This window comes from Gopherus evgoodei, chromosome 4 (genome assembly GCF_007399415.2).
Source record: "Gopherus evgoodei ecotype Sinaloan lineage chromosome 4, rGopEvg1_v1.p, whole genome shotgun sequence".
NCBI classification, from domain to species: Eukaryota; Metazoa; Chordata; order Testudines; family Testudinidae; genus Gopherus; species Gopherus evgoodei.
In genome coordinates, this window is record NC_044325.1 from 76,672,504 (window position 1) to 76,793,609 (window position 121,106).

The 121,106-nt window shown below is 46.1% G+C and overlaps 1 protein-coding gene across 1 annotated transcript; it reads right to left on the bottom strand.

Annotated features, from left to right (window-relative positions):
* Nucleotides 1-4,667: 4,667 nt before the first annotated feature.
* CREB3L1 (cAMP responsive element binding protein 3 like 1) lies at nt 4,668-69,338 on the bottom strand. The gene is made up of 12 exons (XM_030559942.1): nt 68,778-69,338; nt 30,940-31,168; nt 26,284-26,444; nt 24,339-24,417; nt 21,114-21,271; nt 20,243-20,392; nt 18,396-18,454; nt 15,410-15,478; nt 12,478-12,577; nt 8,726-8,846; nt 7,574-7,838; nt 4,668-6,740 (listed from the first exon to the last, which is right to left on the bottom strand). The coding sequence occupies exons 1-12, from the start codon at nt 68,883-68,885 to the stop codon at nt 6,704-6,706; spliced, it is 1,536 nt and encodes a 511-aa protein (XP_030415802.1). The 5' UTR covers nt 68,886-69,338; the 3' UTR covers nt 4,668-6,703.
* Between the last annotated feature and the right edge of the window lie 51,768 nt (nt 69,339-121,106).

The following is a 121,106-nucleotide window of genomic DNA, read 5'->3' on the forward strand; positions in this document are numbered from 1 at the left end:
CAGGCTGGCATCTCTGCTTCCCCCTCCCAAATGGTCCTTGCACCTCACCCCGCTTTTTTGACAAAGGTGGACATTTGTCCCATTTGCTCATGCGAACTTGATCAGTTTGACAAGAGCAGACGGGACAAATCCCACTCCTGCCAAAAAAAGGCAGGACAGCTGGGACAGGGCTTATAAAAGGGACTGTCCTGGCCAAAACATATTGGCGCCCTAATCAGAGAGAGTGTGAGAGTGAATCTGCAGTGCAGTGTTAGGGCACCGATCTGGGAGGCAGGAGATACGGGGACCAGGCCCCCTGCTATGATAACGCTTTAATTAGTTATTTCCAGTGGAACAGGTTCAACAGGAGTGACTGAGGAAGCCGCACATCAGACTGTCCCATAGCTCAGCACCACCGTCTTCAAATCCTTTCTCCCTCCCTCACCCCTGGCAGAGCAGGGGGAATTGAACAGGGGTCTCCCTTAGCCCAGTGTGCACACCAACCACTGGGCTAAAAGGTACAAGGTGGACAGCAGTGGCCAGGACCGGCGCTAGGGGTTTTAGCGCCCTAGGCAGACGGCAATTTTGCCGCCCCGTGCGCTGGTCCCGCGGCTCCGCTGGAGCTGCCGCAGTGGTGCCTGCAGAGGGTCCGGTGCTCTGTGGCTCCGGTGGAGCTGCTGCAGTGGTGCCTGCGGGAGGTCCACCGGAGCCATGCGAGCAGCCGACTGTCCGCAGGCACGACTGCGGCAGCTCCACCGGAGCCGCCTGCCGCCCCCTATGGCAAAACGGCGCCCACCATTTATTCTGGCGCCCTAGGCGATTGCTGAGGCAGCCTAAATGGTAGTGCTGGCCCTGGCAGTGGCTCCACCTCCACTCAGATTTTGAATTGGGCCTGCTCTGGTAGGCAGCCTCTGAGCACACCTATCAGATTGGGCCCCACACAGATGTAGCTGGCCGAACATCTGTCTGTTGCTGGTTCGTGGCTCACGCTTGGGCTTAGACAGGAGCCAAGGATCTGATTGCCTAGAGGGAGGCAGGCATACATACACATGTCTTGAAACATAAGTACTGAGGGAACTTTGATTCTGAAAACTTACACACTGAGTTTAGGTGCCCAGGTACTGGCTTTGTGGACCTAGGACCTTCTCCCTATACTAATCCTCTTGCTAGTTAATTTTCTTCCACATTTTAGCCTGTGGACTGTGATAGCAAGAGGATGTTTCAAGAAGACAAAGGGAAATTGGCTGCTGTCAATGAGGAGGGCTCAGCGTCCATCAGAAGTTCAGAACGCTTCCTTTTAAGAGCACCATTCTTGAGTTACTTGCCCTGAATGTGTGGGAATAGCAAAGGAAGATGTGATGAGTCCTTATTTGTGTGATGAGCTCAGGGAGGCTCCACAGAGAAAACAAAAAGGTGGTCCCTCTCCTGCTGGTGCTTCCATTGTTGTCAGGGGCAGCTCTAGGCATTTTGCTGCCCCAAGCACAGCAGGCAGGCTGCCTTTGGCGGCTTGCCTGCGGAGGGTCCGCTGGTCCCGTGTGCCTGAGGGAGGTCCGCCAAAGCCACGGGACCAGCGGACCCTCTGCAGGCATGCCACCGAAGGCAGCCTGCCTGCCACCCTCGCGGCGACCGGCAGAGCGCCCCCAGTGGCTTGCTGCCCCAAGCACGTGCTTGGTGTGCTGGTGCCTGGAGCCGCCCCTGATTGTTGGAGAGCTAAGAGATCACGAGATACAGGGAGAGACATACTTACCTCTGGAAGGGGCACAGTGGGGAGAGATGGAATGTAACACGCTATCACAGGGTTAGCTGGTTGCTTGTTTAGGAAAGGTACCAGAGAGAAAACTCCTCCAATCTCTACTTAAACTCATCTAATGGCTGCAAACGATGAGCAGCCCCCACACCAGAAATGCATAGAGGGAAAAGCCAGAATAGCAAACCTGAGTACATTCCCTCCCTCTACATCTGCATTCCCGCCATCTACGCTCTTCCTCTGGTGACAGACCATGCCAGACCTCACCTAAAGAGTGTGCATTATTTTAAATGCATGTCACTGACTGGTCGAGTGGCAAGTGCAGCCCAGCCCAGGATACAAACTGCAGCCACATGGATCATAGGGCAAAAAGGAAAGTCAGACTGCCTTTTCTCTCCTGTACGTTGTGGACTGAAATAGAGGGGGGCAGCCACCGCTCCCTGCAAAGGGACTCTAGAGAGACCCCACGACAGAGAGTAACCAGCCACAGGCACTACATCAGATCCTGGGGTGCAAACTCATCCAAAGACAGTGCATCTCACACCCCAGTCAGGTAGTGGGTCCATTCAGCTCCCCACAAAGAAAATGGTCAGAAATGACAAGCCCCGTTCTTTTAATGAGTGACATCAATTCAGATTTGCACCCTTTCCATCTCCGTAAAATTCCAGGTGTGAAAGCAGCCAGTCAGAGGGGTCTGAACAAAAGGTAGACCCCAAGCATGGAAACGTTAAGAAGGGGCGACTTCAATCCCTCCAAGGGATGTAACCATTTGGAACCTTCTAGAAAGCTAAGGGCCTGATTCTCCATTGCCCTACACCTTGTGCAAAATAGGTGTCATATGCTACCAGTTTTGCTGGTGTAAATGATACAACAGGTGCAGGATAACAGAGAAACAGGCCCCAAGTCTTTACCCTAAAAGTAGGTGCAGGCATTTTGTTGTGATGCCAACAAAGAGATTTAAGTGCTGCTTTAATTGAAACCTTACCTATGGAGCTACTAATGATGCCCCCATCCATAGACACAACAGCCTTAGGCCCATTGGTAGCACTTTACAGATTTTTATTCATAAACCTCACCAGCCCATGGGAGGAAGGCAGTAGCCCTGTGTTACAGATGTGGAAGTTGAGGCACAGTGTACTCCTGGGGGAATTCTGCGCCACTGCGCATGCACAGAATTCATGTCGCCTGCAGATTTATTTGCTTCTCCACAGAAAAATGACAGGGAAGCTGCAGGAGCAGTCACACACCACTCCTTAGCTGTGCAGGTACATCATTTCAGGCACCTGGAGCAGCCAGCGGAGAGGTAAATCCCTGCAGGGCTGGGGACACCCAGCCAGTGCCTCCGACCCTGAGCTGGGATCAGATGCTAGTCCTGGCTGGACTGGAGGCAGGAAAGATTCATAGATTCATAGATTCTAGGACTCGAAGGGACCTCGAGAGGTCATCGAATCCAGTTCCCTGCCCTCATGGCAGGACCAAATACCATCTAAACCATCCCTGATAGACATTTATCTAACCTACTCTTAAATATCTCCAGAGATGGAGATTCCACAGCCTCCCTAGGCAGTTTATGCCAGTGTTTAACTACTCCGACAGTTAGGAAGTTTTTCTTAATGTCCCAACCTAAACTTCCCTTGCTGCAGTTTAAGCCCATTGCTTCTTGTTCTATCATTAGAGGCTAAGGTGAACAAGTTTTCTCCCTCCTCCTGATGTCTCCCTTTTAGAGGATGGGATTTCCCCTTCCCCTGCAAGGAGTGGCTGGTGCTGTGTCAGACCCATTCCCAGAAACCTCCCACAGCTGCAGGAAGCTCAGCATCCTCCCCTGCTTTCTGCCCCATCGCTCCTTAGCTGCAGGGGGAGGGGTCACTGTATGGGGAGCTGCTCCCACATCCGCCCAGCCCCAGCGCATCCAGACCTTCCATATCCAGACATTCCTGCAAAGCCTCACCCTGTACACCCAGAACCTCTCAAGCCCTCTCTACCCAAACCCCACCCCATTGAACCTCAACCTCTGCATCTGAAGCCCCTGCACCTAGACCACCCCTTCACTGAGCTCCCTGCACTCAACCCCCCCACCCTGAGAACTTACAAGCCCCACCCCCTGCACCCCTCTGAGCCCCCACATCCGGACCCGTATGCCACTGACTCCCAACTAGCTGCACCCAGACCCCCATCCCAGCAAACCTTACTCTCCAGCACTCAGACCCCCCAGCTGAGACCCCCACACCTAGATCACTCCACTGAGTCCCAACTACTTTCACCTGGAAGTGCCTGCAGAGTCCCATTGTCCTTGCACCTGGACCCCCCCCCCAACAACCCTCTGTGCATCCAGATCCCCCCACACCTAGACCCCTCACTGAGCTGCCTGCACTCAGATTGTCCCATACAGCATCTTCTCACCCCACACCTGGATACCCCCACACTGAGCCCCTCCACACTTGGATTCTGCCTGGTTGAGCCTGCCTGCGCTTGGTACGCCTGGTGCAGAGGGCTGGGCTGTGTCAGGATTGGGTTCAGCCTCACCACTGAGTCCGTGTCCTGGGGGTGGGGGGGCTGTAGGGTGATTCCCCACCTTTGTACAGCCAGTGACCTGTGCTCACCACTGCCATGCTGGAGCCTCTGCATTTATTTACTGACAAATAAGACTTGCAGATTTTTTCAGAATTTTAAAATTTTATGTGCAGAATTTTTCATTTCTTGGCACAGAATGTCCTTAGGAGTAACAGTAGTTGTGACTTGCCCATAGCTATAAAATAAGTCGCTGGCTCAGGTGAAAACAGAACTCCCAAGTTCATGCCCAGATGCCAGCTCTGACCACCAGGTCCCACTGCTTAGGGACTTCTGTGCATGTAGGGAGAGCTGGGAGCACTAGACGTTAGGGGCAATGCTGCATATGCAAGTTAGCAAGATAACGCCTGAAAGAAAGGCCCAAACAAAGTGCTGATGCTGCATCTTTTTTTTAATTTTGCTTCTCTAAAGCAAAAGCAGAGCAAGTGACAGGAGGAAAAAAGTGATTAAAAAAAAAAAAGGAAAAGGCAGCTGCTGGGCTATATGGGGAAAAAAGAGTCCCCAAAAGGGAGGAAATTCATAAAGGCCAAGCCCGCACTAACTCTTAATAAAATACAATACTGAAAATAAGATCAGAGAGTCTCCAAAATACAATATCTTAAGGGGTAGCCAATAATACAAAATAAGGTTCATTATGTACAAACAATTTCTGCTCTTGGTCTCTGTACAACGGTGTGAATGGGAGGCCCATGTGGGCGATGCATAGTGGAATTATTGGGTAAGGAGATGTGGGGGAAGAGTGTATACTCAGACCTGACAGTGGTTCTGTACTGTGGAGTGGGGCACAAGGAAGGGAGGTGCAGTGGTGTCTGGTGAGTGGGTCCTAGGTGGACCTTGACTGGAGCAGAGTTGTTCTGAAGGATCTTCCTCTTCCAATGCCCATGGCAGAGTGCATGTGGAATCATGGCTGGGGTTTGCTGTGTCCAGGTCTGTCCCAAGTGGCTCCAAGAGACAAACAAAACAAAAAGGAGAAGAGAGGGAAGTGAGGGCAGCCCTCCTGCCCCATCCTGTTCCTTGACTTGAAGTCCACAAGTCAGCGAGAGCCTTCCCATCCCTCTTCCTCTGGGAGTCACCTCCTATTTGCAGTCTCAGGGTGGAGGAGGAGGTGGACAGAGGAGAAGAGAAGGGCAGCAGCAAGGTGTTGAGAGGGGACTTCTTTTTATTATTATTTTGGGGGAGGTTGTGAAAAATGAGCCAAAGAAGTGTCTGGAGGAGAGTGAGACTGGGCAAGGACATGGTAACTCCTCTTTACAAAAGTAGGGCAACCCAGACCAGGTGTGGTCTAAGGGATGGCTCCAGGCACTGGGCCTGGAACAGTTCCTTTAACAAGGGGCAGCTGAAGGAAGAGGAGCAAGGAAACATGCAACTCTTCCAGCAGGGCCTTTCCAGGTAGGGCAAAGGGACCAAAACTAGCAACTGGGAGCTACAGGGAGATTTTGTGGGGAGGGGGGAACCTCCCTGGGTTGGAGTGAGGCCTCTGACCCAGAGCTAGAGATGAGACAATTTCAACACCAGATTCAGCAAGTCTGGAGTTAAAGGGGTGAAGAGCTTGGTAATTTTGGTGCCAGCATCTAGAGAGTGGAGACCCACAGCTCTCTTTGGTGACCCTCATTTATTCCATTTTTTGTGGGTACTGGGGCATCACCAACACACGACGGAGAACTTTGTTCCATAAGGAAGGGTCTGTGGGGAGTGGGGAGGGAGGATCATGCTCTGTCTTAGGGAGCTCTGATTTCCCAGGAGCTGTGGACTGAATTTTAAGTCCATTTATCAGAGTCTGGGGTCTTCCCCACAAAATCTGTGCGCTGATCTCTGCAGATGATCAGAATGGAAGTTACATGGGCAATCCATCAAGAGACAACTAAATCAAGGAAGGTCTTCTCTCAGCTGAGGCAGAAGCATATTAACCATGGAGTGAGAGGAGGAAATTATCTCACTCCCAAATTCTCTAGGAGACTAACCCCAAAGTTACCATGCCAATAGCTTCTCAGCTAGGCAATAAACGTAGCTCTCTTTTCTTCAGGTGCATCTGACATGAGCAAGGGGTATAGAATTGGGCACTGTCCCCTGAATCTGGAGGCTTTTGGGAATGAGTTGGATACCTCTGGGGTCACGTACAGATCTCCTCCTCCTCCAGCCCAGCAACAGGGTGAACACACACTGGTGAGGCAATGCTCACAAGGGGAGGAGAGAAGGGCTTGGGCAGACACAATCTGTGGTTCTGGCAGTCACTGTGAATCCCATCCGAGAGATCAGCACTAACATGGGCTGTGCGGAAGTGACAGGCTGAACTCAAGACCAGCATGGGAGTGTCTGAATGCAGTGTCCTCTCCCACCAAGTCCCCTCAATCACTCAGCGAGGAGGGGAGTCTGCATCCAGAGGGATGAGGCCTTGAGGTTCAGCAACTGCTACAAAGATTCAGCTGCATCCCTGGAGCGTTCCTCCCTGCAGGAAAGAAAAGACAGCAATCAGATTTGCTGCGTTTACCATCTATTCCCAGCCATGGGCACTACTCCAACCCTAACCAAGGGAGGGCAGCATTTTCTTTCCCACCCACTGGGTCCATTTCTTTCCACAATCCCAGGAGAGTTAATTTCATACCTCCCCTTATTTCAGTTTTGGGAGCAGAGAACTCCTCTGGGATCTCTTTTTCCTCTCCCTTTATTCCCCACCCACTCAATCTGCACCTAGCTGATCTGCCCTTCTGCCCAGCAGAGTGAGGAGTGAGAGAAAACTTCAGTCCCATCTCTGTGTCCCCTTTGGTGATGGCCTCACTGCTCAGACTGTCTACAATTGGAACAAAGAGGACCAAATAAGAGGAGGTGTATTTTGCTGTGGGTACTGGTTTGTATTGATCAGGATGGAGTCTCCCAGTCCCAGCCCATTGCACCTGGGCACTGACCAGCCTGAAAATGTTGGAACCCTTTAGCCATCCAGCCCCCTCGTATCTACTGGTCACTATGCCAGGGCAACTCCACTTTCTAGACCCACTTGTGATCCCACTCTTCTGATCCATGGAGCTTCACATGGTCCTCTGTTCCCTGCAGGGAGCAACCCCTTACAGCCACAGTGCCTGGATTAGTGCACTCCCAGGAGACAGAAACAGGAAGGGAGCTTGTCTATCCTGCTAGCTCCCAGCCTTGTGTCAAAGAGCTCCCCTTGCTGGAAGCATAGGGTTACTTTGATGCTCTCCCCGCCTCAGATTCCGCCATTTTGTGGTTTGGAGACAAAGGCCCTGGAGTAGGTGAGGCAGGGAGAGGAGTTTCCAGCCTGCTTACCTCTCCTGGATCTGCTCTTTGAGGTGAGTCAGAGTTGGGTCAGTTTGGTTCTGGTCCGGGCCCCTCAGCTGGGATTTGCTCAGGTACTTGGCTGTCTCATGGGCCCTGGCCAGGTGGTCCAGTATGCGCTCCTGAGGCCTCCTCTCCTCAGATTGCCCTTCATCAGTGTCCCTGCCCACAGGATGCTCCACAGGGAGGAAGGAGCTGTAGCCCTCCTCTAAGGAGCCAGCACCCTCGTCATAGAACAGGAGGCTCCGGGACTGAACTGTAAATGGAGAGAGCACCATTAAAATGCTGAGAACAGGAACAGAACCCAGGGGCATAAGCCGTCCAGCACAGAGTCACCCCAGCACATTGTAAGCCACACACGCCAACACAGCCTGTCCCACTTAATCTGCCTGAGCCTAACACCTACGTACATACAGTGTCCCTGGAGTACACTCAGCCTCTCTGTGGGGAATGGAGATGAGTTTGTGATTTTCTTCTCCCATCCTGTCTTTTAGCAATGGCAAATGGAGAAGGGCACAGCTGTAAGATAGCTCTCCCTGGCAGGGCCCAGGCAGACACAGACAGGGCCATAGGCACAGACTTCCCCTCTGCCCAGTGGGTGCTCGCCTGCCCCCCCACTCTCAGCCCTGGCCCCCCACCCCGCCCCTGCACTGCCCTCAACCCACCCCCATTCTACCCCCTTCCCCCAAGTCCCACCCCTGCCTTGCCTCTTCTCTGCCTCCTCCCCTGAGTGCGCTGCGTCCCCGCTCCTCCCCCCTCCCTCCCAGAAAGTCCTAAGCGCTGCCAAACAACTGTTAGGTGGTGGGAGGGAAGTGCTGGGAGGGAGGGGGAGGAGCAGGGAGATGGCAGGCTCGGGAGAGGAGGAGGAGGAGGCAAGGAGGGGGTGGGGGCGCAGGGAACTTGGCTGCCAGTGGGGGCGGAGAACCCTCTAATTATTTCCCGTGGGTGCTCCAGCCCCCCAGCACCCACAGAGTCTGTGCCTGTGGACAGAACACTGCTGTGAGACAGCTCTCCCTGGCAGGGCCCAGGCAGGCATAGATAGGGCACTGTTGTGAGACAGCTCTCTCTGCTGTATACCTATCAAGAGGAGAGGGATTGGGAGCACTTCCAGGGGATTAGAGGAATGTGTCATGTCGGACTCACTTTTACTGGTTGTATAAATGTCTGGTGCTGGAGCTGCTTTCACTGTCTGTGATGTGGAGGAGAATTCTGGGAGACATGGCATCATGGATCCCAGGACCAGAACAAAGCACAGCACCAGTACCTGGGGGTAAGACATTAAAAAAACATCAGCGCTGCCAGCCACAAGACAATGCTGTGATCCCAGCACACAACCCCTCAGCAGTGGCAGACTATGTGCTCAGACTGACAGATGGGTCACTCACTCTGCTCATTGGAGATTATCAAGAGAAAGGATTAAGTCTGCTGTCCTCTACTTTTGCTTTCTCTGAAATACTGCCAGCTCCTTGTGCAGGGCCAGCTACACAGGCAACTTCAGAGTCTCATTGCATGGGTGGGTGATGGTATAAAGAGAAGGGGGTTAGATTCACTAGACAACAGTTTGGGAACGAGGAGCTTACACCTAAGAGGTGGAGCCAGACTGCTGGTACAGACAATGAATACAGTTTGGGGGCATTGTTTAAAGCAGGAACTAGGGGAAAGCCAACGGGTGCTGAGGAGCACTCAGGTCAAATACATTTGCTAAGGATGTCAGCTAAATAAAGATATCTCTGTATCCAGTAAAGGACAGGACCAAAATGACTGATGAACTGGACCAGTGACAGCCTGAGATCAGACATCCTGTTGATTGATCAGAATTCAGATTAAGGAGTTACATAAAACAGGCAAATGATCAAAAATAAAAACTATCAGTGTCTATACGAATGTGAAAATCAATAGGCTATTGTAATACTGATCTATCACTCTACAGGGAGGACAGGTTACCTCACAAAGGGTGGGTGGGGGAACAGTGTACTTGAAGTTCTATAGTATCTAAGCCGATAACAATTCAGAGAGAGAATCTGTGTGGATACAAATCCCATGTCACGAGAATACAAATGAACTAGTAATGTTATACTACCAAGCTCCAGCTCAGGCCAAAGATATTGATGGCACAGTGTTGGAAAGATCAAGGAGGCAACATAGCTTAGTAAAAAACAATAATGAGTGATTTCTACTACCCACATATAAATCGGTCAAGTGTCACATAAGGACAGAGTCTAGAGAAGCAATTTCTTGACACCCTAAGTGAGTGCTTTTTGGCACAGCTAGCTCTAGAGCACAAAAGAGGAGAGATTTTTAATTCAGTTCTAAGTAACACACAGAAGTGGGTTCATCAAGAAACAATAGCTGAGTGACCAAGTAACCACAGCATAATGAAGGGTACCAAATTCTAGAATGGTGACACTATACTTTAGAAAGGGGGATTTCAAAAAAGGAGCAGCTGGTCCAACAAAAGCTCCTATAGTCAAAAGTGAGGAAATGAAATTAGTTAAACTCAACATGAAGGCTACTCTCTCTGCATGGAGGCTACTTATGCACACAAAGGCACTCAGGCCCCTCACCAACTCAGGATTCAGGAAAGTGATGCGGGGGGGACGACAAACCAGAATGGTTAAATCCAAAGGTTTAAGAGATTATTTGAGCCAAAAAAGATATCCTTCAGAAAATGGAAATTCAACCCTAACAAAGCCAGCAGAGAGGAGCATAAATGAGGGGAGGCGAAATGGAAGATGGAAACTGGGAGGGCTAAGAGGGACTACAAAGAGCAAATATCCAAAGGCAGAAAAAAAAATAACAGATTCTTGAAATCTATCAGAAGCAAGAAGTCTGTGAGAGAACTGGTACATCTGCTGGACTGCTATTGAGTGAAGGCAGCAACTAAAGAAAATAAGACATTGCTGAGAGACCTGTCCCAGACCTACCATTTCTAGGCAATAAAGATGAAGAGTTGTCAGAGATTGAGGAGGTCTAGGAAGAAACAGATACATGAAGGAGCAATGAGGTAGTAGGCCCAGATACACAGTTTACATCCAATGGTTCTGAAAGAATTTAAAAATGAAGTGGCTGAGGTGCTAACAAAAGTATGCAATCTCTCATTAAAATCCTCTCCTACATGGGAGCCCTGGAGACTAGCAAATGTTTTATCTAACTGTAAAAAGGGAAGATGCTAGGAATTACAGGCTCACTTCAGTACCAAGTGTCCTGAAGCAGGATTAAAAATAAATTCGGAAACACCTGATGTACTAGGAAGAAATCAGCACAACTTCTGTAAGACAAGTATAGCCTCCCAATCTACTAGAATTTGATGGCTCTGTCAACAAAGGGGTGGATAAGGGAGAACTGATTTAATTTATTTGGATTTTCAAAAGAACTTTTGACAAAAGTCCCGCACAAGAAGCTATTAAGAAAATGACTCTAGATGTCACAAGATGAGAGGTCAAGATCTATCATGGACCAGGAACTATCCAAGAGGCAAAAAAACAGAAAGTACGAATAAATAAGTCAAATTTCCCCATAGCCGAAGGTTAATAGTGGCGTGGCCTGTGTGTCCATTCTAGGACTTGTGGTGTTGAATGAATCTACCAAGGATCTGTGACAAGAGCAAACAGGGAGGTAGCAAAAAATGATGTGGTTAGTGCAGGCTAGAGCAAACTTTGAGGTATTTCAGAGGAATTTAACAAAGTTAGATGAACAGGCAGCACAATACTGGATAAAATTCACTGTTGAGAAATACAAGATAATGCATGTGGGAAGGAATAATTTGAACTATTAATACATCTTGCTGCATTAAGCATTAACTAGAACCATACAGGAGAAAAGATCTAGGCACCATTGTTAGTGCTCAATTACAGCTTTTGCTTGATGTGCAGTGGTTGACAAAAAGCAAAGAAAAGGCTGTTTGCATGACGAATGAGATAGAAAATATTATAATGCCATTATAATGGCATACGCTCACCAGGGATACTATGCTCAGTTCTACTCACCCACTCTCAAAAAATGAAATAGCAGCTGTAGGGGGGTTCAAAGCTGGGCAATGAGAATGAGTGAAGGCATGGAGAGACTCTGTATGATAAGAGAGTGAAAAGAATGGGATTGCTTAGTTTAGAGAGGATACAAAGAAGGAGCAAGAGAGAGTTAAATAATGAATGATGCAGAGAAGGTAGATCAGACACTCCAGTTTATCCTTTCTCATAATAAAAGAACTAGGGGGAATTCAATGAAACTGAAAGGCAACAGAGTTAGAACAGGTAAAAGGGAATGATTTTTAAATAATGCAGAATTAATTTGTGGGACTCCTGCCACAAGCTATCTGAGGCTAAGAGCTTAGTAGGATTTAAAAAAAGGATCAGGCATTTATGGTTAATGAGAACATCCACACGGACATTAGAGGAGATAAAAAATACAGTATAGGTATAAACCCTCCTGCTTCAGTGCATAAACTTCCCCTGTGGAGAGGTTATTTCATCAGAACTGCCTACAGCAAGGTTTCTTACACCTTCTTCTGAAACATCTAGCACTGGCCACTGTTGGAGGTGGGATAGTGGACTAGAGGGTCCCCTGGTCCCATCTTGTCTGGCAATTCCTATATTTGGCCTCAAAGGTGGGGAATATAAAGCAGTGAAACAGGGAAAAGGCTCTTCTGGGGTCCGAGAAGGATACTGAGGATCCTTGGAGAGAGGGCTGTGTGCTTGATTTCCCCCCTTTATTCTAAGGAAATGATTAGCCTAAATAAAGCCCCTCTTTTTGTTGGACACTGGCATAATATCCACTAGTGATTCAAGGCTGGAAGCATGCTATAAGGAGCAATCCCTGGCTTGTCTGGGAATGGGGTGATGGATAAAGGTGTAAAAGGAATCATGGCCAATAAAGAATGGAGGGCCTGAGGCACATACCATTAGGCAGGTTCCGGTCTGTGTGGAAGCCATTTTATATGGTCTGGAGACCTTCCCAGCCACTAGGGCCTGGAGCTTCTGTAACTGCTGGAGCAGAGTTCTAGGAGAGAACACAACCACAAGACAGTGCAATGAAGAGGGAACGATCACAGAGGGATATGAGACTGAAGGTGAACTCTCCAATGTCCACTCCAGCTTTTCTCTGAATGAGAAGAGCTCCTTCACTTCTCCAAGTCCTCCCACCAGATAGGCCTGGGAAGCAGAGAAATGAAGGTGACAGTGATGGAGGCAATGGAGCTGAAAGGAATTGGGCAAAGGACACCTCTTCTCCTGCCACATAAACCCCCTCTGCACTGATCTCCCACAATCAGATTTAGCCAGAACTGGACTCCAGTCCAGACTGTCCAGGCACATCCAATACCCAGGGTGGGGTGCATAGTATGGCCACTGCCACAACCCCACAATACAAGAGATTCCAGTACTTCTGGGAAAGACATGACCCCGCCCTCGGTGGTGTGACCTCACAGACACGGGGTGGGTGAGCTCACACTGGCAGGGGGAGGGCAGCAAGCTGTTCAAAATGGCATCCCTCATCTGTGAAGCCAGACAAGCCCACATCTGGTTTGTTTCAATACTGGACAGGGGACAAACCCTAGAAAATTAGGGCTGTCTGGCCCAAACCGGATTAACGGCCTGCCTAGGGGGGCACATCCCATAGCACTACGCACACCCCCTGGAGCATAAGGCTGAGAGGGAAGCAAAAATAAAATGTGATCCATTTCAACTTCATCTCTCTTGGCAGGCGCTGCAGGGGGCTGTGGGCAACGACAAATGTAGAGCTGAGTGAATAATTCCTCCTCTGGTTGCCCTGGCTGACACATAGCAGGCTCACTGTCTTGTTTAAATTACCTCACATGTACCCGCCCCCTAGTTCTGAACATATTACTAAAGAGCAGAACTGTTTAGCTGGCATGGCAAAGGAATTTTCCGGGAGGGCTGCAAGGAGCATTAGTGAGCCTTGGGCTCTGTAGCCAAGGGGCCCAGATTTTCTCGTTACAAATTGCCTAGTAATTTCCCCTCTGCAGCATTGCCAACTCTTGCAATTTTATTGCAAGTCTTGTCGTAGTTGGTGTTTTTCTTAAAGCCCCAGATCCTGGAGTCAGGTGATTCCAGGAGAATCTTAGATTTCATGTTTTAAAAGTCAGTTTTCAGCCCACGTGGCATAGAGGAAAGTGGAAAACATGACCTCTACGGGCTTACAAGGCCAATAAAATGAACTCAGTGTTTCTTATTTTGTAACAACTCATGATTTTTAGGCCAATCACATGAACATGGGATCCTGACTCATGACTTTTGAATGCTTGAGATTGATAATGCTGCTTCTGCTCCTTCCTGGCTGCTTCTCAAAAGCACAGATGGAGGAAATTCAGGGGTTGTGCTGGGAAGGGAGAGATGGGCTGCCCTTCACAATCTTTCCAGCAGGTGGCAGGCCCCAACCATCTATGAGGTTGCAAAAGTTAAATACCGATTGAAAGCTGGGAAGGCATTTGCCTGACATCTCCAGGGTCTGTAAAGAGCAGCATCTGACCTGGAAGCTGGGGTCAGAGCCTCACCGTCAGGGGATCAGAGAAAAAAAATCTGACAAAGAGCCTCAGAGCGAGGTCAGGGAGGACAATAGCCCCTGGTGAGCTCCAATCATGGTGGTGGGGTCAAGTGGGAAGATGGGTTTGCTTAATAGGGTCACCACTCAGTTCCTGTCCCATTGACCACACGCTCATGGATGAAAGGAATTCCCATGTGCAGCTGCCAGAGCCTGTGCGGCAGTGAGGAGTGTATCTAAGTGCATGTGCAGGAGGTTGTGAATTCAGAACAAAGGGAACATTTGCGTAGGAATATGTTAAGGAGAGCCCTCTCTACTCACCCCAAACTTCTGGCAGTCCCTAGCTGCTGACTCTGCTCTTGCTCTGCCACACAAGCACCGGGAACGGAGGCCGAGCTAACTCCAATTCCAAGCGCTGCTTCCTATTTCTATGACATGCGTATGTGCCTTCCATGTTATAGATTCAAAGGAAACAAATTCCTGGGGTGGAGAGGCTGCCAGCTCCAAGCACTGAGACCCCACGCGCTCTCCAGATTTTCAGCCCAGGAAGCCAGGGGCCTGCTTTAGGACTGAGAGGAGAGATTTACTCCCTTGGGCAAGCAGCTGTGCCAGTGTCAGACAAGGAGGAAGCTCCCACAGGTTTAGTGGAGCGGGGGGGATATAATGGGATCTGTGTGGGTGCCAGACACTGAGAAGACCCCCTCAGTCTGCAGGGGATAACGGGGTCTGCACTGGTGTCAGGTTTGGAGAGAGCTGCTTTGGGTTAGACGGGACCTATGCCCATGTCAGATGAGGAGAAAGTTCCTACAGTCTGTCCAGTCACCTTGTAAACCTAGCTCTTTCTTCTAGGGAAATCCCAAACTGGTATCTTATGCCCTTGTCTTCTCCCAGGCCTTCTCCAAAGCTCTCTGTGCTTCGGAGAGCAGAGCAAAGGGGTTGAGAGATGGGTGTCATGCCTTCTGGGGCCTCCTGCATGGGAGCTGCCATGGAGACAAAGAGAAGAGTGGAGGGGTTTGAGTGACAGTCAGAATCCGGAGAAGGATTCTGGGCTGTGGGGAGAGGAGAGGAAGGAAGGGAGGCAGAAAGCTCCCTTGCTCCTTCCCTTTCTCTGCTGACAGCCCCTGCCTGGCTGACCCAACACAAACATTCCACATTCTCTAACCAAACCCAGCTGAATTGCTGCTGCCATTGGAGGGGAACCAGGCTCTGCTGAGCAGCCCAGATTCTGCCAGGAACTGGGGGGAGGGTTGCCTTTCCTTTCCTTCCAAGCACTCCCCTGGCCTCCCTTCTTGGCAGCCCACCCCAGAAGAGATCAAGGTTGGCTTCTCTCACCTGTTTGCATTTTCTAAGGTCTCCACTTTTTTCCACAGTTCATTGTTTTCAGATGTGAAAGTCTCAACTCTGCAGGAATAAAACCCAGATCTTGTTAGTCACAAATGCTGCATAAAAGAGACAAACATTGGACCCCGTCCTCCATCAGAGTCCAGCCCCTGAACAGCCCTGTGCCCTCAGCCTCCGGCAGATGTGCTCCCACCTTTAGGAGTCAAATGATCATGTGCTGTCCAGCTACACGTTCTCAGCTGATGCTAACAATCAAGGGATCAGAGCAAAGACTGAATCCCTTCAATGCACATTAATTCCTTTGCAGTGTTTCACTCACATGGTGCCAAGTGGCTACAAGACTCAGACCTGGGAAGAGACTCTCACTGGGTCTGGGAAAGTCACTACAGCCATGTTATATGTAGGACAATTTGTAACATATGCAAGGCCACATAGATGTCTCCATCATCAGCAAATTACATCCGTGGGCCATGGAAAACATTAACAGAGGACCTTCCACTAGAACAATTCTGGCCTCTCTACCCCCTGAGCTAAAGGAGAATTTGCATTAGCTGCACCCTGTTAGGAAAAGAGAATCCCTAGCTCAAACATGTGACCAGCTCTAGCCATTGGAGGGCAGTGGAGAACCTACACACATTCTTTTCTCCAAGTTCTTCTCTGTAACTACTATGGTGAAAGCATCCAGCAAAGTACGGGGAACAGCTGAAGGGAAATTTCTGCTAGGCTGGGGGAAGAATAGTGGCCATGAAAGTGACAGTAATAAAACAGAAGACTTTCCAATACATACAACCACGTGAAATGACCTTGTCCAGTTTCTGAATTACCCATTCAATATAAAAATTGTGCTTAAAGGGACACTGCCAGGTTGAACCTTTTAACCCCCAACTATAGGTTTTGTACTAACTAAGGTCAATACAAGTGTTTTGGTTACACTTGAAATTCCAATGAACATTTTTTGGTTAAAAATTTAAATCTACACTGTAGCCCAAATATTGCAGCACAGTGCTAGAGTAATAAACAGCCATGTACATACAGACACTATGGTCAGGAGTGGGGATGAACCTAGAACCTTCAGGACTGAAAGTACATGACCCTGCCATTCAAACTAGAGGAGCAATCTCATCAGCTGTAAGAAGTAGACTTTTATCCTTAATATGGGCTAACCACCAAAGGGAGACATGCTCACACACACAGCTATTGTATTCCATAAGGGCATAAGAGCCAGAAGGTGAAACTGACTCATCTGTTTTCATGGTGCATTCCTCTCCACTTAGAGAAGAAAGTGAAAAGTTAATTAGGCCTTTTAAAGACTCTGACCACTGTAATGATCTCAGGTGTTATTAATGACATAGGAAAGGGCGCTATTTTAAAATACTGGTCATGAAATTTGATCCTTGCGGACTGGCTTCTGTGTCTGAGAGGTCCATATGGGGCTCCACACAAATGCGGGGAGGGGAGTCTCTTGCATGGATCCGATTCCAGGGCCATGGCATAGATTATTTCTAACCCAATAGAGTCCCATTACTTTAAACTTGCAACCGCAGCACAGCCAGCCAGCCAAACCGGGAACTATGAAGAGAAGTAGACCCTGTTGCCCTAGCTCACATTATAAGGAAAACACCAGAGCTCAACCAGGGGACTCTGGGGAACAAACTTGGCCTTAGCTTCTTCCTGGCTATCAGCCACTTGCATCATCATCTTTACGTACAGGGATGAGGGGATTGTATTTAATGCCCCAAAATGTCCATGCTCCCATGGCATCCACCATATGCAAAGTAGATAACAGCCAATGCAGAAAGCAGTGAGATGTACAATTACTCCATATGTTCATGCAAACGTGAGATTTCTGATTTGAGCAGATGCACATGTAATGTAGTGGGAGTCACACTACCACGACCAAAATTTGAATATAGGATGTCAGAAGAATCTGTATTTGGGGATGTACTTGACAAGTCATTTACTTGGTTTGATCCACATTGTAGTTAGCATAGGCTGCAAAGCCAGAGGGGGGCCTGGGCCATGGCCTGACCACTTTATGGCTGGGCCAAACCTCAGTGGCACTGTGACCCAGCGTGCTCACTCAGATTTCGAGGTGGTGGGCACAGGAGCTCACAGACTAGGAGTGTCAGGTGCTAGTGGGGGATGCACCTCAGAGGGAAAGAAGAGGGCCATTAGATGGTGGGGAAAGTCTGTGCCTCCCCCCACCATTTTAAACGGCATCCCAAAGCCCCTGATTAGTGATCAGACAGACCATAGCAGCTTCTACTATGGAATCATTCATCTTGCCAAACACGCTACCCGAACAACGGGTCATGAGGCCTGGAATATTGGGGGCAAACAGAATAAGACAAGCAGAAGTGAGTTGGCTTTTTAAGGAATAATCTATTGCTGCAAGAGTCTGATAGGCTGTCTGGGGGTAGGGGGAGGAGCGGTGGAAGGGTCTGTGCACAAACCAAATCTGTGTATCAAGAAACCCATACAGTGCTTATGAAATAACCTGCACAGAGAATCACATTTAGAACTAAAACCCCAAACACCCCAAAGTAGGGTGCATGCTGAGGACTCTCCACTGTCAAACAGGTTGTCACCACTACTAGACTGTCTTCTGAGCCACAGAAATTAATTAAAGGAGCCAGCTGAAATCTCAGATACTTTAAGAATATTTTAAACTTAACAGCCCTCGAAACAGGGTACTATCAAGGGCAGCCAGCCCAAGCATTGCAGTGCCATTGCTTTTGCTAGCAGTAGTGTTTTGGACCATCCCTCTACAGTACTGTGATTGGGAGAGAGAGCTTTGGGGCTGATGCAGCCACTGCTGGGGGGAAATGCTTAGAGCTGAATTCCAGCTCCCAGAAGTGGCATGTGGATTGGACAGCACGGCACAAACAGGATGAGTAGTGACAGTAGGCAGGCCAGTGGCCCTCATCTCCAGTAATACCTTTGTTAGGATGCTTAGAAGGGAGGAGAAGACACTTACTTTTTCTCTAGACACTCTACATATTCCTTCTTCTTCCTGCGACTCTCCTGAGCAGAGATCTGGGAGGTGAGGAAGCACCAAACATGGGTCAGCACTATAAGCCTCAAGCCACTTCTCTGCCCTCCCCCCTAGTTTTGTTACATGCCTGCTTCCTTTGCGCACGCTTTCATCTGTCCAAAGGCAGAACAGGCTATCACACTTGCTATTCACATTTGGCCACAAAACTCTTAGGAAGCGAAGAATGGGACATTTAGCATTGCCCAATGTGAAGGTTACAAAGCTCTTTTGCAATGTGCCTGAACCTCATCCCCCCCTACAGGCATCTCTGGGGTCACTTGGAAACCTACTGACTCATGTGGCTATGTGATGGGGTTGGCTGGAAAGAATCTTGCCCTAACCCATCTTTGAATCACCCATGGTGACTAATACATGCTGCAGGATCTCATCAGCTCCCTCATGGGGCTCCTGCTAATCTGAGTGGCGCAGGGAATCTCACAGCTGGTACCCAATTATGTGACTGAATATGTATGTTATGGAAGTGCCCAGCAGTTCCATTCAGGATTTGGATTCCTTTGTGCTGGGTGCTGAACAAACAATAGAGGAGAACATGGTCCCTGCTCCAAAGAGCTTACAATATACATTGGAACAAGCTGCAAGAGGTGATTGTAGGAAGGAGAGGGAGAGGCGAGGGTAACAATAGCAATAGGATGGTATGGTTACACTGGCTGGCTATGACATCTGTGCAACTTGATGTTTCTGAATCACTTAAACCAGAGGTGGGCAAACTATGGCCCATGGGCTACATCCGGTCCGTGGAACCATCCTGCCCGGCCCCTGAGCTCCCAGCCAGAGAGGCTATCCCCTGGCCCCTCTCCCGCTGTCCCCCCCTTCCCCGCAGAGCCACGCCAGGCAGCAGAGCTGCGCGCTCCTGCCAAGCAGAGTGGCAGCGTGTCTGGCTCTGGCAAGTGCAGCAGCCAGACATGCTGCTCGGCATGCTCTGCTTGGCATGGTAAGTGGTAAGTGGGCCAGGGCTGGAGGGTTGTATAAGGGGTGGGAGGCCCCAGGGGGCAGTCAGGGAACAGGGAGCAGGGGCGGTTGAATGGGGCAGAGATTCTATGGGGGGGGGAGACAGCCAGGGGATGGGAAACAGGGAGAGTTGGATAAGCAGGGGTGGCTCCAGGCACCAGTGCAGCAAGCGCATGCCTGGGGCAGCAAGCCACAGGGGGTGGCCTGCTGGTTGCTGTGAGGACGGCAGGCAGGCAGCTTTCAGGGCGCCTGTGGGAGGTCTGCTGGTCCCGCAGCTTTGGCAGCGGGATGCTGATGGTGCTGCATTGGCGGACCTCCCGCAGGCATGCTGCCGAATCCGCAGGACCAGAAGACCTCCTGCAGAAACGCCACCGAATCCGCGTGACCAGAGGACTGCCCGCAGGTGCGCCACCGAAAGCCGCCTGCCTGCCATGCTTGGGGCAGTAAAAAACATAGAGCCGCCCCTGTGGATGGGCATGGGTTTCCAGGGGGCCTGTCAGGGGGTGAGGGTATGGATGGGGTTGGGGCAGTCAGGGGACTGGGAGCAGGGAGGTTGGATACAGGGTGGGGTCTCGGGAGGGGGCAGTTAGGGGACAAGGAGCAGGGGGGATTGGATGGATTGGGAGTTCTGAGGGAGGGCAGTCAGGGGGCGGGAAGTGGAAGGGGGCGGATAGGGGGCAGAGGCCAGGCTGTTTGGGAAGGCATAGCCTTTCCGACCCAGCCCTCCATCCAGTTTTGGAACCCCAGTGTGGCCCTCGGGCCAAAAAGGTTGCCCACCCCTGATTTAAACTATTTGCTTAAGATGTAATGAAATGAGAGACCTTATTCTTGATTTTCCTCCTGACCCTCTTCAGTGCTTTCTCCTCTGCTTTGGTGAGGGGCAGCTTGGTAGGTATGGGGTAGCCCTCGGCAATCAGGGTGCGTTTCTCCTCCTCGGTCAAGAGCAGGGGGCCTGATGTCCCTTGTAACTTCTGAAAAACACAGACAAAAGCTATCAGTGGCAGACAGAGCATCAGCAACAAATCCCACCTCACAGGTCCTCACCACAGCCACCACAACAGGGGACCTTACTGTAAGTATACCCATGGCAATGGTCTTCACTGCAGCCACGGGAACCTGTCCCCAGTGACACAGCCAGCCAGCTGCTTCTCACTCTGCTCTCTAATACATCTGCTCCCCAAGCTGTTGTTGGCTATGGGCATTTGTTGTAGAGCTCATGAATAGCAGTTACCACATGTCCCTTCTACGTGACTTCTCAGTTATTCCTGTGCCAGGAACTCCCTTAAGTGTTCTTTAGTGGATTTGGTGGTTCTGAAAGTGAAAGACAAACCTAATACTGGCTGAAGCACGGCAGTCACAGGCAGGTGCTATGCAAGTCTCTTATCATGACTCTTGATTTGGCATATATCTCATCCTTGACCTACAACATTCCCCCTGGCTCACCACTTCAGGCCTGGGGTCCCATCCAGCTCTGCCAATTAACCTCACTCCTGATCTGCAGCGCCCCTCTGGTTATCCAGTCCTGGGTCTGAGCAGAGATTATCAACAGTGAGACTAACAACTAATGTCACCCTTTGACCTTCAGCCAGGTAAATTCTCCCAGCTCCTGTGAGCACAAAGAACCCTGCACTGTAGGCTGTGGTGGAGCTCATATCCTGCTGGAATTCTGATGTCTCCTTTCTAGTTCCTTACATGTGGCGCTGTGAGGAGAGGCGAGGTGGAGATTGCACTGGAAGAGCGAGCAGCTGGCCGGGCTGGGCTGGAGGGAGGCAGGGACCGTGGACTCTGGGATCCATCACTATCACTGCCATGGCTGCTGGGAGGCGTTGGAGGCATCTGCACCAGGTCATCTAATGAGAAGTAAGGAGAGAACATTTATCACTACAACATCAACCTACTGGGATAGGTGTGGGGCCATGGACAGCACCAGGGCAAAGTGCTTCCATGAGAGAGGGATGGAAAGAAAAAGCACTGCCCCTAGCACACTGGGGGCTGGAGGAGGGCAAGTTAGTTGAGGCTCAACCCAGGAAAGACACAGACAATGTTGGTAACTTGGAGGAAACAAATGGAAGAACCATCCAAGGTTGTGCCATGACCCCCACACAGAGAGCATATTCTCCATATTTGCCCTTAAGGCATTTATTGGAGTCTGGGCTGTTTTGGGCCACAGGCACTACCTGGGCACCAAGTTGCTTTCTTTGAACGATGCTCAAGAAGAAGGATGCAAGCTAGCCATCCTCATCCTTTGTCGCCTTTGTCGCCTTGAGATTCCATTGCTGTGATGTGCTCTGTATGGGGCCTGAAAGCACGCAGGAGCTCTGATTTTGGGTGCTTCAATTTTTGAGTGTCCAGTTTGAGACATTCAGAATCATGGACACTTGAAAATTCAGCCCCAGAAAGCTTGGCAGTTGGACACTTCAGCAGTGCCTCTCACCCCATGTGATACAGCAGCAGCTACAGTCAGTGCTGCCAATTAGGAAGGGTTGAGGGTGAACGCTTCCTCCTCTTCCACTTGCTCAGAGTTCCATAGGCTGCAAAACTGAGGGGATGGGGGAGGTGTGGTCTGACTGCTTTTAAGCGGTGGTCCCATACTAAATCAGTACTATTGCAGTGCCACTGAAATTTGCCCCTGTTTCCCCTCTTGTATAGATGAAGGGACAGCCAAGACAAATGGTGTTGCAACCTGGGGCACAGGGAGTCTGTTCCTATACAACAGATTGCAAGGGAGTCCCCTGAGAACTTGACTCCCAGTAGCACTGGCTCACACACTGTGTGGGTAAGAGAGAATGGAAATCCCTGGGCTGAGGGAGACCTGGGTCCTGTGTGGAGGAGGTATGCGTGGGGACTGGAATGAGGTCCCTGCCTGGGAGGATGGGACCAGAACTTGCTTCCCAAAGAAATACTTGAATTGGAACCACCTATTATAGTCAGCAGAGGTGCTTATGCTGCCATGTACTTGGCTTAAAGGAGAGGGAATTGTTGGCTGTGGTCCTCTGCACAGGGTTCTAGTCCTTGGATATAGTTCCCTGTTCCGTCTGCCTCGGCCTATATTTGCTAACCTGGCCATGCTGCAAGGCCCACCATTCTTCATAGAGGTTTGGGGAAGAGGCAGGCTGAAGAGATGGGATATGGTGAATTTGACGAAGGTCATAGTTAGCAAGGAGGCCAGTTTTATTGATATTCATAAAAGCAGCTGTGCTATAGGGTGTACTATAGGGGTGTGAGATGTGTAAGCAGTATTGTTAGTTTTAATTAGTGTGAAGCAGATGGCCCAATGGGCCTGGATTTCACATGGCTGTCCAATTTGATCCTCAAAACCCCTCTCTTGGTTCAGGCCCTGCTCCAGGTTTTCTGCCGCCCCAAGTGGGAAAAAAAAAAGCTGCAGCAGCGCGACCAAGCAGCTCCACTCTTTGGTGGCAGGTCCTTTGCTCCAAGAGGGACTGAGGGACATGCCGCCGAATTGCCGCTGAAGACCCAGACAGGCCACCCCAACAGCGGCCAGAGGGCCGCCCCTTGGTATTGGCTTCCCCAAGCACCTGCTTCTTTAGCTGGTCCCTGGAGCCTGCCTTGCTTGGTTGACAGAACATTTCCCACATTTGGTGGCGCCTGCCCACTCGCAGCTGTACGAGTGTTACACACAGTGCATACCATTGGCAGGGGGTTGGGCAGAAGGCAGAAAGGCAGCAGCTTCACTGATGCCACTGCTCTTCTACAGCCAAGGGACAATACTTTTACTAGATCTGAATCAGGTATTTCAGACAGATGTAGGACATAAGTAGGTGACATCATAATTTAAGATTCTTCTAATGTATCCCTACAATCTTGGTTACAAAATGAGTTCTCTAATGGATCCTGGTGAGGTCTAGTGCTCAGGACAAAATCAGAGATGTTAGAAAGCATGTTTCCAAAGGCATGCAGTGCCAAATCAGCAATGCCTGAATCGAGCCAGCTTCCAAAGAACTGGCTCTGCCATCTTTAGGGAGTTTGCCAAAATGCTGAGGATCTTTACAAGGTATCCAGATACCACAATGATGGGCTGGTATAAGAACCAAAACAGCATGCAAAGTCTGTTGTGCCCTGGCTCAGCTATACTGCTCCAAAACGCCTCCCAGCCCACACTCTCAAACCCAGGAATGTCTCCAGGGGACAAGCACCACTCTGTGCCTCAGTTTCCTCATCTGTAAAATGGGAATAAAGCTATTGACCTCCTTTGTAGTGCACTTTGATGAAAAGTGCTATATAGGAGTTAGGCATTATTATTATTAAAGCATTTCAGGGGCTCATACACTTGCCACGGTACTTAATGCAACCAAGTGGCTCTGGTTGCTCAGCATCACAACAAGTCACCAGGTGCTTGAGAAGTGACTCAGCTCTGGCTTAGAGGGCTGACCCCACTCCTGTGGGCCATATTGTATGTGGGAGCATGATTAGGCTGGGTCTCTCTGGGGCAGTCAGAGTTCTTAATGGCGCCTTAATCGCGCATTTTTGGACTTCAAATATTTGGGTTCCTTTCAAATTAAACTGAATTTTGAATTTTCTGGCTTTTGAATGGTTGTTTTTGGATAGCTCCAAGGTCCCTGTGAGGTTTTCAATGCTCAGATCTCTCATATATATTTTCAGCTGTAAGGTAATTTCTTGTGCATAGGAGTTGCAAACAATTCTGTATGTGACAATTTGTACATGCTATAATTCCATTTCTATCCGAACACGGGTAATTCTGCATGAAAATAGGGGTTCCATGGTAACCCACCTCAGCCTGCCCTGTTGTTATTCTATGTGTAAGGCTCGGTGTATGAGAGTTGTTTCATGTGTCTGTATGCATGGCTTGGAGTAACAAGGCTTTGCAGCCAGATCTGTGTAATATTGAGTGGATGCATGATGGGGCTAAGTACCAGCTGGCTGATTCTATTTTCTTACCTGCTGGTACATTTAGAAACTGGTTCACTTCTTTAGGCTCAGCTTTGATCACAGGTGCTGGAGTCATTTCTACTGGAGCCTGTGAAAGAGCAAGAGCACACAGCTGTCTCTGAGTGTCTTTTTCACTTCCCTTCCCCACCTTTCACAAACAGCCCTCGCAGAGTGTATTGATTGCAGCTACTGCTTCACCAACTCTCTTCTCTGCCACATTCCACCCCGTGCCCTGCAGTCCGCCCCACCAGCCTGCTCGCTGCACTAACAGCAGGTACACTGACAACCAACAGCACACAATCACGTCAAAAATCTCTATCTTTGCCTGAAACATCGAATACAAACAAGTGTATTTGCTGAGGGAGGGGAAGCCACACACAGCCGTGCTGCCATTGCAGATGATCAGGCAACATCTCTGAATGAAGACATTTACCTCCTTGGCCATTAGCCCAGCTCAAGACCCAGAAAGCACTACTTAAACTGCCCTCCCAATTCAAGAGGGATGCCTCTGTTAGATCTGCCTTAATCAGAGCTGGGAGAATGTATACAGGCTTTGAGAAATGGAGTAAAACCCCTCCAGTGCTCTTAGGACTTTCGCCAGGGCCACTGAACAGCTGTTTCTGATCAAACGGATTAAGAGTTAACATGAACAGCACGTTGTTCCCAGCTGGACTGAACTGCCTCTCTGCTCCCAACCTCCCTTCCCCCATTCCATTACAGGCAAGAGAGATTTTTACACTAAACAGATACATTACAAACTCCCCCAGACAGTAAACACAGCTGAGGGGGGGCCCTTGCTACAATTGTCAGGCACACAAAACCGATCTGCATTTGAGGGCACGGCAAGTTCAAGCTGTGTAAATAATGGAGGAAGTTTATGTGCATTTTTGGCGTAAATAGTTGATTTGTTTAATAGAATTGTCTGAAAGGGAAGATGCCCAACATGAGTGAAAAAAGGAAGAGAACCCAGGAAAGAATCTACTGTTCCTGATGGGCCACAAGCTAGAAGACAGTTCAGCACCATGCAGGATTGGAGAAACTTCCCTTCTCACAAGATCCCGCACCGGAACCAGGGCCAAACAGAGCCTTCAGTCACCCCCATGTCACCAAAGGTGTTCTTCAGAGAAACAGACATCTTGAGAACTTGGGTGTGGGCGAGAGCTTTGGTTCCTCAGTTCTTGGAAATATTCATAACAATCATTAACACTTACTGCGTGGCATCCACTTGCCCTCACAAACAGGAACAACTGGAACCTCAGAGAAGGGTTGTTATCCTCATTGTTCAGCTTGGGAAAGTGAGAGGTTTGATGATGTGCCCAAGGCCACATGACACATGTCAGTGGCAGGGCTGGGAGAGGGACTCAGGAGTATGAGGCTCATATTTGGCCCATTAGTTAATTCTGTCTTCCCTAAAATTATCTCATTGGGGAACCACCTTTGAACACTCACCAGCAGAATGGGCTCCCCGCTTGATAAAAACAACCCAAGGGCTAAAGAAATATCAGCAGATTGGAAAGAAAGAGCCTTCCATCAAGCAGAAATGCTAGTAAACAACTAGATGGCTCTGGAGCTGGTAAATTGCACACCAAGTGCCTCAAGGACATTGGTTTGAATCTAACCCACACCGTTAATAATTTCAAGTCTTCTATGTTGTAGAGGGGTAAATCTTTCAGTGTCTACACAGGAGGAGTAAGTGCCCCTTGGTCCTTTTGCTCTTTTAATTAAAACTGGGGGGTGAGTTTAACACTGAGCCTGAGTCTGTTCTAATTGTCATTTCAAGTGAGAAATTACTAGCAATACGGGAATAGTTGGGCATCAGCTTTGTTTCACCTTCAGCCTCCTGTCCAGGAGGAGCCTATAACTCCAGTCAAGGGGCCACAGAGCCAAGCCAGTGTCAGAGTTTGTTGTTGGAAGTCCAGTTACCAGACACACATTCTGAGTAAAATGGGCTCACCTCCTCAGGTGCCGGCAGTCTCTGCAGTGGGTTCAGGTTCAGGGCTGGCACTAAGCTGGCTGCAAGCTGGGATTCAGGAAGTTCTGGAGCCAGGTTCTGTTCCTGCTTCACCATAATGGAGCATAGCTTGTGCCCAAGGGACCACACTCCGCTCTCCAGATCTGAAACAAGCACAGCATGAGAATCAAACTCCCCCAAGCTTCTTGGGACACCAGCAATAACAGGACAAGGCAAGAGACATCAGAAGCCTTTACTCTATCGTCAAAGGGTCCCATTCCAAGGTGAGTAGGGGATATAGGTGTCTCTCTTCTGCATTAAGATCTCTGATAGGCACTGGTGCTGCACAAGTGTGTGTACACCATCAATATTTAAGGGGTTAGTTAATCCCTCTGTTCATGGACACTACTGGTGCTGACATTCATTCTCCAGGTGTGGAGGAATGCATGGATGCTGCTCCACGGTCCCAGGCAGAAGCAGGCTGCAGTCTCCACCATGAGGAGTATTAGTGTGGAAGAGAGGGAAAGCCCTCTGAGGAACACTTAATGGGCCTGAGTGCCTCTCTCTGTGTGTGTGCTAGGGGTGTGAATATTTAGGGGGACAAGAGATCACAGGAGTTGGAGCTCAGACAAAAAGAGATAATGGTTAAGTCAGAGAAGGTGAAGTCACTTGGCCTCTTTTCTGGAGTTTTGGTCCCATCCTTCCTGCTCCTTAGACACCTCAGCTTGCCAAGAAGCTAATCTGCACCTGGTTCAGGTCATACATCTTCCTCCCTAATGCACTTCCCTTCTTCATTTATCTCAGCACCAGAAACTCTTTGGCCCTGCCACACCATGGCTGTTAACACAGCATATCGCCAGTTGGTGTGCTGGTTAGTTCTAACCATGTCCTGCTTAGCTCTAACCAGGAGGACAGATTCTCTGCCACTACCCTGGTCCCTAGACATTGCTCTGGCAGCAGCTAGGGACTGTAAAGGGGTCACAAAAGCCCAGAAGAGAGTTCCTCTGGTGTAGGAACTGCACAGGGCCCGTGTATGCAGCCATAAACTGCTTGTCTGTGCAGCTCCCAGTGTAGGGGACATGCCAGGGGTAGGGAATGAGTGGCCGTCCTGCGCTGCAGAGTAGCCTATAGGCAGCCATAAGAAGGGTACCATAAGTCAGAACAGCCACTTATGTTGGGGCCCCATCAGCCCTGAATGCACTCAGAATCCAGATTCTTAAAGCCACCTTTGCCCAAACTGCTTCAGGGCTATGCTTCTGGGAGGCACAGCACAGAATTTAGCCCCTGGTTTGTGCCCACACAGAATGTAGTTAAAATTCTGGCTGTATAAATCATGTGCCACCCTTGGCAGTGGCCTATGCTGGCTGTCTTCCTGTAACTAATCTGGCACACTTATTTTGCTGTGTGGACAGGACTCCCCTAACTGCGCCTGTGTAACTGGTTGGGCTTGTCCTCCTTCCTTCTCTGTGCAGTAGTATGTCCCCAAGTATATTTCCCCATCCATGCCCTGAGGGTGCTGCTCTGTAGGTATATCCCCCATGCCTATTCCCTGCTGAGGCACTATGGGATAGCTACCTAGATTTTCCCAGAACACACCAATGCAAACATGATTAGGCACCCTAGTAGGTGTGAATGCATAACACAATAGTGATGGCAGCAAAGCTGCTGTGTGGACACAAGCTGAACTGTTACATGTTAAGGAAGCCAAGCCATAACCAGTTACAGAACTCACAGTTGTAGCTCTAATGTGGATATGCCCTGTATTCTGGACAGAGGGGGCGAGAATGGGTTACAAGGCCACAGGTAACTGCACCCAGCAAACTTGGATGAACTTTCCCCTCCATCCAGCTGTTCTGCTACAATGGAAAGCTTTATATGTCCCTTTCTGTAAGAGGAATGATGCTCCCTCTGCCTGTGAGTGCTGTGGCTGCTGGATTTGTTACTAATCAGAGAAGAGGGCAAGTAAGGGGCTCTTCCTGTCTAGAATAAACTAGGTGAGAGGGCAGCCCCCCGCTATGTCACTCCAAATAGGCCAACCAGTGAACACCCAAACAAGCACATGCTGTCCCTCCTTCTCCTGTCCCCACGCCAAAACCCTCTGTCTGCCCCACTCTGAAGAATTACAAGAGCTATTGGGTTACAAAGATGAACCAGCCAACAGGGTGTCATTCAGGACTAGATGAGTAGGCATTTTCCATGGCTGCATCTGCATTCCACAGCCTCGGTGGTCCCAAAGTTACAGATGATCTAGAAACACTGAAGATGCGTCCGGATCCTGCTGTGTGAGTGGTGCCAGGAGATTATGCCTCAGTACACTTCTCTAGATACATTGTTTATGGTCAGATATTTGGAATGTGTGTGCAGTAAAAAATACAGACCCATCACACACAGATATGAGAAATTTATTGCTCCTCTGAAACGAGGAAGGGAGTGAAGAGGAATGAGGGGAGAAGGGGAATATATTTAAATGTAGTGTCTTCATTTCTCTTTCCTCTCTGTGCTATAGAACCACAGCCTGATTGTTGGCATGGAATTGGACTTCACAGATCAACAGCTCATCCACTTGCATGTAATCAGACCTACACCTTCTACTCTAGAGAACTGTAGCCTGCTCTTGGGCCTGAAATCATGACTGCACTCCCTGGTCTGCAGAACTGTAATCTGGTACCTGGAACCAGATATTCCATATTTGTACCCATAACCCATTAGGCAAGTGGATTCCATTGAAAAGCAAACTCATGATACTGATGAGCAACCTGAACCTCGCAACCTAACTGAATTAGTGGGTGTCTAGCCTGGGATGGGCAGGATTCTGAAGTTTTTGAGGACAGCAGGGAAGTATGGAGAAGCCAATGTGTAAAAAGCCAGAGCCGGCTCCAAAACTAGAGACAGCCTAGGTTCCCTTGAGAATGCTGCAGGCTGAAAGGACATACTTAAGCCTCACAGATGTTAAAGGAAAACCATTAGTGGCATTGCTTTTTAAGGGCAGCACTAATAGGTACAATGCAGAGATAGATCTGGATTTGGGTCCAAATATAAATACACATTAAAATGAAGGTTTAACCCACACAATTTCAGCAAAGGGCTATTGCTCCCAATTCACAGATGGACTAAAATATGTATCATTCAAATACGAGCCAGATATAACCCTGGACATGTGACTGTGTGTGTGCACATGTATGCCTGCCACAATGATATTTTGTACTCATTCACTGCACAGATGTGAACTGCACCTTCTGACTAGTAATGTAAGGCTGGCAGAGCACTTCAGTCCTATTGGTTTAAGTGGGGTTTAACTGATGCATAGCCTGCACAAGAGCAATTGTCACCCTCAGCGTCCCAAATATGGCTAGGGTTTCTATAGACATAAGAAAGCCCCAAAGAGCTTGCAGTCTAAGCAGAGACATGACAATATATGGAAAGAGGATACAGGGGAAGAGGTGACGAGTATAACAGATACAAGCTCCTGAGTTAGCTTACTATAACTGCACGTCTTTGTTTTGTGTTTCACTGCTCCATTCTGTTTGCTTCTCACCCTATCATTATAATCTTTATTCTCATTTATTTATTTTCAATGTGTGCGATTGGCAAGACCACGTGTGTTAAGGTGTGTGTCCTCGCCTGCGTGGTTTTTGCTAATTGCCCAAGAATACTTGCTTCTGTTGAGCCCCCTGCAGGGATGTGTTAGTGTTAAAGTCAGGGAGAGGAAACCCTTCTGAATGTTTGAAGGTTAAGGAGAAGCTGTCGGGCCTGATGTTAGGCCTCTTGCTTGGTGACCCTCTGATGCACTGTCTGAGTTATGGGTACTGACCCTAAAGATGTTGACGGTGTAATTTGCAAAGAAGAGGCAGCAGATGGCAGTTTCTCTCCTTTCTTGGTGTTTGTTATCACAGAGCAGGGATAGTTCCTGGCTATGATGGGGAAACCTCTATCCCAGACCTTGCTCTTGCTAAAAGGAAGGGCTTTCTTCTCATGTATATACTGAATCAGTGACACAGTTTTTTCAGGCAGCCTGGTGTCCATCAGCTGCCAGGACACCCACACAGTCCCGCAAATTATAGGACTCTCTGTTGGGATTGCTCTAAAAATATCCAGCCATCATGAATTATCCTGAAATGAATTGTTTTAAAAATAGGGTTTGAAATAACTGTTCCTCTCTCTCTTCCTCTAAGTGAGATCCACTCACAAGGAAGCCACTTAGTTTTCCACATGAGCCAACTGGCTGCAGGCAGAGACTTGTGCTCCCTATATCAAGGCCAAACCTCACTGGTAAGCTCCAGGAAGGGACTTGAGTCCAGTGCATCCACTCTCAACTTACCAAGGTCCTATGGAACTGCTGCCTGTAGTTTGCCAGGAGCACAGAGCACGCAGAGACACAAACCATAATCATCAGCACGAATAACGCACAGCAATAAAAATGAATAACTATACTGTGAGCATAGCAAATTTAAGAAAAAACGTGGACCACATTCATAAAACAGACAAATTTATCCATTGACTAACTGTACTAAGTCAAAGCAGTTAGGCAGTGCCCCAGTGCTGAGGAGCCTGAATTGTGTCAAGCAGGCCCCACCTCTGCTCAAAGACATCAGCTCTTCTAGGACATGCAGTACATCTTTTGGAGAGACGGCAATCTGCATATGGGTTTCTTGTGCTCACCATTGGCATTATCTTCAGTCTTGATAGGCATGAGGGGGCTCTGGGGAGCAGAATCTCCACTGAGCGAGTAGCTGTGCTCTGCCTGGATGCCAGGAGTAGGAGGGTCCAAGTCCATGTCCAGTAAAGGGTTCTTTTCAGCCAACATTGGATCATCAAAGAAACTGCTGAAGAGTTCATTGGAGAAATCCTCCATGTTCTCAGAGAAATGATCCAGATTCTCGGAGAAATGCTGAGAAGGAACCAAGTGAAAGAGAATATTATTGTTAACTCCAGTAGGAGCTAGGGAGCCTTCCACTGAACTGTGATCAAAACTTCAGCAACCACACCATTTGGATGAAAAATAACAATCTCCATCCTTTATTCTGATCCGTGATGATAGCTAGATAAAATCAGCTTTCTATTTATAAGGTAGGGTTCAAATGCTCAATGATATATCTGCCTTTTTATCTATCTATCCTGTACATACCCAACTAGCTATCTCTCTGTCTCCCTTATATACCCACCTACCTGTCTATGTAGGGTTTATACCATATACTATTTAGTAGAAGAAAGAGCGCCAGGAAAACTTGCGTGGTAAAAAAATTGAAGTATACCAAAATGTGTTCTTCTGAGGCTGTGCTTAGTGACATAAATGTTCCCATGTGTTCTCCAAGCAGCAGTGGGCACCCTGGTACCAAAGATAACAAAACCCCACCATTAATTTCTATCAGTGAGAAAACACTAGTGTAATCAAAATAACAGGAAGGCCCCATGTTGTATTTAATTTCCCTTAGGATTTCACAGCCCCTCTGTGGACCCCATGAGAATGTCCTAAGGCCAGTTAATGCCTGTGAAATTCTGCTTCCTGATGAAATTTAAACACCACAGATGGCTGCTTGTTAACAGCAAACAATCATTCCACTGACAGCCAATAAATCTGATCCCATGCAGAACCTGTTTCCCCTGAGAAATGCGCTCCTATTGAGAAATCAGATCACTAAGTTTTCTATTTGATACAACAAAACATTGGTGAGGCAATGAGAAAAATGATGGCTACCCATAGCCAACTGAAAATGGATCCCATTTATCAGCAGAGTGATGCTTTGGGGTCAGAGAGAAGAAAGAGAAACATAGATTACATAGGTGGTCTTACAAGATCTGGATAGAGCTGACCCAAAGTCAAAGAAGAGTAGGCAGGCCAGGAGTGGCTAAAGAGGGGAGATTAAGGGGTGGGGTGGGGGGGCACTACAAGCAAAATACTGAAATATTGAGAGCAATGTCGTGTGTGTGTGTGTGTATGTGTGTGAGAGAGAGCGAGACAGAGGCATATATTACAGCCCTCGGAGTACCAGTGGAAGGAGACCATGTGCCAGGAGGAGCTTGAGAGGGTACAGATGTGTGTATTCCCTTCATTCTCTAAAAGCAGAGCTGAGGGAGGAGTTGGCCAGAGGACCCCGGATACCACACTCCACTAGTTCCTGTTCCAACAGGAAGGTGTGTTTGATTTACTTTAGCACAATATCTTTCTGCAAACAGAGCTCTGGCACTGAGAGGGTTGGAGAGAGGAGATGGCTGCAACTGGGCAGCCCCCCTGCCTTGCCAGGGGGAAGATGGAGAGAGCAAAGAGGATGGGGGGGGGGGAGTTTGCAGTTGGTCGCACCCTCCCACGCCCCTGCCTTCGATTTGAAAATCAGACAACAAAGGAGCACTAAGAAAGCATTTCTTCCTTCCAGCTCTGGAGTCTGCAACTCCTGCTTTCCTCCTGGCACTAGCTTTTCTGTGCCTTTCTTTCCCTCACCCTCACTCCTGTCCTCCCAGTCACCCCAGGGGCAGGCTGACATGGAGCCATCCAAACCTCCCTTGGGATTACAGACAGTATGTCGAGGACTGAGAAGGAGGTACTTTCATTCTAAGCCCTGGTTTTCAGCCACTCACAGGACATTTGGGCACAGTAAATCTTCCAAGCTTGTTCTCTGGTAGAGGCAAATTTGGTTCAGTAGCTTAGTAAAACCCACTTGGTCATTTTCAAGTATGCATTTTTGTGCTTGGATGAGTAACAGAAAACAACTCAAAGCTGCCCTGGGCATAACCCTTTGTGAGGAGAAGGCCACTGAGTCAGAGGAAGACACCTGGTTTACCCAAGTTATCTAATTAGCATTGGGAAAGTAGCATCTCTGCCTCTTCCTGTGTGTTTGGAGGCCGCACTGCTCAGAACATTGGCTCTAAAGAGCACACATTCATACAGATGCTGCTGCACCTCCCCTGTGTCTTTTCTTTTTTAAACGAAACAAGCAAACTCGGTGTAAGAAAGGATGATAGTGTAACTATAAGGGTGGGAATGTAAGTAGAAAAGTGAAAGAATCCAGAGTTCCAACATACCAGGCTCCCTCCAAGGTGAGCAAATATACGAAAGAAAAAATACACAGTCAAACCTATGTATGTGCTGAGGGCTGGAGGAAAAGCTGCTGTGGGAATCATCAATGACTTTTCTGTGAGTTTCAAATCTCCTCCATAACTTTGTATTAACAAAAGAGATGAGGGTGGGGAGAGAATTAGGGAGAAGTTACACTGAATCATGCAGTAATTTCACATAAAATCCTCATATCTGCATCCCAACTCCAGTTAGAACAAGGATCCCAGATCACACTGTGATCTCCCAAGTAGAGGATAAATAGAGGAAGTGTGATGGCATGACATTGATTTAAAACAAAAGGGTCATCTCACCACTGGAGGAGTGTTATTTACAGGTTATAAATGAGGGAAGGGGAGATTTTTTTCTTAATTTCATAGCTGTTTGGCTCAAACACCAACATTTTTCAAAACAGCCATTGATTTAGGGCACTTTTTCTTTTGGGCACCCAAAAATTAAAGGGACTCAAAATGAGTGGCCACTTTTGAAAATGTGGCTACAGATGTTAAAGCTGTCATTACAGAGATGAAAGATGGCTGCTTCAAGGTACCACTTTTCCTCCAGGGATGTTAGCTAATTTGTACAGTGAGGAGAGAACTGGAGGTGGGAGAGATAAAGGGGTCCATATCCACTCTGCAGATCCAAAAGGCAATTACATCAGGGGGTGCAAACCTGGCATTGGCCACTGTCGGAAGATAGGCTACTGGGCTAGATGGAGCTTTGGTCTGACCCACTATGGCCATTCTTATGATTCTGATCCTTCAGCAGGTGTAAATAATATTCTAACTGCCTGTTCACTAGTGCTGCTCCCTTTCATCTCTCACCAGACACTCATTTACCAGCTCAGGACTAATCTAGAGTGTCTCTGTGTGAGGGTAGCAGATCAGGGCTTTGGAGCAGAGCTGGAGTGTGGAGCAGTTCCAGAGGAGTGGAGCTGCAGGTTTTTGCCTGGAGCTGGAGCAGAGCCGGAGCACAGCTCCAAAGCCCTGGTAGCAGAAATAAGAGAATGCTGTGTTCAAGGTAGGCCAGTCTCTGAGATTGGGGATAATTATTATTATCAAAGATGGCACCAGGGATCAGACTCCTGTAAATGGAAAGTGCATACAGAACAATCAGATTTGTAGACTGTTATTTTTACCCAGAAAAGCTGGCAGGGGCTCAGAGGCAAGAAATGGGTGGGATGGGGGCAGGGAGGGAAAGGAAGGAGAGATAAAGGGGAGGCAGAGCCAATGCGAGAGAATGACTGTGAATGGCTTGCCAACTACAAAAGCAGTTTCTCCTCCCTTGGTGTTCACACCTCAACTGCTAGAAAAGGGCCTCATCCTCCCTGATTGAACTAACCTCGTTATCTCTAGCCTGATTCTTGCTTGCATATATATACCTGCCCCTGGAAATTTCCACTACATGCATCCAACGAAGTGGGTATTCACCCACGAAAGCTCATGCTCCAATACGTCTGTTAGTCTATAAGATGCCACAGGACTCTTTGCTGCTTTTAGCAAAGTGGGTGATAACACCACTTTATAATTGGACATATCTATGTTGGAGATGACTGGGCAGTGAGCTGCCCAATCACAGAAGTGTTGTTATGTCCCTCATGATGGGCTTTGGTCTCCCATGCTGCCAACACATAAAATTAACTTGGAGATAAATTTCTGAGCAGTAAATTTATCCATGGTTATCTGGCAAAATAATAAAATAGAGTCTGTGTGTCCAGATCCTTTGGTGATGAGCATCCTGAACCCTGTGGTACTGGGTAGTCTAGAGCCTTTGGTGATGGACGCCTCTGAAACACATCTAATAAATATATATACAACTAACACAAGATGCTTAAACTCTATCCCCCTGAGGCGTCCATTGGCATCTGGCCAAGAGCCAGAGAGCTGCATCTAATTTGCGTAGAAGGCTTCAGATTTACAACTACCCTCATCTTTAATTTGGAGAAGCCCTAGGGAAACTACAGAAGCCGATATACAATGGGATCACTTGGGTCAGAAAGGAGCATTGCATATTGGGGTCTGTAGTCTCTGCAGACCACACCTCCATATTAAAGAGGAGGACCTCTGTGGACCACATTGTAGAAGTCCCTGGACTAGACTTTGTATAGATTTTACTTAATGCTCTGGCAGTAAGGAGATCAACAGAGCAAAGGCCAGAAACCCACAATTAAGAGTGAGGCCTAAGGAAGGAATTCACAAAGGCTTGAATATGAATGAAGATGGGGATAATAAGGAGATGCACAGAACAGGCTCAGAGTCCCACAGCATCTTCCTAGTCTACAATCTCCTTCTGGAAGCATCTTCTTCCTGCTAGGTGAGACCTGCCAAGTCTCCCATGGGATTCAGCTGTGATATGATGAAGGATTCTGCAGTGAGCTTCACATAGCTAGAATCTCCCTCATGATTTTTTGAAATCAAGTTCTTATAAATGGTCTCAGTTTAAGCCAGCTAGGAAACGTGATCTTCATCATCCTAGTCCAAAAGGAGGGACATGAAATTGACTTGGAGAAAACTTCTTCCAGATAGGATCCAAAGCTAACAGCTCACTCTCCGTTCATATCATTCTCTCCTGCTATCTCCCCCTCTCTTTCATGCTCTCCTTCTTTCTCATTCCCTTTAACCATGCTCTGCAGCCAAGAAATATCACGAGATATATTTCCAAAGCAGTACTGCCAATGAGCGGTCAGGAAGGGGGCAGCCAAGGGACAGCAGCCCCATGGTGATGATGTGCAGGATTTCCTGATCCAAACCATGGTCTCTGGCGCCCCTCCCCCTCAACACTGTTCCACGGAGATGGGATATGCATGTATGCATGTGTGTGCTGGAGCCATGGAGCAGCCTATCTCCAAACACAGTTATCCCAAAAGCATCTCTGAGATCACAGGAAAATCTGCTCAAGTTAAGACAACTCATCAGCAAAGAGAGAGTGTGAGTCTTTGAGACACTGGTTCCAGCACCCTCCCAAGCCTGGTGACTGACACATGCATTGAATAGTCCAAACATGTTTCCACCATATGTTTTCACCCAGACCTCACACTCAGAGTTGCTTGAATGGCAAGCTCAATGTGTTTATGCCTCTCATTTAAAGAGCCCCTTTCTGGTATACAAGAGTTACCTCGGGACCTAGCATAAGACATCCAAATGTGAGCTCTCCATTTTCCCCACCTCAACAGTCATCCGAGCTTGGACTCTCATCTCTCTCCTCCACTAGCCCCACTATTGTGGGCTCTCCCCTTCCCATCTTTTATTGAGCTGCTTTGGGACAATTTCCCTTCAGATTCAGTTCAGTTCTCACAGCTTTGTCACTGCTGCTATGAAACTCAGTGGTTTCACTCCAAAGAGGAACCAGCAAAGAGCCAGTCCAGTTGAGCTGTAGCCCATCCAGAAGTTTAAGACCTTTGCAGGTTGGAGGTACTGCACATGTTGGCAGACTAGCAAATATGGAGGGGAGTCTTCTAAGTTTTCTCTTTTATTTTTTAAATATTTTTCCTCTCTGCTTGCCAAGATAAATCTCCCATTCCAGCTGTGACATCTGCATTTCCTTTTTCTGCTTTCACTGAGGAGTGAAGCCTCTGCACTCCAGCTTCACAGCAGAGATTTCCTATTCATTCCAAGAAAGAAGAGCCCACATGCTCCTGCCAGTCCTTTCACTCTCTTAAAAATGTGGTGAATTTTAGTGCTCATGAAAGTGAAGGCCTGACAGTGCTAACAAGACCCAGGCAGAGTGTGGGCTGATGCTATGCAAGCTTTCCTCTCAGAATGCAGTCAATGCACCTCCATCCTGACCTTCAATCCCTCCTGCTATCATAGTCTGGACCTCTAAAGAGTTATTCCAATGCACTTCAGTCCTTATCTGCAGACCAGCTATCCCAATCTAGCCCCTCCCCAACATGCACCTCCATCCTAACCTGCAGCTCCCTGCTGTTCCAGTCCTTTCCCACAGCTCTGCGAATACACCTCAGTGCTAACCCACAATTCTCCATGCTATTCCAGTCTTGGATATCTATGCATCCCAGCTGAAACACTTCAATCCAATTGATTGGGATTTGCTGACCCCACTGCTATCCCAGGCCCTCAATTCTGACATGCAGCACCACTTGCTATTCCAGTCTTCAATCTTTCCCAGAGATTGCCAAACATGATGAGTTTTTCTGTAATCGTTTTTAGTGGCAAGACTTCAGAAAACATCCAAATCCCTGACATGCTGCACTTTCAGAAGGCTCACAGGCTGACTGTACAGCTCTAGAGCCTGTACCAAAGTTTGTCATTAAAATTAACAGATAGGCGTGGGAGGAGGGGAGTTTCACACCGTCACAAACAATGCATGAGGTCCAATCCCGCACAGGAGAGGTATGATATTTACTTATTTTCAACCTGTAATGTATTTTGAAACTTAGATGGAAGGTGCTTGTGTTATTATTCCTTGGCTGTGGCCCCTGTCCCTGACATTTCATGGAATTACAATGAATATCATGCACATTTAATTGCAAAAGCTCCTTCCACAAAATATCTGTGTCAAGGGCCTGGATTTACAATTTCTAGAGATAGGTGCCACTTGTCATGCTAGGGATGACACAGACTCCAAATAGTCAGAGGAAAGTGTTCAATAAACTGGGACAGGATAACCCACTACCCCAGATATCATAGAGAGGAAGTGGCAGTTGTTAGAAACGTCATACTACTCATACCCAGGATCTCTTCTGGATATTAATGCACTTTGGCCACATAAAACTAGAAGAGATCAGCTTCCAGCTAATAACTAACTCATTTATTTATTTTACAAATGTTTTCAATTGTAATTTTTTCCTTAAACGTATGCCCATCTTAGATATGTATGTGCTTCCAATAATGTAATATACCTCACACCCCTCAGAGAGGTAAGGTAGTGCTATATTCTGCATTTTATAGATGGGGTACTGAGGCACAGGGAGGCTACAGCCTTCTCCGTACTGGCAGCAGCCTGTAGGATACGTATATCTTGACACTACAGCGAAAAGCAGGCTGCATCCATTTTCGTGTGTAGCCATGAAAGGTTTTGGTAGGGGGCAGGTAATGGGGAAAGGCTCCGGCAGCAGGGAGCAGCTAACACAGCCTTTCCTCATTGCTTTCCCTCTGCCAGAGCCTTACTGGATGCTTTCCCTGGGGTGGGGAAAGGCTCCGGCAGCTCCCTGCAGTGAGGAAAGGCTTCAGCAGCATGGAGGCACTGGGATGCTAACCTGCTAAAAACAGCAGTGTAGATGGGGGAGACACTAGTTGGGCATGTAGAGAGCAGTACATATCCTAAGGTCTGGTAGGTCTTTAGTCACTTAAGCAGTGCCTCATTGCAGGGGCACTGGAACCGTGAGAGGGCATGGCCCTCCCACTTTCAAACATGAGCATAGTTTGGGGGACATAGGGCTGCATTGCCCACCCAAACTTCAAGCCTCAGACAAGCACATTGATCAGCTCTCCCACCGCAAAGTGCAGCGGCTGCCAGCATCACCAGCCTCTTCCCTTAGCCCCCACCCACCAGGAGGCTCTCCATTTACCCTGGGCAGCATGCCCTGAGGGTAGGGACCCAGGCTGGGGACGGCTCTCAGGCATTCCGCCCTCCCACTCAGGGCTGGTGGAGGATCTAGGGTTCCCCACATATGCCTGTGCTCCCTGGGCAGCTCTTACCACTGTCCACCTCCAGCTTTCTACCTGACCAGGGAGTGGGTCCTCTGGGGGAAAGAGGAGGAGCACAGGGGTGGGAGTCTCATTCCTCCCCCCGAACTGCTGCCAAGGCTCTGGGTAGACATAGCCTAAGTGACTTGCCCGAGATCACACAGGAAAACTGTGGTGGCCCAGGGAATCAAAGTCAAATTCTAGACTAATGCCCTAACCATCCTGGCCTGCTTGGGACTCCCTTGGAACATGAGCAGACTGGGGCTTTTGGGCCAATTCAGCCTCCTGCTCAGACTGAGAGGGAGGGCTGGAGACCCCTCACCTGGACCAAACCCAAAAGGAGAGACCGTGGCGACCAATCGTGCGCTGTGGCTACTGCACCAGGTCATTTCCACCTGGCAGCTCCGCGCCTACAAGAGCGGGGCCGGGAGGCTGCTGCCAGGGGGAAGGAAAGCTGAGGAGAGGAGGGAAGAAAGGAGGGCAAGAACAGGACGCGAGGAGAAAGGGGAACCGGGCGGTAGGGAGGGCTAGCGAGCTGCAGGAGCAAGGAGCTCTGTTGGAACCCCCACTCCAGCCCCGGGGCCTGCAAAGGGTTAACTACCTCCCGAAGAGGCCTTCTAAAGAACACAGTGAGGAAGCTGACAGCCCATTGGACAGCTCCGAGGGACCCAGGGCCAATGGGGAAGCGCCTGCCAGCCAAGCAGCTGTTGGGCGATGCTGAGCTGTGCCGATCAGGAGGAGTGCAGGGTTAGAACGGAGCTGCTCGCCGCGCGCTCGCAGGGAGAGCGGGGCCCAGGCCGGCCCGCACGTGCAGCTCGCACAGGGGCAGCCGGCCCGGCCCGAGGGGACGCGCTCCTGCCGGGAAGCGACCGGCGCTCCGCGTTCCCTTTGGTCCTAGGGCCGCTGTCACCGCAGCTAGCCGGCCCCGCAGCGCGCTGCCTTTGTCACGCCTGCTCCTGGAGTCAGAGGGTGCGAGGCACCCCCGGCAGACAGCCCGCCCGCTCAAGGCTTGTGCCCCCGCCCTCGGATCTCACTCGGGACTCGTACGGGTGCTCTGCCCGGGGTGAGCGTGACATGGGGAAAGCAGGATGCGGCACAAGCACCTCTCTGGGTTTCTGTATCACGTTCACCACTGTAGTAGCTGAGCACCTCACTGAGTCATCACTACCTCTTATGAATAGGGTTCCACTTCCCCCAGGCCACCTAGGACCACGAATGGGGCACAGCCCTTCACAGGGTGGGATTAAGGGGGAAGAAATCCAGCCTTCAGCGGGCAAGTGTCCAAGCGGAGAAAATTCTCCTCCCTTTTGCTTCAGATTTCCATGTTCCAGCTGTCTGTGCTGTGAATCATAGTGTGATAAAACAGGCAAGCCCAGCAGGTCCCCACGCACAGGATGGGGGTATTCCTACAGAGAATGCTGCTGCCTGCAGCCTGAATTCAGAGCCTGTTGGGGAGATGTAGTTGGTGCATGGTATTTTCATGGTCAGACAATCTATTGCCTCATTTTTATACAAAGAGACCTTGGCCTCCCCAAGGCCCACGAGTCTGTGCCTTTGAGTCATTGTGTTTGTGTAGGGATGGAGTGGGAATGGAGCCACACAGATTCATTCAAAAGATCCACTAACCAGCTGCAAACTGCTAAAACTAACTCAGCCACCCAACTCTTCAAACTGGCATGGCTAGCTCTGAGTTTCCTGGCAGATACTGGGATCTAGACATGGTTGGGTCTAAACAGAACCATCCCTGGTATCCATCTGCTTCCCTAAAACCAGTTACAAATCAATCTAGATCGTGTGTGGCAGTTTGAAGCCCAGGGCATCTGGGAGCATGTGTTGCTATCATGAAGGAAATACAGAAGGCTGGAGGGTGGCTGCCCCACTCCATAGAGAACACTCCCAGGGTTACTCAATTCCTAACTCCCACTGACTAACAATCTGACCCAATGCAAGAGAATGTTAGAAATGTCACTTCACACAAACCCACATCAGAGCCGCCTTCTTCCAAAGCTACACTCAGATCGTCACTCACAGAACCCAATTCTAGTTCTCTCTTTCCCTGGGGCTGCGTTCAGAGGACATTCACACAAATAATAATCCTACAGTACAAGTCTTCCCCCATTTGTGCTATACAAACATGAAACAGTTAATCCAGGCATGAGATCAGAGGGGGGCATAGAAATCCAGTTCAGATTCTTTCACTGCTGGACCTGTACCAGACTTCAGTGCTGCCAGGCTCTTGCTTTGTTTGTTTGTTTTTAAAGGATTCAAGTCCAGAGCACACCTTGGAGTGTTTTGAACTTGTCACACACATACAATCTGCACAAGGTCCCAGAGCTTGCCTGTCTGCAGCTCCTGCTCTGAGCCCCAGGCCACCCATGCAATACCAGTTTGTTATCTGGGTTCCAGTACCACCTTTTAGTTCTGGTGTCAAAGCATTCTATGTTCTGACACAGCTTGCTGATCACACACTGGAGCTCAGAGACCCAGTAGCAGAATTCCCAAACCATCTCAAATTATGCTTCACATGAGATTCTTCCAGGTTACTGATGCACCCAGTCTCCATGTATCAGACCTAACTAGGAATCAGACTCTGGTCCTCTGATTCCCAGTGTGATTTGGTCTCAGTACCTCATCCCTTCATGTTTCTGACTTTTTGCCCAGTTCTCTCTAGCTGTTTTTAATGAGTGTCTATGAAGAGACAATTCCAGTCTGGGAGCTCTGTCGACTTAGCACTTTGGTACTCACTCATTCCACAGTTTGCATCTCCATCTGTGGCAGACACAGAGGTTTACTATTCACCCACTCCTCCCTCACAACCCCCAATGGAAAAATCAGCTGATGGAATGCACAATATTGTTAAAAACACACACACACTGCAGACCACATCAAAATCATGTGGCTGGAATCAGTCATGCAATGCTAACCTTAAATTTTTCACATCCTTCATTGGGGAGGAATTTTGAGAGACAACCAGGCACTTGGGGGTGGTTGGGTTTGTTTTTTAACTTTATGATTTTGTCCCAAAAGCAAAAGGAATAAGGAAAATGTATAAATCACACTCTGATTGGATCTCCCAACAGACGCACTAAAAGTGCCTTCTATTACGGTCCCAGAGAAATCTAGGTCCACCAACATCTCCCTCACATCTGGGCTCAGCGTGTTTGGTGTAAATGTGCCTGACAATTGGCCATGTTGGTTTTGCTGCAAGGAGCAGAGCCCCAGAAATTGCGAGTATCCAAGAGGCTAAAAGCATCTTGGTAGGTGTGTGATGCTGTGGGTGTGGGGCAGAGCCCCCCAAACTGAAGGTACCAGTAGTATGATCACCTGTGCACCATGGGGAACATTTGCATCAAATCTATGCCAAATTTCTCAAATGCAGACAAGGCCCATATATTCTTTGTACAGTGAATATAGATGGAAAGTCTAGTTTGCCAGCTGCAAGGAACTAGCTGAGTCTGCAGAGTCCTGAACGGAGACGGGCAACTCTCCATTCCAGTCATCAGCATCCTGAAGGACAGAAGAAGGAATTCCTGCTCTTTCCTGCTACTATCACTCCATATATAGTACATACACAACAAAAGCCAAAATTCTGCCCTGGATTACAACTCATCGTAGCCTAATGGGGTATAAAGTCAGAGCAGAACTTGACCCACACACACTTGAGGGAGCACAACCCTGTTATTCCAAAGTGAAGCATTTAGACAAATGGGAGTGATCTCTCCCCTAAGGTTAGGAGTGTAACCCCACTTTGGTTATTCAGGAATCTTGCCTTCATAGGGTTTAGCTGTGAAGTCTTCAGCTTTGAGAACTCATAACATCTGCCAATTAAAAATTCTAGCATTCTTTATTTATGGCTATTAATGCCAATAGTATATTCCTATCTCAATCAGCTCTTGTAGGCAGAGCTTCTGCAGAATGACTTGTGTTTCTCTGTGCAGCACTCCATAATGAGACTACAGAAACTCCCACAGATATTTCATTATTCTCTGTCCCCTTACTAGTCCAGGCCCCGGCAGAGACTTAATGCCAGCAACAGCTTTGAGAGGAAGCAGATTTGTAATACTCATCACTACTCATCAGTAATGGACATCCTAAGCCCCCTCACTAGGGTTAATGCAGATGCCCTACTTCTTAGGAGTAGCTTAACAGTCTCAACAAAAGGTTTTTAACAGACTCACTAGAATCCCAAGTGTAAATGCTGAAGGGGTCAACTGAGCCATCAGTTTTCAGAGGCATTTAATGTAAATTCTATGCCATTGTGTGTGTGATGAGATATTAAAAAGCATGGTTCTGTTTGTGGCCACGGGAGAGTCCAGAACTCTTTTGGTAAGATATGGGGTTGATGTCTTTTGCCAAAATTTCTCCTCCCCTCTCTGTTGTACAAAGTGTGTTTGTTGGTTGATGCATCCCACCCTGAGGTGGCTCTATGATGGTGGGGCTGTGCAGTGAGCTGAGTGCTTTGGGACAGGTTGCATTGAAAAGCTAGAGGAATGTAAGGAACGGGATTATCCTTATTAACAATTCATCATCTTACAGGAAGTGCCTGTCTTTCAAATCCAACTCTGCTACATCTTCATCTCCTCCCAGACACTTTCCCTTAAAAAAATATCCCAAACAGCTCTCTCCCCAGGGTTCTCAAAGATGCTGCAGCCAAAAAGCAATCAGAGTTCTGTTGTGATGCACATCTGCACAAAATGTCACTATGCAGCCTGCAAAAGAAGCCAGCCCCCAAACCCTGCAGGTCTGCCCAGAGAGCTTAAGGAAAACTCCTGCCTGATGAATAGCAGCAATCAAAATGTTAGGATACATGAGATAAAGGATGGGCAATAATACTGAGAATAATAATATGCCAGGTTCTGAATCAATTGCAGGGGGTCATCTGAAATATTGTGTTTGCCGGTCACCAAAAGGCTAGGGCAGAATAAAAAGAGTCCAGAGACAGTGTAGACATATAAGTGATTAGAGGCCTGGAGAGAGCTTCATATGAGGAGAGATTGAAAAGATTGGGACTGCTTAGAGAAGACACAAGAGATGATATGTTACAAAATAATGGATGTTCTAATAAAGGTAAATCGGGAGCTCTTATTCACTTTTTATTATAATTCATGTAGGTGGAGACATTGAAGGAAACTGAAAGACAACAAATTTTAAACAAATAAAAGGAATTACTTTTTACTCAATGAAAAATAGCATGTGGAACTAACTGCCACAATATATCAATGGAGCCAAGATCTTAATAGGGTTCAGAGGATTAGACATTTATATGGATAATGAGAACATCCACTGTTACATTAGGTAATATTAAAAATAAGATAAAAAGATATACAGCTTTCTGCTTCTGCACATTAACCAACCACTAGCTGATGGGGTTAGGAAGAAACTTCCCTTATGAACAGCTTATTCCATAATTGTCATTTTTTGCATCTTCCTCTGAAGCATTTGGTACTGGCAGCTGATACTGGGCTTCTGGAGTAGGTGGGCCATTGATCTTATCTGGTACAGCAACTCCCATGTTCCTATGAGCCTGCTGTTCCACAGAGTGTGGGGAAGGAGGGACACAATGTAGTAAGAACACAGGCCTGGGAGATAGAGGGAGATTGTTTTGGGGGGGGAAATTTGTTTTTCCTTTATGATTAGATTCAATTATCTCATTCAACCCATTTCTCTCAATACCCAAGGGGTGAATCAGAAACAACCCCTATCCTGCCTCAGGGTAGGTCCCAGAAGAGCAGTGGAGGAAGCAGGCTTCTGAGGTGGAAGACAGCACTACGCTATTCAGTTCAGAAGGCTCAGGCATTAACACCACACACTGCTGGTGGCTTTGAACCCTGATCCTTCATGAAGGGTAACCCCAGAACAAGAAGGTGTGGACCAGAAAGGAGAGAACTTGTGATTCGCAGCTGAGAGGCTTTCACCCAAAATCGCAAGAGAAGTCAAGCCATGCTGCTGGAAAACTCTTCAATGGGCAGACTGAGAGTGAGCTGCCCCCAGCACGTTTATGTAACTAACAGATTGAATAGGGTCTCACCAGCTGCTAAATTGTTTATGGCTTTAAGGCTGTGATATGCACAGGCGTCACGGCAAGGGGGGAGCTCTCTGTGAGGCTGGAGTGGGAGATCAGTGCGTCTCTAGCTCTGCAATGTTCATGCTTCTGGGCATGGGCTGTTTTCAAAGTGACTCGGCTTAGAATGCAGATTTCTGACCTGCTGCCAGTAACCCAATGGAAAGTCTGTGCCCTGAAAAATAGATAGGAAATTTAACTTTAACTCGTACTTTGAGGGTATCATTTTCACCTCAGCATCAGGGCTGGAGAAGTGAGAGTCTGGAGAAAGCAGGACAAAGTTAATTTCTTTCTTAGCCCCAGCAAGGTGATGGGCCCTCTAGGTCAGGCTGCTGTTCACTGTTGGGGCATGCGGGGGGATAACCCCAAGGCTAATTCCATTCTCCCCCACAAGCAAGGCTGTGGTACTAACTGGTGGTAGCAGGAAGATAGGAGAAATCCATAGTTCTGTGAAAAAGCATTGTTCCCCTCAAATCAGGGGCGCTAGTCCCTCTGCTCACCTGGAGAGAGTCCTGTTGCATTGGCTGCGTAATAAAATTTCAAGGTTGAGGTGTCAAGGCAGCATGGGTCAATGCCATCCCACCACTTTCTTCCCTCACCCCAGGCATTATATTTCTTGGTGATTATCATCCCCAAGAAGGTAGACTTCTCCCTGACAGGGCACAGCAGTTGTGTCTTAAGTTCCTTCCCAGCAAGGTTTCCTTAGATCCCTAACTAGCAAAAAGAAACAAAAGGAGTTAATTCACCTGAAAGCAGAGATCCATGCACTTTCCCGGGAATAAATATCACATTTTCCTTTGACAATGGCAAATCCCCAAAGACCCACCCCTGAACATCCCAAGTCAGGCATATGTATTCCAACTGCAAAGAGTCTGCAGAAACGTGCAGATTCAGGGTGTTATCTCAGGCACGTTTGCAAATTACAACAGGATACAACTGATAGTTTCGTAGATTTTAATGACAGAAAAGACAATTATGATAATTTAGTCCAGTGGTCCCCAAACCTAGGGTAGGGAGACTGCTTTAGCCCTGCCCACTGGACTTTTAGCGGCCTATTAAAATCTCCCAGATTGCTCTTAACAGTCACTGGGAGATTGATGCCAATTCCGGTAGACTTCCAGCCAATCTAGGAGGGTTGGCAACCCTAGTGGCCCTGACAGCTGGCCTGGCCATGGCTTGACTCCCAGCCCTGGACCCAGCTTCAGGCCCCAACCCCAACTTGGCCGCAGCCCCAGTCCATCCCCCATCCTCAGCCCCTGGCCCCGGTTCCCACCCTACTCCCAGCCCCCAACCCACCCCCCGCTGTGGCCCCAGCCCTTGGCTCTGGCCCTGAACATGGCCTCGCTCCCAGCCCCGGCTCCCAACTGTGGCTCAGGGGCGGGGCATGGACAGAGGTAAGGTGGGGCATGAGGTAAAAAGTTTGGGGCCACTGATCTAGTCTGACCTCCTGCATAACATAGACCATAGAATTGCATTCAGTCCATTACTTGTAACTGAGCTACTGCATATATTTTGGAAAAACATCTAATCTTTATTTTAAAAGACTTCCAGTTATGGAAAAATCATCAAGTCTCTGGCTAAATGGTTCCAATGGTGAATCACCCTCACTTAAAAACTGTGCATTATTTCTAGTCTGAAGTTGCCTAGCCTTAGCTTCTACCCATTTAATCTCATTATGCCTTTGTCTGTGGTATTAAAGAGACTTCTATCAGAGATCTTCTCCTCAGGTAGGTACCTATAGATCAAGGTTGGCAACCTTTCAGAAGTGGTGTGCCGAGTCTTCATTTATTCACTCTAATTTAAGGTTTTGCATGCCAGTAATACATTTTAACATTTTTAGAAGGCCTCTTTCTATAAGTCTATAATATATAACTAAACTATTGTTGTATGTAAGGTAAATAAGGTTTTTTAAATGTTTAAGAAGCAATGCAGAGCCCCCCAGACCAGTGGCCAGAACCCGGGCAGTGTGAGTGCCACTGAAAATCAGCTTGCGTGCCACCTTCGGCACCCTTGCCATAGGTTGCCTACCCCTGCTATAGATCATAATCAAGTTCCATCTTAACCAATGCAACAGCTTGGTGGATACCTATTCTAGCTGATTATTTTGCTAACTATAGATACAATCTTCCTCCCATTAAAGTCAATGGGAGTTTTGACATTTAATTCAGTGAAAGTAGGATCTAGCCATTTAGGTACATTTTACCATTGAGTTTAAAGATTAATTATTATATTACTTGTATTCAGAATTTAAGATAAATAGATCACAGATGGAAGCAAGCAACTCCTCTGGGAAAACAAGAAAGTTTGGTGTGAAATGGTCAACAGTGATGTGGAAAATGCAGAGGTAACAAGATTATTTGACCCCTGGAAAATTAAGGCGAAGTCCCCAGTGGTTTGGCTTTCCAACATTCTTTCAGATAGTACACAGTTAAATAGTTATACAGCAATGAAGAACTGAAAGCAGTGACAGGCCCCGTGTGTCTGGGATGATTTTGTGCCAAAGGAGACAGACAAATCCACAATTAATCTGCAGGAAAAAGGCACGACCAACAAAATATTCCCCTTCTGGCCCCCAAAGAGCAAATGGCTTTTCCTAAGTATGAAACTCTTTTCATTTATTAAATTCCACAACTTGTCAAGTTTGTGCTCCAGTATATGAGTTTGTGACTCCAGGATCTCATCTGGAGGTTCATGGCACCCATTCACTATTCTGTAAGAATTCTTCTGATGTGATCACTCTTAATTTAAATCTCTGGGGCCTGATTCTCCCCTGCTTTGTTCCTTATTCTTCCTTCTCAGCCTCTCAAACAAGGTACACACGTCCTTCCCTCCCTCCACGCTTCTCTCCTCTCTCTGTCTAATTCTGGTGTCCTACCCTCATTAATTGGGTGATAAATCTCACCCTGCATCTTGGGTTAATTTTCTGTAGGGTTTGAATGGAGTTTTGGAAATGCTCTTGGACAATAAAAACTGTTCCTTTGAACTGGGGCCAGCTGGAAGGAGCTCCCCACACTGCAGCTGACATGCAGGCTTTGGCTTTCATTCTCACCAATTCTTTCCTCTCCTATTCTCTCTAGTTTTTGCAGAGTTTGAGTTTTCCTCGGGTTTCATTTATGGAGCAGGCAGTGAGTTTGTGAATCTCTCTATTAATTATTAATAATTATTATTATTTCTGTTTCTGGTGGACCCTCTGAGTGGCAAGGGGTGGTTTCCTCTCTCTGTCCCAGACATAAAAGAGCCCAGGCATGAAACTATCTCTGTTGCCACCAGCCAAAGCAATGACTCAAAATCCTTGGCCCACTCCCAGGAAAGGTGCTGGATTTTCACCAGAGGCTGTCATCTTTCCTCAGCAACTCTCTTGCTCAGTCCCTCCCTCCAGGCAGAACATGCCTGACCCTCCTGCACAGGACCACCTTCAGCACATTATCCAGCAACGAGAGCAAGGCACTGCTCCCTCTAAGCACAGTCAGTCAGTGTGGCATCTTAATCAGCCAGTGAAATCCATACTAGACAAAATGTCACTCAACAGAGAGTGAACCAGCCATGTACTCAACAACCTCAGCCCTGAATCCCTGGAGAAAGCAAGAATAAAGCACATGGCCAGGAGAAGGAGTCATGGGTAAGAAGTCATAATGTGCTGTCATCAAACTGTTGCTTACTGATTCACCCCAATGCTGTCTACATCTCTTGAATCAGAGCTGAGATCAACATGTCCTTGAGTAGGACTGTAGCATAAGCATGGCAGGGCCGGGCAATGGTTGCAGCTATGTTACTCTGTGAGGGAAATCTTTTCTTCAGGCCCAGAGCATCCACAAGCTCATCTATGTCCATGCCTCTGTGTGTTGCTCCATTTCGTCAGGATACAGGGATAAACCCTGTACTATTTGCTTCTCCTTGAATTTACCCAAAACAGAAATAACACTGTGCATCTAGATGGGCCTTTTCGCTTCTAGATCTCAACTCACTTTGAAGAGAAGGAAACTGTAGCACAGAGAAGAGAAATGATTTGCCCCAGGTTACACATAGTCAGTGGCAAAGTCAGGATGAAAACCCAGACCTAGGACCTATCCACTGGACCACACTGCCGTAAATGAATGAAAATTAACCATCATAGTACTCTGTGATATAGTGTATACAGAGAGTGGTACCAAATTAGGGGGCTTGAGAGCTGATAGCCCTGATGCTAGCAGCTCGCCACAGATAGCTTCTCCCAGACAGGGTAGGATGAACATTTAGCACAGTGGGCAGTATCAAACAATGCATTAATCCAGTCTTCCCCCTTTTCTACCAACCCCTGCAAGCCTGGCTGATTTCCAGAGCAGCAATGGCTTTATGATTATTGGGCCCCAGCATACTAGAATTAGTGACTGAGATCACACATTGCCTCTTCCTTCACTTCCACTGGAGTGTTGGATCAAGTATATTGTGCCTCGTACCAACAGGGGAAGTCCACAAGCTGCAGAACTTGAATGGAATGCAAGATTCTCAACAGTCACTGTCTTTGCTGGTGCTTAAGGGAGACCTCCTCCAGGGCTGAGCAACAACATTCCAAACATTATCCAGAGGGATCATCCTACTTCCATGCCAAGGTGTTGTTCAAGCCAACACACACTTTGTGCAAGGATCTGGCTCCCAAGGTGACAAAGCTGTCAGGAAAATGGTGTGCAGTTTCTCAGTTTGCAGAAACGCAAAACACACCAGCAGCTACTGAGGACCAGCTAGGAGAACTCCACAAATAGCAACAGGAAATCAAAGTGCCCACACCAGACATGCACCAGCTAAAAGGCTATCCAGAGCATGAAAAAAATCAAAGCTGGACAGTGGAGATTACATCATGCTGTGGATAAACCTGTGAGCCTGTCCAACTGGAGCCAGGCCAACAGGTCCAGATGGCTGAAGAATGTGCTGAATAAATAGCTACCTCTGTCTCCTCCTCTTCTCTCTTTTTTCTATGTTGTCTCTATTTTCCCTCTTTCTTCCCATATTCTCCTCTTCTCTTGCCCTTTTTCTCCTTCCTCTTCTCTCAGAAAAATAATGTATCCTCAAGAGATGGTGCATAAAAATACTGATGATATATTTAATTATAATTATCACATTATGCATTGAAAGGCAGCCCCGTACAGCTGACAGGGCACAGGAGAATTGGGTTCTATCTGCAGCTCTGTCACTGGCCAGCTGCATGATCTTGTGCAAGTCGCTTCACCTCTCAGTACCTCTTCCCCTCCCACTCTTTGTCTATTTAAACAGTAATTTCTTTAGAGAAGGGCCTGTCTCTTACTATGTATTTGTACAGTACCTAGCACCTTGAAGCCGCAATCTCAGTTTGGGGCCTTTAGGCACTACTCTGGGTCATATTAAAATTAACAGTTAAAATACTGTTAAATCAGACTCTTCTTTGTGCATAACAGTATCAATGGTGCCATCTGATACACCCCATAAGCTCTTCAGACCATCTTCTAGCACTCAGAATAAGTGAAAGGGGGCAACAATTCTACCAGGTTTATAAATAGCAGGTAAAGGGGGTACTAGGAAAAACTAAAATATGTACAGTTTGGCAGGCCTGGGCGGTATCATAAGGGAATTTACTAATAAATATACTGAACCCATGACAATTGTTTTTGATAAGTCACAGCGAACAGGACACGTGCCAAAGGACTGGAAAAAACAAATATGATACTATTCTTAAAAAATGGACAAAGGAGCAATCCGTGCTAACACCAGCCAGAAAATCTAACTTTAAACACAAAGGAAACAACTACTTACTATTTAAGGAAAAAATCTCCAATCATCTACAAGACAATGCATCCATGTGCAATAAGCAGCTTTGGGGACAATTAGATCAACAGGGATCTTCTCTTGTCCCCCCAGTTAGCAGGTGTTAGTATCCTGCATAAAGCGGCTGAAGTTCTGCTTGCTCACTGGGACAACTGCAGTGTGTTAAAATCCTTCCTATATATAATAGAGGTGGGAGCATCTTTTGGGGACAGAAGGAACTTTGCCCAGGGGGCAATCCTAGGGACAGCCATACCTAGGGAGTAAGCGTTGATAGAAGTTTATGTTGTGTTATTGAGTTGCAAAGCCCAGGAAGGGGTTAAGTTTTGACACTGACTCAGAGTCTGTTTGTTCTCTTGGGGATGGAGTAGGGACAGGGACTCAAGCCCAGCTTCACAAAGGTACTTAGGCACCGAAGTCCCAGTTTTGGCTCCACTGCAATCCACAAGACTCGTACCACATCCTGTAGGCTCATAAACTCACTCGGCACCTACATTTTCAGGGTACAAGTTCTCTCAATACCTATGTATCTACCTCTGAGCATGCACATTGCTGCCTCCCTCTAGGTGTTCAGATGTCTATCTCTTGCCTAACCTCCAGGACAATTTGAAAACTGGGGGAAGATAGACATTTGTCCACCTATGTCATGTGCAGGGCCAGATTCAGTAGATGTGCTCAGAGGCAACCTAATGAATTAGGTCCCAAAGTCTGACTGGAAGAGGTACCCTTCCAACAGCATTACTTTTAGCCCAGTGGTTAGAACACTTGACTTGGATGTGGGAAATCCAGGTTCAGTTCTCTCCCCCACCCCAGCTAGAGGAGGAGACAGGTTTGAACAGGGGTCTCCCACCTCACAGGAGGCGCAATGACTATTTAAGTATTTATCCACAGCAGAACAGTCACTGGGCCAGAGAAAGATGAGAATGACTCTGTAGTCCAGTGTTAAGGCACCCACCTGGCAGGTGGAAGACTCCAGGGCTCAGTTCTCCAGCTCCTACCTCTCTTTCATTATTTTCCCACCATGGAACAACTTCCACAGGGGAGACTAAGGGAACCCCAAATCAGTCTATCCAATAGCTCACTGGTTATAGCTCTCCCATAAGAGGTGGGAGACGCCTGTTCAAATTCTCTCTCACTTTCTGGCAGAGAGGGGGAAATTGAACCTGCATCTCCCACATCCCTAACTCATTCCTGCAAGAAACGTCTCAGGAACCTAAGCTTCCTGTCACCAAGTGGCTGGTTCCCATTTGTGGATCACTAAACATAGATATCTTATCTGAGAAGGGCAGAGCTTAGGACACAGTATGTTGTCAACATCTCCCACTTGGTAGCTTAGGCAGCTCCCCTATTAGGATGCTGGCTTTTCTGCATCTCATTCTAAGGCATCTCTCATCCCTCATTAACTGTATACTGAGCCTAGGTGCCTAACTTGGCTTTGTGAATCAGTGTTCCTGTGATTTTCTAGGTGCCTAAAAGTTAGGTTCCATGATGATCAGTGTTGCAGTGTCTAGGTCCTCTTGTGAATCCCACTTCAGTTTATCCATTGTGTTCAGAAGGAACAAATCTTTTTATTTTCAGTTTGGAATATAGAAAGCAAGAGTAGCAATGCAGCATTGTTACACTTGTGTAAATCCTGAAGCTATCTGAGTAAATCTGGACTGACTTCAGTAAAGTTACTCTAGATTTACTTGGTGTATCTGAGATCAGAATCAGACCTATAGAGTTCAAAGGTATGGAATAAGGATCTTATGATTCCTTCAGTTCAGCTGTATTCATTCAGTGCCTGATGCAATGCAAGAATTTCACTGACTACAATGGGCTTTGGATGAGGTCCTTCATGCAGAGTGCTATGGAAGTAAAGTAAAGTATATGATACAGGGGTGGACTTCCCGAAGTCTTGACAGTAAAATTAACTCAAATTGAGTTGCATGGGAGCACCATTAGGTGGGCTGACATTGGCTATAGGTGTGTAAGCCAGGGATAAATGGAGGCAGGGAGAGGTGTCCTTGGGATAGTGCGGGAGTAGTTAGCCCAAAAGGCTGCTGGTGGCAACAGCATGTGAATTAAACATGCAGATGACGCTAACTTGGTGCTGTTCACAAGAATCAAGTAGTAATACCAAGGTATTACTTGAACAGGAACATGAAATACAGAATGCAGAATATTTGAGGTCTTATAAACTGTGGTTGGTTTCTGCCAGGTGCATAATGCCCAACATTTATGTAGCCCATTTCATCCATAGATTGCAAAGCACTGCACAAATATGAATAAGTATTATCATCCTCCTTAATTAACCTACCCAAGATCACACACCAAGTACTAACAGAGCTGGGAATAGAATACAGGTTTCCTAACTCCCTGGGCTAATGGCCCATTCACAGGACCACTGACCTTTACCAGCTCAGTTCAATTGGCAAGTAAATTGCACCTCACAGCACCTCACCAGCTCCCATGTCACCATATTAGCATGGAAACAACAGAGAGAGTTCAGAGATGATCTAATTACTATGCCAAGAACTTTGAGATAGAGAGACTGATAAAAGGCTTTGAAAAAAAGTGTTCCATCAACATTCTTTAAAAATGTCATAGCTTATTTCCCTTCAACTAAACTCCTTATCTTTCAGTTCCTTCCCTGGGGCAGCTGTTAGCTCAGTCAAAAGCACTTGCCTGTCCTCCCTCGCTCTCTCTTTTGGCTATCATTAATTTATCACCTAGATTCTACATTAAGCCATTCTGAATGCAAAACTTAACAATGAAATGCACCCACAAACATTGACCTCTTCTTTATTCAGCTCTGCTCATGCCTCAGAACAGCCTCTTTCATGTGTCATAGTATGTACAATCAAACTCTCCATACAATATTTCTTTCAGAAAAAGCTCTACTAGGAGGAGTATCACTAACAGTGGAAATCCAGGAGGAGGATCAAGGACTCTCTGCATATTGGCTGGTAGAGACATGTTGACAGGTAGAAGCTCACCCTGCAAGAATTCCAGCAGCATTGCAGTGAGGAAGCTTATCCTGCTAGAAATGAATTCCAGTGGGTACCAAGTGAGTAAATGTATCCTGCTAGATTTCTAGTAGGCACTGCAGTGAGGAAGCTTACCCTGCTAGAATTCCACTGGGCATCAGAGTAAGGAAGCTCACACTGCAGAAGGAACCCTGACAACTTATCTATAAGCACCAAAAAAGAATGTACTAGCCACCTCCCTACTATGCTATATACCTCGTAACTGATACAAAATGTATGTATAGTGCTACCTCTGCCACCAAGTGAATGATAACACTCCTGTTGAACAGGAGCTTGATCATCAAACTAAAGGTCTTACTTTCTATTTGTTCTAGGAAAAAGACCAAGTTTAAGTCAGGCTTACCTAATACAAGTGTCATCACTGTTTGAGATAGTGTGACTCATGCAACCTTAGAAGGACATAGGGTTCATCACAGCCCAGAGAGAGAGAGAGAGATGAACAGGGAGAGGTTACTGGACAGCGTGTATCATAGTACACGCATTCAAACTCTCCATGTGACCTTGTCTGGTGTGTAGAGAAGACCTACTTCAAGCACCTTTTCACTTTGACACTGACCAGGCCAGAAAAAGTCCATAGGATTATGAAGGCAGACAGATAATGAGAGATTTAGCAACAGAAAAGATGAGAAAAGGAGGAAGGAGAAAGAAGGAGAGAGAGGGTAAGGTAATACAAGAGACCATAGAGAAAAAAGGAGAGGGGATAGTCAGGTGGATTCATGAGCATCATGCATGAGACAAAGGACATTTCAAACTCTTCCTCCTTGCAGCAGGAGAGAAATGGAAGTTAGTTTTCTAGAGCAGCCAGGAATAACTAGACAGATGTAAACATTGCATAGTGGGTACATGGAAAGCAACTGGATTGAAACACACAGCCTGCCTTTCAGTGCACTACCTGCAGTCACCTCCTATTCTGGCATTGCACTAAGGTTCCCACTCCCTGCTCTAGCTTTTCCTGCTCTGAGAGCGAATACAAACCATGCAATGGTAGACATACTAAGCCAAGAAAGCACCTAACCATTCAGTCCTATTTTTACAAGGCCTTAAGTGAGCTTCCCATACAGGAAGGAACAAAAAAGGAGATCCTGAGAGTCACCAGCTCTCTTCCATCACACAAGCCTAAAACAAATCATATATAGTTTCTATACCATTCACCCAAGGAATATCAACGTGCATATAAACAAAAAATATATATACAGGAGTCACTTCACCCACCAGTGCAGCCACCCCTGGGGTAGGAAGCAGCTGCTGTTTAACTGCACACAAAAAACTACATATTATTATTAATATTAATAGTAAATAACATGTACAAACATTATCCAAAAAATTAGATCAGTGAGCAAAGAAGAATATTGTGTTTAATTGAAACTGCAGTGGGAGTTTAGGTTGGTGCAATCTAATTAATGAATTTGGCCTGGAGACCAGAACTAACAACCCTGATTCCTATAAAAAGTGCCACAGAATCTTTAATGGCAATAGGTATTCAGAATCTCCATTCTACCTCTGATCGAAAAGATGGTGCCTCTATTGCTTGGGAACTAACCCAGTGCTATCTCTCAAGGAAGGATGGCTACAAGTGAGTCCTCATCACCACTTCTTGCAGTGCGTGGGTTTTACCTAGACAGTCTGCTATCCAAGGAATGACTAGATATGACTCTTCTTAGCTTATTAGAACTGAGATCACAGTTGGAAATGAGCTTTCCTCCCATCAGCTATCTGTTCCTCAACATCAACACAATAGCAAATGGTATAATCAGGGTGATTTTTTTAGTTCCATCTTGGTTCCTGAAGTGGACTTTCCAATAGTAGAGTCAGCTAGAGGGCCTGAGTTGCTGCAATCCAAGCAGTGTGGGCAGAATGCACAGATTTTAATAATTGGAATAATCTATTTTCTAAGTTGTACCAAAATAAATAAATCTTGAGAAGAATTACAATCACTTTTACACCAAAACACAATATTCACCACCTGGCTGTGAGGGGAACCTGTCATATTGTTACCCTGGGACCAACTTCATAGATGAAATTAAACTCCCTCATCTCCATTGGTATTATAAGGATTCCCTACATACAAAGAGATGGTTTGGAAACATGAAGTGATCATGTGGAGCCCAGAGTTATACCCTTCTCAGAGACAACACATGATTCATAGGGGAAGATTTATAGCCAAAGATGGACTGTTGTTATAAAGTCACTCTCCCCAGGACTCCACTTTAAGAGCCTGTTTGGGAGAGAAATCCATTCATTATTCCTTCTTCCACTCGCTGAAACTAAGCTGCTACTAGAAATGGATCCTGTTCCAGTCTTTCAGAATACAACCAAGATACACCACGGTAAATAGATATTGTAACCAAACTAGTGTCTGTGTATAACACCACAGAACCCTATGGGTATTTAGAACCCACTCACTATTCATGAGTATGTCATCTATCTCTTTCAATCCCTCCACTAGCTCTCCCTTCTCTATCGTTTCAAACATAAGCTGCTTGTATTCACTGCCAAGGCCCTTCACAGTCAGTCTCCACCCTACCTACCTTCTCTGATTCCTATCAAGTGTTGACACATATGTCTGATAGGTCCATAATACCAGCCTCTACTACTCACTTGTTAAATTGTCAGACAAGCACCTTGAGGCTTTCATCATGCTGTTCACATGCTTCAGACTCTACCTTATTATCCACCTTCAAATCCCTCCTCAAAACTTTCCTTTGCTGTGATGCCCACATAAAATTTGACAATAGCTGTTATTGTGCAGAGACCTTCATGCGACAATACTGGGCTGTATTGTTTACTAGGACTCCTATGTTGGTCCGTCTGTATCCATGTCGTCTTTTGACGGATAGTTAGATTGTAATTTCCCTGGAACAGGAACTGTATTTTTGCTCTGTGTTTGTACAGCACCTAGCACAATGGGGACCTGGTCCATGCCCGGGGCTCCTAGGTACTATGGTAATACAAATAAATAAAATAATTATAATTCAGGTGTCCTAGCACGCCTGAGAACCTGAAGATGTCTCCTACCCATGAGCACCATTAAACTCTGAAATTCCCACAAGGATAATCAAGCATCCTGACCTATCAACTATCTATAAAAATGCTGGTTGAGCATTTTCTTACCCAGCAGATAATATTCCCCCAGCATCCCCTCTCCCTACCACCAAAAACAAAACAGCAATCCGAGGTTGCACCAAAGACCAGCCTTCAGGTGTATTCAGCACCAAGGCCAGAGCCTGAGGGGGAAAACCCCAAGCACCATGACAATGGAAGCTGAGAATCAAAAAGGAAAATAGGCATTTGAAGCATGTGATTTACTTACTTCCTTTGGGCATGTGGTGTGTGTTGTGAAGACAGAACAGCACCAGTGGCTTATCTTGCTATTTAGCAACCAGGCTTTCATCTACTGGAGAAAGGAAGGGGCCAAGAATCTCTCACATATGTTTCCCAGAAGATGAGTCATCCTTTGAATCTAAGTGAATCAAGTCATGTTCCTAGCAGGACTCTTGGAGGTGGAGGTAAAATGAGTTGATTTACAATCTGGGAGGTTTTCCATATTCTGATGCTCTCACCTGATCTATTACAGCAAGGTCCTCCTGCCTCCACCAAAACTGCCAGCAGCATTGACTGCTGGGCATGTCTCAGGAGATAGCAATTTTCTGACAGATCTGTCCAAAGTGCATTTCTAGGTATAGTAATTTAGACACCTTCCTCAACATCTGCAGAGCTACTATCTCACAATTGCTGCTGCTGACGTGCTCTTCTGGATCGGCCTGCGTAACCAATGACTTCAGCACACATGTAACAGGAAGCTTCCACCCTTTGCTCATTGCTTAATATATTTACTTTGCAAACATTTTCACATAATCCCTTCCTGTTTCTCTCCACTCAGATGCACGTTTATGTCTCTCTCTTTTATTCCTCTTTCTGATGTCTAGCTCTCTGCAGACATGGTCCAAGGCCCTCTCTTCTTGTCTGCCTCTGAACAGCAGCAGTCAGACACTACCATAACAATTAACTGTGGCATGCCACCATGATTACAGGGATCTCCTCAGGACATGAGGATGGTGGCTGGGATGAGATTGTCCAGCTGATCCCAACCCACATGCCAGAAGTTGTCTAGTAGGAGAGTATGCTGTTGCCAGGACGATGTTTCTCAAGTGTTCCCGACAGAGAGTTCTTAGTTTCCTTCAGAATGTGTTAGGTATACACAATCCTCCACTACTCAACAGATGATGAGACCTTCTAAAACACAGGTAGGCAACCTATGGCATGGGTGCCTAAGGCAGCACGCGAGCTGATTTTCAGTGGCACTCACGGTGCCTGAGTCCTGGCCGCTAGTCGGGGGGGCTCTGCATTTTATTAATTTTAAATGAAGCTTTTTAAACATTTTAAAAACCTTATTTACTTTACATACAACAATAGTTTAGTTATATATTATCGACTTATAGAAAGAGACCTTCTAAAAACATTAAAATGTATTACTGGCACGCAAAACCTTAAACAAGAGTGAATGAATGAAGACTTGGCGCACCACTTCTGAAAGGTTGCCGACCCCTGTTCTAAAGAAAGGTCATATCTCCCCACTGGCAAAAAATAAATGTTGATTTTCAGTTTAAGGCTACAAAGTGACATTGTTGTAGGCTCAGAAGGTACCTTATGCCACAGAGGAGAATGATAGTCTGGTGGTTAGACTGCTAGCCTGTAAAGTCTGAGGCCTTTTTCTGCAGCCACATTAGGACAGCAGCAGCCATGAGCTACAAGGCAGAAAGTCACATCCTCACATTCCATCTAAAGTGCATTAAAACAATGAAATATTGTGCTGTTAAGAGGGTGCTCCTGTTCTAACACTACCTGCCATCACCAAATAAAGAAACAGATCTTTAAACATCTTAAGAAAACTTTGTTTGATGGCATTCTGTCGGGCAAGGAATCACTTATTAAGAGTTGCGATTGTGAAATCTATACTTTATTGTTTTGCCTTCATGGTCCTGTAGCAGGGTGGTCCCCCACTCCTGCCCTGAAGGGCTTGAAACAGCCCAGGAGAGGGCTGTGGCTGGGGCAAGAAGCCTGGACTGATTGGGGAAAGTAGGCCAAGCTGTGGCCATGCCCCAATCAGGCCCAGCTGGCCCCTATAAGAGGCAGTAAGCCAGAAGCCCAGAGAATCTCTGTCTGTCTGTTGAGGGAGAAGGGCCTGGCTGTAGGGAGCTAGAGACAAAGTACCTGACTGGAGCAGGGCTAGAGACAGGCTGGGGAGCTCCAGCCTGGAAAGCCCCAGGCTGTGGCCTAGCACTGGGCTAAATGGTACTGGGGGTTGCAGAGGGCAGCCCAGGGGTAGGCCAAGGCAGTAGGTCCAAACCCTCCTTGCCAGTGATGAGTAGGCTGACACTGCAGTCTGCCCCAGGGCATGGGGCTAGATGATGACTGGCGGTAGCCTTATACTGAGGCAAGGTGCTAGTGATGAGTAGGCTGACGCTGCAGTCTGCCCCAGGGCATGGGACTAGATGATGACTGGCAGTAACCTTATACTGAGGCAAGGTGGGAACAGTGGGGGGGGGTTCCCTGGGGAGAGGAGACCCTAAGACTGAGGGGTTACTGCCAGGGGGCAGCAACCCAGGTAAAAGGGCATCGGGGTCCAGGGAGGGACATGGGGCCAGACGATAGGTGGATCATTGGCCTGCAGAGGGTGTTTTGGAGCTGGAATGAGCTAATTCCTGGAAGTCACCAGCAGGAGGTGCTGCAGGGGTGAGTCCGCTCCTCTACAGGTCCCTACTTCTTTATTGTTTATCTGTATGGTTTCTGTCTGATTCTTTGATTGTTTCGGTCACATAACTAATTTTGCAAGATCTAAATCAACTAACGGAGTGGGATACAATTAGTTAAAGGATTGTTTTGCAATATGTTAGGATTGGTCAAAGAATTATTTTGTAGTACTTTAGCTATACCTCAACCAATCATTTTAAACCAAGCAGGACTCAAGTTTCACTACATAAATTGGGGTTCATAAGGAAGTTCTTTGGAACCTGCCACCAGGACACAGCCCAGGATCAGAGCTGCCAGACTCAACACCTTGCCAATCATATCAGGCAGAAACTGGAGGAGCTCCAGATAACCTGATCCTGACTGGCCACCAGGAAAACGTTGTTTGCCTTATTGGCAGTGGTGAGCACTGTCTGCTTAGCATATGCATTCTGTTTTGGTAACTGTTAACAAATAGAGGTTAAGAATATTACTGGGTAAGGCACTTTCACTGATAAAAGGCCTCGAAAACCCTCAGAAGAATACGCCCTGAGTCCTAGGAACTGAGTATGGGTGGCCGTGAGTCCTAGGAAATAGGTATTGGTGGATGCCTTTCACCTGGAGCCCAAGGAACTGGGAAAGAGTAGGGATGTCTAAATTAACTTGGTTACCCCTTGAGCCCTGTCATAAACAGATAGCTAAGGGTTGATGTCTCTTACACCTGGAAAGAGGTAACCTGAAGCACCTGACCAGAGGACCAATCAGGAAACCAGACTTTTTCAGGTCTGGGTGGAGGGAAGTTTGTGTCTGAGTTCTTTGTCTTGTGCCTGTGTCTCTCTCGGCTATGGGAAGATTTCTGTCTCTTGCTTTCTAATCTTCTGTCTCCCAGTTGTAAGTACAAAAGATCAGATAGTGATTTATATGTTTTTTTGTATTTTACATGTGTGTAGTTGCTGGAGTGTTTTGAATTGTATTCTTTTTGAATAAGGCTGTTTATTCATAATTCTTTTAAGCAATTGACCCTGTATTTGTCACCTTAATACAGAGAGACCATTTTTATGTATTTTTTCTTTCTTTTTATATAAAGCTTTCTTTTTAAGACCTGTTGGAGTTTTTCTTTAGTGGGGAACTCCAGGGAATTGAGTCTGTGCTCACCAGGGAATTGGTGGGAGGAAGAAGTCAGGGGGAAATCTGTGTGTGTTAGATTTACTAGCCTGACTTTGCATTCCCTCTGGGTGAGGGGGGGAAGAGAGATTAGCTCTCGGTACTTCTGTTTTCCAAGGCTGGAAACGGGGAGGGTAGAATCCCTCTGTTTAGATTCATGGAGCTTGCTTCTGTGTCTCTCTCCAGGAACCTAGGGAGGGAACAGCTGAAAGGGAGAAGGGGGGGAAAATGGTTTATTCCCCTTTGTTATAACACTCAAGGAATTTGGGTCTTGGGGTCCCCAGGGAAGGTTGTTGGGGGGACCAGAGTGCCCCAAAACACTCTAATTTTTTGGGTGGTGGCAGCTTTACCAGGTCCAAGCTGGTAACTAAGGTTGGAGGTTTTCATGCTAACCCCCATATTTTGGACGCTAAGGTCCAAATCTGGGACTAGGTTATGACATGGTGGTAGAGGTGGGATAGATAGAATCCAGAGGCCAGTAGGAATATTATATTTTTCTTTTCTCTGCTAGGGGCTTTTAAGCAGAGAGAAACAGTTTGGTTTTAAAAGGGAACCAGAGAGAATTTTTTTTCTCTGCTCTCTCTGGCAGTTTCTGGCTTGCATATTAAGCAAGGAACCATTAAGCTGTGAAAAAAGGGTCTTTTGTGACACGATAGCACTCCCATTAGGAGTTAAATACCAGCACTATACACATGCAAATAAAGTGGTTTTTCTGGCTTCCTTTACATTGAAAAGATTAGCTAGAGGAAGAAAGGGAAAAAGGCACTGTTGCTAGGCAGACCCCAGGAGGCAACAGAGCCTGCAGTTCAGACAATAAACACCAGAGGGCACTCCAACACAAGAAAACAGGAACCATGACTTCCAAGGAAAAAAGGGAGGCAGAAGGACAAATCAAAGAAGCTGAACACAGGCGACAACTGGAAAAAAGGCAAAAAGAGGTGGAGCTGAAAGAAAAGGAAGAAAGCATCAAACTGGCAGCCTACAAAAGAGAACAAGCAGCCAAAGAGGCAGCCCACAAAAGAAAACTAGAAGAAGAAGAGGTGGCCCACCGACGGAAACAAGAAGAAGAAGACATGGCCCACCGCCGAGAAATGGAAAAACAACAAAAAGAAAGTGAAGAGAAGGAAAAACAGAGAAAACATGAACTGGACTTAATGCAAGCTGGGCTGCATGCGCCAACCAATCCTAGCAACCCTTCGCCTATTATGGTTCCACATCACAGGAAATTTCCCACCTACAGGGCAGGTGATGACACCGAGGCCTTCTTGGAAAATTTTGAAAGAGCCTGTCTTGGGTACCACATCTCTGAAGACCAGTACATGGTAGAATTGAGGCCACAGCTCAGTGGACCTTTAGCAGAGGTGGCAGCTGAAATGCCTAAGGAGAACATGAACGACTATAAACTTTTTCAAACCAAGGCCAGATACAGAATGGGGATAACCCCGGATCATGTCCGTCGGCGTTTCAGAACCCAAAAGTGGAAACCAGATGTGTCATTTCCCAAACACACCTACTACGTTGGGAAAAATTATGAGGCCTGGATATCAGGACACAATGTTAAATCCCTGGAAGAATTGCACCTCTTCATACAAATGGAGCAGTTCTTGGATGGTGTTCCTGAGGACATAACACGGTACATACAAGATGGAAAACCCAAAAATCTCACCAAGGCGGGGGAGATTGGAGCCAGATGGATGGAAGTGGCAGAAAGCAAGAAAGCTACTGTCAAGGGGAACGAATACCCCAGGGGGCACACCGACCATAAACCCTACAACCGAGGACAGCCAAAGACCCCACATACAACCCAAGTAAAGCCCCAGACGCCCTATTCTTCCACCTCACCAGTCTCCAGTAACTCACCTCGACCCAGTGACCCATCAGATGGAAGATGCTTTAAGTGTAATGAACTGGGACATATCAAGGCCAACTGTCCAAAGAACGCCATCCGAGTGCAGTTCATTACACCACCATCACCCACAAGATCCCCAGGCCCAGATGCCTCCCAAATACCCTTGGAGCGAAGGGAAAATTTGAGAGTGGGCGGAAAGAAGGTTACTGCGTGGAGAGACACGGGGGCACAGGTGTCAGCTATCCACCAATCCTTCGTAGACCTCAAATTCATCAACCCAAAGGCCCAAGTGACAATTTACCCCTTCATGTCACAAGCTGTAGACTTGCCTACAGCTGAACTGCCTGTCCAGTACAAAGGCTGGTCAGGAATGTGGACTTTTGCAGTCTATGACAATTATCCTATCCCCTTGCTACTGGGGGAAGACTTGGCCAACCAAGTGAAGCGGGCCAAGAGAGTGACAAGCCCACAGAAGGGTAAAGGTGGGGTGCCCTAGAAAGTGTGGGTAACAAGCCCAGAATTTGCAAGACCTGGATGCAATTCCCTATATGGCCATAGACTTCCTAAGTTAACATGGGCAAGTCAATTAGCCTCTCTCTGCCACTCACCCCATCTGTAAAATGGGAACAATAGCATTTCCCTACCTCACAGAGGTATTGTGAGGATAAACACATTAAAGATTGTGAGGTACTCAGAGACTACAGAAACTGGGGCCATATAAATATCTTTGAAAATATCAACAGTGGAGAAAGGTCTTTATTTTCTTCCTTTTGATTTCTGATCATAAGGAACTGTACTATTGTGTTCCATTGAGGGCTGCCAATGCTGGGTTAACTGCCCTGTTCCACTAATGCTTCTCAGACGTCTCTGGATCAGCTGCAAGGGAATGTCCAAGAAGAGGAGCTGGCAGGACAAAGTGACTGAGCCAAAGGAAAATCTGGGAACGTTTTTATTAAAATGCATTCCTTCCGCCAATGTACTACATCTCCACTGGGGTCACAAAACTATTTCTTGACAAGCCTAATTCTAAGCAGGATAAAGATCATATATTTGTATTGACCTGCTCAATGCTCTCATCACACTAAAACAGACTAAGAAGCTAAAGACAGGTAACTATAAGAATGATACAAATTAACTAAGTTTCATAGTTTGAGGAATAGGAAGTTATGAACTTTCAAAAGTGTCCATGACTGGCATCAGCCCCAGAGACAATTGTGGACCTCTCATAATGTCTGGTATCAGGGGCATGCAGAAAGGGGGGCAAGCAGGGGCACCCCCAATAACCGGTGAGAGCACAAAACTCCTCTGGCCTCAGAGCTGGGGCACAGAACATGAACCTCCAAAACCCAATGAAATTTAAATTCCTGCGCACAGCCCTCTGGAATCCAACAAGAGAAATAGAAACTGATGAGAATTCCTGGCTAAGCCTTTAGGTCCAGCTGTGGGGGGCAAAGGGGGAAAGAATGGGGCTCATACAGAATGAAACTCACCCCTGCGCCACGGACAGAACAAGGCCTGTGCACTTGCTAAAGCTTCATAATAGGGCATAAAAGAGGAACTTATGGTACATAGGCCTTGCACAGGGATCAATTTCACCCCCAAGGAATATACTATATTTATGTTTGTTAGCAAAGACCCTTTCCAGTTTCTGTTGGCACTGTCCTTAGCATAGCTCTGTTTTCTACATACAATTTACTAATTAGCTCATTTTTGGTGGCCCGCATTACCTGATTCCAAGACATATATGCAGTAACACAAAAGACACCACACTAAAGTTATAGAAAATAGCAGTGTGAACATAAAAATAGTAAAAAATAGAACCAGTTTACACGATGTCTCTCAAGAAACAGTCCAGAAATACATGTAACTTTTCCCATTCCATTAGATCATATTATTTATCAAATAGTGCGGGCTGTCACACAGTAAGAGTTCATATTGTAACACATTACCACAGGCTGAATGGTCCCTTTGAGAGGGAGCAGCGGGTACAGTGCGCCTATGATTGATTACTAGCTGCCCCGTTGGGTTTAGTGCCTGGATCTTCTAAAGGGGAAGACAGGAACAAGGGAAGGAAGGTTATCCACTGAAACTCTCTCAGCTCAGGGAGGTAAGGGTGCTGCTAAAAGTAGCTATGGTAGAAACCACAGCAGAGAGCAGGAGGCTCCTGCAGGAGACCCTTGACTGGGGGAAGGGTTTTGGGCCTGGAGGCCTCTTGGACACTGTGAGCATGTGCAATAACTCCAGGTTGAAAGGCCTGAGACTTCCTGTAGACATAATGAAAAAGTGTAGTTTCCAGATAAGAAGGCCTGAGGGTGGATGTTCAGAAAAGAGCAGGCTGGGTTGAGGAGAGAGGCTAAGCAGAGCCTGGGAAAGGCTCAGATGCTGTGCCCAGCTTGGAAACTTGGAGACAGACTCCAGGGAAGAGGGGCTGTGCTCTGTGTAAGACTTGGGTAGAAGAGATTTTGTTGTATGTTAATAACAAGACAACAAGAAGAGGTGATGTTATTGGACACAAGCTTTGGTGGAGTTATTGAGGAGCCTGAGTGAAAGGGAAACTGAGTCAGGACTCTGCAGAGCCCTGCACAGCCAGGAAGAGGCTGATGTGTGGATGCACTATCAAAGTCTGTCTGCATATGGGTAGACAATGGAAGCCTCAATAATCAAACACAAGTTTTAATGAGTGGCAACCAAGGAAGCTGAAACATGAATACAGTGTGGCTGGAGACAAGGAACCTGAGGTGTGAACAGACTGGATTTTTAGCATATGGGTGCAGATACAGAGTATGTCTGCTCTGCAATTGAGGTGTGTGATTGCAGCATGAGTAAACACACCCATGCTATCTTTAGTCTTGCAAGCTTGGGTACCAACAGCAATATGGGCTGCCATGTTGGCTATACAAGCCTGCCCAAGTCCCTGGGTACTTACTCGGAAACTAGTCCATGCTCAAATCCATGCCGCTGCAGTGTCACTACTATTGGTACCCAAGCTAGCTAGATTAAAACTAGCTCTGGTATGTTTACATATTCTGCAATCACACCTCTGATTGCAGCCTAGTCATACCCACACAGAGAGAGACCAAAGGAAATTGCAGGGGAGCATGGAATATTGGGACAGTTGCTTCTGCCAATACAGACTGTCTTGGCTTGGCTGTTCCATGCTGCCCTCAGATTCTGTATCTTAACTGACCCAAGGCAGCTTTTTAAAAACAAATGCTTACTAGGTGCATGCTTCCTGAAGGGGGAGAAGTATTACCAGAAATCTGAACACATCGAAGAGCACAGAATGAGAAATGGGGTGCTGGAGCCTGAAGGCCCAGTCTCAGAATCATAGAGCTGAGAAGCTTGATACTGAGGAGTGCTGAGAGAGAATGAGAGCTCTCTGAGCCATTGCTCGGTTAAACCAAGGAGCGAGTACATGTATTCTGATAAGAATAATGAAAAATGCCAAAGCCTGGTGTGGACAGTGCAGAATTCAGAAAGGTTAATTCAATGAGCAAACATCACATGAAGGATTAGCTTTATTAATAAACAGTCATTTCCACTGTCTATTTCCACTGAACAAACTCCTCTGTGTTCAAAAGCAGTAAGTGACCTAGCAAGCTGAAGGAGAATCTGTTTTTGCTGTCATTAGTAATATACTCATCTTGGTAAACAAAAGGAGCATATTCCATAGACACCTTTCCCCTTGGAGTTCACCCATCCAAGCACGGATTAAACCCAGCCCTGTTTATGCTTTTTTAAACTAGATATCAGTCAGACTCCAACCAATAACACTGTTCTCTTTCAAGTGTCCCTTTTCAATCACATTAATTTATTAATTCCAAGATGCACCTAGACCTATGATCCCATTATTTCAGCTTGTAACATCCTTAGAATAAAGGAGTTATAAACTACTGCTTAAGTGACAAGACAATTAACTAAGGAAGGTTATTGTTTCAGGAAGAGGTTGATGGTGAACACAATATCCTAACAGTGTCCAACCTCTTTAGAGGAAACTACATTTGCTAAACAATACATGGAAGGGTCTCCATGTTGAATCTCATCTCACTCTGAAATGAAATCATTGATGGTTTTAAGAATTATCATGCAACCATCGCGCTTTAATTTTAAGTGCAATACATTGAAAAGCAATTATGTAAAAATAAGACCTCCTTACTTAACAGACCCCTTTCCATCATTATCACAGTAAGATTTGCTGGATTTACTTAAGTTCATCTTTACTCCTTTTTCCGGCTGTTATCTGAATTAAGATTACAAAATCTTTATTGTTGATCATGCACAAGAACAAAGAGTCTCAGATCCCCAGGGGAGTCTGCGGTGTGAAAGAAAAAAAGGCTTTTACTTGTCAACTGAGTGCAATAAATTTAGAGTAACTGAGAAATATTGAGCATGGAGACCTTTTATGCCAGTTTTGCAGTCACTGTTAGAGCAGAAATGGAATTTAATCCGTCAGGAAAGTAACATACTGAATATGGTCAGTACACATTTTTAAATATAGTGTAATGGCAGGTATCACTGGCTAGTGTTGGTATGTACAGTCTTCCAAGTTATTTTTCTTGGGCCTTGTCTAATTTATACAACTCCCTTACTACGGATCCAGTTATAGAGACATAAGAGTGCATATAATGGTACAGATTATTTTTATATAAAAATAACCTAATTTGCTGCAAGGCACTTTTACACTAATATAACTACATCCATACTAGGGCTTTTACCAGTATTACTATTTCTGGAAAAATAATCATACCCATAACTGAAATAGTTACACCAGTCAAACTTTCAAAAGTATGTATACCAGGCCTTAGGGTGTGAGCAAATGTTCAGTCTTGAGAAGACCTGCTGTGTGTGTTAGTTTTGCCATGCAAAGGTTCTCAGTAGGGGGAGCAGTGCAAGGAGTAGAAGATTTTGCTCTCTACCTATAGGTATGTCTACACTGCAATTAGAAGTGTGACTTCGGCACATGTAAACACAGCGGTGCTAGATTTGATCTAATTAGCTGAATTAATATACAGTGAAGTTGCAGCAGTACAGGCTAGCCACTTGAATGTGTCACCAGAGTCCTAGGAGGGGTTGTACAGCCTTTGCTGCTGGGATTCACTGTTACTGACTGAGCTAGCTAGATCAAAGCTAGTTCAGACATGTCTACATGTTCTGCCCTCACTCACTGACTGCCATGTAGACATACTCTTTGCCTCAAGAATTTACTCCAGTCAGAGACAGAGGTGCACCCTTGAAGGGGGGGAGGACTTCGGGTGAGATTATTGAAAGAAGGGATTAGCTGCATGCTGCTTGTGACCATCTCTGTTCCAGGACTGATGTATGTGTAAATAAAACAAGTTACACTTAGAACATACCCAAATTCTGGGTCACTGATTTATCCTCCACTGGGAAGGTAACCTGAAAAGCCCCAGATGTCCTCTACTGCTTGGCAGAGAGACAGCAATATTCATACTAGTTCAAAGCTAAATTTGCTCACAAACACAAAACTCACACTCCTCATTTGGAACAACATCCTAGTTTGAAGTTTTAGAATGGACCAACTGTACATGTGAGTGCACAAAGTCTGGACAATTTTCTTAAAGGTGAATACACTGTTTTTACACACTGGGAATCAGCTGAATAGATTCCCCCCCAAGTAAGTCACAACTGTGTTAGCCAAGCAACAGATATTTCACCGGCCAAATGTCATTTTACAAAAAGCGGTTAGCAAGGGAAAGTAGAGGTTTCCAACAGAAGGGCCTGCTGCCCCTAACTTCAGTGTCTCCAGTACCGTTAGAGTGGGAAGAGTTAGTTAAGCAACGAAACAAAGTATTTAATTCCCGCTGCGGAATTCCCATTAGACATGGTTTAAAAACTGGCATCAGTCTTGCCAAAGGGGAGGCTGATCCCTGGAGGAGGTCGCAGGAGTGTCTGCCTGTGTGTGTGTGGGGGGGGGGGGTTACAGCTGTAGGGGACTCTCAGTGAGAGGGGTCTCAGGCCGGCTGAGCTTTGCAGGGCCATGGGGAGCATTGGCCTTGAGGCGCTCAGTGCTGGAGCCAGGTTCAGGGAAACGGGCGCTGCGCTGCCCAGGCTCACGCTTCCCTGCCCGGCGGACAGCGGGAATTCCCCGAGCAGCGGCCGTGGCCCCGCACGACTAGGCGCCGTTTGGAGTGGAGCCCGGGGCACCCCAGGACGAGCCCAAGCGGCCTCCCCGCCCCCTTACCACATTGCTGAGGAAATCCGCTTCGTTCAGGTCGCCCAGGTCCAGGAAGCCGGAGCCGCCCCCGGGGAAGAGGCGCTCGGAGTGGAAGGGCTCCAGGATACTGTCCATGGTGCCGGGCAGCGCCCCGCCGGAGCAGGGTTAGGTGAGGGGCAGAGCCGCCCTCCCGCCAGCGCGGCAGGCCGGATCCCGGGCGTCCCTCGCTCCCTCCGCCGATCCGAGGCTCGGGGTTACTCCAGCGCTGCCCGGCGCAGCCGATGGCAGGGCCCCGGGCCCCCACAGGGCATGGCTCCTCCTCCCACGGGACGGCTGCAATCCATAGGGCACGGGGGCAGAGGGGCTCCCTGGGGCGGCGGGGGCCCCGCGGCGGCAGAAGACGGGGGCCCGGGAGGAAAGGTTGGGTGCTGCGCCTGGGGCTGGGCAGGATCCGAACCCTGCGGGATCGTGCAGGGGCCCGGGCTGCCGCCTGGGGCTGTGCAGGAGGGGCGGTGTACTCCTCCGGGACTCCCCTCTGCCCAGCTGTCACTTTCACACTCCGCAGAGGATCCCCAGGCTCAGCCGCCTGGCCGGCCTGAACATCACGCCCCCCAGCTTATGAATATTAACGAGGGCGCGAGGCATAACTCCCCTCCTGGAACAGCCTCTTAAGGAAGCTCTGGTGCAATGCATTGCTCCTCCCTTGCTCTTGCACTGACAGCTCAGGAGAAAGGACGCAACCCAGAGCCCAGGGCAGGGAACAGAACTCACGGCAAATCTGAACAGTCATCGGGCCCCATGCAGCTCTGGAGCAGCCACAGACAGAAGAGACAGTGTGGGGAGATGTAAGAGGGATAATGCTGTGAAAGACCATTACAGGCAGGGGTGACAGGCCAGGGCTAGTCGCTCAGCATTTTGCAGCTGCTCTAGGTGAATGTGTGTCCCCTGCACATTCTAGAATTTCTCCTGGACAACCGGATGACTCTTACAAGAATTGACATGGAATTCTTGATGACCACATGTGATCAGAACCATAGTCTTCTATATCATACCAAAGACAACCTCTGTAGCACTGCTTTCAGTACTCTGTGGGAATCATAGAATATCAGAGTTGGAAGGGACCTCAGGAGGTCATCTAGTCCAACCCCCTGGCTCAAAGCAGGGCCAATCCCCAGACAGATTTTTGCCCCAGATCCCTAAAGGGCCCCTCCAAGGATTGAACTTACAACCCTGGGTTTAGCAATGAGCTATACCTCCCCCACACTGAGTTTCTCCACTTGCTACAGTACAATGTTCCCTACCATTGTATGGTGTTGGTACACTACTGACTTAGAAGAAAGAGTGCCACCTAGTGAATTTCCAGCACTGTATGTTCTAGGTATTCCCTTCAGTACCTAGAACAGGGGTGGCCAAACTTACTGACTCTCTGAGCTGCATATGACAATCTTCAGAAGTTCAAGAGTGGCGGCTCACTTGTTGGGGCTTCAGCCCTGTGGTAGGTGCCTGCCAGGGCTTGGAGCTTCAGCCCCGTTCCTGCTGAAGCCCCAAGCCCCAGCAGGCACCTTAACTGTAAAAGAACTGCATGTGGCTCATGAGCCATCATTCGGCCACCTTTGACCTAGAACAGATGAAGATGATTTCCTGGGATGAAGTAAATTGATTAAGAGGCCCTGCATCTGAGGACCATAATTTCAGTTTTGTTGCCAAATTCTTTAGTGGTTATTGATTTCCAATTAATTACCAATTTAAAGAGCTGGGGGACTGTTGGGTCCTAGGTCCAGAATCAAGTACAACAGAAGCAAAGTTATCAAGGTCAATATGGAAGAGAGAAAAGTGATCAGGAACAGTCAACATGGATTCACCATGGGCAAGTCATGTCTGATCACTCTGGCTGCCTTCTATGATGAGATAACTGGCTCTGTGGATATGGGGAAAGCAGTGGTCGAGAAGTATGGATTAGATGAATGGACTATAAGGTGGATAGAAAGCTGGCTAGATCGTCGGGCTCAATGGGTAGTGATCAACAGCTCACTGTCTAGTTGGCAGCCGGTATCAAGCAGAGTGCTGCAGGAGTCGTTCCTGGGGCCAGTTTTGTTCAACATCTTAATTAATGATCTGGATGATGGGACGGATTGCACCCTCAGCAAGTTCGCAGATGACACTAAGCTGGGGGAGAGGCAGATATGCTGGAGGGTAGGGATAGGATACAGAGTGACCTAGACAAAGGATTGGGCCAAAAGAAATCTGATGAGGTTCAGCAAGGACAAGTGAAGAGTTCTGCATTTAGGATGGAAAAATCCCATGCACTGCTATAGGCTGGGGACCGACTGGCTAAGCAGCAGTTCTGCAGAAAAGGACCAAGCGGTTACGGTGGACGAGAAGCTGGAAATGAGTCAGTAGTGTACCCTTGTTGCCAGAAGGCTAACAGCATATTGGGCTGCATTAGTAGGAGAATTGCCAGCAGACTGAGGGATGTGATTATTCCCCTCTGTTCAGCACTGGTGAAGCCACATCTGCAGTATTGTGTCCAGTGTTGGACCCCCGCTACAGAAAGAATGGACAGATTGGAGAGAGTCCAGCGGAGGGCAATGGAAATTATTAGGGGGCTGAGGCACATGATTTATGAGGCGAGGCTGAGGGAACTGGGCTTATTTAGTCTGCAGAAGAGAAGAGTGAGGGGGGATTTGATAGCAACCTTTAACTACCTGAAGGGGGGTTCCAGAGAGGATGGAGATAGGCTGTTCTCAGTGATGGCAAATGACAGAACAAGGAGCAATGGTCTCAAGTTGCAGTGGGGGAGGCCTAAGTTGGATATTAGGAAAAACTATTTCACAAGGAGGGTGGTGAAGCACTGGAATGGGTTACCTAGGGAGGTGGTGGAATTTCCATCCTTAGAGGTTTTCAAGGCCCAGCTTGACAAAGTTGCGGTTGGTTCTGCTTTGAGCAGGGGGTTGGACTAGATGACCTCCTGAAGTCTCTTTCAACCCATATCTTCTATGATTCTATATCTGGGTGGGAACCCAGTGTGCACAATGATGAAGCCCACACTGAGGGCAAAGCAAACCTTTAACCACTTCTATTAGCACAATTAGCAAAGACACACACACTTCAAACATGTAAAAAGAAAGCAAAAATACAGTATTAAAGCAGTCTCTTGTACCATTCCTCACACATAGTCACATCCTTCCTTGGGGTTCTGATGGTAAGAGACAAAGGTCCTGCTGTGTCTCTGACATGCCAAACGAATCTCCCTTTTACATGGTGGTCTGGCCTATTATAGGGGCTAGGGGCTGTCATGAATACTCATACAAATACTCAGCCTTCTTTCTCCATATTTAACATCCTCACCCTAATTATGTTGAGGTATCCCTATCTGAAAGATTAATATATATTAATGAGTTCAACTAATTATCATATACTTCAATTAATTGCCAAGGCAAGTTCATGGTTAAGCATTAGCCAACATTTTATCCTAAAATATTCAAGCCTAGCATCAGCTCAGTGTTCATGTGGTTACTTGGTATCATTTTGTTCTGACCCTCCCCTGCCCCCAAGTACAATGTTCCCAGTTCCCCAAAACTGAGGGTCACTGTTGGGCCATTTATCTGTGCTAAAGTTCATAGGCCATAAAGTTTTAAGTCAACTGCTTAAGTTAATGCCTTACAGGATTCAGGCCTGTAAGTTCCTTGCGTTACAGCTGAGTAAAGTAAAATGATGAAGCTAGCTCTATGAATACAGTTTGATGAACTGAAAAAGAAACCTTTCCTTTAGCAGGTCCAGTGTCATCACTGGCTTCCGCAGACAGAAATCCAGTGACTGTATCAATAGGTACTGAAGTATCCTTGGGGAGGAAAGCCAAATAGAAGATACATCTTTAGAGAGTTCAATTTTTGAAGGTAAAATGAAAGCATGTAAGTGGATCTTACTGCCAATTACCCTCAGCAAAAGTCAGTGCAGGTGGACCTGTTTGCAGCAGCCCATCTTGCAGTTCTGTAATTAAAGATTTAGGCACCATTTAAAAGCTTCAGGAAGATTATATGGCTTCAAATAAATAGGATTTATCCCTGTCCTCTCTGATCTTCACGCTGATGAACACTCAGGAAAACCTCTTAGAATAATCCTGTTGAAGAAGCGCTGGTATCCCTCCATCCCTATCCTCATGGCTCAGCCAGAGTAGCCTGAGGAATCCTGACTTCCACAAAGGCTCTCCCTTTATAAATCTCAGGGAAACAAATTCTGCAGAGAGAATCAAGGTACATTTCTCCCAAAAGAAACCTGGCTGGTGACTTCCAATGACGAGTAACTTAAAAAGGGGATATGCACAAACTCACCAGAAGGGTATATGCACTTTGGTGACACCTGGAAGGCCCGAGTTTGCGTCCCACTTTGAGATTCCATCCACAACTGAAGCTTCATATGCACACTCTTTTCTTGATTCCACCCAGGTCTCAGGGCTAATGCCACAGCCCTAGAGACTGACTTGAGGCTGCCCCTCACATTAGCCCCCACATCCAAACCCTCTGCACACATAGTGTAAACTAGGGCCTCAGGCCACTTAAATTAAATTTGCTCTCACTTTACCAATCCCTTTCTGTTGTCCATGAGGTGTAAAGCGGCCTTAGTGTAAACGGGAATCATAGACACAGACCAGCCAGCAGAGAGTTGGGCCATGGTTCCAGAGACTCTCAGCTAGCCACTCACATCAGGGACGGATGGTATTTGGGACTAATTGTTTAACATAGGAGGAACCTTGCAATGTCCACAGTGATGCACTTCTTACCCACTGCAAGGAGACGCTGGGAACAAAACAAGAACCTTACACTCCCTGAGCCCATAGGCCCTGGTAACAGAACCATCTCAGAGCCAGCTCTCTATTGGGGGATGGAGGGCTGGACATCAATGGTGCCAATTAGGGGGGGCAGGAGAGGGCAGAAGCCCCCCCCCCGGAATTTCATACAGGAAGAGTGCCAGCTCCCAGGTGGAGTTCTTAACTACAGCACAGCATTAGTGTGGAATGTGAGTTCTGCAGAGGAGAGGTGCCCCTGCCGCAGGGAGACAGTATTTTATTTACAAAGAGAGGCAGGGTGATTAAGATAAAAAAGGGCTGGTGATTAAATTAAGGATATGGAAGTTTAGCCTGTAAAAAAGGAATCCTTCTATGGAGGGTTGTTTTAGAGAGAACATGGGGGGGGGGGAAATTGGGGCAGGAATTCATAAAAAATACAGCAAAGCACTGAGCCTAGGTTACATACAGAAAAGGGGGCAAGTTGGAGGCATAGGTGAAAAGAGGTCAAACCCAGGGAAGGGCTAGCAGTGTATACAGAAGAACCCATTCTACCTGTGGTACTTATGTGGCCCCATCACCAGGGTATCTGAGACTGCACCTCACAATGTCTAACCTATTTCTCCTCACAGCCCCTTGGGCAGGTAGAGCTGTGCTGTTATCCCCATAGTACCAACGGGGTACAAGGCACACACAGACTAAAGGCCAGATTTTCAAAGATATTCAGGCACCTAGTGAGATTTTCAAATGCACTTAGAAGGTTTGGTGCTTTCTAAACCCCACTAGATATCTAGCTGCATCTTTGGGTGCCTAAAAAACTTTGAAATTCTATCCTTAAAGCACTGGCCTGGGGTCAGACAGGAAGTCCATGGAGGTGGGGAATAGAACCAGGTCTTTTAGAGGTAGCTCCTTATCCAGCAGACCAATCATTCTCTCTCTGTTGCATGCTGCAAAAAAAGAGGACTCTGACAGATTGGAGCAAAACCAAGGCAGCCAGTTCTCTCCAGTTCTCTGAGACTCCAGCAAACAGTCCCAGGATGGATATAATGGTTGACAGCATGAAAAGCAGCACAGAGGTTAGAAGGGTTAGGAATGAGAGTCAGATTAGAGGAGATCACTTAATTCCCAAGGGGTGGCAGGTTCTGCACCACACTGGAGTGTACAGCAATGGCTACTGTGCAATTTTACATTTTAACTGGCAACCATTTTGTTTAGTCATTTTTTGTTCTGAGTTTGAGAAAAGGAAGGACTGAGAAAGTGTCATATAAGTATCAGATGTGTTTATGCCTCAAATTCTTAGGGTGTCAGATGTATTCAGGCAAATTCCGGAACAAAGAACAGAAACTGCATCCACAGAGCCCATAAAGTTGATGATTATTGTCATAATTTGCATTATTCATTGGGCACCATGTGTGCTCAGCACTGTTCAGAATATGCCAGAAAATCTAGTCCCTGAGCCAATACATATAAGATGTGTAACTCTGGATAAGATGGCTCAGATATTTAAGTATGAAGTGTATAGTTATTTACCACACATGTTATCACATGGTCAATGTGATGTTTATATCTGTGAATAGAGGCACTGATGGCAATAGAAGTTTTACTTGATTAAGGACTAGAAGATTTGACCCTCCAACTTTCTTTCTTAAGGAAGAGCTGTCCAGAGCTCCTGTGCCTGGTTATTTTCCTTTCCTGCCTTCAGTGGCCCTGATATACCTCAGAAGTGTCAGGTTTTTTTCTCAACTTTAAAATATAGAATTTTGTTGGTGTTTGGTTTTAAATATTCTCCTGTGAGAACTGCAACTCAATCACTGAAGTGTGTTTAAGAGCCTTCTGGAAAGTAACTAGCCTTTAAACAGAAGTGTAAGCAGTGTTGCCAACTCTAGTGATTTTGTTGTGAGTCTCATGATCATTGTTTTCCTTAAAGCCCCAGCTCCTGGAGTCAAGTGGGTATGTGATGATTTCAACCTTCATTCTTAAAGAAAAATGGAGTTTCTAGCCCTTGTGGCTGTGGAGAAAGCTTCAAAATGTGACCCAAGTGCACCCTAATGGCTCAAAAAGCAGAAGGCAAATAAAAAGAACCCCAAATCTGTTATTTTTACATAATCTCATGATTTTAAAGCCAATCTCATGATTTTTGGTGAGCCTGATTCATGATTTTTGAACATTTGGGATTGGCAATATTTTAAAATGACTTGAAAGTGTCAGTTTCACTCCTGTTTAAGGTTAGTTTCTAGTCTATTAACACCTCTAGAGCCCCAGGCAGCTGCAGTATAACCTCATGGCACCTTGCCCTAGTAGGATGTTTCCAAAGTTAACTGATCTATTCGAAGCTTAGTAAACTGCAAAAAAGTGATAGAAAATAGTCTAGATTTTTCTACAATTGTTCCAGTTGTTGTAAACAAGATTTAGTAACAAAGAATATCATTAAAATTTTAAACTTAACCAGTGTTATTTAAGTGACTTGACACAAGATCTGAGAACATGTTAGTATTAGAGCTGAGTGGATCTAATATTTATAAAATCCTCTTTTTCATATATAGGAATTAGATAAAGTGCTCCTGTCAGCTATTTTCTATGTTATCTGCAAAAAAAAAACCCTAGAGTTTTCAGATGCCTAAGTAGCCCTTGGAATCATAGTTAAAGTTGCCCCCCACCCTCCACCAAAATCTTAAATGGTGCCCCTGCTGGACATGGACCAGTATAGCTACATTACACTTTGATGAAAAAGCCCCTTCTTGATGGCGTTAGAGGTCTGCTCATGCAGTGCCTATCCTGCCAGGTATACTGGAGAAACACATTGATTGGTGTTTAGTTCACTCTGCCAGCATCTAGGCAGAGGAAACGGCTTGTCACTGGACTGCTCCTCATTCTTTTAGGCAGCCCCAGAAGTGCTGAGGAAATAGATGTGTAAGTCTTCTGGGAGCAAGTGGGTGGCCCTGTGAAGAAGGTGAGAGGAGCCATAGAGAAACTCCTACCACTGCGAGAGGAGAGAAGATATTTCCAGCTTCCTCAGGAAGGTAAGACTGGAGCCCTTTTCTCCTAGCTTTCTAGGCAGAGGATTCTTTTCCCCCTGCCCTTTCCTCTAAGGAATAGGGTTGTTCAGGGGGTAATGTGGAAAAGTGGAACTGGGGATGGTGGTGGTAGCAGAACTGAGAGCTGAAACAGCAGTAAAAGCTAGAGTGAGAACTGAGGAGCATTGGTAGAACTATAATAGGGGAAGCTTGCACAGTACCTGTCCTCACTAGCCTAATACTTAGGGCCCTACTCAAATTCACAGTCCATTTTGGTCAATTTCACGGTCATAGGATTTTAAAAATTGTAAATTTCATGATTTCAGCTATTTAAATCTGAAATTTCACAGTGTTGTAATTTGAGAGGTCCTGACCCAAAAAGGAGTTGGGGGGGGTCACAAGGTTATTGTGGGGGGTTGTTGCGGTACTGCTACCCTTATTTCTGCACTGCTGCTGGCAGTGATGCTGCCTTCAGAACTGGGCAGCTGGAGAGTTGGCGGCTGCTGGCTGGGTTCCCAACTCTGAAGGCAGAGCCCCCATCAGCACCAGTGCAGAAGTACGGATGGCATGGTATGGTATTACCACCCTTACTTCTGTGCTGCTGACTGCAGAGCTGGGCCCTCAGTCAGCAGCTACCACTCTCTGGCCACCCAGCTCTGAAGGCAGAAGTGCAGAAGTAATGAGTGGCATGGCATGGTATTGCCACCCTTACTTCTGCGCTGCTGCTAGTGGGCCAACAGCTGCCACTCTCCAGCCACCCAGCTCTGAAGGCAGCACAAAAGTAAGGGTGGCAATACCGTGACCCCCTAAAATAACTTTGTGCCCCCCCAACTCCCTTTTAGGTCAAGACCCCCAGTTTGAGAAACGGTGAAATCTGTATAGTATAGGGTAAAAGCACACAAAAGACCAGATTTCATGGTCGGTGATGTGGTTTTCATGGCTGTGAATTTGGTAGGACCCTACTAATACTAGTGTCACTGCTGTAAGCACTAAAATTCACCCCAATAATTTTTTTAAAAATTACTTTGAATTACATAAAGCCTCCCTAATTTAGTGTCTCACCCAAGTTAACTTAAGGAAATCTTTCAGGATCTGAGCTCTGATCACCCTTTACACACAATAGGGGAGGGTGTGAGGTAGACCTAGTGTTTGCATTAACTAGGTAGGCGTGTATTCAGAAAAGGTCAAGCAAAGTAAACCAACTTGTTTGTCTGAATTGCAAAGGAAAAACACTTTGGCACTTTCAAACAGGGACTTCTCCATCCTGGAGATTAAAAATATCTCAGAAAAAGAAGTCTGCCAGCTCAAAGATCCTGCTTTGTATTTACACTTTTTTTCTAAAACATAAATGTTCTAAGCTCATATTCTCCTGTCGACAGTACTGTATATAAACATGTGATGAATGATCATATTGAACCTTCCTCACTAGTGCTTGTGCTGTGACATCACTATGCTATATCCAGGAGAGAGCTACCATAGCCACAACCACAGGGTTTTGAAAAGGTCACATAACATCCTTCTCACTTTGACCTCAATGGATGCAGGCTACAGCCCAATGTAAATGTTGCCATTGACTTCAAAGGCTGTGCACAATCAAACTCTTTATGCTCAAAGAGGGAGGTATTTCTGCAACCTGAGTTCAACCCAGGAGTTTTGTATTATACAGAAAGACATAAACAAGATAATTAGGGGTGAGGGAAGATGTCACATGGTAACATGACAATCTGTCTAGGTCACAGCTCTCAGAGCTCCCAAGCATTATATTCAACTTACTCCTTTATACTTACCTTATTCCGTCACACCATGGTCCAAGAAGGCTGACTCTTTATAGGGTCATAGACCAATTAAAAAAAACACCCACACAAAATGCCATATTTCTGCAATATCTCATACCCAGACAAAGGTAAAGACAAAACAGTACTATATGGATAATTTCAGATAAAATGGCAGAAGTCTCCCTTTATGGAAACCTATGCAATTACAGGCAATTACACCAATAGGGGGGTCTATTGATAAACATTACTCTAGAAACCTATGGAATTTAACAGAGAATGGTCTCCTTTCTCTGGGTTTATGGAAACATCCTATTGAATGCTATAGATGGGTTTTAATTTTCTATTTAATTCCATAGCACAGAACCTACCTTCCCCAGAGGACATTTTATTCAAGGTGCCACCTGTTTATAGGCTGTGATGACGAAGAATGTTGACAAATGTACATTTTCCTTTGACTCCCTGGCTCTCCTTCTTGAAGGGTCTGAAGACAGAAACATCACCTGTTTCTTTGCTTATTGGAATTAGCAAAGGGTTCTCCATAATAAAAAGGATCCTAATCTTTCTGGGTTTCTCTACGTCTGTGATTGAAAAACACAGTTGTCCTAATTCTCCCTTGGCTTACATGATAATGTACTGTAATTTATACTGTAGAAAGGGGGAGTAGAATAATCCCAGCATGGTAGCATTTTACACCCATTCACTCTACACAGGTGTACATGATGACTCAAGATGCATGACAGTGGAGAGTTAGTCTCAGTGACTTTAAATTTGTCTACAGGAATCTAGCCCATTTTAGAAACATATTTTCCATTTTAGATCCTACAAAACAGAAATTGTTTCTCCAGGATGGAGCTAAGGTGTCCAGTAGTCCTATAGAGGTGGAGCATTTTCTGAGGAATGTGGGGTGAATTGCAGATAACATTGATTTCATGTTTCTTTGTGTATATACTGCTTTATTATAGAAGGGACTGTTTGGGCTGGAGTCACCATTCTTTTTAAGCCTAGATCGCTAGTTTTATGATGATTCATGGAGTTAGAACTGTTTGTGGGGGATTCAGGATGGTTAGACTGGCTTTTTGGGATTGCCACCATATCATGGAGTTTTGGCTTCAAGCATGGCTGAAAATATCACTTAATCTGTTTAGTTATCCAGCTTGGATGTTCATATAAACTGAACTGCTAGCTTCTGTTACACATTTTCTTCATAGCCTATAAGGTTCTACTGAGTCTCTTGGATGCAAACTTCAGTGTGTCCTTTGGATTTGATATTTCTTGCTCTTTCTGCTTTTGTTCCTTCCCCTTTCTTTTCTGCTTATTATTTATTTGTCGAATGATGACAGTTTGCTCACGGCAATGCAGAGCATAAAGGCAGACAAGACAGTCCCTGTTCTGTGGGGTTTATGATCTAAGGACCCAATTTTATCCTCTCTTATACCCAGGGCCGTCCCTAGCCATTTTGGTGCCCTACACAGCCCCCCCCCATGGGGGTGGGGGGCATCCCCAGGCATCCACAGGTGGGGCAGGAGCAGGCTTGGAGGGGTGGAGGGAATTGCCCCCCAGCAAGAGTCGGCAGCACAGAGCGGGTTGGGGTCGGGTCGCTCCACTTCCTGCCCTAAATTTCCTGCTGCCCAACACAGCTGCGTACTCTGCATATGGGTAAGGACAGCCTGCTTATACCCCATACAATACCTCTTAGGAAAATGGAGCTGCACAGGGCATAAGTGAGGGAAGAATGTCAGCCTAAATGAGGCACAGGAGCAGAGCAGGCCAAAGATGACCTTTTCTGCACATAAGACACATCAGATGTCATGGTAAGGATTGAACCTTCATGCAACCAGGGCTTTTAGTTTGTTTTTTGTTTGTGAGGTTTTGACAAGTGTGAATAGGGCAAGATGGAGGATGAGCAACCACTGAAAAGGCTTGCAGCAAAAATGTCTTTTGAGGTGAGATCCGAAGGTGCTTGAACCTCTCTCCCCTCTTTATCCCTCAGTCCTGCCTCATCTAAGAAATTTGCACACTTTCTCATTTTCTTTTAACTACTGGTTTAAACACACAGTTTTCCCTGCAACCGGATTCAACTGCTTTCTGTTTCCTGCTTCCTTGTCCATTCTGTCCCCCTGCCAGGTACACAGAACACCTGCTCCTATCCACCTGGAAGCACTGGGGAAGGGCAAAGATTAAAGAATTGCTCATATCTCACCTTTCTGCTACAACCAAAAGAAGAAGAAAGAGTTATGAGATTAGAGTGTTCATAAATCTACGGCAGCACTTCAGACAAGGAATAAGTTGTGTCATGTGTGTGTCGTGCGTGCAAATATGCAGAGCTGTCACTGTGTAAGCTTCCTTTTCTGTGTCTGTGAGTGTACACATACTCTTTAGTTATTGAGCTCAGACAGTGTGCTAGGTGTACAGGTGTGTTTGTATGTGTTAGAAGCATGTATGTGTGTCAGAAGAATGTCTATGCACAAACTGTGCTTATTTTCCCTTTTGCTCAGATCAGCAGGAAGACAGGGAAAAGCGAATAGAATATTAATTACATTTTTGTATGTGGCTGAGCTCCATGAATGTTGTGGTTTCAGCGAGCACCCTGATGCTATGCAGAGAATGAAGGGGAAGCCACAGAGGTTCACATTAAATTTATTATTCCTAATGGGTTGAACTCAGTGCCCTCACACAGGACTAAATCAGCCTTCTAAAGATTGAATGAGCCAGGCACAAGAAAGACAGGGAACTACAGAATTATGAAAAGGAAACCATTTTTACAAGACAGAGATCTGCCTGCAAGACCCTGGGAGCTATTCCTGTATGGTGGCCCTTCATGATATAGTAAATATGATTAAGCTGCCAGTCTTGGGTCTTTAATATGTTGGAAAGTTAAGCCTTAACACTGTTAATGGATGAACATCAAGCAACAAGAATGAGGAACTATCAATATTAAAGGTGACGTATAAAGAAAACAAATCAGTATTTAACCTACTTTGGTTCTTTATAACTTCCTTTGTTGTTTTTTTTAAAGTTTGTCTTCTCTTTTTTACCTCAGAAACACAAGAAATATTAAGTCTTGTTTTTGCTGCAGATCTCCTTGGAGGATCATACATTTTCTGAGCACTGAAATGAAGGGGAGAGTGTCTTTCATGGAGAGGATTTTCCTCCCAACTGTTTGTCAGGCATTTGAGTTTACTGGGCATCAACAAAAACAAACAAAAACAGAATTTTAAACAATATGAGTAAAAATGTCTTCCCCTCTCGGTTAATCAGGACACTCAGGATACTGAGAAGCAGAAGTACATAGAAGAGAATAGGGGCAGATTACAGCATAGAAACTATAGACATATGCCTAGGACCCCATCTCTAGGGTTATGTGATGATATCAGAATCTCACCTTTCATTTAAAATTATTATGTTTCTAGCCCTCCTGGTAGTGAGGAAAAGCTTGAACATGTGACTTAAGTGTAACCAATGTCAACCCTGATATTCTGTGAATGTGATGATGTGTACCTGAGTCTGCAGAGAGCCTGAAACAATAGCTCTGAGGGCTTGAATAGCCTCATTCATCATCTTAATGGTTTGCTAACACTGAAACCTGTTGCTCAGTTGGTAGGACTAGGGAGGGTTTGGTCAAGATTAGCCCAGCACAAGATGGAGGGCTTGTCTACACTTCAAATGCAACAGCAGCACAGCTGCACCTGCACTGCTCTAGTACTTCAGTGTAGATAGAACCTGTGCCAATGGGAGGGGTTCTCCTCTCAGTGTAGGTAATCCACCTCCCAATCAAGGTGGTAGCAAGGTTGACTAAATAATTCTTCCATTGACCTAGTGCTGTCTACACTGTGGGTTAGGTCCTCTTAACTACGTCACTCAGGGGTGTGGATTTTTCACACCCTTGAGTGACATAGTTAAGCCAACTTAATTTTCTAGTGTAGACCAGGTGCAAGTGTGAGGCACTCACTGTAGCTATCCCATCATAGTTCTGCTGGAATGGTATTGGCAGCCCCTCCCACACACATTGGTCCTATGTTGGGGTGGGGGGAGAGCAAGCGGCTGAGATCCGTCCTCTGGGACAAACCTCCATCTTCCTGAAGGCAGGTAGTCGCACAGCTCAAAGCAGAGTGGTGGCAGGCCCCCAACCAGCCTAGCACATGGCTCTGAGGTGAGTGGCCCCTTCTACCGCCACCAGAGGGAGGGATGAGATCATAGCATGGAGGCAGAGGCAGGGAGTTCCATGGGGGTATTCCTGGGAACCTGGGTTGCCTTAATTTGACCCTGAGGAAGAGCAAGATACATGGAAATAGAATGGAAATAGTTGGGGTCTGAGCAGGAGAACGCTGAATACCTTGGGAAACATAACAAGTTGAGCTTTGCTTTGACATATTGTGTATCCTCTTGGGCCTAGCATCAACATTAAAAACTTCAGTACCCAGGTGAAACTCTGATGGGTCACCCCTGCTGACCTCTTGGCCATGTTGACGTTTTAATCTGCTGCTCATAATGGAAGATGCACATGCAAGGCATGACTATGATCATGTGTGACAGAGTCTACCCATTGATCTGAGCAGAGCAGATTCTAGCACAGGCATCCTTGTCTGTGTATAGAAGAACAGCTTTCTCAGACTCTTAAAGGGTTAAAAAAAAGTCTGGATTTCATATACAGAACTGTACAAGAGAAAAGTACAGACTAGCAATCCAGTCATGTCTCATCCCAGTTCAAATGACATTGTTTTAGTCTTGGCTGCCTCGCCCCTCAGAGGGTAATTAAAGACTTTCACTAGGGGGAAAGACAGACATGGTGGAGCAAACCTTTATTACAGACTCATCTCTCAAAGAAAAATAAACCCCAATGTAATGTCTGAGGCAAGTTGCCAGGCTCATCCATGAGGAAAAAAATTACATTTAGGGCTAAAATAAAAGGGGAGGAAGTGTTAAGAGATCTGAAAGGATCAGAAACATTTCAAGCTACAGTAGAACCTCAGAGTTATGAACACCAGAGCTACGAACTAACCAGTCACCCACACACCTCATTTGGAACCAGAAGTATGCAGTCAGGCAGCAGCAGAGACAAGAGCAAAAAAACAAAAGCAATACTGTACATTATTGTATTAAATGTAAACTAGTAAAACAATAAAGGGAAAGTTTAAGAAAAGATTTGACAAGGTAAGGAAACTTTCTGTGCTTGTTTCATTTAAATTAAGATTGTTAAAAGCAGCATTTTTCTTCTGCATAGTCAAGTTTCAAAGCTGTATTAAGTCAATGTTCAGTTGTAAACTTTTGAAAGAACAACCATAACATTTTGTTCAGAGCTACAAACATTTCAGAGTTACAAACAACCTCCATTCCCAAGGTGTTCGTAACTCTGAGATGCTACTGTAGTTGTTTTACAGCATCTGGACAGGTGAATCCTGAGAATGAATTTACAATCCTCCACTCACTTTCAGGAGTGTGGGCTTTTGCTCTTGGTTTCCTTCTTTCTTTCTCTTTCTTCCTTCCTTTTTGTGCATGCATGTTCCCATGGTATCTGCATATGGAGTCACCTTCATCACCCTGACCATGGGCCAAGGGAAGAGAGGGTGTCCTAGTGTAACACTAATCAAAGGAGCATGCCTAGGGCTAGAGGTCCCTAGGTGGACCCATAAGAACTCTCCCATACCATATCTGATCTGGATCAAGAGCTTGTACCAAAGGAAGGCCTACCTATCTCCAAGGGTGGGCTCCTCCTCATTCTTCTCTTTGACCCTTTATCAGGTATAATTCCTTTGAGAGGGCACACCTGGACCAAAAGCACCAAAACTCTTATGATGTGCACAAAGACTGTAGAGGAATTATTTCTGAGCAGGACACGTCATGTTTTGTCAGTATTTATTGGAGAGCTAATTTTAGTTACATTCAGGGCTTATTTTGTCTACTGCCCTGGGTCAGCCAGCACCTCACTCTCCCAGGGTTCTGTTGCTTTGATGCCACATTTGAAATACCCTCTAAACCCCAGAGACTTGCTCCCATGTGGATGTAGCTGTAGGAAGGTGTGTGATGCGAGGGGTGAATTTAATCTGATTGCCATTAAACTGTTTCCAGTGCACTGGCTGAATTTTAATTGCCCTTTTTCACTCAGTCAGTGAGTTCAGGAAAAGATTTACCTTCTGGCCTTTCCATTCAGACAAGCTGACATTTCCAGTCAGAGCTCTTTTCTGATGGAGAGGTTTGACGTCAGGTGGGCTGATTAGAAGATTGAATGCCTGTGACTCATTCAGCAAAGGACTGTGCAGAGGGATTCATAACACCTCTCTTCCTTCTTTATCATTTGTTATGGTTGGTTTTAAATAAAGCTAAGCCTGATTCACAAATTCAGGGAAGATGCAGCTCAATCAGGCTCTAATAGGCATCTCCATGGCAACAGACTTTATCGGGCACACTCGCAAATGTCATTGTTAACAACAACCCTAATCCCTGCCTCATGCCGGAAGACTAATAGGGCTAGTTTACAGCTCTGTAGGGCTGAAACCAGGTTAGCTGAACCAGATTGAAACTGTTTCAGGATAACTATTTTAAACACAGTTTGGCCCCATCCAGACTGGTCAGCCAGATGATTTAAAATGAGCTAGCTTGAACATTTCTCAAATGCTAAGGTGGATGAAGCTTTGTTTCCTGATATATTTGCAGAGCTCCCACCTAAGCTGCATTTTTCAAGAGGAAACCCCAGGGTGGCTCTCCTAAATCTGCAAATAGATCAGTTGCCAGTGAGCCCTTTGATATTGCTGTGCACAATATAGCGCTCAATCCAGCATGAATCAAATCCATGACAATGGCCTTTAAGGTCTGTGACAATATAAAAACAACATGAAGCACCAAACACTAGTAAGGAAGAAACTCTCTTAACACCTTCACTGCTTTGTCTTACCTCAGAGTCAGGAGTGTGCAGTTGTTGTGATATCAACTGACTTAACGGGGAAAAATGCAACATTCAGGTTTGCATGGCATGGGGATAACAATACTATTTGGAAGTACTGGGACAAGTGAGTCTAGACGCACCCAAAACTACAGGCCTACCCCCTCAACTGAGGGGGAGGTGCCATTGGACCCAGGCCACAACTGGATACTGGGGACAACAAATGAAAGAAAAGGTGTGAGGTCAAGTTTGAAAATCAGGGAACCAGAGGTGGACATCAAGCAGAAAAGCCCAGAATATACCCACTGACCCTCAAAGGTGTCTAAGAAATCTGTGGATACTGCCCAGAGTATCCTTACTCTGCTCGACAAAGTGATTGAGTAAGGAAGTGGAAATAGACCCCATAGTCGCAGAGCACTCCTGTTCAACGTCCTCCTCCTGGAGTGATGGGTCATCTGGGGCAGCGCCAGGAGGAGGTTGATGAGGCAGTCCCACAACTTTGTGTGGTCACAGATTGGGTGTGAGGTGCAGAGAAAAGTGCAGAACCTCAGTAAGAGGTTCTGGAGGAGCTTGAAGAGAGCCTGCAACCTGACGCTCCCTACATAGATGTACAGCAGGATCTTCCTCTTGCCACAAAAGGGACTGGTGTTGGGGGAGTTTGTGAACCTCCCCACGTACATACCTGTGCTCATGGCTCCATGGTGGCGCCCATGGGGGTATGAATGTTGTCAAGTCTCATGATTTTGTCATGCGTCTTGTTTATTTAGTGCTTTTCTTTAAGCCCCAGCTCCTGGAGTCATGGGATTACATGAAAATCTTAGTTTTCATTTTAAAAAGTTTATAGACCTGGTGATTGCAAAGAACAGCTGGAAAATGTGACTCCTAAAGGCTACAACACCAGAAGACAAAAAGAAACCAAAAAATTTAATTTTATAAATCTCATGATTTTTAAGCCAATCTCATGATTTTTTGAGGTCTGACACATATTTTGAATTTTAGGATTGCCAATCCTGGTATATTCGGTGAGGCAGCTGAGAGCTCCTGGGCTGCACTTTGTGGATGCAGCAGATCAACAGCTTCTACTATAGCAGAAGCATCCTTTTAGGATTCCATACACTGGAGTCATTTTAGCCCTAGGGCAGTAGTAATGAAATAAGGAGCTCCCACTACAGAAAAAAGGGATGCTTCCCCCCTTCCCTGTGAAAAACAGCTCATCCTACAGCTCCAGACGTGTTGGGCCAATCAGAGACAGCACAATAGGAGCATGGGGAGGACCCAGCTTGCTTGTGGCCTCCAAGAGAAGGGAGAAGTACTTTACTCTGCCTTGTTGGAGCCCAAGCTTCCCGGAGAAGAGAGACAGTCTTTGAAGTTACCCCTCCCCAGACCAGAAACAAAAGAGGTCATGAGAGGACATCATCTTTCTGGGATTGAATACCTAATGTTCTCAGGAGCCCCTTACCAAGATTCATGCTGCCAAGCGACGCCATGTCAGGAGTCTCTGCAGATTGCAACACAGGTCTTTCCTAATGCACTGCAATGGCCATGGGGTGATTTAACATATGCATCCTTTAGGATTCCAAACTCTGGCAGCAGTAATGAAATAAGGAGCAACTGGAAATGATAGGAAAGGACAGACACACATGCACCTCCCCATTCAAACTCTAAAGGACAGGCAGACACAGACCACCCAAAACCTTTTTAGTGACACTGACTGACAGGTTTGTGATTTATTTTCTGGCTTAGCCTTCATTTCATGTTTTCATTTTTTTCTCTACATGTGTTGTATAAATTTTTTGTACCCTAGACAGATTTAAAATCAACTGCAAATATAGCCCTTGTGGGAGGGGCCACCATATGTATTGTGCCACAACACATATAATAAACTTCATGAAAGGGTATCAGTTTGATAATAGCTTTAAATACAACAAATCTTCTATATTTTCATATAGATATAGTCACAAAATAAAACATTTTCCTGACAAGTATATGGAACCTGGAAAATCTAATTTATTACAAAACTCTGTTCTTTATAGATCTATCTGCACTCAAATCCAAATCAGAATCTCTCTGGGCTCTCCATGACTCTAGTCTAGTCTAGTAAATACCATGGGTGTAGGGAAAGCCACAGATGAAAAGCAGTTGTACCACAATGGCTGGTCCACAATGACTCCAAACCCTAAATTGCTTGCCCTCTGAGCATGGTTTATGACTGTGAATGATGCTGACCAAGCTTGCTAACCAGCATTTAAATAAAGGGGAGGCAGAAAGCCCTCCTAAATCAGTGTCATTTGCTTTGGGAAGGGTTGACCCAAGGACAGCCACAATTGGAGGAAATCAAAACCCACTGTCTCCTCCTGGGATCAGAATTGAAGGTCATAATGCAAAGACCCTTGTAACAAATTCTGGCATCTGATTAAAAATAATTCCCTTTCATGTGCAAATGATGCTTGGATAAGAAGAAATTCTGAAATGAAAAAACAGATCCAGATAGCCAAAATCTGGGGAGAGATGGATGTAAGAAACTTGAAATTAAAGGATAAATACTAGTATTTTAAATATAAACTTTACACCCAAAACTATTAGTAATGAATGTATGGTCTTATTTTTTCTTTTATTTATTTAACTCGCTTCAAAAGTAAAACAAGATTGATTTTATGGTACTGTGATTTGAGAACAAATTCGAGAGAAACTTTGAGAAGTCAGAAATGAAAAGCCATTTTAAATACCATCTGGTCCATCTCCCAGGGGAAGAACAACATTGTCCTCTGTCGTACATTTAGTGTTTTGCCCAGTCTAATTATTATTGTTATTCCAAAGTTATAGGGTTGCCATCATCTTTAATATTCAATAAAGAGTGAAAATGAATAATTTTCAAAGCTAGTAAAGGTGGCTGTTATAACAGGGATTAATTGGACTCTCTCATTTATCCTTTTCTGTAATATCAGAGCCAGAAAATTAAGGCACTTAAAAAGCACATTCATACATTTAAAACTGATCAAAGGAAATACTTTTTTATACAATGCATAGAGCTCCCTGCCAAAAGTTATCACTGAGGTACAAACTAAAGATCAGATGTTGATATGAACAAGACAATCCTCAGTTATACCAGCTAGGAGAAAAATTACATAAATTATCAGGCCAAGATTTTCAAAGGTAACTTATGAATTTGAGTGCCTCGATTTTTGGGTTCCCCTCTTCAGACACTTTAAAGGGTCTTGATTTTAAGCAAGCAGGTGCTCTAGCCTTCTGAAAATCAGATCTCTTTAAGGTGTCTTCAAAAACTGAGGCACTTTTGGAAATCCTGGCCTCATCCCTTATATTTCAGAATACTTCCTTCATAAGCAGGATAGCGCATAAATATCTATTAGACTTCCCCCCCCCAACACAGTCTTCCTCTGACACAGCTGGTACCAGCCACTGATGGAAACAGGATACTGGCTAGATGGACCATTGAACTTATGCAGTATGGAAGCTCTTGTGTTCCTGTGACCCACAATAGCTTACAAAAGATCTGGGTTTATTTTACACAAAAGTTAGTCCTGGTGCCAAGTGCCAGGCGAGACTAAAGGTGTTTCCAGCTAAAAGCTCTGCCTAGTCTTTTGTCCCATCTGATCGTTCTCTTGGCTTCATTGTCCATTGCCCCTCCCTGTAGGTTGCCATACTCTCCTACTTCACCAGCTGCCTGATGGATTATTTTTGTCTTGTATCACATAGTCCCAATGTTGCAATTACACTCTGACCTCAAAGGTTTACTTTTAAAATTACACTGCTTTAGAAAACCCTCTGTCTAGTGGGTTGTTTTTTATTTTTACATCTAAATGGTTAAATTGTGGGTGTGGATGGGGAGAGAGGAAAAGGAGAGAGGAAAAACAGAATTAGAGAAAAAGCAAGGCAGAAGGAGAAAGGCAGCGAGAGCCAGGGAGTATTTTTCTCAAGTTAGCAAAGGCTGTGGGTTCTGGAGAGGTGACACTTTGCTTCCTGTAGACCAAAGGACCCTTTCTTCCCTCAGTAGCACCAGCTTCTGCTGGCTAGTCTGGAGCAACATTAGTTGTAGTCCTCAATAAAGTTTTATTCAGTTCTCGTAACTGATGGACACCATTTCACTTACAGACAATGGCAAGCCCCATGCAACTATATCCCTTACTCCTCCAGTCCCCAAATAATTTCTGATAGCAAAGCTCAGTACTTCACATCAGGCACTATGTAAAACTTCTTATTTCTGCTAGTGTCTGTCACGGAGGGTGGGGGAGTCTGGCCCTGCACCCCTCTTCCTGGGACCCACAGTGACTCTCGTCCAGCCAGTAAAACAGAAGGTTTATTGGACAACAGGAACACAGGTTACAGCAGGGCTTGCAGGCACAGTCAGGACCCCTCCACCGACTCCTTCTGGGCTTTCAGGTTGCTTGGATCCTAGCTAGGATACCCTGAATTCCGCCCACACAGCCCCAAGCCCACACTCCAACTGCTTCCCTCCTGCCACTCCCTTCCTTTGTCCCCTTCCCGGGTAAAGGTGTTGACCTTTCCCCTCCCTTACCTAGCTCAGGTTACAGGCTCTGGCATCGTCCATCCCCTAAAGTCCTCCCCTGCTTTCCCCTCCCTTACTTAGCTCAGGTTACAGGCTCTGGCATCATCCATCCCCTAAAGTCCTCCCCTGCTCTCCCACTCCCCACACAGACAGTACCGACTGCATCACATCTCTCTCCCCTTCGAGACTGAACTGAGCGGGGTCACTCTGCCCAGTGACCTGGGGAAGTTCAGGGTCCCCTCTCCGGGACAACGCATCCGCTGTCAGGTTGGCACTTCCCTTCACATGGACCACGTCCATGTCATAGTCCTGCAGGAGCAGGCTCCACCTCAGGAGCTTGCCGTTGGCTCCTTTCATCTGGTGCAGCCAGGTCAGGGGAGAGTGGTCGGTGTACACAGTGAAGTGTCGCCCAAAGAGATATGGCTCTAGCTTCTTAAGGGCCCATACCATGGCCAGGCATTCCTTCTCGATGGCCGCGTAGCTTTGTTCCCGGGGTAGCAGCTTCTTACTCAGGTACACGATGGGGTGTCTCTCCCCCTTTTCATCCTCTTGCATTAACACCGCCCCCAGTCCCGTGTCTGAGGCATCAGTGAACACCATAAAGGGTTTGTCAAAATCTGGGTTTGCCAGAACTGGGCCACTAACCAGAGCCTCCTTCAGCGCCCGAAAAGCCTCCTGGCACTGCTCAGTCCAGATCACCTTGTCTGGCTTCCCCTTTTTGCACAGTTCAGTGATGGGGCCGGCTATGGCACTAAAGTGGGGCACGAACCTTCGATAGTACCCCGCCATCCCAATAAAGGCCTGGACCTGCTTTTTGGTTTGGGGGGCAGGCCAGTCTCTGATTACCTCCACCTTGGCTGGTTCCGGCTTCAGGCAGCCGCTCCCCACCCGATGGCCCAGGTAAGATACTTCAGCCATCCCCACCTTGCACTTCTCAGCCTTTACTGTTAACCCAGCCTTTCGGAGTCGGTCCAGGACTTGTTTAATCTGGGACATGTGGTCCTCCCAGGTCTGGCTGAAGACGCAGATGTCGTCAATATACGCCAAGGCAAAACTCTCCATCCCCCTCAGTAGCTGATCCACCAGGCGCTGGAAGGTGGCCGGTGCTCCCTTGAGGCCGAAGGGCAGGCTCAGAAACTCATAGAGCCCCAGAGGGGTGATAAAGGCCGATTTCAGCCTGGCATCTGCGTCCAGCGGCACTTGCCAGTAGCCTTTGGTAAGATCCATGGTGGTGAGGTACCGAGCACCTCCCAGCTTGTCTAGGAGCTCGTCAGGCCTGGGCATAGGGTAGGCATCAGATACGGTGATGGCATTGAGCTTTCGATAGTCCACACAGAACCGGATTGACCCATCCTTCTTGGGAACCAGCACCACTGGCGAGGCCCAAGGGCTGGAAGACGGCTGGATCACCCCCAAAGCCAGCATGTCCCTGACCTCTCTTTCAAGATCCTGGGCAGTTTTACCAGTGACCCGAAAAGGGGAGCATCTTATAGGGGGATGTGACCCGGTCTCCACCTGGTGGACAGTCAAATTAGTGCGTCCAGGCTGGTTGGAAAACAGCTGTCGGTATAGATGCAGCACCCCCCTGATCTCAGCGTGCTGGCCCGGGATCAGCTGATCAGAGAGGGGAATCGCCTCCGGGGGGAACCCGCTTTGGTCCCAGGGAATAGATCTACTAAGGGGTCATCTCCCTGCCCCTCCCAATGTCCACACACGGCCAACACCACATTCCCCCTTTCATAGTATGGTTTCATCATGTTCACATGGTACACCCGATGGTGATGTGCCCGGTTTGACAGCTCCACCACATAGTTTACCTCATTCAGTTGCTTGATAACCTTGAAGGGCCCTTCCCAGGCGGCCTGGAGTTTGTTTCTCCTCACGGGGATGAGAACCATCACCTGATCTCCGGTGGTGAAGGCACGGGCCCGTGCCGTGCGGTCATACCAGACCTTCTGCCTCCTCTGGGCTCGGGCCAGATTCTCCCTGGCCAGGCCCATGAGCTCGGCCAGTCTTTCCCGGAAGGTCAGGACATACTCCACCACTGACTCTCCCTCGGGAGAGGCCTTCCCCTCCCATTCATCCCTCATCAGGTCTAGGGGCCCCCTTATCCGCCTTCCATACAACAGTTCGAAAGGTGAAAACCCGGTAGATTCCTGGGGCACCTCCCTGTACGCGAACAGCAGGTGAGGTAAGTACTTGTCCCAATCCTGCGGGTGATGGTTCATAAATGTTTTTAGCATCATCTTCAGCGTCCCGTTGAACCTTTCTACCAGCCCGTTGGACTGGGGTTGATACGCTGAGGCCCAGTTGTGCTGGACCCCACATTTCTGCCATAAGGACCGGAGCAGGGCCGACATGAAGTTGGACCCCTGGTCCGTTAAGACCTCCTTGGGGAACCCCACCCGGCTGAAAATTGTCAGCAGCGCATCTGTCACTGTGTCTGCTTCGATAGAGGACAAGGCCACCGCCTCGGGGTAGCGAGTGGCAAAATCCACCACCACCAGGATGTATTTCTTCCCTGACCGGGTCACCTTGCTGAGGGGTCCCACTATGGCCATGGCCACCTTCTGGAAAGGTTCTTCTATGATGGGTAAAGGCCTCAAAGCCGCTTTCCCCTTGTCCCGGGCCTTCCCCACCCTCTGGCAGGGGTCACAGGATTGACAGTACTGTCGGACATGGGTAAAGACCCCAGGCCAGTAAAAGTTCTGTAGCAGCCTCTGCCTGGTGCGTCGGATTCCCTGGTGCCCTGCGAGAGGGATGTCATGGGCCAGGTACAGCAGCTTGTGACGAAACTTCTGGGGAACCAGCAGCTGCCTCCTGATCCCCCATGACTCTACTTCCCCTGGGGGAGCCCATTCTCGGTACAGGAACCCTTTCTCCCACAGGAACCTCTCCTTGCAACCTCTCCTCATGGTCTGTACCGCACTAAGGTCAGCCCGGTCCCGGTGCTTCCGCAAGGAGGGATCTTTCTGCAACTCGGCCTGGAACTCAGCAGCTGGGACAGGGATGGGGACCGGCTCTTTCTTGCTGGCTGGGTCTGAGGCCGCAGCCTCTCTGCACCGTGCCCCTGGGCGTTCCCCGCTCCCTGGGTTAGGGTCCTGCACCTCGGGTCGAGTACCTTCCCCGTTGTCGGGGTGCAGTACCCTTTGCCGACTCTGACTACGAGTCACGACCAGGGCACTCTGGGTGTTACTAGGCCAGTCCTCGAGGTCCCCTCCCATTAACACGTCAGTGGGCAAATATCGGTGTACCCCCACATCCTTGGGGCCCTCCTTGGCCCCCCATTTCAGGTGTACCCTTGCCATGGGCACCTTGAATGGGGTCCCGCCCACGCCCATCAGGGTCAGGTAGGTGTCAGGCACCATCCGATCTGAGGCCACTACCTCGGGTCGGGCCAGCGTCACTTCTGCGCCCGTGTCCCAATACCCAGTGACCTTCCTCCCATCTACCTCCAGGGAAACAATGCACTCCTTCCGGAGGGGCAGCCCCGCGCCCACCCGGTAAACCAAAAACCCAGAGCCTGGAGCATCCACAGGTGGTACGTTGCCAGCCCCCCTTTCCTGGGAATGTAGCCCCTCCTCCGATTGGGTTTTTACCCAGTCCACCCTCTGCGGGTTGGGTCTGCTTGGTCTGTCCCTGAGCTTGGGGCACTGGGCCCGTATGTGACCTCGTTGGCCACAGCGATAGCAGCCCATGTCTCGTGGGTCCCCTTGAGTGGGTCGGAGGGACCTGCCGCTGGATGTTCCCCTTTTGGGGGGGGTTCTCCATAGGACCCCTTTGGGAGGTCCCATGATGACTCTCTCTCTGCGTTGAGGCAGGCTTGCTCCTTCGAGACTCCTCCCTGCCATCCCCTGCCCGACTGTCCACAAATTGGTCGGCCAGCTGGCCTGCGTGCTGTGGGTTCTCTGGCTTCTGGTCCATCAACCACAGCCTCAAGTCGGACGGGCACTGCTCGTACAGGTGCTCCAGTATGAATAGGTCAAGCAGGTCCTCTTTAGTTTGGGCCCCAGCTGTCCACTTGCGGGCATACCCCTGCGCCCGGTTGACCAGTTGTAGGTATGTGACCTCACGGGTTTTACGCTGGCTCCAGAACTTTTTCCGGTACATCTCAGGAGTCAGCCCAAACTCGCGGAGCAGGGCCTGTTTGAACAGTTCGTAGTCCCCTGCCTCCGCCCCTTTCAATCGGCTGTACACCTCCACGGCTGTGGAGTCCAGTAAGGGGGTGAGAACTGCAATCCTGTCTGCAGGGTCAACCCGGTGCAGCTCGCAGGCATTCTCAAAGGCCGTCAGGAAGGTATCCATGTCCTCCCCCTCCTTACGCCGGGGCAGCAAGTGCTTATCAAAGCTCTTTGTAGGCTTGGGCCCCCCCTCACTCACCGCAGCCGGGGCCTCACTGCTCCTTAGCTGGGCCAGGTCCAGCTCATGTTTACGCTGTTTCTCCTTCTCCTCCCACTCACGCTGGCGCTGGTTCTCCTCATGTTTACGCTGTTTCTCCTTCTCCTCCCGCTCATGTTCACGCTGTTTCGCCTTCTCCTCCAGCTCTTTCCTCTTTAACTCGAATTCCTCCCGTTTCAGCTCCCTTTCATATTCCAGCTGCGTCCGCTCCACGGATGCCGAGCGTTGCCGGGAGGATCCCCTGCTGGGGGGTGAGCTTCGCTGGGCGGATCCCCTGCTGGCCGGGGGTGTCATGGTGCCCTCGGTATACACTGGGCTCCTCCCCGCCCTTCCCCTAGGCCTAGGAAGGGGGGGTCTCGGGAAGCCCTCGTCCGCCGGCTGACCACTCCCAGCGGGGACAGACACTGGTGCCTGCGCTGCATCTGCCCGGCTGCTTCCCTCAGAGACAGGGCTCCGTTCATTCATGCGGTCTCCCTGCTCCAGCTGGGCAATCAGCTGGTCCTTCCTGAGCCTCCCTGGGTGCAGCCCCCTCTGCTTACACAGCTCCACCAGGTCACACTTGCGCAGCTTGGCATACATCTTCCTGCTGGGCACTCACAGGCCGGGGTGCTCGCCGCTCCCCACGGTTTCCAGGGGGACCCCTAGTGCACCAGCCCTTCTTGAGGTCACCACCTCTCTGCCAGGGTCGAGCTGCAGACTCCTCCGCCCCTGGGACCGCTCGCTGCAATCCCCCGGGGGACCCTGTTACTGCAAAGTCCTTCTCACTGGGCAAACACTCCCAGGGGTTAATCACCCCTTCGTTTTACTGCTCCCCAGTCACTTACTGCAGGAAGCGCCGTCCACGGGGTGTAGTATCTCCCGCCGCTGCCACCAGTTGTCACGGAGTGTGGGGGAGTCCAGCCCTGCACCCCTCTTCCTGGGACCCACAGTGACTCTCGGCCAGCCAGTAAAACAGAAGGTTTATTGGACAACAGGAACACAGGTTACAGCAGGGCTTGCAGGCACAGTCAGGACCCCTCCACCGAGTCCTTCTGGGCTTTCAGGGTGCTTGGATCCTAGCTAGGATACCCTGAATTCCGCCCACACAGCCCCAAGCCCACACTCCAACTGCTTCCCTCCTGCCACTCCCTTCCTTTGTTCCCCTTCCCGGGCAAAGGTGTTGACCTTTCCCCTCCCTTACCTAGCTCAGGTTACAGGCTCTGGCATCGTCCATCCCCTAAAGTCCTCCCCTGCTCTCCCACTCCCCACACAGACAGTACCTACTGCATCACAGTGTCCACAGGGTACAAAGCATTTTTTAAACACGGGAGATACGAATCCTGCACTGAACTGCTCATGGAATAGAGACAGATGAGTAAAAAACTTGGGATAAGACAGCAACAAATATATAGTAGTGTTAATAATTATAATAAAATTGGATGTGTAAAATAGAGCCAAGTTACTGATTAACTGTCATTGAATTTCTTATAGGCATCCTGATCACATCGGTATCCAATACCCTCCTTAGAAAATGGGTAGGAGAAAGCACTTTATCTGGTCAATGGAGAAGGAAAGCAGTGGAACTTCCTGTCTTGGAAGGGAGGGAAAGGGCCAGGGTATATTACTGGAATAATGTGCTGATAGGAAGCAATGCAACAGCTTCAATAACATTACAGACCTGTGTTCACCAACGCCTCTCTGTCTTGCTGTGTATTGAGCAAATTCCTCCCTTTCCCCCCCAAAAAAAATTCTAAGTGGTTTTCAAATCAGTTCAGCTAAACTGATTTAAAAACTGATTGGAGACATAGTGAAGACAAGGCTCCCACCGACATGAACAGTTTTTGAAACCTGTCCTCTTTATAGACACTTGCTGCTTGGCCAATAGTTGCTCTTCCCTCTACCTGAATTGGCATGTGCTCACATATTTACATGTCCTCCCATGTGCATATCACTTATATCCTTTTCTGAACTTGTTACCTTTCTGTAGCTTTTCCGTACTCTGACTATTCCTCAGCTATCACATGGTGAGCTTTGATCGTGTCAAATTTCATAAGCTAAAGCATCAGTCCAGGTTAGTGCTTGGGTAGGAGACTGCCAGAGAAAAACCAAGAGTTGCAAGTGTTTCAGTAGGTGGCACTCTGAGTCAGTTTGACACCAATGTGCCTATGCTGTGGGAGGTTCTTACTTTTGGATGAGATACAAAACAGAGATCCTGATCACGTGTGGCTATTAAAAATCCCATGGCACTTCACAGAAGAGTCAGGGTGGTAGTGTTGGTGTCCTGGCCAGAATTCCATTTGAGTAATTACATTTTGCCTTCCTGTGTTCCTCTGGCAGTTTCAATTGGATCTTTTCCCCTAAATTGTTGTTTAGTATTACCATGTGCTGTTAAACAACTGGTCTTTTTCACTTGAGAAGTGGCTGCAATTTACTGATGGGTGAACTCCTTATTTTATATCACTTGTGAAATGCTTTAGAATCCTGTAAGATTAAAAGGGATTTCTCACACACACACACACACACAGACACGCGCGCGCGCGCGCCATTTATAATAGTTCGCACAGATATCTTTCTATTCATTTCCTACAAACAGGAGATCCTGGACAGCATGGGGCAGGTAGTGATTTCATAACTGCTTTTACCAGCAGATCCAGAATTCAGCAAAACTTAGAAATGGTGACAGGGGAACCGGGCATGATCTACTGGCACAAGAGAACTCCAAGTTTCCCCCAGCTGGATTAAGTAGGCCATATCAATTTACAAGCATGCGCTGAATGGAATGTTTGTTTCACTGGGTATCAATATCCAACAGATGAGCCAAAGAGATGAGTCCCAGAAATAAAGAATCCAAACTCAGCTCGTGTGACAAGCTCTGATAGTTTGGCCCCTTTTTGGTCTTGGGGTCAATCAGTGAGTCACTGCCTCGGGAGAAGCTTAATTAAGCTCTGCTAACACAACAGAACTTGAAAAAACCTCCCACCCTCCCCCTACATACACATCTTCCTTTGCACATCTGGATAAAAGCTTCCAAGCAAAGCCCAGAGAGAGATGAATGGCTGCAGTAGCTTCAGGCACAGAGTCCCCAGGAGCAGGACTGACTTTCCAAAAAGCATTGCAAACTCTTGCATCAGACAGAGGCAAGAAAAGCCAGAGTTGCTAGCAAGTCAGAAGAGATACTCTGGCAGCTGTTGCCATAGGGTACTGGTTGTCACTCAGCACAGTGCACGGTGTTTTTATGGGGAAACTCAGTGCCATGATTTATTAATCTTCTATCAGCGACAGGGTTCAGAATCTTCCCAGTTTGCCTAACACTCCTGCTGCAGGCAAGGCTGAGCCTGCCCTTCAGTACTGGTCTGACAAATCTGGCTCCAGCCGCTCTGCTTTATTAATCACAGGAGCCCTGAAGGGGTGGGATCCAGAGGCATCAGACAGATTTTTCCCCCCTCCTTCATAAGCACAAAAGACAAGTGGAATGTTTCTGAGGAATTTCTTGCCCTTGGAAGAGATGTAATAAATCTCCTGGATTTGTGATATTCTGTTTATTCCATGGGAGTCATTCATTATGCTGGAAAAGGATGTCTTAGAAAGAATGTTTATTGGCACTGAATTTCCTGACTTTGCAAGTGAGCAGCCTCCTCTTTTAGAGTCATTGTAAAGCTGTCTGCCGTGACTTAATTGTGTGAGTACTAACCTGAGGGCAGATTGTTAGGAACCAGGGAAAAAACTCCAAACAGGCTGTTCTATACTTAGCTGTCACCAACCAATTATCAAGTGTAAATGCCTCAGGCACTAGAACAGCCTGAACATGGAGTCAGACAGTTCCCTTGGGTACTCTGATCTATCTTGCTACCAATGTAAGTATACCTTTGTGACAGATGGTCCCTTACACCAAGGATCATGACAATATTCTGGTTACTCCCAGTCCCAAAGGACCAGTCACTTACCCCAGGTCAATTGCACTTTAGATCTCACCCCAAAGGTAACTCTTGTAGCCAATCCCATAATGAACTATATGAAGATTTATTAAATAGGAAGAGGAAACAAGAGTTATTTACAAGGTTAAAGCAGGGAAACATACACAAATGAGTTACAATCTTGTTTCAAAAAGTAATAGAAGCTTCTACAACATGCAAGCTCTATCTGTCCTTTAGAACTAACCCAGGCTAAGCATTGGAGATCTCTGCTTATGACTATGAAACTTTGCCCCCACCTTGCCCCACAAGTCAAAGTAACATAGATATCCAGTTTCTTCTTGTTACGGGGTTTTATCCCCCTTCTCCCTTGTGCTTTGAGCAGCAAACTCAGCTGATGGGAAGAATCCGATTGCATGACTCATCTTTCCAGGGAGAAGAGATAGTGAAAAACAATCTCTTTTGTCTTTTTTATCATTCCACAATAGTCCATCTGGTATCACTGGACCTATATTAATACATACCGTGTGCTACATAAATATTGAATTTTGACATGATCTATGGCCCATATGCAGGTACTATGCTGAAGGCAAAGTCTGCAGGGATGAGATGTGAACTGCCTGAAACTCTCAACTTTTCATGTAGTGCCTCAGACAATTTGCAGGGCCCTGGGGAGTTTTCAGCCACCCCTTCACTTGGGATTCCAATTTTCACTATATACACCTAATCTTCCCTGGGTTTTCTCAGCACTTGAGCTCTTCTCCTGTACATGCTTGGTATTCCAGGTGAGGCCTCACCAGTGTTGTTCACAAAAGGAGACATTTATTTTCACTCTAGTCTTAACATGTAATACCTCTGTCTGTACATCCCAGTGTAGTTTTTGCCAGATCAAATCAAATCAAGTCAATTGAATCTCCAAATATTTTATATATGAGCCAGTGAGTATCACAGTTTCTTGGATAACTGGTTTATTTTCAACTTATTTGTGATATCTCCTTCCATCCACCAGACCTGTGAATATATATAAACCATTGGCAGTGTTTAAAATAAAAGGACCCGAGGCAGTATCTGTCATCCCCAGAAGCTAAGAAAGAGTGAGGGTGGAAGTGTGAGAAGTTCATTTAAGTTAGCTAGACAACTGAGGGTTGTCTTTTAGTAATAGGATGTCCCTGTCACACCCTGACATCTTTGCAATCAGATTGTCACAAGGTTTTTCACAATCTATATGCTGTACTGAAAGTAATACAGGAAATTCCCCAGGGAGGTTTCTTTTAGGAGAAATGTATCCTTTCTTTTCAATTTTTCTCTTTTATGCTGCAAGTTATATGTTTATTTCTACCCTTTGTTTCCTGTCTCTTTACAAAAATAACATTACAACTTGCCAACTGGGACCAATCAATGGCCCCATCTAGTTCTGAAACCTGCTTCCTGTGGTGCTGGGACAGACCACTGATCTACCTGGTCCACTATCTTGTATCACTGTCAGCCTTTCAGAAAGAAAACAAGGGTGACAGAGCATCCAGGGAGATGGAGAGGACTGCAAAGTTGTGTTCTCTCCATTTCTCCCCCTTTCATCTTTGCTCTTCTAGTGGACCCCCAGGTCTGATTGATAGGAGAACTGGTTGATAGGAGAGAAAAGCTGAATGGTTTCCTCCATAGAAAATATTTCCTGTGGGCTGTTAAAAATGCTGTAGCATCTGAGTGTGAGAGAAGCAAGCAAGTATTGAACCTAAATGGGTATATAACCTCCTTGTAGGTAGCCAAGAGGGAAGGAAACAAGACCCGAACCAACAGGCCAAATGTCAGGGGCAGCAGGTGCACTTTTTAGGGTGAGAGTGGGAGGTCAGGTCTCCCCAAGGTCTGCCGTGATCCCCATCTATGCTCTCCCTGCTTCCAGGATGGGATCTGGAAGATGGGAAACTTCAGGCCAACAAGGTTCCAAATCAGTCACAAAATATTTATGTTACAGGAAATGAAAATGTTTAGAGGGTGAATAAGTAAAAAAAAAAAACCTGAATTTGCAGGTGTCACCATAAAACATAGGTAAATTGACACCCCCAAAACATGACTCCTCCTAAGAGACAGGAGAAAGATACCAAGTAGTCTATTTAAGTTTGTTATCCTGCCCTCTGCCCTATAAGGAGAGTTCAATAACCCCATCCACTCTGGTATCTCAACTCCTGCCATACTGTGAAAAATGTAACGGTCTATCTAGTGTGCCAGTGAGGCTGTTATAAACAGATAGTTGAGGGTTAATAGAACAGAAGTACTTCATGTCTCTTTTGCCTGTAAAGGGTTAACAAGTTCAGTGAGCCTGGCTGTCACCTGACTAGAGGACCAATCAGGGGACAGAATACTTTCAAATCTTGAGGGAGGGAAGTTTTTGTGTGTGCTGTTAGTTTTTGGTTGTTGTTCACTCTGGGTTCTGAGAGCAACCAGACGTGCAACCAGGTTTCTCTCCAATCTCCCTGAAACAGGTTCTTATAGATTCAAAATAGTAAGTACTAGGTCATAAGGCGAGTTAGGCTTATGTTTGTTTTCTTTATTTGTAAATGTGTATTTGGCTGGGAGGAGTTCAAATGTGTATTTGGCTGGAAGGAGTTCAAATTTGTATTTTGCTGAAAAGATTTTAATTTGTACTTGTATGCTTAGGCTGGGAGGGTATTCCCAGTGTCTATAGCTGAAAGACTCTGTAACATATTCCATCTTAAATTTACAAAGATAATTTTTACTGTTTTTTCTTTCTTTAATTAAAAGCTTTTCTTGTTTAAGAACCTGATTGTTTTTTTATTCTGGTGAGACTCCAGGGGACTGGGTCTGGATTCACCAGGGAACTGGTGGGGAGAAAGGAGGGAAGGGGGAGAGAAAGGTTAATTTCTCTCTGTGCTAGGAATACTTTCTCTCTCAGGGAGAGTCTGGGAGGGGGAGAGAGACGGAGGGGGGAAGGTAAATTTTCCTCTCTCTTTCAAGATTCAAGGAGTTTGAATCACAGTGATCTTCCACGGTAACCCAGGGAGGGGAAGCCTGGGAGAGGCAACGGTGAGGGAAAGGGTTTACTTTCCTTGTGTTAAGATCCAGAGGGTCTGGGTCTTGGGGGTCCCCGGGCAAGGTTTTGGGGGGACCAGAGTGTACCAGGCACTGGAATTCCTGGTTGGTGGCAGCGCTACAAGTACTAAGCTGGTAATTGAGCTTAGAGGAATTCATGCTGGTACCCCATCTTTTGGACGCTAAGATTCAGAGTGGGGAATTATACCATGACAGAGGCCCACAAGCCTCCCCTCCCCACACGACCGAGTTGCATTGCCAGAAGCATTCTTCCAAGGGCATCCTATCAAAAGCCCCAGTTCCTATAAAAAAGCCTTCCACCTACTTGCAGTTTCCAGGAGTAGCCTGAACATGTATTCCATGCTCTCCCACTCTGGATGCCACCGGGTCTTCACACTTTGACTGCCAGGGCTCCAGTCACTACTCTAACAGCAATGACCACGAATATGATAGAGTAAATAGGGACATTTCTTCCAGTCCCAGATGGTGAACATCTAATGCTCCACATGATGACAACTGATAACCTTTGTAAGTTTACCATTAGCTAGAGTAACGGGAGTTTCTATATTTATCCATGTGTTCAATCCTTTCTGAAGGGCATTACCCTATTTACCTCTCTAGTATCATACAAAAGGGAGTTCAACAATTGTACGATAAAGCAGAACTTTTTACCTAGTTTCAATCTATTGCCTTTTAATTTAAATGCAAGTTTCTTTGTTGTTGTAACATGGGAAAACATGACTGGCCTCCTCCACAGTGTTGTCATTAGTTTATACGTTTACCATGCAAAAATCTAAAGATAAGCATCTTCATCGTCTTGCCTTGACTTTTCACCTTTTCTGTGAGGGCCTAGCACTGTCTCACTTTCAGCAAAAGAAACCAACATGCTGGTCACTGTGATGGAGGGCAGTAACAATGAATGCCTTGCAGCCTAATGCTGCAAGTACATGGAGAAACTGCCCTCTGCTGGCTAAACAGTGCAAATACCATGAAGATCCTGTCGGGCTAAACAATCTTTCACTCCAGCCTATAAAGCAACTGGAAGCATCTCTGAACTGTGAAGCACCCAGTTCACTCCAGCCAACATTAGAGTCCAGATAGTCCAACATCACCTTAAACCTTCTACCTTTTGCTTTTTTCGCCTTTTCCAAGATGAATCACATCGAACTCTTAAAAATTTTTCACTCCTGGTTTAAAAACAAAAGTGCCAACTTTCAAACCAAAAGGCCAGCCATGCTCTAAGTATATGGAATGGACACTTTTGTGCAACTTCAACTAGAGGCATCACTTTACATCTCTAACAATGTACGTATTTCAGAAAGTTGTTGCTTTTTCCAAGACCTATAGAATGGTATGCAGTGGTCTCACAACAATCTACTTACCTTTTCACCACAGTTATTAAAATGATTGTGTGAATGGCAAGAAAGCCACATATATGTTGAGGCTGAAGTACATTTAACATGGTTGGCAATTTTTCATGGTTTTAAATTGTTCTCTGCATAACTTGCCTCTAACTAAGACCTGATTCACAGATTCTAAGGCCAGAAGGAACCATGGTGATCATCTAGTCTAACTTCCTCTATAGCACAGGTTATAAAATTTCCCCAAAATAATGCCTAGAGCAGAGCTTTTAGAAAAACATCCAGTCTTGATTTAAACATTGTCAGGAATGGCGAATCCACCACGACCCTTGATAAATTGTTCCAGTGGTTAATTACTCTCACCATTAAAATATAAACCTTATTTCCGATCTGAATTTGTCTAGCTCAGTAGTTCTCAGCCTATTTACCACTGTGGGCTGCATATGCGTCCACAGTGTGTTACGTGGGCCACATCCAATACTACCTGTATGGCCCTGAGGATGTCACATGGGCTGCATCTGTGTGCTGATTGGCCCACAGTTGAGAACCACTCTAGCTTCAACTTCCAGCCACTGGATTGCGTTGTACCTTTCTCTGCTAGATTGAAGACCCTGGGCCATTATTAAATATTTGTTCCCCATTGTCATGGAGTCCCCAGGCGATGCTTTGGAACTGCTCCCCACAAAGCCAGTCAGGACTTTGGGTAGCCTCCTCTCCCTTGGAGCAGACTGTCTTCAGGGCAAGAAGCTCACATGACTTCACCTCCTGGGTCTCTCCTTGGAGCATTCAGCATATGCCTCTCCGTGTGCTTCCCACAGCAAATCCGCCCGGGCAGGGTCCTAGGGAAGCCAGAGGGTCCCGCATGCACCCCTTCTTTGCTTCGCAGTCAGACATGACTCTTAGCCAGCCAGTAAAACAGAGGTTTATTAGAGGACAAGAACACAGTCTAAAACAGAGCTTGTAGGTACAGAGAACTGGACCCCTCAGTCGGGTCCATTCTGGGGCCCAGTGAGGCAGACAACCCCGTCTGCCCTCACTTCCCATCCCCAGCCAGCTCCAAACTGAAACCCCCTCCAGCCCCTCCTTTCTAGCCTTTGTCTTTTTCCCCAGGCCAGAAGGTCACCTGATCTCTTTGTTCTCCCACACCTTTAGCATCCCTTTACAGGGGGGAAGGGCCCAGGCCATTAGTTGCCACGGAGACAGAGTGTCAGCCAGAAACTGAGGCACCCACACAGTATTCAGAGGAAACATTAAGAACAGCCCCACTTTGTCACACCCATGTAGGAAAATCCACACTTCTGAGTGATGTAATTATACCGACCTAATCCCCTTTGTAGACAGTGCTGTCAACTAGAAGGCTTCTCCCGTTGACATAGCTCCCGCCTCTTGTGGAGGTGGAATATTTAGGCCAATGGGAGAAGCTCTCTCATCAGTGTAGGTAGCGTCTTCGCTAAACACTACAGTGGTGTAGTTGCACCAGCGGCTGCAATGCTATAAGTGTAGACAAGCCCTCTTTGTTAAATTGAATAGATTGAGCTCCTTGTCTTTCACTATAAGGCAGGTTTTATAATCCTTGAACCTGCCTTTTCTAGGTAACAGTCTTAACTGAGGCTAGCTGCAAAAATTGTAGCAATTCGGGGTAAATTGAGAACAGCAATACAGGCTTTTCTTATTATTCTTATATCCGTTCTGTATTATGGGTGTGGAGTTCATGCATGCTCTGTGGTTAGATTGTGTTGAAAAATAAAGTTAAAGTAGGGACTTATTCTCTTAGATTTGTAATAAACTAAATATTCCCTCTCTCACTCACCCCACTTGCTGAAGGGGTTTAGATGGAATTTTTGTGAATGTTTATGTGATTCTACTAAATATATATTACAAGTTAGAGACATTTAAAATTACTTATTTTTATATCATTTGGGTCCTTTTAGTTTAATGCTGGGGGGAGGATTCTTCTGAAAAAGCCTAATAAACCTAAAACTTTCTACATTTATACACCTTAATAATGTCTCCAGTATATGGTAGGTGAAGAATTTAATTTCCATTTACATTTTTTACCATAAACGTTTGTAACTAAATAGCAATAATTGCTGATGACTATTTCTGTCTTGCTAAGGACATTTAGCAAGATTCAGAAAGGGATTGGACATATATATGAATAACAAGAATATCTAGAGGTATCATAGTTAATGCTAACAACATTTTTGGAAGGGATATTAAATCTCATGCTTCAGGGCTTCAGCCAATCTCTATTAGGGATCAGAGTGAGATCTAATATTGGGGCAAATTATCCCACATCTGTCTATTGTGGGGTTCTTACACCTTCCTCTGAAGCTGGCCACTATCGGAGAAAGGAGACTGGAACACAGATCTGATCCAGATGGCAATACTATGTTCCTATGTCTACATTACTATATTGTCTAATATTATTGCTGTTGAAAATATGCTCCAGGAGCTAAGCTTTCATTTAAAAAATAATTCTCCTGAGAAATACTTCAAATATGTTAAACACTGTTTCAATATTTATATTGCAGATCATGTACCCACTTTACAGTCCCTTTGTGCCAGCGGAGCACCACAAAGAGCCATATGCCTGAGAGAGAACTGGTCAGTACCTTGCATGGTTCTCCCCTTCTGTGCTTTGGGCCCCGCGTTTCCTTTCCCTTTGAGGAGAGTTTCTCAGTGTCAGTGAGTAGACTGGAAAGCCCTGGCAACGTGGGTCCTGCAGGAACCTTGCTGTCCAGGGAAAGCTGGATAGCAGGGCAGAGGCCAGGGGGATTCACGGATTTAGGGGATTGGAATCTCTTCCTCTTCTGCAGCAGGTAGAGATTGGGGAACAACACTCCCCTCACCACAAAGTATTTCAAAGAAACTTTCCTCCTTAGGAATAACCCACATATCAAGGGTGGGGGGTGGATTTGGCTGCCTGCTTCGCAGTGCTAAGCTTTAAGCTAGCTGACCGTGGGGGGACATCTGATACTCCCGGCTCAGCTAAATACATTCAAAAATCCACTTCTCCTGGCTCCGATCCCTGCACTGCACTGAGCCAGCAATGGAGTCACACTTCAAAACAAAGCAGGAGGACGGACTTCCTGCGCGGCTGGGCTGAGCAGATGCCGCGGCAGCAGTTTCAAACCTGGGGCTGTTCTGCTTACAAGGGAAGTTTGCAGTTGCTGTTTTTAAGCCACGGTCTTTAAGCGCCTTTTTAAGCGGAGACCAGGGGAACCCATTGCCCGCGGGCGGGCGGGGAGCTGCTGCTGCGGCGCGTACTTTCCAATCCCTCCCCCAAGACCAGAGGGGATGTTCGCCAGCATCCAGACCAAACCTCTCGGCTCTTTTGTGGCTGGGGGGCTAGACACGCGGGGCCTCGTTTTCCCTACACAAGGACCTGGGCTCTTTCTTCCGCCAGCTCTTTCATCACCACCAGCACCACCAGCACAGCGCGGGGCAGGACAGGGAGCCCTTCGAGCCGCGTCCTTTTCTTCAGCAGTTCCGCTCTTGCCCGATTTTATGTCTTCTTATACAAAATGGCTCAGGGCCGCCTGCTCAGCTGTCCCCGGGTGATACCGCACATTGCCAGCAGAGGGCGCCAGAGGAGAGGGAATGCGGAACGCTGCCGGACGTGTATGTGTTAGTTGAGCTTTCCCAACATGTGGCTGCTTACCAGATACAGCGGGCGCACGCTGTGCTTAAGAGCTGTACAAACCTTTCAGCTATACTACGCACCCGAGCGCCAGCTTCCTGTCTATAAAACCTCATGCTCCTCTTCCAGACACACATTCTCTGCAAATGGCCCTCTCCTGGGAAACTCAGTGTAGTTGTAGTACTACTCCTTCCCTTTCTTATACAAAGCAAAGCGCACATACAGAGCAATACTGTATCTCTTCTCTCCAGTGGCTCAGTCCAGGGAGTGAACAGCAGGACCTACTAGAAAAAGCCTCCCTTCTGCTTGCCTGCAAGGGACTCTGCAGTAACAAGAGTCCCGGTAGTTGCTTAGTTGTTTAAGAACACTATTTTTACTTGGGCCTTAAAAGCAGAATGATTATGAGAAAACAAAAATTAACCCCCTGAAGAACACATGTGCAGTGAGTTTTTGTTAGTGACACAAAGCGGGTGAGGTAATAATCTTTATTGGACCAACTTCTGTTGGTGAGAGAGAGAGAAACTTTCGAGCTACACAGAGCTCTTCTTCAGGTTGAGGATATTCTGTTATCTGTACTGAGGTTGGGTTCGTTACATACAGTAGAAGACTCAGTCCCACTGAAGCCTTTATAAAGCATAAAATGCAAAGTTAATAATGAATACAGTGCACTTGCACATCACATTTCATCTGGGAACCTCTAAGCACTTTGTAAACATGAGTTAACTAGGCCTCACAACACTACGGTGGAGCTATAGTGTTCACTTCACTCACCTCTGTGGTAGTGTGAAGCAGCTATTTATCACTGCACATCAACATTATAGAACAGTTTAAGACAGGAAGAAGATTCTGGGATCCAATTAAACTGCAGGTGGAATTTACAAAGATAGAATGGAATTCACTGAGTTGGAATATGGCCAGAACATAGGAAACAAACATTCACTCCTTTCAAATGAAATCTTTAATAGCTACAGTTTTACATTCATCATGTGAAAAATGGCCTCTTCAACATCACAGCATTACCTAACAATAGGGTGACCAGATGTCCCAATTTTGGGGGCTTTTTCTTATACAGGCACCTATTACTCTCCACCCCCGTCCTGATTTTGTACATTTGCGATCTGGTCACCCTAACCTAACAATATGTTGAAGCATTGGCTCAGTATTGACTGAAAGAAAAATGTACTACCTCCTGAATCACCAACATTATTTTTGTAATCACCCAGGTGTTGCATCTGAAGTACTGACCCATCCCAGTCAGACACAGCTTGTGAGAGCTGAAAGGATCACCACATATGTGGGTATGATCACAGAGCTCTGTAAATAGGAACCTGGACAGCTTAATCAATGGAGCATCACTTTAACCTGAAGGTCTGTATACAGAAGGAAATTTATAGGCAGATACTGACCATGTTGACATATGTGGTGTAATAACCTGACTAGAATGCCACATGTGTATGACTCACGCCAATGACAATCTAACCTCCCCAGCAAGCCAAGGTAATGCATACATGGCTGTACACCTTATGGGGACACAGGGTCCACTCCTCTCCACAGCCATCCAGGTCTGCTAACCTCCATATAGTCCTAGCACTTAGGTCTGTGACCATGAATGACTGCAATGGAAGTGTTGTCCAGTGTGCCTGATCTGTGGCACTACAAGAACTCCCTACCTCAGTTTCCCTTTGCTCAGGGCTCCTTACGAACTCCACACAGTCCAAAAGGCTAAGGTAAAATTCCCCTGCTGGGCTCCATTTTATTAAATCCAAACAATACTTGAAAAAAAGCCTGTCCCCTGGGGCTCAGGGGTTGCACAGCCTTTCTTGCTAGGGTCTTTGATCTTTGGGTGCAGCTCTCCCTTAGGAAAGTTCTTTTCTATCTTTTTCTCCCCCTCCTCCTTCTCTGAACAGCTCCTTGAAACTGAATCCTGATGGCCTTTTATCTGGCCCATGTATTCATTATTCAACTAACTACCCAAATGAGCTTGTTCCCCTTAAATTAGCTCTCACTGGTAGCCTGAGCCGATTCCCTTTAAAGGGCCCAGCAGCCCCACGACAGGGGAATTGAGGGAGGGAAGTTTCCTTGCTTCTTCTCTCCCAATACACACCATCCAGTGACCAGTTATGATCTGGCCCCAGTGTATAAGGTTAACTTCTAATATGATTTGCTATAAAAGAACAAATGCAAATATGATTCTGCCCAAAGGAGATTGCTATGAAGAATAAACAGCTTGAGTACTTTCTGTTGTGCGCTTATACCAATTCCAAACATACCCAACAAATAGAACATTACATGGAATTTAAAAAGTCAGCAAGTGATGGCATAAAAAGCTCAGGTCTAAATATTCAGCCAAAAATCCTAGAACATTTAAAGTCAATGATTCGAAACATTTTACAAGCACACTAATGCTAAGGTAGGGGGAAAAAGTTATATAAAGATGAGATATTCATGTTCTAACATCCATATAAAGGTGTGTCAACCATTTTAGAAATGGGTCATTTAAATGGTCCAGTTAGACAAGGCATGAGAATAATGAAGTTTGTCCCCTGCTATGGTTCATAAACCTACAAATGGGACCTGTGAACTGAGGAGTGAGAACTAAGTTTGCCATAACCCAATCAACATGACCAGTTTTTTTCTAACATGTTTGGTTCCCTAATTATCATTGCAATACAGTGATAAATAACCCTCAAAAGTTCACAGGGCTGTTCAGCTCAGAGGGCCTTGTCTACACTTGAAAGTTTTACTAGTATAATTATATTGGTTAGGGGTGTGATTTTTTACCAATTATACTAGTGTAAGCCCTAGTGTGGAGACAGTTATAAAGATACCTTATACCAGTATAGTTTATTTCCACTGCCATACAAGAACATCTATACCAGTATAAAGCACCCTTATATCCATATAACTGTATCCACATTAGGGGAGTTGTACCACTTTAAGTATATTGGTATATTTAAAATTGTACAGCTTTCTAATGCACACAAGGCCTATATCACAGCAGTGTCCAAAGGTCCCAGTCAGACTCAGAGAGAAGGATAGACTGCAGAATAGCAGGGCACTGGACTTGGACACAGGAGCTCCGTGTCCAATTTCTGACCCAGCCATAAACTTCCTGTGTGACCCTGACTTGGTCTATCTTGTGTCTCAGTCTCCCATTTGTAAAATGAGTATAATATTGTCCTACCGCCCAGGGATGTTGTGAGGATAAAATTAACTAATGATTGCGAGGTGCTCAGATACTAAAGTGATTGGATCTAGATAGATGGGGCCCCGTCATGCTGGATGCTGCAGAAAAACATGGCAAGGCCAAAGACTTTGAAACAAAATGCAACAAGTGAGTGAAAGATGCGATAACACAAAGCTTATGATTATAAGTTTATATGGACAGAGGCAGGACAGGCGCTAGCGTTTTTAGCGCCCTAGGCACACGGCCATTTCGCCGCCCCGTGCACTGGTCCGCAGCCCCAGTGGACCTGCCGCAGTCGTGCCTGTGGAGAGGGTCCGCTGGTCCGCGGCTCCGGTGGAGCTGCCGCAGCCGTGCCTGCAGGAGGTCCACCGGAGCCGCGGGAGCAGCGGAGCATCCGCAGGAATGCCTGCGGCAGCTCCACTGGAGCCGCGGGACCAGAGGACCCTCCGCAGGCACGACTGCGGCAGGTCCACCAGAGCCGCCTGCTGTCCCCCCTCCTGGCAAAATGCCGCCCCCCCAATAATCCTGGCGCCCTAGGCGATTGCCTAGGCCGCCTAAATGGAAGTGCCGGCCCTGGATAGAGGTGTGCAAAGCTTGATGGTTCAAGTCATCTGAAACATTTTTTCTGATATAAATAAATAAATAAATAAATAAATAAGTAAATAAAATCAGCTGACATGCCTTCCTCCCCATATCTTCTCCTTAAGCTAGTAATCATTACTTGTTAGCTGATTTCTTGTAGGCATCATAGCAGTGCAAATCTTGAAGAGCAATCTGAATGAAAAGAAGGTAGTGGGCTTGCAGATTATCTTTTTAATTTAACTATTCTTTCTTTTTAAGATTGTGAGATGTTGCACCTTGCTATGAATTGCTGGCTTCTTGTCTGAGTGACATTCCCAACCTGCATTATGCAGGACATGTCATTATCAGCCATTGACTCCTGCTGGAACTCAGAGTTGGCCTACAGAGAGGTCAGGTAAGCAGAGTTTTCATTATATATTTAATGGTTTGCAGAGTGTTTAATTATAATCCAAATTATATGCCATTTTTATTACAGAACCTTAAAAAAATTTAATATTATAAAACAAGAATCAAACATAATCCTCAAGCAAAACCCCACCATTTATGGTGTCTCTAGGTTACCTCTATGCTCTAGTGAGATTCCAAAATGCATAAGGAGTTCATAGGACTAGCCAGAAAGAGAACTCTATATTCAAGAAATGAGGGGAACTTGTAATATGGAAAGAAGAAACATGAGAATCTAGAATCAAATAGGACTGGGGAAACCTATGCTTTGCCCAATTGAGAGCTGACTTAACAGCTCAGGAACTACAGAGGGGGCCATTTACATGGTGATAGGCAGCACATAGAAAGAGGCCACACCTTGTCTGTATACATTAGAGATGACTGCAGCCACCTAATCTTTAATATTGAGATGTTGCTTCTCATTTCATTGCATGCTGAGACCTGTAGTTTGTGCACATCATAGCACCACATTGAAGAAGTGGAAAATCAAAGTCCATAGAGTGCATTTGGTTCACAGGTTGCATGCAAGTCACCCTTGAACTACAGAAAGGGCTTCTAGCTAAACATAAGCATAAAAGAAAATAGTTATAAAATATGTAGACCAATATCATCTCACCAAAGTTGAGTAGAAACTTAAATAACTTGATTTTGAGATATGTCAGAGAAGCTGTTGAATGAGTAGAGCATTTCCACATATTTTTGATGGTGGGAGTGTCCAAGAAAATAAAAAATATGGATAGAAATAATAAGCTTTAGAAGAGAAAATACACAACCTCAGATACCATTAGTACTCCCAATAAATGGAATGTACAGCCTGAGAAATTACAAGCCAATGATGTACCTGTGACATACCCAATTGTAGCCAGTCATGACAAGCAGATGTTTGAGTTTACTACAATTCTTTACCAAAGATGGGAGGTCCTCGTTGTGAACACATTAATTGACAGTATGGTCACCTCCATACCTACAATTCCCAGAAAAAAATATAATTTCAGACAGCATGAATGAAAAATGGATACTCTTTGATTTAAATCCATCATGTTTATTAAGGAGCAAAATAATCAATCACCTGTATTTTCAAGGGGCTTTGCAACTTATTTTAAGTAAATCACATCTAGATCAGTGCCCTGTTGTGCTAGTCAGTGATCATAAACATAGTAGGGGACACTCCCTGCCCTGAAGAGCTTATAGTTTAAAATCAGTGATACCCAGACTGAGGCTTGCAAGCTACAAATGGCTCTTTAATGTGTCTCCAGCACATGATATTAAAACACTGTGTGATTTAATTATTAACCAGTCTAAGTGATTAACCAATCAGGATTCTTTTACTATGTTATTGAACCACTGAGGTCTTAATATCATTGGTCCAAATGGAAAGGACAAAGGGTGAGTAAAGTAATTTGTATAAGGTCACACAGCATGTCAGGGGCTGTTAAGAACATAAGAACAGCTATACTGGGTCAGACCAATGGTCCATCTAACCCAGTATCTTGTCTTCCAACAGTGGCCAATGCCAGGTGCTTGAACAGAACAGGGCAAAGTTATTGACCAATCCATCCAGTGTTGTCTAGTCCCAGCTTCTGGCAGTTAAAGGTTTAGGGACACCCAGACCATGCAGTGGCGTCCCTGACCACCTTGGCTAATATTCATTGGTGGACGTATCCTCCATGAACGTATCTAATTCTTTTTTGAACCCAATTATACTTTTGGCCTTCAAACATCTCCTGGCAATGAGTTCAACAGGTTGACTGTGCGTTGTGTGAAGAAGTACTTCTGTATGTTTGTTTTAAACCTGCTGCCTATTAGTTTCATTGGGTGACCCTGGTTCTTGTGTTATGTGATACCCATGCCCCTAATCATTTCTTTTTTTGCTCTTCTCTCTATATTTTCCAATTCTAATGTATCTTTTTTGAGGTGGAGCAACCAGAACTGCATGCAGTATTCAAGGTGTGGGTGTACCATGGATCTATATAGTGACATTATGATCTTTTCTGTCTTATTATCTATCATTTTCCTAATGATTCTTAACATTGTTACCTTTTATGACTGCCGCTGGACACTGAGCAGATGCTTTCAGAGAACTATCCACAATGACTCCAAAATCCCTTTCTTTGAGTGGTAACATCTAATTTAGACCCCATCATTTTGTACAAATAGTTGGGATTATGTTTTCCAGTGTGTATTACTTGCATTTATCAACACGGAATTTCATCTGTCATTTTGTTGCTCAGTCACCCAGTTATGAATGATGGTCCTCAAAATAAAGGATCTTTGAGAGGTATAGATAAGTCCTCATAAGCAAAGTCATCGATAGGATCTGTTCCAAGTACAAGCTATTGCAATGTTGCAAGACATACATAGATCTATGCATGTTGATTTTTGCATTGTAACTTTTGGCTCCAGTTCTACATTCTTCTGTTCCAGTGCATAGAAGGCACACTCCCCATACTCTGGGGCAGCTGTGGGGTCTGACTATGCTCAGTGAGTTAGAGGACCTCAGGGCAGCTCTAATTAATGCTTTTTTTCTTAGAGCCGCATGTGCCATGGGAAGCAGAGAATGCCCACAGCCAGAGGTGAAGAGGGGCGGGGAAAGGGGGAAGTTATATCAGGCTCCTGAGCTTGTGGTCGACCAAAACATCAGTAACATCTGTGTAAATAAAATGAAATGGGAGGGAGTGGGGCCCTGATGAACATGATATCCTGGGGCCCCAAATTTCTCTTGACAGGCCTGGCCACAGTGCAGAGGACTTCAACCACTCCCCCTCCTCTGGAATCCCTCCTCCTGTTTCAGCCTTGCCTCTTCTTGTTCACATCCCAGCCTCTACGCTAGGAACTGAGAAGGGGGCTGGCAATGGTCCACCGCTGTATTCAAGCCAGGGAGCTCTCTTTTGCAGGGGATATTCCTGCATTCTTTATGGTCCAACTTAAACTGCCAAAGCAGTTTAAAGGGGCTGCATTGCAAGATAGAACTGGGCCTCATGTTTAAAACATGCCCAGAGCTATAAAAATGAAAGTAATGTTACAAAATACCCAGTGCACCAGTATCGAAGTCCAAACTCAGGAATCTTTATGCGCCTTAGGAATAGAGAGGCTGCAGAGAACACACATGCAAATACCTGATTTCATTACAGCTATAGGTTTTTTACTTCGCAGCTAATAGAAGGTCATCTTCAGTCATAACAATGCAAACATTTTGTAACAGCCATGAGGCAGCACAGGGCACTCTGTATGCATGTCCAATAAGGTGTCCACTCTGCCATCACCAGATGCTGTTGCTCACATTGGACCAGTAACAAACTCAGAATTTCCATTCCATGGGAAATGTCAACATTTTGAAATATCCATTCATGCTAATTGGAACGGAAAATTTAAATTTTGAAATTTCTCATTAAACAACATTTCTGAAAAATTTCATTTCAGAGCTGTCAAAACAACCCTATTGATTCATTTCATTTTGGAAAAGTGGAAGTGCTTTGTTTTGAATCGATCATTTTGGCTTTTATATAATAGCAAAATTGAAGCAAAAAAATTGAAATTAAACAATGTGACTTTATCAAAACAAAGTACTTGATATTATCAAAATGAAAAATATTGATAATTTTTCATCAAAAATTTTGACATCATTGATACATTCCCCCCAAAAAACATTTCAGTTTTATCAAATCAGCATTTCCCAGTGGAAAACAGTTCTATCAGAAATTTTTCAACCAGCTCTATTAAGCAGTGAATTCCTTCTTAAAACTAGCTACCATGTAGACAACATCAACAAAAATCACGTCTTAAACACCATAAAGAAGCTAGGAATAAAGACACACCATCCTGCAAAAAGTGATCTCTGAGTCACATACTCCATCTACAATAGTGATTCAAATGTCCCTAGTTGATTTTCATGATGCTTGCAAAAAAGAATCAGAAACAACTGTGTTCGTATGATTAATTTGTACTGAAGTAGCACCTAGTCTTTTGCCCTGAGAGCAAAGGTAAATTTGACCTTTTATAATCCAATGAAGCTGTGTTTTCAAGAATGATGGAAGTAACCAATATGCACAGAATTTTCAGAAGAACACTCTCTGATCTAGATTGATATAAAAATATATAAAACATCCATGAATATCCAAAGTACTTTTACTTGTGGAAGGTGTGTATCTCAGGCTGTACTGACTTTCACTCTGATAATAATGTACCTCTTTGAAGTTTTAATTAAGGTAACATAGGGTGTTATGATACAGCAAATGTTTTTAATCAAAAGAGTGGATAGTTTAACCCAGGAAGCCTTAATCCACATCCCTGAATGACAGTGTTAAACTGACCAACCCCCCAGCGTAGATAGCGCTCACTATGTCGACAGGAGAATTTTCTCATCAACCTAATTACAGCCTCTGGGGGAGGTGGATTACCTATGCCGACTGGAGAAGCACTCCTATTGGCCTAGTTAGTGTTTTCACTGAAGTGCTACAGTGGTGCAGCTGCACTGCTACAGCGTTTTAAGTGTTGACAACCCCTAAATAATGACTTTTTTAAAACTCTAACCTAAAATATTTATGAAAAACTGTTTCTAATTCATGATAATTCTGTTTGTTTCATAGGATGTCTCACATGGGATTAGTTTATCTGTAACATATATGCAAAACAGTTCCCATATAAGCCTCTTATATCCATACATTCATATTTTTCTAATTACCAGTATGTAACTTTGGGTGAGGGGAGGGATAGCTTAGTGGTTTGAGCATTCGCCTGCTAAACCCAAGGTTGTGAGTTCAATCCTTGAGGGGGCCATTCAGGGAACTGGGGTAAAGATCTGTCTGGGGATTGGTCCTGCTTTGAGAAGAGGGTTGGACTAGATGACCTCCTAAGGTCCCTTCCAACCCTGATATTCTATATACATTATATTGTGAACACTAGTTGGCACAACAAGTATTTTAATATTGCAATTAAATTACTTCAGGTTAAATGCTTGATAGTGCATTTAAATTGATCGAATGCACCGGTTTTTATACTGATAAATTCTGGAAGCAAATGCTTGCCTTAAGATTAATAGTGTATATAATCCTTTTACCCTAATTTACTCTAGTTTTGAACCATTAAGCCACATAAGTTGTGTTCATCACAAAAAAGGCCACAGAGCATATTAAGCTCTTATATAGCATTTTTAATTGATAGACCTCAAAGTTATTAAAAAAGAAAGGCAAGCAACACTATCCCATGTTTATAGATGGAACTACTGTGACATAGGCAGGTCCCACCTGCCCTGGGGCTTCTGGTGGCCCCTCTCTAGATTCTGAAGTTTTGGAACCTGGTCTTCTCATGAGATGTTCAACCCCATAGTGCAGGCAATATTTTGGAGACCTTAGAAAGCAGGGCTGAAATTCTCTGACTTCTCCACAAGCCAGGCAGCATTGTTGACATAGTTTTTACCAACCAAGACTGTTTGACCAACCCTGATTCCGACTTGTGCGTCAGCAAGTCCTAATATCCAGTTGATACCCGGGTAGAATAGTGCCAGAGTGAGAATGCATTCCTGCTGCACACCTTAAGTAGTGTAGAAATATGGCAAAAGGCATGAACTAAGGCCAACCTTGCACTGGTACTGGTGTGATGATTGTGCACCAGATTTAGCAGAGTGTTTGGTACCCCATTCCTTTCGGTGTGAGCTGAATTGCTGACCTATCAGCTGAATTAAAAGCCACTTTGATTTCAATCTATGCCACACAAAGCAGGAAGTTAAATTCTCTGTACAGTGCAGCCAGAAGCTGAGGATAAGGACAGCGTCCATTATTGATTACCTTGCAGAGAAATGTGATTGCTGTGGACAATGATGTCTGTTAACGAGCAGCTGCATCCTACCCAGCAGAACATGAGCAGACCTTTCCGGAGACCGATAACAGTGAGATTGGCCTGTAATTGCCACACTTGACATTGCCCTTGGTTCAGAGAGACTATGATGCTGTCTTTCCATTCTGATGGTATTTTGCATAATGCCCACATTTACAAGAACAGTTGATGCAGGCTGATGCTTCCAAGGCACCTTTGAACAGCTCAGATAGAATATCATCAGGTCCAACAGCATGTCCATTCTGTAACTTTTGGGTGGCCTTTTGTACTTCTGAGTGACGAAGGATCAGCATTCATGCCTGGATCTGCAACTGTTCAGTTTGCCAGATCACATAGCTCTAGACAGACATCTGCAGATCCATGGTTCAGCATGCTTTCAGAATTTGTTGTTTATCTGTTCAGGAGTTCACCTGTCGATGAGTAGGGAGATCCATCTTGTTTCATAATGAGGATATTATAAGTTTGTTTATGGTTGCCAGACAGGTGCATGATGACTCTGTAGGCAGGACGCAGATTTGTTCTTCTTTAGGCCGTCCTCTGCTTCGTCAGCCATGCAGCTGACGTAGATCTTATGTCATGTTTTGCCATGGCCTGGAAAATGCCAGTCAGATGTTTACATTATTGGACATCTCCCTGCTTACATACATCTGCCTCTTTTGCTAATATATGAAATACCTCTTCAGAAAGCAATTATTTCTTGCACAACTATCTGAAGCCAATTATTCCAGTGATTGCATGTGATATAGCATATACCACTCTAGGCAATCTCCACAGTCTGAGAGGATATTGAGGTTGCGTAGATGATCATCAACATCCTGTCTGTATTTCATGGCTCAACAGGCTCCTCAGAAAGAAGCTGAACATTGTAGTGTTAGTGGACATCTGGCTTGCGAGGAGTTGAAAGATGCATTGAGAGCTGAGCAACAACTAGTCTATGGTCTGAGTTTGCTGATCTTTCTGCGACATTGAAAACGTGGTGAGATGAGGCTGTGATCAGTTTTCTTCAGGGCACATACCCTATTTGAAAGCTAGGTTCACCAATGGTTATTAAGGCAGCTAAACCATGAGCCCATAACAGACAAGTCCTTGGCTGCAGACAATGTCAAAAGCAAGGTAGTAGTGTCATTTGTGGAACCTGAACTAAAGGGACCTATCACAGTTTCATATCCAGTTCTATTGCAGCCATTCACAGCACTGAAATCTCTGAGCACTAGCAGTGTGTCATGTGATACAGTTGTGGCACACTGGTTTATACTAATATACCCATCATTCCTCAGTGATTCTAATTTATGTTCCATTTCTATATTATGAAATCCCCAGTGCAGTCTGAGCATCACTTCAAGGAAATATATCTACTATCATAGACTACTTACAAATTGTCATTAGACATCAGACATTACATTAGACAAGCATTTGCTGTTACCTTAGTATGTGATGTGCTTCTAACAGCCAGGTGACTGTCTGTTTGAGTCACGTCTCTATAACAAGGCACTTTATAGCTCCCATCACCATAGTATCTCAGCAGCTTAATCCTACAAACCCATGTGTTAGAGCATCTGCCTAATTCTAAGGAAATCCTTCTTTTTAGGAAAGCTAATACCTTATACTGAGATACTTTTGTTTCCATAACATAATCCAACATTACAAAGGGGATAAGGGAAAGGGCATGTTTTGAAAAACAAACAGTAATCATTGATACAGTGATTTGCATCCATAGATTTTACAATAGTGCCTAAGTGTCACTTTCCCTTTATTTACATAAGGAAAAAATAGACAGAGAAATCCAGTGAAGTGGATATCACACAAAGCAAGTTGATGGTAAAAATAGGATTTGAATCTAGATCTCCTCATTTCCATAAAGTTTTGCTATTCCCTGCTGCCTGTCTTAAATGCAGCATTTCAGAATATGCAATCCCTTTCAGTGCTTAAACCTATGTTCTATGTCACTACATGACGCTGGAAGTATCCTTGTGCCACATGAACTGGATGAAGAGAAGGGGTAGGGGAAGCAACGAGCTATCTTCAGGAGAGCTGCAATAGATGGGAGACATACCCACTCCAACTTTAGTCTAGTCTAAGGCGCTGGTGAGACCCCATCTGGAATATTGTGTGCAGTTCTGGTGTCCCATGTTCAAGACGGATGAATTCAAACTGGAACAGGTCCAGAGACGGGCTACTAGGATGATCCGAGGAATGGAAAACCTGCCTTATGAAAGGAGACTCAAAGAGCTTGGCTTGTTTAGCCTGGCCAAAAGAAGGCTGCGGGGGATATGCTTGCTCTATATTAATATATCAGGGGGGTTAACGTTAGGGAGGGAGAGGAATTATTTAAGTTTAGTTCTAATGTAGGCATGAGGACGAATGGGTACAAACTGGATATTAGGAAGTTTAGACTTGAAATTAGATGAAAGTTTCTAACCATTAGGGGAGTGAAGTTTTGGAACAGCCTTCCGAGGGAAGTAGTGGGGGCAAAAGACTTATCTGGCTTCAAGACTAAGCTTGATAAGTATATGGAGGGGATGTTATGATAGGATAGTTTAATTTGGGCAATTGATCTTGGATTATCACCAGATAAGTCTGCTCAATGGTCTGTGGGGAGCTGTTGGATGGGATGGGAACTGAGTTACTGCAGAGAATTCCTTCTTGGGTGCTGGCTGGTGAGTCTTGCCCACATGCTCAGGGTTTAGCTGATCGCCATATTTGGGGTCGGGAAGGAATTTTCCTCCAGGGCGGATTGGCAAGGGCCCTGGAGGTTTTTCGCCTTCCTCTGCAGCGTGGGGCATGGGTCGCTTGCTGGTGGATTCTCTGCAGTTTGAGGTCTTCAAACCAGTTTTGAGGATTTCAATAACTCAGTCCTGGATTAGGGGTTGTATAAAAGTGGATGGGTAGGGTTCTGTGGCCTGCCTTGTGCAGGAGGTCAGACTAGATGATCATATTGGTCCCTTCTGACCTATGAGTCTATGAGTCTATGAGTAAAAACAGTAATGTGGACGTGATGGAATGGCCTTTCGCATGGGCCAGCCACCTGATTACAAGCCCACTGGGAATCCTGGGGCACATACTCAGATTGCTAGGTCATGCTGAAGCCTGTGCCAGCATGTCTACACTACTGTTGTTAGCTATCTGTACTAACTAGATTAAAGCTATCACAGGTATGCCAACCTATGCTACAATCACACCTCCACTTGCTGTGTAGACATGGGTTCATGGTGCCCTAGGCATCAGTACCAAATCCTTGAAATAGATTTTACAGTCTCTTTTGGGTGTCTGATGAAGCTAACATATCTTTGCTGTCTGAAGAGGCATCCCTATCTGTAAGAAGGTAGTTGCAATTGTAAATACCAAGCTGCATTAAATCCCACCCTCCTTCCCATGGCCAGATTACACATAAGATGTTAAGCAAGTAGGAATCACTAAGCAATGGCTCCAAATACATATTCAAATGTCATGGTGATGAGTGTGGCATAAGCATTTCCTAGACAGTCATCATGAAGTCACTGCCACAGCAGCAGAAATATGAAACATTTAGAAGTTAAAAACAAAGATTTCACTATCTGATTTTTTAGAGTAAAACTTAGCAGTTGCAACCCAGTTCTCTTTGGACAGTAATGTATACCAATGCAAAGTGAGTGCAAAATGTTACCAAATCAGAATGATAATAGAGTTTTATACCCACTTTGCATTTCACTTTGCACTGTGAAAATGACTATACCAGGAGCAGGGCAACAGTCAGTTGGGCTACTAGAGTACAGCCTTGACTTAGTTTCTCCTGTCTGATAGATCATAAATGGGGAGGCAGTTTGGTATCTAGTAGGGCTGTTGATTAATCGCAGTTAACTCATGTGATTAACTCAAAAAATTAGTTGCAATTAAAAAAATCATAATTAATCAGTTTTAATTGATGTTAATCAATAGAATACCAATTGAAATGTATTAAATATTTTTGGATTTTTTTATATTTTCAAATATATTGATTTCAATTACAACACAGAACACAAAGTGTACACTGCTCACTTTATATTATTTTTATTACAAATATTTGCACTAAAAATGATAAAAGAAGTAGTATTTTCCAGTTCACCTCATACAAGTACTGTAGTGCAATATCTTTATCATGAAAATGGAATTTACAAATGTAGATTTTTTTTGTTACATAACTGCATTTAAAAACCAAACAGTGCAAAACTTTACAGCCTACAAGTCCACTCAGTCCTACTTCTTGTACAGCCAATCACTAAGACAAACAAGTTTGTTTACATTTGTGGGAGATCATGCTACTCACTTCTTATTTACAATAAAAGCAGTGAAGCATCCTGTGGCACTTATAGACTAACAGATGTTTTGGAGCATGAGCTTTCGTGGGTGAATACTCACTTCGTTGGATGCACGGCTACCCCTCTGATACTTATTTACAATGTCACCTGAAAGTGTGAACAGGCATTCACGTGGCACTTTTGTAGCTGACGTCGCAAAGTATTTACATACTAGATGCTCTAAAGATTCCTACGTCCCTCCATGCTTCAGCCACCATTCTAGAGGACATGCTTCCATGCTGATGATGATCGTTAAAAAATTAATGCGTTAATTCAATTTGTGAATGAACTCCTTGGGGGAGAATTGTATGTCTCCAGATCTCTTTTTTATCGGCGTTCTGCCATATGTTTCATGTTATAGTAGTCTCGGATGATGACTCAGCACATGTTCATTTTAAGAACACTTTCGCTGCAGATTTGACAAAACGCGAAGAAGGTACCAATGTGAGATTTCTAAAGAGAGCTACAGCACTCGACCCAAGGCTTAAGAATCTGAAGTGCCTTCCAAAATCTGAGAGGGATGAGATGTGGAGCATGCTTTCAGAAGTCTTAAAAGACCAACACTGATGCAGAAACTACAGAAAAAGAAAATCAACCTTCTGCTGGTGGCATCGGGCTCAGATTATGAAAATGAACATGTGTCAGTCCACATTGCTTTGGATTGTTATTGAGCAGAACCTGTCACCA

Coding starts and splice junctions, on each gene's coding strand:
- CREB3L1 (XM_030559942.1), bottom strand. CDS start 68,885: ATGGACAGTATCCTGGAGCCCTTCCACTCCGAGCGCCTCTTCCCCGGG. Junction 12,578..15,409: donor ACCTTAGAAAATGCAAACAG/GTGAGAGAAGCC, acceptor GTTCTCTCCTAG/AACTCTGCTCCAGCAGTTAC. Junction 7,839..8,725: donor CATTTATACAACCAGTAAAA/GTGAGTCCGACA, acceptor CTCCATTTACAG/TTCAGTCCCGGAGCCTCCTG.